General features: G+C 43.3%; 3 protein-coding genes across 5 annotated transcripts; 1 reads left to right on the forward strand and 2 right to left on the reverse strand.

Annotated features, from left to right (window-relative positions):
- Positions 1-1908: 1908 nt before the first annotated feature.
- LOC132538082 (extracellular tyrosine-protein kinase PKDCC-like) lies at positions 1909-2802 on the reverse strand. The gene is made up of 2 exons (XM_060189735.1): positions 2665-2802; positions 1909-2232 (listed from the first exon to the last, which is right to left on the reverse strand). The coding sequence occupies exons 1-2, from the start codon at positions 2800-2802 to the stop codon at positions 1909-1911; spliced, it is 462 nt and encodes a 153-aa protein (XP_060045718.1).
- CMTR1 (cap methyltransferase 1) lies at positions 2210-74652 on the forward strand. Of its 3 annotated transcripts, none has more exons than XM_016185882.2 (24): positions 2210-2363; positions 4519-4656; positions 26065-26216; positions 27709-27867; positions 32433-32525; positions 44222-44293; positions 46718-46812; positions 46926-46998; positions 52681-52879; positions 54446-54564; positions 56137-56233; positions 56529-56661; positions 57352-57531; positions 61900-61956; positions 63080-63137; positions 63590-63658; positions 64585-64716; positions 66459-66581; positions 67218-67309; positions 68474-68542; positions 70462-70509; positions 71333-71445; positions 71994-72102; positions 73197-74652. In XM_016185882.2, the coding sequence occupies exons 2-24, from the start codon at positions 4524-4526 to the stop codon at positions 73327-73329; spliced, it is 2508 nt and encodes an 835-aa protein (XP_016041368.1). In that variant the 5' UTR covers positions 2210-2363; positions 4519-4523; the 3' UTR covers positions 73330-74652. The 3 variants fall into 3 exon arrangements, with proteins under 3 accessions (XP_016041368.1, XP_060045705.1, XP_060045706.1); XM_060189722.1 differs by lacking the exon at positions 2210-2363 and adding an exon at positions 2862-3000; XM_060189723.1 differs by lacking the exons at positions 2210-2363; positions 44222-44293 and adding an exon at positions 2862-3000.
- Positions 74653-76163: 1511 nt separating this feature from the next.
- On the reverse strand, positions 76164-100586 carry CCDC167 (coiled-coil domain containing 167). The gene is made up of 4 exons (XM_007517811.3): positions 100483-100586; positions 77973-78067; positions 77734-77786; positions 76164-76493 (listed from the first exon to the last, which is right to left on the reverse strand). The coding sequence occupies exons 1-4, from the start codon at positions 100522-100524 to the stop codon at positions 76390-76392; spliced, it is 294 nt and encodes a 97-aa protein (XP_007517873.1). The 5' UTR covers positions 100525-100586; the 3' UTR covers positions 76164-76389.
- Positions 100587-143453: the final 42867 nt, after the last annotated feature.

Genomic DNA, 143453 nt, shown 5'->3' on the forward strand with positions numbered 1-143453 from the left:
AGGGAGGAGGGCCTGTACAGCACAGCACAGTACTTCTGCAGACTGGAGGGTGTTGTAGCCATTTTAAGAATATTAGTTTAAAAATAAAAGAATATCAGTTTTGTCCTAGACAAGTGGAGGTCATTGATGGGTTTTAATCATTGATAAATCAGACTTAGTTAAAAAAACAATAGCTTCAGTGCATAAAGTATATCTTAGTGGGCAGTGCATCAGACTTGCATGCCTAAGACCCCAGAGATTGAAGATTCATATGCTCTCTGCCTCACTTTTTCATGGAAATTAATATATGTAATTAATATATATAGTACAAAACTAAAAATAAATTGCAACAAAACCACCACTTTTTTGGTGTGTTTTTGGTTTTGAGGAGAATTCATTTGAAAGATCACACCTGGAAACAGGCATAGTGACTTGAAGGTTACTGGAGAAATTCTGGTAAGAGGGCAAGTGCGTGGGTAGGGATAGAGAAGAATGGATGACTGGAGGTGTAATTAAAAGATAAACTAGGGGTCGGGCGGTGGCGCAGTGGGTTAAGCGCATGTGGCGCAAAGCGCAGGGACCGGCGTAAGGATCCCGGTTCGAGCCCCCGGCTCCCCACCTGCAGGGGAGTCGCTTCACAGGCGGTGAAGCAGGTCTGCAGGTGTCTATCTTTCTCTCCCCTTCTCTGTCTTCCCCTCCTCTCTCCACTTCTCTCTGTCCTATCCAACAACGAATTACGTCAACAAGGGCAATAATAATAACCACAACGAAGCTACAACAAGGGCAACAAAAGGGGGGGAAAAAAAGGCCTCCAGGAGCGGTGGATTCATGGTGCAGGCACCGAGCCCAGCAATAACCCTGGAGGAGGAAAAGAAAAAAAAAAAAAAAAAAAAGATAAACTAAGTGTGCATGGGAGGCTTTGTGGAATGAGGGAGAAGCCTCTGATTTCTGCTTGGATCAACAGACTGAACGAACGATGGTGCCGTTTAGTGATGGAAAGAGGAATATGAGGGGAAAACATAAGGTCAGATTTCCATTTATGTTGGTGAGGTGATTGAGGATGTTTGGCAGACTTTTGGCCAGATTGGCCTGAATCTCAAGAGGGGTTTAGCGGGACCAGGTGGTGGCACACCTGGTTGTGCACACATGTTACAGTGCTCAAGGGCCCGGGTTCGAGCCCCCAGTCCCCACCTACAGAGGGAAAGCTTTGCAAGTGGTGAAGCAGTGCTTCAGGTGTCTCTCTCTCTCTCTCCCTATCTCCCCTACCCTCTCGATTTCTGGCTGTCTCTATCCAATAAAGATAATAAAAAACATTTTTTAAAAAAGAGGGGTTTAGCATGGGAAACCATCTGTATCCCTATGGTAGGCTGCCTTGGGGCATTCCTTCATCCCTCCCAGCATTCGCTCAGCATCTAGTGAGGATGGTACAATAGACTGAATGTTAAGACTAGAGCAGTGAACAAGGAGATTTGAGTTTCTGTACTCAACTTCTTGGCCATCTACTTACAAGCCTTTACTTGTCCTTAATCTGTAAAATGAAGACAATAATAATATGAAATGGGGGGCGGGCACTGGAGCACCTGGTTGAACGCACATGTTACAGTGTGCAATGAACTGGGTTCAAGCCCCCGTCCCTACCTGCAGGGGGAAAGCTTTGCACATGGTGAAGCAGGTCTGCAGGTGTTTCTCTGTCTCTCTCCCTTTCTATCATCCCCTTTCCTCTCAACTTCTGGCTGTCTCTATCCAATAAATACAGATAAGAAATAAAAATAAATAAAAATGATATTTAGTGAGGCTAGGTGATGGAACTGCTTCTATGTCTCTTAACTTTTTCAAAAAAGATTTTGTTTATTTATTAATGAGGAAGGAGGGGAGAGAGAACCAGCCATCACCCTGGTACATGTGCTACTGGGGCTTGAGTTCAGGACCTCATGCTGGAGAGTTCAGTGCTTTATCCACTGAGCCATCTCCTAGACCACTGTGTCTCTTCATTTTCATTCTGTTTCTGGTCCCGGGAGTCGGAAGAGATCCTCGGCTACTTTTGCTCTGTGGCCTTTCCGGGTGGGCTCTCCCGCGCAGGCGCCGTGCACCGCCCGGGGCGAGGTGGGCGGGGCGGGCGGGATCCGAGCGGGCTTCCCCGGGGCCGGGACCTGGCGCGGTGAAGGAAACAGGCTGCCTCGTGACGTCATCAAGCCGCGCGGCCCGCAGGGCTGGACCCGAGCGCGACAGCGCGGTTGGCGGACTTGGGCTGGCCTGTGGGGAAACGAAACTGAGGTAGCGGGCAGCGGCTCTGGCAGAGGCGGGGCTAGGCCCGGTGGAGGCGGCGACAGCGGCGGCCTGAATCCCCCTCTCTGCTCCCAGGCAGTTCGCCCAGTCCCCTCAGCGTGAGTGCCGACTTGTGGCCCCGGGTGGGGAGCGAGCGGGCGGGCGAGCGGGCTCAGCATCCTTCTCCCCTCCACCGCCGCCTCGGGCCCCCAGCCTCGGCCGTGACCCTCGCGGTCTCCTCGCCCCCGTCTCCCCCGTCTCCCGGTTCACCCTCCCCCGCACCCCTTCCCCCGGCCCCTGCAGCTCGCGGGAGCCCGGGCCGCCGCTGACAAATGTCTCTGCGCACACACTCACATTGCCTTCAAATGAAAGGGCTCTGCGAGGGGAGGGGAGGGGAGGGGAGGGAAGGGGAGGTCTCACCTCTTCCCTCTGAGCAGGGCTCGGGGAGAGAGATGATGGAGAGGGGGTTTGAACTGTTTGCCTGAGAGGCAGCAGGTAGAGCCAGGCCACTTGCCTTCTACTTGGAAGGTCTCTGCCAGAGCGGATTGTTCCGGCCATCGCTTGAGCTGTGTGGCCTTTTGCCTCCCAGGCCTCAGTCCTCGTCGTCGTCCCCCCAGTGGAAAGTGAGAGGGTTAGATTCGATTATTTGGAAGGCCTGAATTTCCAAGGTGATGAGGTTTGGGCAGGAACGATCCCCATCCTTTCACACAACTCTTCGCTTGCTTTTTATTGCATCCATCCCAGTACGGTTCACACGTGAGTTTTTCCCTCCCCCTCCCCCCGCCCCCACTCCACTCTCTAGAGTCACTAAGAATCTGCTTTTGCGAAGGGATTTTATTTTTTTAATTTGAATTTTTTTTTTAATGGAGGACAGGGTTTAAGACTGATTTAAAGTAAAATGTGGCTCAGACTGGTCTTGGTTTGTGTTTGTTCAGTGTCTCCCTGTTCTTCCTACTTGGGCAGACTATCTCCTGCCTGTGCCTAGTAAGCTGCCTTCTTAGGAAGGATAAGCATATACGTTCGGTTGACTGGCTCATCTTTGAACTGGAGAAAAAGGCAATGTTATTCACTATTTTGTGAGTTTGAGTGGATCAGTGCTGCCTTTGAATTTTCAGTGTTGCGACTGTGATTCATGCTATAAATGGCTCTGTACCCCCCGCCCCAACTTCTGCCCAGTTGGTGACCCACCTGTTTGCTCTTGTGTCTTGAGTCTCTTTTCCCCTCTGAGTTCACTTAAAACTTGTCAGTTGTGTGTAAACCACACTATTCACTATTTCTCTGGCCTTTTAACTTGATCATACCTGAAGATTTTGGGGTCTCATGGCACTTCATTCTAGTTCATTGCCCCTCCCACCCCCGACCCCCATATTCCTACACATGGGCATGGATGATGGTGACTTACTTTCTTCTATGGAGGCGGATACTTGTTCTTAAAGTTATGTTATATGGCTACTCTTGGTCCCAATAACTTCCCTATGCTTCTCTGAATGAAACACTTGCTTCCTTCTTCTTCTAGCGTTTGCCACTTGCTTCCTTATTCTGATTAAAAACTTCCCTAGTTCTTTCATGCTTTTGAATCCTGAAGTAAACCAAAAACAGTATTTGTATTATATCATGCAGTCTTATAGTTGTCCTGGTAAAATAGTAATGATGTTATTATTGTTCTGGGATGGTTTCTTTTATTATTATTATTTTTCCCTTTATTGGGGGATTATTTTTTTTTACATTTGACAGTGAATACAATAGTTCGTACATGTATAACATTTCCCAGTTTTCCATATAACAATACAACTAGGTCCTCTGTCATCCTTTTCCAGGACCTGTACTCTCCCCTCTAGCCACCCTGGGATGGTTTCTTCATGGAAATATTGGTTGATATTCATTTGGCTTCATAATTTCCGGTGTCCTTTGTTGAGTACATGACCAGTGTTTTTTCAAAAGCCAATCATAACACATAACAAAGGCCTTCTGTCCCTTGTACTTGTGGAGTTGATCCATGACTTTTTGGTATCTGATACCAATGATTCAGTAGCCATTGTGGGTACCCACCACATATCTGAGCACATTTCCCAGAAAAACTAATAGTTATTATTGAAAGCCAGAACTTGGCTAGTATCCTCCCTGGACCTCATTCTGAGGAATTCAACTGCTGGCACTGGAAACTCTTTGGTGTTGCCAAATTCCATCCCATTGATGATTTACAGTCTGGAACCCCCTGCATTGATCTCAGTGGCTCTGGCAATACTAGCTGATTGTCTGGATTTATGGTTGCAGTGACAATGAAGAGGAGAAATGATCCAGAATGTACTGCCCCTATCAAGAAACAGAAGAAAAGAGTTGCAGAGCTTGGTCTGAACCTCAGCTCTACATCAGATGATGAACCTCCTTCCTCTGTCAATCATGCAGTCAAAGGTATGCTTGCCAGTGTTATCTGAGGCTCCTGCTTTTGGTTATTTGAATCTCTAGTGCTGGAATTGGGCATGTTGGTTATAAACTCATCTCCTTTCTGTTGTTCTGCTAGCAGTGGGGAACTTGTTTTCAATTAAAAATGGGGAAATTTTACAGAAAAACCTTACTCTGCTTCTGATCTTTCAGTAGGTGGCACTCTTTTTCTGCCTAAAGTTAGTTGAAAATAGTGGTAAGCATTAAGTGCCCTCAGGGCTTAATATTTGTTAATGATTCTGAGGTTTCATAGGGGATGGACGTCTTGCTGCAGTGATCTGACCTAATTCCCTTTGGGTTTCTGCATTTCTGTTTTCTCACTTCCCTCAGCAGTTGTGTTTAGAAACACTGAAATGAATTGGAGTTTCCCTGTGTTGACTTTTTATGTGAAGTTGAAAGGATTTTACTCATCTGCTTGAAAATACACTTTGCCTAATTTTTAAATTTTTTTAAATTTATTTATGAGAAAGATAGGAGGAAGCACCAGACATCACTCTGGCACATGTGCCACCGGGGATCGAACTCAGGGGACCTCATGCTTGAAAGTCCAAAGCTTTATCACTGAACCACCTCCCGGACCACACTTTGCCTAATTTTTAAAGTTGTAGCCATTCTCATTTTCCACAATGCTTCTATAAGAAATTATAAGCTATCTTATTAATTGTAAGCAGCTTTATTTGTATTTAATTTACCTTGACTTGCCAGCTGTATCAGTTTTCTAGGGCTTCTGTAACAATTGACCACAAACTGAAAGGACAGAAGTTTACTGTGTCTCACTTTTGAAGACTTGAAGTCAGAAATCAGGTGTCAGCTGATTTCTTCCTCCTCAGGCTCTGGAGAAGAATTTTTTTCTTGCTTCTTCTAGCTTCTTACTGGTAGCCCTTGGTGCTCCTTAGTTTGTGACAGCATAGCTCCAGTCTCTTCCTTTACTGTCCCTGTGCATGCGTGTCTGTGTTCAAATTTTTCCTTACTTCTTTTACTGTCAGGGTTATCTCTGGGGTTCAGTGCTTACATAACTCCATTGCTTTGCAGAGGTAGTGAGTGGGAGTTTGGTGGAGTGGTGCTGGGCTCAAACCTGGGTTGCTTACATAGCAAAGCAGCACACTATCCAAGTAAGCAATTTCACTGGCCCTTTTATTCTTTTTCAGATAAGGTGAGAGACAGAGATAGATAAGGCGAGAGAGAGAGTAAGAAGGAGATACATTACAGGACTACTCTACTGCTTGTGAAACTTCCCCTCCTGCAGGTGTTTCCGTTTGATGATTCAAACCTTGATTCTGGGTCCTTGTGCATAGTAACATGCATGCTCTACTGGGTGAGACACGTGCTCATTCCCTAAATGTCTCCCTTATGATGACATCAGTCCTTGGATTAGGGCTTCCCTCATGACCTCACTTTATAATAATTTGATTGTATCGGCAAAGATCCTGTTTCTAACTGTTACATTCATAGGTGCTGGGTGAATATCACCTTTTGGGGATACTAGTCATTCCACTGTACGAACAACTTGCATTTTAGATCCTCTGCTGGATCTTTGGTGAATTCGGATCGAATTTGGTAACTGACTTGAGAAAGATGGTGTGAAGCGTCTTTCAAGGGTGGTAGAAAATACAGTATTACAAGTGGTGGGCCAGTTGACTGATAGTTACTCTACTGAGAGGGGAGAAGCTTGACAGGCAGTATAGCTAATGAAGTATTTGGTATAGCTCTGGTTCTGACTTTAACTCTTATAGTCTTTTTTAAATTTATTTTTGTTTGTTTATTTGTATTTATTTTCCCTTTTGTTGCCCCTGTTTTTCATTGTTGTTGTAGTTATTGATGTTGTCTTTGTAAGATAGGACAGAGAGAAATGGAGAGAGGAGGGGAAGACGGGGAGAGAAAGATAGACACCTGCAGACCTGCTTCACTGCTTGTGAAGTGGCTCCCCTGCAGGTGGGGAGCCAGGGGCTCGAAGGAGGATCCTTACGCTGGTCCTTGCGCTTTGTGCCATGTGCACTTAACCCGCTGTGCTACCGCCCGACTCCCAACTCTTATAGTCTTATCGTGCCTTTAAAATTATCATGGTGGAGGCCAGCAGGTGGCTTATCCAGGCCATCACCTGGGAGCACTTGCAAAAGAGAAACTTCATGAGAGGTGGAGTGTCGCTGCAGCGTCTTCTCTGTCTCTTCCTCTACCTAGAGGAAAAAATAAAGGGCTTGAGGAGTGGCAGAGTTGTCTAGGCACTGAGCCCCAACAATAACCCAGTGGAAAACAAAATTATATATATATATGAAGAATAGGAGGTCAGGCAGTGGCACACTTGGTAGAGCACACACATTTATAGCTATTTACAGTTGAGGTTTGTAGGTAGGTAGGAAGGCATAAACATATTAGGTGCATTTGTTCTAGGGACTGAGGGAAAAGGGTGTTTTGCTTTTGAACTGGAATTTGAGCAGCTTAATAAGGTAGAGAGTTTCCTTAGGGCTTGTGTATTGGGGAGAAGAGACCTATGGGGTAAAGGGGGAATTTGCCTGCAGAATAAATGATAATCAGATAGTAGTGGTATCTGATTTTAAGCAGATCTTTCGGAACATCTGTTCCTTCCCCCCTCTTTTTTTTTTTTTGCCAGCAGGGCTATTACTGGGTGTTGATGCCTGCATGATGACTCCATCATTCTTGGTGGCCTTTATTTGTTTACTTACTTATTTTCTTTCTTTTTTCTTATAGAGGCAGAGGGAGAGAGAAAGAGAGACACCTGTAGCACTGCTCCATCCCTTGTTAAGCTTTCCCCTGCAGGTGGGGATCAGGGATGTGAACCTTCGTCCTTGAACATGATAATGTGTGTGCTTTATCAGGTGTGCTACTGCCTGGCCCCTTGTTCTTCAGTTTTTCCTCTTTTTTTTTTTTGCCTCCAGGGTTATTGCTCAGTGCCTGCACCATGAATCCACTACTCCTGGAGGCCATCCCCCCCCCCTTTTGTTGCTCTTGTTGCTGTAGCCTTGTTGTGGTTATTATTGTCATTGTTGATGTTGTTCATTGTTGGTTAGGAGAGAAATAGAGAGAGGAGGGGAAGACGGGGAGAGAAAGATAGACACCTGCAGACCTGCTTCATCACCTGTGAAGCGACTCCCTTGCAGGTGGGGAGCTGGGGTTTCGAACCGGGATCCTTCCGCAGGTCCTTGCGCTTTGCGCCATGTGCGCGTAACCCATTGTGCTACCGCCCGACCCCCCAGTTTTTCCTCTTTTATGTTATTGCCACGGTGTCACTACTTGATGCCAGATTTTTTGTATAGAGACAGACAGAATGAAAAAAGGAAGATTGAGAGACACCACACCACTGAAGCTTTCACTCTGTGTGGTGGAGGCTAGGATCATTGGTTCTTAAGTAGAATGTTTTTGAAGTAAGGAGAGAATAGCTTTTAGGTAGAAGAAGCTAATTATATATGGTTACAGAATCTCCAGGGGAGCCAGTCTGACTTAAATTTCAATTAAAAAAAATGTGACTGGGGAGCCAGGCAGTGATGCAGTAGTGAAGCACCCACTTTACCATGCATAACGGTTTGAACCTCTTTCCATCTATGGGGGGATGCTTCACGAGTGGTGAGGGAGGTTTGCAGGTGTCTTGTTCTCTCCTTCTCTCTGTCTCCCTTCACTTCTCAGTTATTTCCCTCTGTCCTATTAAATAGGAAAAAAAAAAAAAAGTTGAGGAGGGAAAGGAAAAAATGGTCACCAGAAGTGGCGGTTTCATAGTGCTGGCACCAAGCCACAGTGGTAACGCTAGTGGCCAAAAAATAAAAAGACTGTGAATTGAGATTATCCACATTCACTTCACAAACTCCCTTTAATTGTACCAAATAGTTTTAACCTTTTCTGGAAGTGGCACTGTATGATGCCGTCAGAATTGACTATTGCTGTTGTGTGTACAAAATGGAAATGGAAATCTACAAGTGGCCAGTACTTTGTATGTGTCTGGCAATAGACCATTTGTTCCTTTTATTGGCAGAACAAAACTTGCTAAATCTCCCTAGGTCAACTTATTTTAAATAGGGGCAGAAAAGCTCTGAAGGGTAGAGTCTAGTGCCTTCATCAGCAAGATTGTGCTCTGTGGCCTTTGCACAGTAAATATTTACTTAATAGAATTGGTAGAAGGCACCAGTCTTATCTTTCTCAAGGAATAGAAGATGTTTTACTTCTTTCATCTTATCCCTCCTCCAGTCTCAGGAAAACCACTTCATTAGATACTGTCTTTTTTTCCCCCTCCATTCTTCTTTACTGCTTCCTTGCTTGATAGAGACAGAGAGAGAGAAAGTCAAAGAGACTACAGTACTGAATCTTCCTTCAGTGCAGTGGGGGCCAGACTTGAATCTGGGTCGTACTTTTGAGCTTAAATAACCTTTTGAAGTAAGGAGATGATGGAGGTAATTTTGTTCTTTTTGATTCTCATAGGGAAACTGACGTAACACCCCCCACCCCCCTACCTCACAATTTCCTTTTCTCCTCAGCTGTGTGCATTCCTGGTACTCCCAAAGCACTTTGCTTGGAAATTTCCAGACTTTTTCACTAGCACCATACTAAAAGTGCCTTCCCTCTACCAAGTCTAATTCTTCCCTAAATAGGCAATTTCTCCTGAAACACCATTGCTTTTCTGTCAGCCCAGATTCATGACCTTAATCAAAAACTTCCTTTATCGGTATCTGTTTAAATTGCTCTAACGAGTTGCCATTTGTCTGACATGAAGGAAAAATTGAGTCTTTAACCAGGAATGAGTGTATTCCACAGCAATTGTTAGGCAAGATGTGATGTTTATTAAAATCCATAATTTTTCTTTTATATGTGTGCTGCTCACCTTGATGATAGTGTGTAGAGCTGCCTCTCCTTGTGTGTTGTCATTGTCATTTTTTAATCTTGAGATATTTGCCCTACTATTCTACTGCACATAAGGAGAGGCAGCATTTTTTTTTCTATGTGAAAAAAAATGCCAAGAAACCTCTGATTCTTCCATAAAGTGAACTTCTTTAAAATGATTTAAGAGTAATGATTTCTACCAGGTAGAGAAGAAATCTTAAATGAAAACTCTAAATAATGTTTTGGGCTCTCTGGTCAGTTTTAGATGGGGAACTCCTGGGGAAGGTAAATGGGAATGCCATCCTGCTTTGGCAAGTTCTTAATGAAACTAATGGTTTTAATAGACTAACCTTATTACTCCTGTTAATTTATATCCCCACTACAAGATTGTCTGCTCAATGTTTGTTAAATTCTTTTCATCCTTTGGATGCTAAACCTCCTCTTTAGGTCCTGCTGCAGTCACAGCAGTTATCTTCTTTTCATTGGGGAAGGGAGGTGGGGAACAGCTGTAAAGGCCCAGAGGTTAGAGTAAGTAAGAGTTGAGGACTTGTGACTAGCTGTGGACACTAGGACTACTATAGGGAACTTTGTCTTAAATCATACCACATTAAGAAATGACTTCAAATGGCACATAATGTAAAAGAAAGAAATAAGGCTTCTTTCTTTTTTTTTTTTTTTTTTAGATTATTAAAAAAAAATTTATTTATAAAAAGGAAACACTGACAAAAACCATAGGATAAGAAGGGTACAATTCCCACCACCAGAACTCTGCTATCCCATCCCCTCCCCTGACAGCTTTCCTATTCTTTATCCTTCTGGGAGTATGGACCCAGGGTCATTATGGGGTGCAGAAGGTGTATTTCCTATTTCTATCTAGCACACTTCCTAATCTCACAGAGAAATGTCTATGGGATGATATAATATCAACCTCATCTGAAGAACCAGGACAGCACAGCTGTATACTAGGCAATAGGGCAAAGGAATAGAGTAGAAAGATCTTTGTGTGTGGTCTGGGAGGTGGTGCAGTGGATAAAGCATTAGACTCCCAAGCATGAGGCCCCTAGTTCAATATCCAGCAGCACATGTACCAGAGTGATAATTTGGTTACTCTCACTTTTCCTGTCTTTCTCATTAATAAGTAAATAAAATAATTAAAAAAAAAAAGAGGGGTAGGGGTAGATAGTATAATAGTTATGCAAAGAGACTCTTGTGCCTGAGGCTCCAGAGTCCCAGGTTCAATCCCCCACAGTGATCTGGTTAAAAAAAAAAAAAAAGATTTTTGTGCCAAACTTTTGCAGCAGAGTCACCAGTCACTTGCCTATTGAAGATTCCACACAAATTTGATTCTCCATGTCACTCTGGCTCAATATGATATGAAGACAAAGAAAACAAAACCCTCTGAAATCTGAGAGTGGCAAGAATCCTGTTGCTTAGAATTCCAGTACCCATTGATATATCCTCAAGCAAACCTAGCAGTTCTATAGAGCAGGTTGAAGACGTCGTCTCCAATAGAGCAGGTTGAAGACGTCGTCTCCTTTGAGAAGGTACAATGTTTTCCTAGTGTGCAACATTTTTTTGTTTTGTTATTGTCTTTACTTATTGGATAGAGACAGCCAGAAATTGAGAGGGAAGAGGATTGGTTATCAAGAGGGAGAGAGACAGAGAGACACCTGCAATACTGCTTCACCACTTGCAAAGCTTTCTCCCTGCAGCTGGGGATTGGGAGCTCAAACCCAAGTCCTTGAGTAATCTAACATATGCACTCAACCGGGTGTGCTATCGCCCAGCCCTGGTTTTCCTAATATTTTCATAGACAGAACTGTGAACCTTCCACATAACCTGTGAAGAAGTTAGGTCTCCATATCAAAATCCTGGTACTTACTCTTTTTCATACTGAGCAGTACAGGTTGTAGGCATGGTAGCAATTGAGATTAAAAAAGATCACTACTTTTGGATGCATATATATATATATTTGCAGATAGGCATAGTGTTACAGAGCACATTTCTCATCTTCACATGGGAGATAATAAATGAAAGGCTCAGATTTGTCTTAAGCCACTTAGGAAGCCTTTCTCAGATCTGCTGTTCTCTGAAGATTTCTCTGGAAAAGGAACCAAACTCTTCCCAAGGCCTGAGATGGTACTTTATTTCTGTATAGCTTTATTATATTTTCTTATCCTAATTTTCAAAGGGATATATTGTTTCTCACACAGAAGATATAGAAGAATACAAAGCAGAATAGATACCACCTCACCTCTCAGTTTCCATGGTTACTCATTATTAATGCTCTGGGTATTTCCATCTGAAAGATATTCTTTGGCACTTGAATGTTTGCTGCACTGGTCCCTATAAACAGGTTGTCTCCTTGTTAAGGGAATTGAATAACCACCTTAAGGGAAAAGGTCATATTTGATGCCTCTCTTACAGGAATATTCTCAACCAAAGTTCTCCCTTGCTGTTTAGGAACCAGATTTCTAATTTGGGGGCTGGGGAATAGTACAGTAGTTTATGCAACAGACTGTCATTCCTGAGGCAGTAGAGGACCCAGGTTCAATCCCTGCCACCTCATAAGGCAGAGTTGAACAGTGCTCTGGTGGGAAAAATAATAATAACAATAATAAAAATTAGTTTTGCATTTATTTTCTACTTGCTTTATCTTTTTTCATTTTATATTTTATATATTTTAAGCTGAGATTAGGATTGTTTTTGAATAGAATCCCATTGCATGTAGCATGAATCCTGTATAGAAAAGATACTGAACTAGTTATTGTTTGGCCTATTAAATACCTGTGGTTTGGAATCTAACAGATTTCAGTCTGCTTTAGGTAGAGGATGATAAGTAATAGTCTGGTGAGGATCCAATTCTATGTAGGATGAAGATATTTCATCCTAATACTTACATTTTTGTTATTTTATCTTCTAATTTTCTTCAAAAAAACTTAATTTTTTTCTAGAACAGTTTAAGAGGGAAGAAGAAAAGATCTCATATACATACCCTGCTTCCATACATTCATAGGTTCCTAATTGTCACTACCTCTCATTAGAGTGATATATTTATTTTACATTAAGCATTTTTAAATTTTTAAACTTAAAAAAATTGGGAGTCGGGCAGTGGCGCAGTGGGTTAAGTGCACGTGGCGCAAAGCGCAGGGACCGGCATAAGGATCCCGGTTCTAGCCCCCGGCTCCCCACCTGCAGGGGAGTCGCTTCACGGGCGGTGAAGCAGGTCTGCAGGTGTCTATCTTTCTCTCCCCTCTCTCTCTGTCTTCCCCTCCTCTCTCCATTTCTCTCTGTCCTATCCAACAACAAAGCAACGTCAACAATGGCAATAATGACCGCAACGAGGCTGCAACAACTAGGGCAACAAAAAGGGGAAAAAATGGCCTCCAGGAGCGGTGGATTCATGGTGCAGGCACCGAGCCCAGCAGTAACCCTGGAGGAAAAAAAAAAATTATTATTGGATAGAGATAGAAATTGAGAGGGAAGGAGGAGATGGGGGGAGAGAGAGAGAGGGAGAAAAGGAGAAAGAAAGAAAGAAAGAAAGAAAGAAAGAAAGAAAGAAAGAAAGAAAAAGAAAGAAAGGGAAAGACACCTGCAGCTCTGATTTACATAACTCAGAAAGCTTTCCCTCTATAGGTGGGGACCAGGGCCTTGAACCTGGGTCCTTGCACACTGTAATGTGTGCACTTAACCAGGTCCGCCACTTCCTGGCCCCACATTAAACATTTTTTATTGGATCAGGGAGCTAGAACAGTGACTTGTAGAATGAGTTTCATGCCTGAGGCTGAGAGGTTCCAAGTTCAGTGACCACCATAGAGGTTCCAAGTTCAGCCAGGGCACCACCATAGAACCAGCACTACTATTCACCTAGAGAGAGAATGAGAAGCACCACAGCATTGCTCTGTCATTTGTGAAACTTCCCCTTTGCATGTGTTCCTGTTTGGTGCCCAGGGCCTGAAACCTGGATCCTTGTGCATGGTAAAATGTCTACTCCATCAGGGTGAGCTATCTCCCGGTCCTAGAAGAGGAAGTAGCTTTTTAAGTATTTTGTCTGTTAACACAAGAGGGGAAAGGAAAAGCAGAGAAAGGAGAGAAACTCTGGCATATGGGATGCTGGGCATCAAACTCAGGACCTCATACACGAGGGTTCAGTCCACTATGCCACCTCTTGAGTCCAAGAGGAAATACCTTAAAGAACTCTATATTTAGTAGGTGCCTAGTAAAAATGACAATTGGCTAACAGTCCTGTACCTTTTCTGCAATGAGCATTTAATTAATTTCTGTTGACTGTGACGAAGTTCCTGATATTCAGGAGTCACCTCATCTAGTGAGGTGGTGTGTAACAATAAATTACTGTCAGGCAATGTTAAGAGTTGATGGTATGAATGCTGGTGCTTCTTATGTACACTGTACAGTGGAAGGATAAATCCATTAATTCTGGATGCTAAGGGAGGATTTAAAAAAAATTGATTTAATAATGATCGACAAGGATAAGAGAGGGGTACAACTCCACACAGTTCCCACCACCAGAGTTCTGTATCCCATCTCCTGCATTGGAAACTTTCCTATTCTTTATCCCTCTGAGAGTATGGACCCAGGATCATTATAGGGTGCAGAAAGTGGGAGGTCTGGCTTCTGTAATTGCTTCTCTGCTCGACATAGGCATTGGCAGGTCGATCCATACTCCCAGCCTGTTTCTGTCTTTCCCTAGTTGGATAGGACTCTGGGGAGGTGGGGTTCCAGGACACATTGGTGAAGTCGTCTGCGCAGGGAAGTCAGGTTGGTGTCATGGTAGCATCTGCATCTTAGTGGCTGAAAAGCATTAAGTTAAAGCAGAACAAATTGTATAATAACCTAAAGGAACCTTTAGGAACCTAAAGGTAAGAATATAGCAGATGAGATTTGGAGTCTCTATTTTGGAAAAAGCTAGGAAGTCTATTTTAGGTATATTCCAAGGTGCCCATGATTTTACTAATTTTTGCCCGAGCCTGACAGCTAACGTGCAGGTGGGCTAAAGGTATTGTCTGGGGAGTTGGTGTCAGAATTGGAAATAGGACTAAAAAGCTGGATCAGGGCAGAGAGTACCTCCCAAGTGGGAGAAGTATATAAATGCTGTTAACTGTAAACCCCATTGATCTGATCTGGGGCCTATATTCAGCACAGAAGCCTGTGTAACCTCTGCATCCTTGTCAGTCTGAGCTCGCATTTCATGGTCACAGCTAGTAATATTCTAGGCTGCACTCATTTCAGGACCAGTCTTCTTCAAGTGGCAGAGTATATTGACACACCCTCCCTTTGGAGAGTAGGACAGTCCCTACCATTGTTGTTCCACATTGAGGGCAAGGGCTCACAGGAGGGTCCACTATGCTGTTCCTGATGGAGATGACCACTGATGGTAGAGAAAGAGATCTGTGAGAGTTGTAGGCCTATCATGTCTATGTGGGATTCCCAGGATTCCCTGACTAGGGTCCCAGATGATGGGGTGGCTTGGTGGTGGACAAAAGAACCATCATTAAAGTATGAGGCTTTGTTTTTATTTATTTCCCAGAGCACTGCTCAGCTCTGGCTTATGATGATGCTGGGGAATTGAACCTTGGGTCTCAGCCTGAGTCTTTATGCATAATTATTATGCTATCTCCCCTGCCCAGTGTTGCTTTTCATGAGATTCAACTGCTTATATTCTTTTTTTTTAAATTTATTTTTTATTTAAGAAATGATAAGTTGGGAGTCGGGCTGTAGCGCAGCAGGTTAAGCGCAGGTGGCGCAAAGCACAAGGACCGGCATAAGGATCCCGGTTCGAACCCCGGCTCCCCACCTGCAGGGGAGTCGCTTCACAGGCGGTGAAGCAGGTCTGCAGGTGTCTGTCTTTCTCTCCTCCTCTCTGTCTTCCCCTCCTCTCTCCATTTCTCTCTGTCCTATCCAACAACGGCAACAACAATAATAACTACAACAATAAAACAACAAGGGCAACAAAGGGGAATAAATAAATAAAATAAATTTAAAAAAAATTAAAAAAAAAAAAAAAAAAAAAAAAAGAAATGATAAGTTAACAAAACCATAGGGTAGGAGGGGTACAACTCCACACAATTCCCACCACCCAATCTCCATATCCCATCCCCTCCCCTGATAGCTTTCCCATTCTCTATCCCTCTGGGAGCATGGACCCAGGGTCGTTGTGGGTTGCAGAAGGTGGAAGGTCTGGCTTCTGTAATTGCTTCCCCACTGAACATGGATGTTGACTGGTCAGTCCATACTCCCAGTCTGCCTCTCTCTTTCCCTAGTAGGGTGGGCCTCTGGGGAAGCGGAGCTCCAGGACACATTGGTGGGGTCTTTAGTCCAGGGAAGCCTGGCCGGCATCCTGATGGCATCTGGAACCTGGTGACTGAAAAGAGAGTTAACATACAAAGCCAAACAAATTGTTGAGCAATCATGGACCCAAAAGTTGCAATAGTGGTGAGGAAGTGTTGGGGGGGTACTCACTGCAATCTAGTATACTTCTGCTTTTAGGTATATATTTTGCACTAGTTGATGGATACGTGTGAACATATGCTCTCTCTCACAGAACCTGGTCTATATCTAGGTTTTGGGACTTTGTTAGAAAGGGAACCACCTGGGATGGAATTAGAGAATACTATGAAAGGAAAGGTCTCACCCGAGTAAAGAAGCTGAAGGGTTGTCATTCCACACGTGAAGTCTCTGGACACAGTCTGAGCTGAAGCATGTTGAGGTGGCAATCGTTGCGTTGATTAGGTTGCTATCAGCAGATGCAATATTATTTGATATGGATTGGGAGAGGCATGCGGGAAAGTGGGCCCTATCCTAAGGTTCCAGGACTGGGGGAAATATAGGCTCTGTAGTGGAGATGTGAAGTTCTTGCTGTCTTAGGGTCCAAAAAGACAATGGATAGTTATTGTTATCATCACATTATTTGGTAATTGGGTTAACTGAAAAGTCCTTTTGTTAGGGTTTGCTGTATAGTACCCAGTATCTTGTATATAGCTGTGCCATTGGTTGCTTCTGATCTACTTGGTCTAGGCTTTTGAGAGAGTCTGCATATCAAATACACAGCCTATATATTAAAAAGACTCAGTCTGTTTTAAAAACTTCGAGACATACAATTAATTTTCCCCCTCTCATATTAATTAACTAGTGATTTATATGACTACACTTTACTAGGAGTGTACATAAACACCATTCCCACCACCAAAAGACTGTGACCCATCCCACCCACCCACCCTCACCCCCCACCGGCCCAGGAAGCTTCATGTCTACCCCTCACCACAGGGTTTTTACTTTGGTGCCCTACTTTCAATTTAGTCGGATCCTGCTTTTAGTTTCCCTTTCAGATCTTCTTTCTCAACTTCTGTTTATGAGTGGGATCATCCCATACTCATCTTTATCTTTCTGACTTAGCTCACTTAACATAATTCCTTCTAGCTTTGTCCAAGATGGGTCAGAGAAGGTGGGTTCATTGTTCTTAATAGCTGTGTAGTATTCCATTGTGTATATATACCACAGCTTTCTCAGCCACTCATCTGTTGTTGGTCAACAGTTTATATTCTAAAGAGAAATGATGAATCAATACAGCTATAGAACTAGAATGTAATCTTTTAGAATTAGATAGAATTTTCAGGTTATAAATAAATACCTGAATAGTGACTATCTTGGTAATGTAAAAAAAAAATTAAAGTTTTGGTTTGGGAGTCGAGTGGTAGCACAGTGGGTTAAGTGCAGGTGGTGCAAAGCGCAAGGACCAGCGTAAAAATCCTGGTTTAAGCCCGTCTCCCCACCTGCAGGGGAGTTGCTTCGCAGGTGGTGAAGCAGGTCTGCAGGTGTCTATCTTTCTCTCCCTCTCTCTGTCTTCTCCTCCTCTTTCCATTTCTCTCTGTCGTATCTGGCAACGACGACATCAGTAATAACAGCAACAATAGCTACAACAACAATAAAAACAACAAGGGCAACAAAAGGGAAATAAATATATATAAAAAAGTTTTGGTTTATTAATGAGAAAGATAAAAGGAGAGAGAGAAAGAGAAGCAGAACATCACTCTGGTACGTGTGCTGCCAGGGCTCAAAGTTGGGACATTGTGCTTCAAGTCTAATGTGTTATCCATTGCACCATCTACCAGACCATAATGTAAACCTTGATTAACCTGTGTTCCCTCTTCTCAGTACCTCTTTCAAGCAGCCAAGCTTTGAGTTAACATGTCAGGGACTTCCTTGATAGAATAATGTAACATTGCAAAGTCAGTTATTTTTTTCATATTTGTTTTAATATGTAATAAATTCACATGACTGAGTAAATCAAGAAATGCTAAAAGATAACCATTATAAACTCTGGTAATGAGAAATGTAAATCACATGTTACTTCTCTCACTTTCATTTGTTCTAAGAAATCATTTGGTGTTCTGTCTCTTATCCTCAACCCCTCTATGTTTGATTAACTTTTTTCTTATTTCTTGTATGTCTTCCCTACATAAAGCTCTTTTTGACAATTATGAGAAATAAAAAATACATGTTCTAAGTCTTTTTTATGTTCCTAGTTTAAAAAAAAATTTTTTTCCCATAGCTGAGGCTCTACTACTCTAGAATGACTTTTTCCTCCAGGGTTATCCGCTGCCCCTGGAGGTTATTTTTTCCCTTTTTTGTTGCCCTTGTTTATCGTTGTTATTATTATTATTGTTACTGCTGTCGTTGTTGTTGGATAGGACAGAGAAAAATGGAGAGAGATGGGGAAGACAGAGGGGTAGAGAAAGATAGATACCTGCAGACCTGCCTCACCGCTCATCCTGCAGGTGGGGAGCCCGGGACTCTAACTCAGATCCTTGCGCCAGTCCTTGCGCTTCGTGCCATGTGCACTTAACCCGCTGTGCCACCGTCTGGCCCCCTTTAAAAAATTTAAAAAAAAAAAGAAATTTCTTAAAAAAATTTTTTTTTTGATATTTTTATTTATTTTTTATTTTTTTATTTATTTTTTAAAATTTTTTATTTAAGAAAGAATTAGTGAACAAAAGCATAAGGTAGGAGGGGTACAACTCCACACAATTCCCATCACCCGATCCCCTTAACCCACTTACCTCCCATGGTAGCTTTCCCATTCTCTATCCCTCTGGGAGCATGGACCCAGGGTCGTTGAGGGTTGCAGAAGGTAGAAGGTCTGGCTTCTGTAGTTGCTTCCCCGCTGAACATGGGCGTTGACTGGTCGGTCCATACCCCCAGTCTGCCTCTCTCTTTCCCTAGTAGGGTGTGTCTCTGGGGAAGCTGAGCTCCAGGACATATTGGTGGGGTCTTCAATCCAGGGAAGCCTAGCCAGCATCCTGGTGGCATCTGGAACCTGGTGATTGAAAAGAGAGTTAACAAATGAAGCCAAACAATTTGTTGAGCAATCATGGATCCCAAGCTTGGAATAGTGGAGAGGAAGTGTTAGCGAGGTACTCACTGCAAACTCTAGTGTAATCCTGCTTTCAGGTATATATTTTGCAGTAGTTTATGGATACGTGTGCACATAAGCTCTCTCTCACAGAAACTGGTGTATATCTAGGTTATGGGACTTTGTTAGAAAGTGAACTACCTGAGATGAACATTAAATAAAGCTAATAAACATTAGCTTTATTTTTATTTTATTGGATAGAGACATCCAGAAATTGAGAGGGGAGGGTAAGATAGAGAGGGAGAGAGACAGAGATACCTGCAGCCCTGCTTCACCACTCATGAAGCTTTCCCCCTGCAGGTGGGGACCAGGGGCTCGAACCTGGGTCCTTTTACACTGTAACATGTGCACTCAACCAGGTTCGCCACCACCTGGCTCCTAAAAAAAAAAAAAAACCATATATATATATATGTATATATATGTATATGTATATATATATATATATATATATATATATATATATATATATATATATATATAGTTTAAATGCTTATTAGGGGAGAGGGAAAGAGAGGGAGGGGGGAAAGAGGGAGAGAAAGGAGGAGAGGGAACCAAAACATTTTTCTGGCCCACTACTGATTCAGATTTAACTCATCTGTTATATATCTGGTAATATATCTTGGCATTGTAGCCATTTTATTTATTTATATAGTTTTAAATTTTTTAATTTTTCCCTTTTGTTGCCCTTGTAGTTTTTTTATTGTTGTTGTAGTTATTATTGTTGTTGTTATTGATGTTGTTGTTAGATAGGACAGAGAGAAATGGAGAAAGGAGGGGAAGACAGAGAGGGGGAGAGAAAGATAGATACCTGCAGACCTGATTTATCTCCTGTGAAATGACTCCCCTGCAGGTGGGGAACCAGGGGCTGGAACTGGTATCCTTATGTGGGTCCTTGCACTTTGCGCCACGTGCACTTAACCCGCTGCACTACTGCCCAACTCCCTGTAGCCATTTTAATATATAGAATAGAGGTTCTCAGTTTTTCTTTGTTCTAGAAACCTTAGCAGTATCCTGTTTATTTATTTTTTAAAAAAACATTTTATATTTATTTATTTATTCCCTTTTTTGTTGCCCTTGTTTTATTGTTGTAGTTATTGTTAATGTCATTTTTGTTGGATAGGACAGAGAGAAATGGAGAGAGGAGGGGGAGACAGAGAGGGAAGAGAAAGATAGACATCTGCAGACCTGCTTCGCCGCCTGTGAAGTGGCTCCCCTGCAGATGAGCCTGAGGCTTGAACTGGGATCCTTAGGCCGGTCCTTGTGCTTTGCACCACCTGTGCTTAACCTATTGCTCTACCGCCTTGCTCCCATTTTTTTTTTTTGTCTTTATTGGATGGATTGATTAATGATTTACAGTAAATAGTAAAATATAGTAGTTTATACATGTAAAACGTTTCTCAGTTCCATATAGTAATTCAACCCCCTCTAGGTCCTAACTTTTTCACCAAGCCAAAAGAAAAGAAATAACTAACAGTTTAGTTTAGTAAGTATTTAGGTCCAAGTAACCTATTCATATCCTAACAACTAGTAGATAGATATATGAAAGAATAGTAATATTAATTGAATTTTTTACCTAAATAAGCAGTTGAACATTATACAGTTTTCCATTTTGGGGGTCATATTGGATAACACTGTATCTGTTTTCTATTCTGCATTCCTCCCTGGCTTACAATCTATGCAATTTTTATTAGGAATATGCAGATTTTCTTTTTTTAAATTGCCACCAGGGTTATCACTGGAGTTGTTGCCTGCACAATGAACCCACCACTCTTGGTCCCCATCCTGCCCTACCCCCACCTTTTTTTCCCTTTATTTTTTTCCTTTTTTTTTTTTTAAATATTTATTCCCTTTTGTTGCCCTTGTTGTTTTATTGTTATAGTTATTATTGTTGTCATCATTGTTGGATAGGACAGAGAGAAATGGAAAGAGAAGGGGAAGACAGAGTGGGAGAGAAAGATAGACACCTGCAGACCTGCTTCACTGCCTGTGAAGCTACTCCCCTGCAGGTGGGGAGCCAGGGACTTGAACCAGAATTTTTATGCTGGTCCTTGCGCTTTGCGCCACCTGCGCTTAACCCACTGCGCTACCGCCCGACTCCCTTCCTTTTATTTTGTAGGGCAGAGAGAAGTTGAGAGGCGAGTGCGAGATGATAGAAGGGTGAGAGACGGACACCTGCAGTACTTGTTTCACCACTTGTGAAGCTTTCTCCTGCGGTTGGAGAACCTAGGCTCAAAACCAGGTCCTTGTACATGGGAACACGTGTGCTTAACTAGTGCCACTGCCTGGCCCCTTTGTACATTTTTCTTTTGTTGGTTGAAATTGAGGTGGAAGGGGACAGTAGAGAGAAAGGCAGCTGCAACACTGCTTCACTGCTTGTGACGCTTTGTAGATGGGAACTGGGGGCTTGAACCTGGGTCATTGTGTTTGGTAAATGTGTGTTCTACTAGGTGTGTCACTGGCTGGCCCTTAGAACAGAAATTATTACCCAAATTTTGAGATGCAGTCAATTTCTAGACTTGGAGGGTCCAAGGTGAAGGGAAAAGGTGATTTATGTATATATATCCTTCAGGTATCTACAGTAAGGAAGCACAACAGTATTTGAAGAATCACATATAATAACGGACTTCCTATAGCAAGAGACAGAAAAGTTAACATCCAAGTGGTTACGGGGCACAGGCAAAATTCTCTCTCCCAAAAATGAAAGCTCTGCTATTTGACAACAGACCACAAGCAGAAGAGATCTATGAGGTACAAGACTCTGCTGGTGGGAGGCAGGCTGTGCCAGAACCTCAACACCTTAGACCTATTCCCACAACTCTGCAGTAGCGCTAAGTGGAATTTAGGAGTAGTGGCCAAAGGGTGGGGGGAGTGGTAGTGGAAGTTCCTCCATGAAGTCTTCCTGGAGCTCTGGTGGTGGTTAACCTAACCATATTGGAATTCAGTCCTTGTAACAGATCCCAGGGAGCATTTGAGAGGAGGCCCTCTCTGACCTGATAACTGCTCCATAGATCTACAATCCTATAAAAATGCAAACAGGAAATTGGTGAAAGGAAAAGGGGCAATTGAAACTGAAGCTTTTTCAGAGCTTAGGGAGATGTTATACGTTCATACTAGAATTTGTTGTTTTTTTCTTTTCTTTTTAGAACAGAGAGGCAGAGAGAGTGAAAGAGCACAGCATTGAAGTTTCCTTCAGTCTAGTTGGGGCTGGGCTTAAACCTGGATTATGCTCATGGCCATGCAGCACACCATCTAGGTGAGCTATTTTGCTGGCCTTGGAATTCACTTTTTAAAATATTAGGGAAATTACGTTGAATTCACTTCTTTTAGTTACAGACTCTAGGGGTAGGGTAGATTAACGGGTTAGAACCTATAGATCCTGTTCTTTTTTTTTTTTTTTTTTTTTTTTGCCTCCAGGGTTATTGCTGGGGCTTAGTGCTTGCACTGCAAATCCATTGTTCCTGGAGGCCATTTTTCCCCTTTTGTTGCCCTTGTGGTTTATCATTATCATTATTGTTATTATTATTGTTATTGCTGTCGTTCTTGCTGGATAGGACAGAGAAATCAAGAGAGGAAGGGAAGACAGAAAAGGGGAGAGGAAGATAGATACCTGCAGACTTGCTTCACTGCTTGCAAAGTGACCCCCCTGCAGGTGGGGAACTGGGGTCCTTAAGCCACTTTGTGCCATGTGCACTTAACCCGCTCTATACCTCCCGGCCCCCAGATCCTATTCTTGACCACCCCCAAAGTGTGCTTAAAGTTGTCATTACTAGGGGCCGGGTGGTGGTGCACCTGGTTGAGCACACATGTTGCAATGTCCAAGGACCCAGGTTCGAGCCCCTGGTCCCTACCTGCAGGGGGAAAGCTTTGCGAGTAGTGAAGTGTCGTTTTGCTGGGCTGGCTTCGCGGGCGGGAGACAGAGACGACCAGAGACTCATGGCTGAGCTGAGAATGCAGTTCAATCTTTATTCATAAGCGGGGATGCGGTTCAACAATCTAATCTAATCTAATCTAATCTAATCTAATCTAATCTAATCTAATCACAACCCAGTTCCGTCCTGTATCTCTCTCCTCTGGCGGAAGAGTCAGGAACAAGGGAAATACCTAAGATAGGGGGCTAGGGGGCGGGGAGAAGGAAGAAGGGGAACCAGCAATGACTAAACCAAATGTCCCAGAGGTGGGGGTGGGGCGGGGGAGTCCAAACCAATATCCAGGAGGCAGGGGGGTGCCCAGCCAACAGTGGACATGCAAACAGAACACATAGCAAGCAACACAAGCGAACCCAATGTGATGATAAAAACAGAAGGCTTCACAAGCAGAATCCAGAAGCATACCAACAGTGAAGCAAGGTTGCAGGTGTCTTTCTGTCTCTTTCCCTCTCTCTTCCCCCTTCCTTTTGATTTCTGACTATCCAGTAAAGATAATAAAATTTTTTAAAAATTTTCTTATATATATAAAATGCTGTTACTACCTAGACCAGACCCTTGACCACAGCAGCCCACCGGCTTCTGAGTACTTGCAGCTTAGAGCTTCAGATGGCCACTCATGTTCAAACATAGATCCCCAGGCCTAGATCTTCACAGAGCATCAGCCATAATGAGATGATACACGCTTCTGGTTCAAGACAACATCTTGAAAACTACCAAATTCAATAGAGCTATAAAAATCTAAAGATGGGAGTCGGGCAGTAGTGCAGCAGGTTAGGTGCATGTGGCACAAAGCTCAAGGACTGGGGTAAGAATCCCCGTTCGAGCCTCTGGATTGCCACCTGCAGGGGAGTCTCTTCACAGGCAGTGAAGCAGGTCTGCAGGCATCTATCTTTCTCTCCTCCTGTCTTCCCCTCCTCTCTGCATTTCTCTCTGTTCTATCCAACTACAGCAACATCAATAACAACAATAATAACCAACAATAAAACAGCAAGGGCAACAAAAGGTAAAAATATAATTAAATATCAAAAAAATCTTTAAAAAAATGTGGAAAATTGGTCTGGGAGGTGGACTCTGAAGCATGAGGTCTTAAATTCAGTCCCCAGCATTAACAGCATAACGTGCAAAAGAGATACTCTGGTTCTCTTCTACATCTCCTCCACCTCCCCCTTTTCGATCCCATATATAAATACATCTTTTAGTTTTTTTTTTTAAAGGGACAGAATCTTTATTTGTAGAACTATTAACCAAGAATTTCCTCATAATGAAGAAGATACTCCCTCAAATCCAGGAAATTAGCAGCTTCAAGAAAAATCCAAACCTAAGCTTCCTGAGATATAGTAGAAATGACAGAGATCAAAGATAAAGAGAATACAGGTAGTCCTCATTCAGTGATTGGGTTCTATTTCTGAAACCTGGTTGATAAACAATTTTTCACTAGGTGAGGAACTGCCCCTTATTGGCATTTCATGCATAATGTGCTAAAAGCATCTAATGATAAACTAAGAATCCCCTGTAAGAGAATTCTCATGAGACCACCACTTTATTTATTGACTGAAACTCTAAAGGATAGTCAAAGTTTTGAGAGGAGATAATCATTCACCCAAGAATACCCTGTCTAGCTGGGTTATCAATTAGGTTTGATAGAGTGATGAGCTTTTCAGAAAAACAAAGAAAATTGTTAACACTAAATCAGCAAGAAATCTTAAAGAGACTTATATAGAGGGAAAATACTGAATGCTTTTATGTGGCCTAAATAAGAGGGAGAAAAGGGAACAAGCAAAATTAAATGAAGATTAAGTCTTTGGTCTCAGAATGTAGAACCAAGCTTATCATGGGGAATTGAGGGGTGGGGAGAAGGAAGCAGTGAATGGCAAGGGTGTAGGGGGTCCAGTGGACTTTGATGGGAGGATATTGGTACTTTGATGGGTGAAGTGTGGTAACACAGTATAAAGGGGTAAAAAAATGTGTATTTCTAAAAAAATTTATAGTCTTGTAAACCAAGGTTGCCTCAAAAACAAAATTATTAAAAAAAAATCCAGCTGTAGAGACAGCATAATGATTATGCAGAAGACTTTTATGCCTGAGGGTCCGAGGTCCCAGATTTAATTCCTAGTACCACCATAAGCCAAATATGAACAGTGTTCTGGTCTTTCTCTGTTTCATTAAGATAAAATAAATAAAATATTTTTTAAAATCTTGGGTAAGTTCCTGAGAAACTGAATAAAATTACTTTGGGTTGAAATACTTTTCCAGTTAAGGAGTTAATATAGCTATTAAAAAGAGGAAAAGAGGGAGTCGGGCTGTAGCGCAGCGGGTTAAGCGCAGGTGGCGCAAAGCACAAGGACCGGCATAAGGATCCCAGTTCGAACCCCGGCTCCCCACCTGCAGGGGAGTCGCTTCACAGGCGGTGAAGCAGGTCTGCAGGTGTCTATCTTTCTCTCCCCCTCTCTGTCTTCCCCTCCTCTCTCCGTTTCTCTCTGTCCTATCCAACAACGACGACAACAACAATAACTACAACAATAAAACAACAAGGGCAACAAAAGGGAATAAATAAATAAAATAAAATATTAAAAAAAAAAAAAGAGGAAAAGAACCAATCACAGTGAATATGTACACTGTTAATCATCCCACGTTTGATGAGGTGATGGGCACCGCACAACTCTGGCACCTGTTTAGGTGGGTCTATTCGAGTCCTTCGGCAATAAGATAGTGAAGATGAAGTTAATGGCCCTGACCAGCTCATTCCTGGAAATAGCCTTTCTACTCTTTGTTTCAGTTGATATTACAGCCTATACGTCACCCCTTTTCCTGATTCTTTATGTTATTCTTCCTCCTTTTCTTTCCTTCTTTTTCTTCCTTCCTCTCTTTCTTTCTTTCGTTTTTTTTTTTTTTTCCTTCCTCTCTCCCCTGATTTTCCACTACTTCTCTTCCTAAATCAGCTTTCCTGGTGTTATGCAGTAGATTCATCCTCTACTGGTAAGGTTTGAAGAACTGAAACATAATTATGAGATTAAATAACTAAAACTGTAAGATGATAGAATTGTTGAATGGAGCCAGGCATCAGTGTTAGGAAATTGATGTGCAAATAATAAAAATCAAGGGCAGAAATAATGATATTTTTAATAAACAATTTGGATTTCTAAAAGATACTTTGTGCCATAAACTGATCTAAACATTTTCTTTCCTCCCTTCTGCCAGTATCTACCACAAGCCTCAGTGGGTCTGACAGTGAAACTGAGGGGAAGCAACGCAGCTCTGACTCTTTTGATGATGCATTCAAAGCAGACTCCTTGGTGGAGGGAACTTCTTCTCGATATTCCATGTACAATAGTGTCTCTCAGAAGCTTATGGTATGTCACCATTTGGGTTGGATTTATAAAACTCTGCTAGTAGAGTTTGAAAGAAAGGAAATTGTCTTGTTATGAAAAGAATAAAAACCGCTGTGAATTTTTTTTTTTTTTCTGCTTTCCAGCTATTTCCAGTGATTTAATAGAGTGTGGTCTCTTTCCCAGCAGAAGTATTTATATGTTATTCATGGGAAGTGATTGCTCTCCTCTTGTCTTGTCCAAAGCTGGATCACCTTTTGTTCTCCTTAGTAATGAATTATTAGCATATACAAACATATTCCTCTACACATGGATTCAGATCAGTAAGGAGAGAGGCTTTATGCTCTGACTTTTATTCTGGTGAGTGACATCAAAAGAAACAACTAAATTTCTGTTCATCCTCAGGCACCTAAAAATAGATGAGAGCAGTATACCCTTCTCTACTCTTCCAAAAGAATAGCCAGTTTCTCCTTCCCAGCTTACACACAATATTGATATACCATGAGGAGGGAGGGGACTAGGAAGAGAGTTACTCATTTTTTTCATCAAGCTTATGTGCAAAAGTTAGGGAAAACCAAGTTTGCTTTCTGTCTAGTTTCAGAATTATAGTTGGCTTATCCATTTTCTGGTGGATTCATTTAAGAATGAGGGCTGTCACTTCTGAAATCATAGTCAGGATTCTAGTTTGGGGAGTCATACACTGTAGGGGAAGTGACAGATGAAGTTCATGACTCGCTTAGCTTCTTTGTCCTGGGGGAAGGATTTGTAGCTGCTTTAGGAATTCCATACAGCTTTTGCACTAGCACCTTTTCCAAAGGGAATATAATCTCTCCAGGGGGTTAGAGTTCTTTTATTAGACAGTGGTTTGGATTTTGATCTGTGATGTTTGGGGGTATACTGATGAACTCAATAACTCTACCCCTAGTGTGAGATTATAGTTAGTTGTATTATTTTAAAAAATGTTTCTGTCCAAAGTCTTATCTACCTATCACACCTCAGTTTTACATGAAGTGATTTTTCAGTTATCTCTTGCTTGAGTGGGCTCCTATAGTCCCTAATTGTCCTTGCCCAGTAAGACTGTTTAAGTGACTGAGGGTATGGTAGAAATTGCCATTTGAAGTGGCTCCATTTTAAATTATGATCTCTTTTATCAATTCTACGTTAGACCTACTTCTCACTTAATCAGACAAATTAGCTGGAAGGGTAGTTGTGCAAATGTCCAGTGAGATTCATTAAGTACTCTTGGTGCATTTAATTACAGCTCTGAGGTCCCTTCTTATTTATCCAACTTCTGTTTGCCCTAGACTTTCACCTCCAGACTAGACAGCCACTGGACCCACAGTTAAATTGCAGTGACTTATTTATGCTTCTTCATTAAGCTAGATAGATGACTTTATGCATTACTCATTTATATTTCTCAGCATTTAGCATGTCTGATACATGATAGGGGCTCAATAAATGCATATCTACTTATAGAAATGTTTTTTTTTTTTCTCCCTTTTTCAATCTTTTACAGGCCAAGATGGGCTTCAAGGAAGGTGAAGGATTGGGTAAATACAGTCAAGGACGGAAAGACATCGTTGAGGCCTCTAATCAGAAAGGTCGAAGAGGTTTGGGTTTGACATTGAAAGGTTTTGACCAAGAACTGAATGTGGATTGGCGAGATGAGCCTGAGGTAACTGGTGTGTGGAGGAGTAGACAGGAAAGCTACTTGTGTTTTTGAATACATGCTTTAAGTTGTCATTAGCAAACTTAAGTCTACATTGAAAGTAGGATCAGGAGAGAATGGAACTACATGGAACTTAATGGAAAACAGAAGACTGGAGGAGACATAATAGAATGTGGATTTGTTGTCTGATGCTTCATTATGAAACTAAGACTGATGGGTGGAAAATGCTAGAAAGTAGAGTTTGCTTTCAAAAGAGTTTTTTTTTTTTAATATTTATTCCTTTTTGTTGCCCTTGTTTTATTGTTGTAGTTATTATCATTGTTGATATTGATGTCGACGTTATTGGATAAGACAGAGAGAAATGGAGAGAGGAGGAGAAGACAGAGAAGGGGAGAGAAAGACTGCAGACCTGCTTCACTGCCTGTGAAGCGACTCCCCAGCAGGTGGGGAGCCAGGGCTCGAACCAGGATCCTTATGCCCGTCCTTGCACTTTGCGTCGTGTGCGCTTAACACGCTGCGTTACTGCCTGACTCCCTCAAAAAGACTTTTACTAGATGCAACTTTAAAAAGAATCTTCAAAGATCATTTTATTGGGGGGTGGTTAGTGATAAGGATTCAAGTAGATCAAGTAGACCCACTTTCTCATGGTGTGAGTGACTGAGGTATGTGCCTTCTAAGGTTTGAGCACCTTCACAGGTTTATAATCACCCTGGTTTTAAATAGGTGCATGTGCCAGATGCTTTTCTGTTGTCTGTTTAGTCTCATTTACTTGGATTCCAGTTCGATTTAACACTGAATATTAAAAAAGACTAATCACATTTTACAACAATGATAATGCTGAAATTTACTTTTTATATATTTATTTATATCTTACATTATTTCACAACAATTTGAAGTAGTTACAGTAAAAGCATCTAAAATAATGGTTTGGTGCTGGCAAATATCTCACTTGTTAGAGTGCATGTATTGCTGTGCGTGAGAAGTCCTGGGTTAGAGCTCTGATACTACATGAGGCCACTATAGATAGCATGATGGGGACTCTATGGGCAGTAGAATGGCATTGAGGTAGCTCTGTTTTTCTTCTCTCTCTTGAAAGTAAAGAATGAAAAATTGACTTAGGGATGCTGCTCAGTGTGGTGTCCTGCATGTGTGAGGCCCTGGGCTTATTAACTGGTGTGGAAAAGCAAACAAACAAAACCAAAAAAGTTAGAAGAACTGGGAAGGTAACTGAGCAGCTAAATCACTTGCTATATAAGGGATAATTTCTTTTCTTTTACTAAATTAAAACATTAAAAAAATTTTTTATATTTACTTATTTTTTCCCTTTTGCTGCCCTTTTTTTATTGTTGTTGTTGTAGTTATTGTTATTATTGATGTCATTAAGGAATAATTTCTTTTCCACACTTACTTGGGAGGCGATATGCAAAACTGCCATACTGGCTGGCTACCTGTTTAGATTTGATCCTTGTCCCTCTGACCCAGTGAGCTTAGCCCACACTGTGTGATGCCTTTTGTTAAATCCAAATAAAATAATTAGGTTGGTGCTCTGGCCCACCCCTGTCTTTTTCAGTAAGAGTATAAAATAACTTTTAATGGTGAAATGTTACAATCACAGAGATGAAGCTAGAGATAATAAAATATAAATGTCTAGCCTTCTATATAGTTGGTAGTAGCTGAGTTTCAGATATATCTCAACTCTAAAAATTTTATATTTTGTTTCCATGGTGCTCTAATTCCAGAAAGAATTTTGGTAAACTTATACATGATAAAAGTCTAGAAATAAGTCTTCAGAGTAAGATGCTAGCAAGTAAAAACTAATAGGTTTTAGAGATGGTCTTACTGAGTTGGCTTGTCACTGTGAGGAGATGAGAGCAGCAGAATAGCAGATTTGACAATGCAGAATAGGGTAAATACTTACTTGGATGGTAGATGTAGATTTTTACCAAGGAAATAAATAGTAGTCGCGCCTTCCACATCCAAATCTGTGAAAGCAAGAGTCCTACCTTATCCTATCTGAAGTAGGTATAGTAAAACACCTAAAAATAATGGTGGGACAGAATTAGAACTAACTTTGCTACACTTGAAGTCTGAAATTTGTTCACCAAAGCTCTGTTTTTAGTCAGTCAGGTTACTGGAATTCCTTTTGGCTCACTCCATAGATTGCATGCCTTACTATGCATGGGGACCTGGCTTCCATCCCAGTCACCATGGATGTTTCATTGGGAGAGCTTCATGGATGATGGAGTAGTGTTGTAATGTGTCTCCTCTTTCTCTTTCTCTTTCTCTTTCTCTTTCTCTTTCTCTTTCTCTTTCTCTTTCTCTTTCTCTTTCTCTTTCTCTTTCTCTTTCTCTTTCTGTTTATCCCTAACTTCCCCTCCACCCCCAAATATTGAAAAAAGTTGACCCAGGGAGGCTCCTTAACAGTAGTATTGCACATGCTTGAAGTCCTGGGCTCATTCTCCAGTGCAGCATTGAAACGGATTATTTTAGAGGATGAGGCTGTCCTAATTACCATATACAATGATTTTAATTTTTCTCTTATTAAAATAAAATACCATATTTTTGGGTTAAAAATTGGCTTAAATATTAATTGATGACCATTTCTGTAAGATAGATGAATGTGAGTAGCTTGAGTAGCTGTCCATGTTCTAGAGTAACTGTAGGTAAAATGCTCAGTGGCTAGTGTAGCTCAAGAATATCAAGTTTAAGGTTTGACTTTTGTGACATAGTCTATTTTGCATGTACCCTTAATGTCCAGACTTCCATGAGAAGGATGGATCTGCTTGTTCTCCTCATAGGATAGTCAAAAGTATATATTAGTTTGCCTCTCTCCCACACTCCTCCTCCTCCTCCTCTCTCTCTAATTTATATTTTACAGTGAGTTATGCTTAAAGGTGATGAATTTGACCATGGGGAGAAGCATGATTCTCTGCCAGATTTATTGATAAAAGACTTTTAATATTTTTCTATGTTGATGGTTGGCTTGCCCTTAAGACCTTGCATTTTGATACCATTTTATGCCTCTCAGAGCATGTAATACTACCTTTAATCACATTGCTTCAATTCACAATAGTGAAGCTCCTCTCCTCACTTATTTGGAAGGCAACGTGTAAAGCTGCCATGTAGGTTAGCCTCCTATTTAGATTTTATAGTCTGTATCTCTTTAATCAGTGAACTTAATTTAGGCTACACATGAAAATCACTGGGGGACATCTAGCATAATTATACCCATTCCAGCCCAACAGAATCATATTCTGAGGTTGGGGCCCAGATACCAATACTTACTTAATACTATAGGTGATCCTACTGAAAAATCAGGATGAAAACCATTGTTTTAGCTTAATATAAGAGAAAACATTAGACATACCAGTTTCTGTATCTGAAGAAGTAGTTCACAGTAAGTAGAGTGCAGGGCTTACATGAATGAGACCCTGATTTTGATCCCTGGCATCCCACATACTAGAGCAGTACTCTGCTCATCTCTGCCGCCATCCCCCCGCAACCCCCCCCCACCAATAAAATCTTAACAAGCTGTTTCTGCTCTGTCATGGAGCATGTGGGTGAGGAGCCCTGTTTATTTTGTGAATAATCCTTTGAAAAACATCATGAAGTGAGAATCATTGCTCTTCCTAATATAAACACTTTGTCAGGGCCAGGCAGTGGTGCACCTGGTTAAGCACACACATTATAGTGCACAAGGATACAGGTTCAAGCCCCCGGCCCCCACTTGTATGGGGAATGCTTCACAAGTGGTGAAGCAGGTCTGCAGGTCTCCTTCCCTCCCTCCCTCTATCTTTCTCTCTTTAAATATTTTGATTTATTATTGAATAATGACAGAGAGAAATTGAGAGAGGGAGGGGAGAGATAGTGAGGGAGAGAGACAGAAAGATATCTGAAGCACTACTTAATCACTTGTGAAGCTTTCCTCCTGCAGGTGGGGATTGGGATCTTAAACCCGAGTCCTTCAGCATTGTAACATGTGCGCTCAACCAGGTGCACCACCACCCACCCCTTCTCTCTCCCTGTCTCCCTCCGCTCTTCTCAATGTTTCTGTCTCTACCCAATAATAATAATAATCATTATCATAATTATAAAATTAAATACTTTGTCACAGGTTTATATGCTGTACATATTCTTTGTGTCCCCACTGTTCTGATTATAAACCCATGGGTCAAGGACTTTTTTTTTTTAACTTTACATTTTGAACATATAACCCATAGTAGGTATTCATCAAATAATAATGAGGAAAATAATGAAAGAAATCTTGACCACCTGGGAAGTTTCAAAGGATTCAAACCAGAATTGGAACTGAACTTTGAAGTTAGACTTTAGAATTTTGACTCTCAGTCCTCATTATCTGCAACTGCATTGACTTAAGTTTCCTGGATCCTTATTTAAATTGTGTATAGGGAATCTTTGGTGTTTAGGGTGATAATCCTCAGCTCTGGCTTATGGCAGTACCAGGGATTGAATCTGGACCACAGAGCCTCAGGTATGAAAGTCTTTTGTGCTATCCTTCTGGCACACTCCCTGACAGTGCCTTGCTGACTTTGCCTCTCATTTGTTTGTAGCCCAGTGCCTGTGAGCAGGTGTCATGGTTCCCAGAATGTACCACTGAAATTCCTGACACCCAGGAGATGAGCGATTGGATGGTTGTGGGAAAGGTAGGAATCCAGAAAAACATACTTTGAATTCTCTTAGCATTTATTTAAAAATTTTTTCTTTTTAGTCCAATCTATATTATGGATACTTTCAGATTAAGAAAAATGTGAATCGGGGGTCGGGCGGTGGTGCAGTGGGTTAAGCGCATGTGGCGCGAAGCGCATGTGGCACGAAGCGCACCGGCATAAGGACCCTGGTTCAAGCCCCCCGGCTCCCCACCTGCAGGGGAGTTGCTTCACAGGCGGTGAAGCAGGTCTGCAGGTGTCTATCTTTCTCTCCCCCTCTCTGTCTTCCCCTCCTCTCTCCATTTCTCTCTGTCCTATCCAACAACAAACAACATCAACAATGGCAATAATAATAGCCACAACGAGGCTACAACAACAGGGGCAACAAAAGGGGGAAAAATGGCCTCCAGGAGTGGTGGATTCATGGTGCAGGCACCGAGCCCAGCAATAACCCTGGAGGAAAAAAAAAGAAAAATGTGAATCTGGCCATTCTGGCAGAAATAGAGCTATACTAAAGACTTTACTTTAGAAGGTATAGCAGAAAGGTTTTTTTGTTTGTTTGTTTTTTATTTTCTTTTTCATCCTGGTCATTTAACTTGCAAGGCAGCACAAAATGCATAACTTCTGTCTTCTCATGAATGCTTTTATCTTCACATGGATGCTTTTTAGGGTTACTTACTAACAGTTGTATGCAGTCTCATCACTGTTTGGCACTGTTCCAAGTAGATGAAAAAACAGTGGTCCCTCTTCTCAGTAATGAGGGAGTTCTTACAGAAGGAAAATTAAGGTAGATATCTACCAAATCAGCATGGTCTGGAGAACACTTCTCAAAAGTAGCTGCCTTCGGATCTCTAAGATATTTTCAGAGAGTCTGTAAGGTTAAGGCTATTTTTTTTCTTTCTTTTTTTTTTAAAGTCTAATCTTTTTTTTTATTTAAAAAAATTTTTATTTATAAAAAGGCTATTTTTTTTTCTTTTTGCCTCCAGGGTTATTGCTGGGGCTCAGTGCCCGCACCATGAATCCACTGCTCCTGGAGACCATCCCCCCCCCTTTTGTTGCCCTTGTTGTTGTAGCCTTGTTGTGGTTATTATTGTTGTTCTTGATGTTGATGTCGTTTGTTGTTGAATAGGACAGAGAGAAATCGAGAGAGATGGGGAAGACAGAGAGGGGAGAGAAAGATAGACACCTTCAGACCTACTTCACCGCCTATGAAGCGACTCCCCTCCAGGTGGGGAGCCGGGGGCTTGAACTTGGATCCTTATGTGGTTCTTGGCTTTGCTCCATGTGCGCTTAACCCGCTGCACTACTGCCCGACCCCCAAAAAGGCTATTTTCTTAATGATACGGAAAATTTATCATTATTCTTACACAAGTGTCTAGTGGAGTTTACCAGAGGCTGTGGCTTAGGACAACATGACCAATTAAATACCACTGTAGAGAGCAGAATCTGTCTTCTGTTAAGCCAGTAGTTAAAAAAAAAAAAAAGAAAAAAGAAAAAAATAAGAAAACAGTGTTACTTTTTTTGGATATGGAGTTCTGGTGGTGGGGACTGTGTAGAATTGTAGTCCTCTTATCCTATGGTTTTGTTAGTGTTTCTTTTTTATAAATAAAAATTTAAAAAATTTTCGTGGTCCAGGGGGTGGCATAGTGGATAAAGCGCTTGACTCTCAAGCGTGAGGTCCTGAGTTCAAACCCTGGCAGCACATGTACCAGAGTGATGTCTGTTCTTTCTCTCCTCCTATCTTTCTCATCAATAAATAAATAAAATCTTTAAAAAAAAATTTAAAAAATTTTCATTCCTACAAGACTTCAAGTTTGAGAACCTGCAGCAACTAGAGCGTGAGAGAAACAAAGACACCTGTAGCCCTGCTTTACCACTCATGAAGATTTTCCCCTGCAGGTGGGGGCCAGGGACTTGGGGCTGGGGGGTTGAACACAGATCCTTGTGCATTGTAATATGTGCACTCAACCAGATGCACCACCAGCTGGCCCCTAAAAGCAAGAATTTTAAAAAGAATTATAAACAAGTACCATCTCTCTACCCTTTGGCAGAAGGGGGAAGTATAATTACTTGTCATAAAATATGTTATTTATGTTATAGCTTTTTTTTTTTTTTTTTTTTTTTAAATTACCAGAGCACTGCTTAACTATGGCTTATGGTGATGCAGGGGATTGAACCTGGGAATTTGGAGCCTCAGGCATGAGTCAGTTTGCATATCCATTATGTTATCTACACCTGCTCCTATGTTATAGCATTTAAAAAGTTTTTTTAATTTTATTTTTGAGAGAGATACAAAGAGAAACACCAGAGCACTGCTCATCTCTGGTTTATGGTGGTGCTGGGGATTGAACTGGGGACTTAAGAGCCTCAGGCATGAGAGTCTGTTTGTATAACCATTATGCTATCTTCCCCCTTAAAGCATTTTTTTTTTTTAAATTTCTTTATTGGGGGATTAATGCTTTACATTTGACAGTAAATACAATAGTTTGTACATGCATAACATTTATCAGTTTTCCACATAACAATACAACCTTCACTCGGTCCTCTGTCATCCTTTTTGGACCTGTACTCTTCCCCTTTCCCCCCAGAATCTTTTGCTTTGGTGTAATACACCAACTCCAGTTCAGGTTCTACTTGTATTTTCTCTTCTTTTCTGATCTTGTTTTTCAACTTCTGCCTGAGAGTGAGATCATCCCATATTTATCCTTCTGTTTTTGACTTAGGTCATTTACCATGATTTCTTCAAGCTCCATCCAAGATGAGCTGAAAACGGTGAAATCACTATTTTTAATAGCTGAGTAGTGTTCCTCTGTGTATACATACCACAACTTGCTCAGCCACTCATCTATTCTTGAACACCTGTTGCTTCCAGGTTTTGGCTATTACAAATTGTGCTGTTGGATGTGAGGGCGATCTGGCTGCGACATCTGTCACCCCATTGGTCGCCAGGGTTGATTCTGCTGATCTGGCTGGCTAGGCGGGTTTCCCCTTCCTCCCTCACCACTACATGTGTGTCCCTCCCGAAGTTGGGTGCTTGGTCGAGGGTATACGAGTAGCTGTGCTCCCCTGCTGGAACCTCCAAACAAGCTCACAAATTGTGCTGCTAAGAACACAGGTATACACAAATCTTTTTAGATGGGTGTGTTGGGTTCCTTAGGATATATCCCCAGGAGAGGAATTGCAGGATCATTGGGTAGGTTCATTTCTAGCCTTCTGAGAGTTCTCCAGACTGATCTCCACAGGGGTTGGACCAATTTACATTCCCACCAGCAGTGCAGGAGGGGTCCGTTGACTCCACAACCTCTCCAGCATTTGTTATGGCTACCTTTTCTGATGTATGACATTCTCACAAGTATCTTATTTTCTTTATTTGCATTTCTCTGACAATCAAAGACCTGGAACATTTTTTCATGTGTTTCTCGGCCTTTTGGATCTCTTCTGTGGTGAATATTCTGTCCAATTCCTCCCCCCATTTTTGGATGGGGTTATTTGTTTTCCTGTTGTTGAGTTTGGCAAGCTCTTTATATATGTTGGTTATTAGCATCTTGTCTGATGTATGGCATGTAAAGATCTTCTCCCATTCTGTGAGGGGTCTCTTGGTTTGGGTAGTGGTTTCTTTTGCTGTGCAGAAGCTTTTTAATTTGATGTAGTCCCATAGGTTTATACTTGCCTTAGTCTTCTTTGTAATTGGATTTGTTTCATTGAAGGTGTCTTTAAAATATATGCGGAAAAGAGTTCTGCCAATATTTTCCTCTAAGTATCTGATAGTTTCTGGTCCAAGTCCTTGATTCACTTGGAATTTACTTTTGTATTTGGTGAAATAGAGTGGTTCAGTTTCATTCTTCTGCATGTTTCAACCCATTGTTTCCAACACCGTTTGTTGAAGAGACTCTGCTTTCCCCATTGAATAGTCTGGGCCCCTTTGTCAAAGATTAGATATCCATAGGTATGAGGGCTTACTTCTGGGCTCTCAATTCTATTCCACTGGTCAGTGTGCCTATTCATGTTCCAGTAACAAGTAGTTTTGATGACAACAGCCCTGTAATACAATTTGAGATCTGGGGGTGTAATGCCTTCAGTTCTGTTCTTTTTCTCAAGATTGTTCTGGCAATTCTAGGTCTTTTCTGGTTCCAGATAAACATTTGTAGCATTTGTTCTATTCTCCTAAAAATGTGGTTGGGATCTTGATGGGGATAGCATTAAATTTGTATATGGCTCTGGGTAGTATATTCATTTTGATGATATTAATTCTTCCAACCCATGAACATGGACTATCTTTTCACTTCTTAGTGTCTTTTTCAATTTCCTTGAGTAGTGACTCATAATTTTCAGTATACAAGTCTTTCACTTCTTTGGTTAGGTTTATTCCTAGATGTTTTATTGTTTTTGTTGCTATAGTAAAAGGAATTGATTTCAGGATTTCAAATTCTTCTACCTTAGTGTTTGCATAGAGGAATGCCACTGACTTTTGAATGTTAATTTTGTAGCCTGACATCTTACTGTATTGCCTGATGATTTCCAAAAGCTTCTTGCTGGATTCTATGTATACTATCGTGTTATCTGCAAATAGGGAGAGTTTGACTTCTTCTTTTCCAATCTGTGTCCCTTTAACTCCTGATTGCTATGGAAAGAATTTCCAACACTATGTTGAATAGTAATGGTGATAGTGGGCAGCCCTGTCTAGTACCTGATCTGAGTGGAAATGCTTCCAGTTTTTCACCATTGAGTATGATGTTTGTTGGGTGTAAGTTCACTATAGATAGACTCCACTATCTTGAGGAATTTTCCATCTATTCCCATTTTTTGCAGTGTTTTGATCATAAAGGGATGTTGGATTTTGTCAAAGGCTTTCTCTGCATCTACTGATATGACTGTGAGGTTTTTGGTCTTGCTTTTATTGATGTGGTGGATCACGCTGATTGAATTACGTATATTAAACCAACCTTGCATGCCTGGGATAAACCCCACTTGGTCATGATGAATAATCTTTTTGATATACTGCTGTATCCGGTTGGCTAGAATTTTGTTCCTTATTTTAGCATCTATGTTCATCAGAGATATTGTTCTGTAGTTTTCTTTGTTGGTTGTGTCCCTGTCTGCTTTTGGTATCAGCTTTCATAGAAGCTGGCAGGGAGTATTCCAGTGTCTTCAATCTTCTGGAAGACTTTTAAAAGTAGAGGTATTAACTCTTCCTTGAAGGTTTTGTAGAATTTATTTGTTTATTAATTTTTTAATTTTTTATTTATAAAAAGGAAACATTGACAAAACCATAGGATAAGAGGGGTACAGCTTCGCACAATTCCCACCACCAGACCTCCATATACCATCTCCTCCCCCTGGTAACTTTCCTATTCTTTAACCCTCTGGGAGTATGGACCCAAGATCATTGTGGGATGCAGAAGGTTGAAGGTCTGGCTTCTGTAATAGCTTCCTTGCTGAACAAGGGCATTGACAGGTGGAAGAATTGTAGAATTTATTTATTTATTTATTTATTTATTTATTTATTTATTTATTTATTTATATTTTTTAACCAGAGCACTCTTCAGCTCTGGCTTATGGTGGTGCGGGGGATTGAACCTGGACTTTGAAGCCTCAGGCATGAGAGTTTGTTTACAAAACCCTTATGCTATCTACCCTCTGCCCTATGTAGAATTCATTTATAAAACCATCTGGTCCAGGACTTTTGTTCTTGGGGAGGTTTTTGATAACTGTTTTAATTTCATTAGCTGTGATGGGCCTGTTCATATTATCTAGTTCCTCTTTATTTAATTTTGGAAGTTCGTAAGTATTTAGGAGATAGTCCATTTCTTCCAGGTTCTCAAGCTTGGTGGCAGATTATTGTTCATAGAAGCCTCGCATGATATGTTGAATTTCTGTGGTGTCTGTTGTGATAATCTCCTCTTTCATTTATGATCTGATTTATCTGGGCCTTTTCCCTTTTTGTTTTGTGAGTCTGGTTAAAGGTTTTTTGATTTTGTTCACTCTTTCAAAGAACCAACATTTACTTTTGTTGGTCTTTTGTATGGTTTTCTTATTTTCAGTGGTATTTATTTCTGCCCTGACTTTAATTATTTCTGTCCTTCTGATTGTTTTAGGGTTCCTTTGTTGTTCTTCTTCTAGGTCTTTAAGATGTGCAATCAGGTTGTTTATTTGTGCTTCCTCTTGCTTCCTAATGTGTGCTTGTATGGCTATGAACTTCCCTCTCAGTACTGCCTTAGTTGTGTCCCAAGTATTTTGATAGCTTGTGTTTTCATTTTCATTGAACTCTTGAAACACTTTGATTTCTTTCTTTATTTCCTCTTTGATCCAGTAGTTGTTAAGTAGTTTACTGTTGAGCTTCCACATTTTGGGACTATTTCTAATCTTTGGTTGTTAAGTGTTAGTTTAATTCCACTGTGGTCTGAGAAGATGCTTGGGATGATTTCAATGCTCTTGAATTTGCTGATGCTATTTTTGTGGCCTAACATATGGTCTGTCCTTGAGAATGACCCATGTGGACTTGAGTAAAATGTGTATTCCAGTTTCTTGGGGTGAATGATTCTGAAAATGTCCAATAGTTCTGGTTTATCTATCTCCTCATTTAGCTTCCTCATTTATTTATTGATTTTCTGCCGGGATGATCTGTCAAGTTGAGAGATTGGGGTGTTGAAGTCCCCTACTATGACTGTGTTGCTGTTAATATATTGCTGTAGCTCTTTCAGTAGATGTTTGATGTATTTAGATGGCTTCTCACTTCACTGGGTGCATAGATGTTAATAATTATTAAGTCCTCTAGGTTGACTGATCTTCTGAGCATTAAGTAATGTCTATCCCTATCTTTTTAAATTTTATTATTTTAAAGTCTGTTGTGTGAGATATGAGAATAGCTGTTCCTGCCCTTTTTTGTGGGACATTGGTTTGTATGATAGTTTTCCATCCTTTCACTTCGAATCTGTGTTTGTCTTGTTGAGTTAGGTGGGCTTCCTGTAGACAGCATATTATATTGTTGGGTTGTGTTTTCTGATCCATCTTCCTACTTTGTGCCTTTTAATAGGTGAATTTAGGGGGTCGGGCGGTGGCGCAGTGGGTTAAGCGCATGTGGTGCAAAGCGCAGGGACCGGCGTAAGGATCCCGGTTCGAGCCCCTGGCTCCCCACCTGCAGGGGAGTCACTTCACAGGCGGTGAAGCAGGTCTGCAGGTGTCTATCTTTATCTCCCCTTCTCTGTCTTCCCCTCCTCTTTCCATTTCTCTCTGTCCTATCCAACAACGAATTGCGTCAACAAGGGCAATAATAATAATCACAACGAAGCTACAACAAGGGCAACAAAAGGGGGAAAGAAATGGCCTCTAGGAGCGGTGGATTCATGGTGCAGGCACTGAGCCCAGCAATAACCCTGGAGGAGGAAAAAAAAAAAAAAGAAAATACAGACAGAGTGGCAGCAAATTGCACATAAATAAATCTTTAAAAAAAAATAGGTGAATTTAGGCCACTGACATTTATTGATATCAAAGATCGAAGATGTTTTAACGCCATTCTTGTAGAGTTTTATGGCATATTTATGGTGGTCTGACTGTTTAGGAGAACTTTCAGAACTTCTTTCAGGGCAGGTTTGGGGATAGTTGATTCCTTTTTTTTTAAATATTTATTTATTCCCTTTTGTTGCCCTTGCTGTTTTTTTTTTTTTAAATGATTGTAGTTATTGTTGTTGTCATTGTTGTATAGGACAGAGAGAAACAGAGAGAGGAGGGGAACACAGAGAGTGGGAGAGAAAGGTAGACACCTGCAAACCTGCTTCACTTGTGAACCAACTTCCCTGCAGGTGGGGAGCTGGGAGCTCAAACCAGGATCCTTAAGCTTTGCACAACCTGTACTTAACCCTCTGTGCTACTGCCCAACTCCCGTGATAGCTGATTTTTTCAACTGTTGCTTGTCTTATTTTTTTTGGTAAATATTTATTTATTCCCTTTTGTTGCCCTTGTTTTATTGTTGTTATAATTGTTGTAGTTATTATTGTTGTTGTTATTGGCATCATTATTGTTGCATAGGACAGAGAAATGGAGAAATCAGGGAGAGACAGAGAAGGGGAGAGAAAGACAGACACCTGCTGACCTGCTTCACTGCCTGTGATGTAAACCCCCTGCAGATGGGGAGCCGGGGGCTCACAGCCGGGATCCTTATTCCAGTCCTTGTGCTTTGCGCCACCTGTGCTTAACCCGCTGCACTAATGCCCAACTCCCCGTCTGAGAAGGTCTTCTTCTTTTTTTTTTTTAATATTTATTTATTTTCCCTTTTTTATTGCCTTTGTTTTTCATCATTGTTGTAGTTATTATTGTTGTTGTTATTGATGTCGTCATTGTTGGATAGGACAGAGAGAAATGGAGAGAGATGGGGAAGACAGAGAGGGGGAGAGAAAGACAGACACCTGCAGACCTGCTTCACCGCCTGTGAAGCGACTCCCCTGCAGGTGGGGAGCCAGGGGCTCGAACTGGGATCCTTACGCCGGTCCTTGCGCTTTGCACCATGTGCGCTTAACCCACTGTGCTACCGTCTGACTCCCGTCTGAGAAGGTCTTTATGCCTCCATCTAGTCTGAATGACAGTCTAGCAGGATACAGTATTCTTGGTTAAAAGCCTTTCTCATTGAGCACTCGATATATATCTTGCCATTCTCTTCTGGCCTGTAGTGTTTGTGTGGAGAAGTCTTCTGCTAATCTTATGGATTTTCCTCTGTAGGTGACTCTGTTTTTCTCTTGCAGCTGTTAGGATCCCTTCTTTATCCTTATTCCTTTCCATTCTCAATATGATGTGTCTTGGTGTCTTTAAGTCTGGGTTAATTCTGTTTGGGACCCTGAGCTTTTTGAACCTTTATGTCTTTTATGTTGTCTAGACTAGAGAAGTCTTAGCTATTATGTCCTGAAGAATGCTCTCTTCCCCTCCCTCTCTTTCTTCCTCTGGTAAGCCAATAATGTGTATATTGTTTCTTTTGAAGTCATCCCATAGGTCTCTGTTGTTTTCAGTATCTCTTAATCTCTTCTTGAGATCTCTTTCTTCTTTTTTAGTTGTCTCTAATTCGTCCTCGATCTTGCTAATTCTGTCTTTAGCCTCATTGATTCTATTCTCTCTGCCCTCTACTATTTTCTGGAGTTCATCTGTTTTGTTACCCTGTTCTGATACTGTTTTAGCTTGTTCAGCTAGTTGTGTTCTTAGTTCAGCTATTTCAGCTTTTAGCTCTCTAATAACCTTGAGATAATTAGTGTTTTCTTCCAGAGTTTCATATGTTGTTTCTACATTTCTGATGACAATTCTTTCAAACTCTTTACTCACTTCTGTGACTATTTCCTTAACAAGTGTTTGTATGTTGACCTCACTATTTTGTGGTTCAACCTTTGGGGGGCTTTTAGCTGGACTTTTATCCTGGTCATTTCTCCAATATTTCTTCTTGTTGGCTTAACCAACAAGAAGAAATATTGTGTGTGTGCATATGTACACATATATATATATATATATATATATATATATATATATATCATATATAGTATGTTATGAGGTCCCTTTCCCTACCTGCAGGTGAGTTGCTTCACAGGTGGTAAAGCAGGTCTGCTGTTGTCTGTCTTTCTCTCCCCTCCTCTGTCTTCCCCTCCTCTCTACATTTCTCTCTGTCCTATCCAACAACGATGACAACAATAAAACAAGGGCTACAAAAGGGAATATAAATAAATATTTAAAAAAATTAAAAACCTCTTTTGTTCTTTTTCTTCCCTGTAGGCTGTGGGAGTCTGAGGGCTTTTAAACTATACATAGCCTTCTTAGTTTAATCACTCACTCCTAACCAAGAGATAAAGGAGGGTTGGGTTGAGATAGCACAGTGGTTATGCCAAGAGACTCTCTCACCCCAAGGATCCAAGGCTTCATGCTCAGTTCAGCTTCTCTGCCAAGCCAGGTAGCACTGCTGGGTCCTGTGAGTTTCTAAACAAGTCCCGTTTATAGACTGTAGGTTCTGAGGCTATTATTCACCATGTTTTCATCAGGAGAACAATGTGGAAAGGCTCTCACTATATAGCCCCACTGCTAGGCCACCGAGATATAGATCTCCTGAGTTTCCTGTTCAGTTCTCTCTTCCCAGATGTCAGCACAGGACCTTGCCCTACTGCTCCAGCCTCTGAGGGCAGTAGCAAAGGAGACTCATAGTTGCATTTGGTGAGTCTTAGGGGAGTCCTCTCCTTCCTTTAGCAGTCTTTTTGTTAGTAAAACAGACTGGAGGTGATGCCTCAACTGGTAAACTGCTGGACTGTTACCAGCCACTCAATCTCTCCCTAGGCTTCTCTCTGTTCATGAGTTACACATGTTTGCACTCACCAGTTGTTTCGTGGGTTCCTGAAGTCGTTCTAGTCCTGCCTTGTTGCAGTCCTAGATAATCTCCTTTCCTATTCCTAGTTGACCCGGACGAGGAGAGGAGAGAAACACAGCTGCTAGGGACTTAGGCGGTAGCACAGCAAGTTAAGCGCACATGGCGTAAAGCGCAAGGACCTGTGTAAGGATCCTGGTTCGAGCCCTTGGCTTCCCACCTGCAGGGGAGTTGCTTCACAAGCGGTGAAGCAGGTCTGCAGGTGTCTATTTTTCTCTCCCCCTCTGTCTTCCCCTTCTCTCTCCATTTCTCTCTCTGTCCTATCTAACAACATCAGTAACAACAACAATAATAACTACAACAATAAAGCAACAAGGGCAATGAAAGGGAATAAAAAAAAAGAGAAATACAGCTGCTGCTGCTCCATAGCCCTGCCTCTGGAAGTCTTCCTGTATAGTAAAACTGAAGCAGTATTTTGATTTTTCTGTTTTAATTCTTAATAGACATAGCACACAGACATATACAAAAACAACAACAACAACAAAAACATATACAAAAACTCTTGGGTCCTCAATGATTTTGAAGAGTGTAAAACCTGAGGACACCAGTTAGAGCATGGATAGTTTAGATACAAACTCATGACTCAGTCATTGGGTGGGCTTGATATTCCTGTTTTCTTTCTTTCTTTTTTCCTTTTTTGCCATCAGGCTTATTGCCTCCAGATTAATCCTCCACTGACAGCCATTTTCTTTCTTTTTTCTTCTATTTATTTTTGACAGAACGAGAGAAATTGAGATGGGTGGGGAGATAGAGAGGGGTAGAGAAAGATAGACATCTGCAGACCTGCTTCACCATGTATCCCACTGCAGATGGGGAGTAGGGGCTTGAATCTGGGTCTTTGCAATTAATGATATGCGCACTTACCGTGGACACCACCGTCCAGCCCCCAAACCCTTGTTTTCTATGACATTACAAGGACAGTTCCTGGTAATGTGCTTTTTTACTCATCACAGAGTAAGAGACTTTGTGGTTGAAGGCAGGCTACCACCATTTGGGGTAATCCTTATATTTTGGTTCATGTTTTAGGAGAAGAAAGCTTAAATGTCTCCTTCCTGTATGCTTTTCTCAGCCTTAGCATTTGTGAATCTTGTATCCATATGGTACACTAGTTAGAGCCCCCAAGGGACTGCTTCATTTCAGCCATCTGGAGTATAGCCAGAGGGATTAGGATTTTTTTCATGCCTATCCCTCAGGAATTGATGTTCCTTGGCAGGAACAAACCTCTTCTTAACTCTGTTGTCTTGGAATCATAGTTTTCCCATTCAGCCTCCCAATTTCATATATTTATTATCTTTTCTTCTCCTTTTAGAGGAAAATGATCATTGAAGATGAGACAGATTTTTGTGGGGAAGAGCTTCTTCATAGCATGTTGCAGTGTAAGGTAAGATTTATGATTAGAGCTGAAATTGAAAGCCTTGTAACTGTCTGGGACTTCTTCACTTTTTTTTTTAGTAATTATTTATTTATTTATATGGAGATTGGTTGTGTAGCTTGTTATATTTCTCTTTTTTAAAAATAATTTTTAAATTATTTTATTGGATAGAGACAGCCAGAAATTGAGAGGACAGGGGGAGATAGAGAGGGAGAGAGACAGAGAGACACCTGCAGCCTGCTTCACCACTCGAGAAGCTTTGCCCCTACAGGTGGGGGCTGGGAGCTCAAACCCGGGTCCTTGTGTATTGTAATATGTACACTCAACCAGGTATGCCACCACCCGGCCCTTTACATTTCTCTAATGTTTTCTTTTTCTTGGTAATGTTCTGCCCTAAAGTTTTGTGCTACCTTAGTGGTCAAAGCCAGAAGGAAGATTTGTTTAATCTCGGTTGTCAGGTTCACCATAATCCTGAAGAGGGCTGGCATAGTTATAAGCTTGGAATTCTTTAGCGTCCTAGCTTTGCAACTTTTCTTTTCCCTGTGTGACTTGCTCAAGTTGCTTTATCTTCTCTGAGTTGGAATTTCCTTGTTTATAAAATAGGGCTAAAATACTCACTTTCCTTAGACCTGAGAATTAAATAGTGGGTACCTAACTTACAATTAGATATTTGTCTCTCCTTGATATTTTTTGGCCCGATTTTGGGTAAGGAAGTATATTGCCTGGGATAGACAGCCAGGGAAAATCTGATGTAGAAATGGTTTCGGGAAGAAACAAAGCTTCAAGCCAGCTTCACAAAATTTATTTTGTGGTCTATAGAGGGTTGGGACTATACTAAAAGCTGGAACTCCGACAAAGTGAGGCTTTTTTTTTTTTTTTTAACATGTCAAAACTTTTATTAAATTTTTCTTGCATATAGTATGATAATATATATATATATATATAGTTTATATCTCAGTGATGTCTTTGTTTTATTGAATTTCTGTTTCTGTTGTTACTGGGGTTTAAAAAAATTTTTTTTATTTAAGAAAGGATTAATTAACAAAACCATAGGGTAGGAGGGGTACAACTTCCACCACAATTTCCACCACCCAATCTCCATATCCCACACCCTCCCCTGATAGCTATTCTCTATCCCTCTGGGAGCATGGACCCAGGGTCATTGAGGGTTGTAGAAGGTAGAAGGTCTGGCTTCTGTAATTGCTTCCCCGCTGAACATGGGCGTTGACTGGTCGGTCCATACTCCCAGTCTGCCAAAGTGAGGCTTTCTTTTCTTAGAGAGGAAACTGGAGAAGAGAGAGGGATAAGTGATCTTTGCTATGCCCTACTGTCTGTAGGTGCCATAAAAAACCCTGGTCTTGGTTTGTTTATCCTTTTTTTGATTGAGTCCTGAGGTGGTATGCCTTAATATCAGACCTCTGCTTCCTTGGAATGGTATTTCTGGTATGGAGTAAAGTAGTAGTTTTGCTGTGGGGATTCACAATGTCACAAGGTGATTCCATGTGAAACAACACATATGGGGGCTGGGCAGTGGTGTACCCAGCTGGCTCACCCAGTTAAGTGCACATGGTATTAAGAACCAAGGACCTGTGCAGAGATCCCAATTCAAGCCCCTACTCCCCACATGCAGGGGGTCTGCTTCTTGAGCATTGTAGCAGATTGGCAGATGTATATCTTTCGCTCTCCCTCCCTATCTCCCCCATCTCTCTGAATTTTTCTCTGTCCTATCCAACAAAATGAAAAAACTGGCCTCTAGGAGCAGTGGATTCATAATGCTGGTGCTGAGCCTCGGTGATAACCCTGGAGGAAAATGATAAATGAATAAATAAATAAATAAAACATACCATCTATTAACCACTTACCATGTGCCAGGAATATGCTTACATTTTATCTTCTACCCTTTTATAATTACTATAGTTTACGGTCAGGAAGGACTTATCTTTGAAGGACTTATCTAGGGTCCTTTGAAGGACTTATCTAGGGTCATATAAGTAAGTAGTCATTTCAGATTGAAGAGATATCTCTTCAGAGGACTGTGAATCAGACTCCATAAGCTTTTAAAATCCCTGTCTGGGATAGGGTTTATTGGGGCTACTCTGAGGACTCAGAAGCACTCTAGAACCCGATCTGAGATGCACCTGGTAGAGTGCAGACATTATTGTGTATGAGAACCTGGCCCTCACCTATAGGGAAGAGGAAGAAGCTTCATGATCAGTGAAGCAGTGCTGTGAGCATCTCTCTTTCTCTGTCTCTAAAAAAAAAAAAAAGAAAGCCACCAGGAACAGTGGATTTGTGCAAACACTGGTGCCCAGTAATAACCCTGGTAGCAAGAACAAACAAACAAGAAACCAAAACCAAATAACAAAATCCCAAAAAATTCTTGTCTATTTTGGAGAGGCTGGAGTGGTACTCACCTTGATTCTCTCTGGGCAGACTGTATTTGACGTTTTGGATGGGGAGGAGATGCGACGAGCTCGAACTCGGGCCAATCCCTACGAGACAATCCGGGGAGTCTTCTTCTTAAATAGGTTTGTTGACACCCTTCCCTAACCCCTGCTGCCCCATCACTGCTCCACCTTTTCGTTTGAACTTTAGCTTTCCTCACATCAGGTACTGAGTCATGCTTTTTTCTGTCTTGCAGGGCAGCAATGAAGATGGCTAACATGGATTTTGTGTTTGATCACATGTTTACAAATCCACGAGATTCTTATGGGGTGAGATTCTACTTCTGAATTCATAGTGCTAAATGTACTTATGCTTCAGTGACTTAGAAATTGTCATTTGTGCTGTGTTCAAAGAGTATTCCTGCTATGTGATAGAGATATATTTTTATTTTGAGCATCTCAGATTGGGTTTCAGAGTGCTTCTTGTGGTCCCAAGAGTACCCCAATACAGTTGTGTGTAGGGGTGGAGTCCCAGACTCCCAGTTCTATAGATCCTGTTGTTCACTCCCAAGTGGAGGTGGCTGAGATTTGCAGCTGTGCTAAAATGGCATTCTTGGGCAATGTAGGCTTAATAAGCAGTGAGGTGAGCCAATGAGTTAGAGCATGCATCTTCTTTCTGCATTTATCAAACATAAATTTATATAGCCTCTACTTTGTGCCAGGTACCAGGAATACAGTTTGAAATAAGATGTGATCTCTGTCCCCATAGTGCTTAGCTTCAGGACATTCTGGTGCACTTGAGAACAGACAAGGGTGCAGGATTGGAACATTTATAGTCATTTTGTGCTTTGTTGACAAATGAAGGACAGCTAATATTGGGGGGTGTAGGCCTGCTGCTTTCCTACCATGTGTGAGGTAGACTATGTAAGGATGATGCAGTGTTAACAGTCAGTTTTTTTAATTCAGTGCCAACAAATGAATCAAGGGCTTTGTATATGTGTAACACTGCTGAGCAGCCTCTTTGATTAAAAAAATTTTTTTTTTAAAATTCTATATCCTGAGTGAGAAGAGAGAGGGAGAGATAGAGGAAGGGTGACACACTAAAGCACCACTCTGTTACCCATGGAATTCCTTTGGTGTTGTCTGTGTTGTGCCTTTGCTGGGCCTAAAATTGAATCTAGAGCCTTGTGCATAGTAAGTCCTGCGCTCTACCCACTGCATTATTTCCCAGCCCATTGTTTTCTTTTCTTTTTTTTTTTCCAGCCCATTGTTTTCTAAATTTAAACTAGTGGCATCTTATTTGGCTGCTGTTTCTGGTATGAGAGATTGCTATGGGAATTGTGGTTTAATGTGGGCATGAATGAAATGTGGGCATCTGGGTGCTTTGGTCTTTTTGAAATCAGTATTGCATCTAAAAAATCTAGCCTGCTATTCTGTAGGTGTAAGAGTGAGTGACACATTTGATAGTGTCACTTAAGTACATGCTTTCATTGGGCCTAAACTGTATCATCTCTGATTTTAGCCCTACTAATCTGCCAGGGGGCAGGGGTAGGACCAAAAGACTCCTAAGATCTGCTCCATCTCTTAGGTCTGTGATTTCAGGTTTCAGATGATTTCCTTCTACCTCTCAGAACAATCATTCTTTGGCAGACTTTAGCCTATCTCAGGAAGTGGTAGAGAGAAATTATTTCTCATTGTGCTTTGTCTTATTTCTCTGACCACAGACCCTCCATAAAGATTGAGAAAAAAGAAATTTTGTTTTAGAATTCCCTTCAAAGCATTTATACCCAGTCCTAGGTAGTTTTCTTTGACAACAAAGTGGCTAAAACCCAGCTGTTTCCATACTTGTTTCTGCTTCACTCACCCTCCTTCCAGCAGGACCTCTGATTATCCACTCATTAAAGAAACTTACTTCCTAAGTTCTTTAATGTTTCTGGCCCATCTACCTGCTTCCTGTGTGCCTGCAAAACTGGCATATAAACCCTGCCAGTTAGTCATTTTTCTCTTCTAGGTCTCCTTCCTTATTTTCTAGCACCAGCAGGTAGCAAAAGGGACCCTTGGAATTAGCATATTAGGAAAATTAGATTGATATAATGTTGATTTAATTTTCTGAGCTCAAATGATTTCCTTTAAACCCCTGCCTGGCAGTGGAGCTCTGTCAAGCTGATGGGAAATCACAGTGTTATTTTGAATTTTTGAATGTTAACGCCTCCAGCAGCTGGTATCTGGTTATTGTCTTTCTCTGTCATGACAATGAAGTGGGCATTAAGGTTGTATCATTCAGATTGAGGGTGGGGGTGCTAGTTACATAAGAAATGGGAGCTGCATTTGTAATGCTTTGGGCAGCTTCTTGACCTGAATTGATTGTTAGTGGCCAAGAATTGCCCTTTCAGAGAAGTTTCTCTACACTCTACTATAAAAAGTGATTTCTCTCTAGCCCCTAGTGTTCTGTTCTCTCTTTTCATCTCTGTTTTCCCCTGAATACTGAAGTGACAGCCAAACCCAACAGGGTTAGTGTGGTTTTCAGATTAACAGAATTACTAGAGCAGATTTCAACAGAGCTGAGAGAGCACATCTAGGTTTGCTAATAAGCTCTTTGTCAGTAGCTTTTGGATCAGGTAGGTAAGAGTAAAATATGGAGGATTTGGAGCTTGGGGTGGGAAGTATGGAAAGTTTGGAAAGTGAATAGGAGGGACTTTGAGGGCTTTTTGTTGTTTTCACTGGGGCTTCACTGCTCTAGACCAATTTTTTCAGATAGAGGCAGTGGAGAGTAGGTTGGGGCCAGCTGGAACCTAGGTTGCACATGTGACAAAGCAGGGGTGTTATGTATGTGATCTACCTTGCTGGCCTTACCCTCAGGTTTTTTTGTTTTTTTTTTTCTCCTCCTCCAGGGTTATTGCTGGGCTCGGTGCCTGCACCATGAATCCACCGCTCCTGGAGGCCATTTTTTTCCCCCTTTTGTTGCCCTTGTTGTAGCTTCATTGTGGTTATTATTATTGCCCTTGTTGACGCAATTCGTTGTTGGATAGGACAGAGAGAAATGGAGAGAGGAGGGGAAGACAGAGAAGGGGAGAGAAAGATAGACACCTGCAGACCTGCTTCACCGCCTGTGAAGCGACTCCCCTGCAGGTGGGGAGCCGGGGGCTTGAACCGGGATCCTTACGCCGGTCCCTGCGCTTTGCGCCACATGCGCTTAACCCACTGCGCCACCGCCCGACCCCCTCAGGTTTTTTTTTTTTTTTTTTTTTTTAAATAAGTCTGATGCTGCAGGTTGTGGTAAAAGGAGTAAAGGAATTAGTAGGAAAATAAGACATAAATAAGAATGGGAAAATACAAAGGAAAATTTAGGTTTTGGAGGCATATGGAGGCATATGATAAACCATAATGTTACATGAGGGATTTGTGTGCCTGGGGATATTGTTGAGGCAAGAAAACTTTGTCATTTAAGACTGAACATAGGGGGTAGGGGAGACAGCATAATGGTTGTAAAAGGAGACTCTCATGCCTGAAGCTCTGAGGTCCCAGGTTCAGCCTCCCACACCACCATAAGCCAGGACTGAGCAGTGCTCTGGCTTTAAGCTGCATTTCTATTTTAGGGAAATTAGCCAGCACTTACAAAGTGCCTGGTGAGGGTAATGTACGGTTCTGGGCCTTGGAAATAGAAAAGAATAGAAAAGGATGATTTGACTTCAGGGAAGTTACAATAGTTGAATATAATATCTTACATTTGCTTGCTATTTTATAATTTACAAAGCAGTTTGACATACATTTGTACTTTATTTAGTCCTCTGGCATTCTTGAGACATAACCCATATTAGTCTGGTTTTGTGTGCCTGTCCTTGACTTCACAGTAGTAAGTGGCAGAGGTGAGAACTCCAGCTGTCCTGTCTATGAAAAGGCCTCCTGGCCATAGCTTGTAAAGGCCACAGGCCTTGAAATCACAGAATGAGATCATATTTATGCTCTCTTGTTTGAGGTGAGATACCTTCATTCTTTTTTTCCTTAGTCTTCCTTTGGACCAGTGATTCACCTTGAAAGGCTGGGACCTGGGGCTAGAGCATGGCCAGTAGTGAAGAACACTGTTTTTCCTTTTTGCAGTGTGTGTAGATCTTAAGCTTGTAATGCCTGCCTCATTACCACTGTCCTTGAAAAGTGCTGCATAATGTTCTGGGCTAATGCCATTAGGGATGTTCATGTATGTGTAAGTGAATATAATTTAAAAATATGAATAATTGATGGAGCATGAACAAAGAATGCTGGGGTGGAATGGTGGGAAAGGGAAGAAAGAATAATCTATCTCAGCATGCCTGGGTAGGTTTGTCAAGTAGGTTTATGAAGTTTATTTTCATCTAATATCACTTTCTTCAGAGACTTCATTCTTTTATTAAAGCTAGTTAGTTATCATAAGAGGAAACACCTTTGTCACCTAGAAAGTCACTAGATTGTGAACATTAATATTTCCTTTTTTTTCCCTTTTCTTATTCTTCTGTTATTTTGCTCTTTTTCTTGTAGTCCTAGCACTCTGATAAAGCATGTCAAACTTGAGGCACTAAAGCTTCTTCCTGCTGGGTGTTCATCAGGGTCCTCTGCAGTCACCTACTCTAGTGTTTAACTTCTAGTTGTCACCAGTGTGTATGGCACATCCTTTCTGTTGTGGTCGGTCAAGACTAGTAGACTATACAATATTGGACCTAGTTATATAAAAGAGAACTATAAACACACGGTACAGACAAGTGTTATGTTCAGCATAAATGTTAGATTAAGAATTAATTCTCTTTAAAAATATTTATTTTTAATATATTTTTATCTTAATGAGAGAGAGGGAGAGATGAGATGCAGATGCAGAGAGAAAGACACATAGAAAAAGACTGTTCAGTTCTGGTATATGGTAGTGCTAGGGATTGAACCTGGGACTGCAGAGCCTCAAGCATGAAAGGTTTTTGCAGAACCATTATACTGTTTCCCCAGCCAGAGTTAAATCTTCTTGAGTGGCCAAAATATATAATCAACAAAAATACAAATGAGTATTGCAATTTAGTTATTTGTGGAAGTGGTTGGGTAGCATCAGGGCTGCCTACAAATTTCCTACCAGTGTCTTGTTCTCTTTCTCCCTTGACAGTTCCCAACTGTGTATTGCCCCAGATTCTGGCTAGCATAGGGGCAGAGGCAGGGAAAGTTGGAAGGGAGTACCAATAAAGAAGGAGGCTAGATGCATTTTGAAGTGAAGTGGATCCTGGAACACAACAGGAACTCCAGTGAAATCAACTTGGAATTTAGTTAATTGCAGCATAACAATGTTGGATTCTTAGCTTCGAAAAATGCATTGTTGCAGTGTGCATTTGTCAGTTTTTGTAAGATGTTAACAGAACTCTAGAGACTGGGTAAAGATTGTGTGAGAACTCTGCAGTTTTTCTATACATGAATTTAAATTTTTAAAATTATTATGAACAAGTTAATTAGAAAACAGGAGAGCCAAGGAGGAAGAGGAAAAGGGAAACAGAGGTTGTGGTGTGGACAGGTAGGCCTTATGGTGGCAATAGATGGTATTAGAGACATCAGATTTTAGTTGGACAGAAAGAGTTGAGTCTTGCAATCAGCCTGACCGGATTCCAATATGGCTTTGTTGCAGACTGGCTGTGAACAGGTCACTGTGTGTCTTGGTGTATGCCTTTTTCCTTCTCTGTTCAGTGGGGCTCTTTTGTTAGGTAGGGTATGGTGAAGAAAAGACTGAGAAACAAAGAATACACACTTAGATGCCTATTATGATGTTTTTAGGAGGTAGACTTGGTGGTATGAAAGGCATCAGGAGTATTTTGAGGTGAATGATGGGCAATTCTAGAAGGAGTGTTCACAGAGGATACATTTTGTGGATATTTTGGCCTTGGGGTGTGTGTGGGAGGGCTCTACATTGTGCTTGCTAAAAGGTTTATTTTACTCTCCACGCTTCCTGCTTCCTGTTCCCCACTGAGCTACCTTTTCTCCCTTTCTCCCCTGTGCTCCTTGCCTTTGCAGAGACCATTGGTGAAGGACCGGGACGCTGAGCTTCTATACTTTGCAGATGTCTGTGCAGGCCCAGGTGGATTTTCAGAGTATGTACTTTGGAGGAAGAAGTGGCATGCCAAGGGATTTGGAATGACTCTGAAGGGCCCTAATGACTTCAAGCTAGAAGACTTCTACTCAGCCTCCAGTGAGCTCTTCGAGCCCTACTATGGTAGGGACAATAAAAAGATTGCTAGAAACTGTGAGGGACAGTCCTCTGTGGGACCTAGGTTGGAAGCAGTTTTCATCTAGTTTAATGTTTTCTTTCCTAGGTTTTTATTAGTCTGGGGTTTACAGTTCTTGTCATGAAGCTCCCTCTAGATTATCTTTTAGTAGACTTAGAGGATATAGGCTAAGCACTCTGCTAGGCAAACTCAAATGAAAGCCATATTAATTCTTCCTTTCTTCTCTTATGGTGACAGGAGATAATGAAACTGCCTGGTCTCTGACTGAGGAGTAGCAGGGCTATTAACAAATACCAAACCCACACCCATGTCCAGTCCTATTTGTCAGGTGTGAGATGCACTAGGTAACAGCTAAGTAACTGTAAAACAGTTCCTTCTTGTTCTGTCTTAACTGTAGTGATTTGGCAGCAAGTCCTACATTCTTGCTCTGCCGGGCTAGCGTGGGGGTGCTCTTCCTGGGCGCGTACTCTGGGTTGGAGAGAACTCAACCGGAGCCAGCCTGGGCTGCTACTCACTCAGTGACACGAAGGAGATGACTCATGAACCAAGCTCATGGCAACGAGGCAGTGCAATTCTTTATTGATCAGACAGCCAAGGCTTTTAAAGGGCAGATCCTGAAGTGGCAAGCTGGAAATGGAAATGGCTAGGAAAGGGGCAGAGAAAGGCAAAAAGGAAAGGTAGGAACTTCCTTAGCAACTGTTAGGAGGGTTTTAACTGATAGGATTAATAATACCCTGGAGACAGGGAGGGTCTTGAGGGAAGAAAGAAGACAGATCAAAGGAATGGAATGGTGGGGATCTTTTAGGCAAAACAATGATTATGTAGTTAGGCCATAGTATCAGGAATGCAGGGTGGAGCAGGGGGAGCTGGCTTAATGTTTTAAGGAATACCAGGCTCCTAGAGGCAGAAAAATGCAGGGTGCTTTGTGAGGCTCCTCACAATTTCATGACATCTCCCCCTTTTTTTTATCTAATGGCCATAGTATCAGGAATGTGGGGTGCTTTGTGAGGCAGGGAGTCTGATAAGATGGGGCACACCTTTGGGGTTACTCCTGTGTCTCCTTGCTCAGCCTCTCAGTAGAGAGAGAGACTGACAGGATAGATGTACTCCTCAGGTCAGGCCCTGCCAGGCTCTACCACATCCTCACAATTTCCCCACATTGTTCTTTGTGATGAGTGTGCTTAACCAGGTGAGCCACCTGGGCTGCTACAAGTCCTACATTCTTTAACAGTCCATTAAAATATTGATGTTGATTCCTAAGTATATGTGGTTCTAGCACAATGTCAGTTCTCAAGAGGAGGGACTTTTGTTCTAGTTGGTGATCAGCTCCTTCAGACTCTGGTTTACTGACTTGACATTTTTTGGCCTTTTGTTCTCACACTGTAAGATGACCATACAGGTTACCTGCTGTGAGTTGCTACTCTTCATAGGGACTCTTCTCTTGAGCTTCAAGGCCCATTTGGTACTTTTGTTCACTCTCCCAGAGAACTTATGTCCCAGGTCCTAGGATGTACTGGGCAGATGAGCTCACTGTGAATCTTGTGTCTTTCCAGGTGAGGGTGGGATTGATGGAGATGGAGATATCACCCGCCCGGAGAACATCACTGCTTTTCGGAACTTTGTCTTGGATAACACAGAGCGCAAGGGTGTCCACTTTCTAATGGCTGATGGGGTAGGTGGCCTGCTTGCCATAGGGTGCTGCTTTAGGTGTTTAATACGTTAGAAGCTTTGGAATTGCTTTTGTTTTGTTTTCTTTGGTTATTTCAGTACATCTACTATTTATATAGTAGAGTATATGTGTTTATTCTTTTTGTGCATAATAACTTTGCAAAGGTTGTGAGTGGGGCCAAGGAAATAGTTCAGCTGGTTAGAATACTGACTTATATGCCTGAGACCCCAGAGGTCCCAGATTTAATCTCCAGAACCACCTTAAGCCAAAATTGACCCTGCTGTAGTCCTCCCTCTTTTCCTTCCTTTCATATTCATTCTCTCTGTCTCTGTCTCTCTCCATCAGACTACCGCTCAGCTCTGGCTTTGATGGTGCTGGGGATAGAATTTGGGAACCTCAGGCATGAAGGTCTTTTTTTAGATGACTACTGTGCTATCTCCCCAGCCCCTCTGTTTCTTTCATAATAAGTAAATAAATATTAGGAATAAAGATTGTGATGTGGACAACTTTGCTAGGAGCAAGTGGACCTCCTTAACTCACATCTTAAAAGAACCTAGGCTAGCTGTAGACACATGATGGGAGGAACGTAACTAAAATGAAGTAGGCAAAACTAACAAGGAAAAACATTTCTATCAGGATGACAGAGGACCTAGTGGGGGTTGTATTGTTATATGGAAAACCGGGAAATGTTATGCATGTACAAACTATTGTATTTAATGTCGAATGTAAAACATTAATTCCCCAATAAATTAAAAAAAAACATTTCTATCATTTGTTCCTGGCACATGATTTTTTTTTTCTTCTAATTTTTTATTTATAAAAGCAAAACATTGACTAAACAATAGGATAAGAGGAGGTACAACTTCACACAATTCCCACCACCTCTGTATCCCATCCCTTCCCCTGATAGCTTTCCTGTTCTTTGACCCTCTGGGAGTATGGACCCAAGGTACTTGTGGGATGCAGAAGGTTGAAGGTCTGGCTTCTGTAATTGCTTCCCCGCTGAACATGGGTGTTGACAGGTCAATCCATACTCCCGGCACATGCTTTTTATATGTGACCACTTATAAGCCTCTGGGTAGAATGACAGATGATCACATAATCTGTCACAAAGGCAAGAGTTGTGCTGATTTTTTTCTTCTTACCAGACAAGACTTGTTCAATGGTTAGCACAGTGGCTGAGCCCATGTTAAGTATTCATGCCACACATTCTTCTAGGGTCTTGTTGGATTTACCAAGTTTTTCTGTTTCCTATCTTGTATTTGACCTGTGACTAGCCAATATTTTCAATTTTCTTCCTTTGAATTCTGACATGAGTTTTAAAACTTTTTGTACCATCTCCTTGGAGAATTATATTGGACTTTATCTCCCGTAAGTGGCAGAGCAACAAAACCAGCATATGTCTGCTAGGCCTGACTCCATGATAGCCCATGTGATCATGTCAAACCTATATTTATGAATCAGATAGCAGAGATGAATGAAAACAGCTTTAAAAAAAATCTCAGTGAAGATGAGGTATGGATACTCTTTAGTACTCATTTCTCTTTCCACCCAGTTCTTGTGTTCTTATTTCAGGGTTTCTCAGTAGAGGGGAAGGAGAACCTGCAAGAAATCCTCAGCAAGCAGCTGCTGCTCTGTCAGTTCCTCATGGCACTTTCTGTTGTCCGGACAGGTAACACTTCTTAGCTGTTTACTCACCCAGGATCCTACTAGAGATCCTATTGGACAAAAACATGTAGAGGAAAATTTTAAGATTAGGCTTAATTTTAAAATTTAAGTCGGTGGCTGTGTGAGGAATTTAGGAGAGAAGATGCTATAGAATTCTGAGTGTCCTCTAAAGCTAAGTCTCCCTCCCCAGTTTCCTCTGACATCATATGGGCTTTGTCACATTTAATTTCTGAGACTGTCATAACCATCCTTTGGAATAGAACCCATTGGTTGCTGTTGTTGTTTTCTTTCTAACTCAGGAGGCCACTTCCTTTGTAAAACCTTTGACCTGTTCACACCATTCAGTGTGGGGCTCGTCTACTTGCTGTACTGCTGCTTTGAACGAGTATGTCTCTTTAAGCCAATTACTAGTCGTCCAGCTAACTCAGAAAGGTGAGGCCTTTCTCTCTATTTTAAAATAATCATTCTAGGTGACTGAGTGTCAGAATAGGAAATCCCGGACAAGTTTCTGTTATCAGACTCAAAAGCTACATTAAAAAACTTGACATTACAGAGTGATTGGAACCCAAAGGAGTCTTTTTTGTGTGATGGAGCATTTCAGTCTGTCTCCTCCACAAACCTTATTCCCTATACCTATATGAGGAATCCTAGATTAGGCCCAGGAGGGAGAGGTGGACAATATAAGGGACTCCTGGATATGGACTGGGAAAGGGCAAGGGGGATGCCAACTAAAGTCACTTGGCATTCCAGGTAGGACAGTGTCCCTGTGTGATGTGTGAGAGAATGTAATCAATTAGAATTGTTAGGTAGTTTGTTAATAACACAGATTTCTGTGACCCATCCCTGGAGTGTCTAATTCATTATATCTATAATTTTATTGACTCCCCAGGCAATAGTGGTGCAGCCTGTCTGGCACCAAGTAGTTGGAAACAGTTGTTATAGAAAGAAAACATTAGAGCTAGATAAAAAGGAAGAATTTGAGGTGGACTTCTGTTGTAATCTGGTCTTTGTGAATAGACTTAAGACTGAATGTGTAAACTATTTGGCTTTGTGACTTAGCAAGGGGGGTTGGGTTCGGGAAGAAGCCCTTGCTCAGTGGAGTGACAGGGTGTGTTTTGCCAGGTATGTGGTATGCAAAGGCCTGAAAGTGGGCATAGATGATGTGCGGGAGTTCCTGTTCTCTGTGAATATTAAACTCAACCAGCTGCGAAACAGTGATTCTGATGTCAACCTTGTGGTCCCTTTAGCAGTGATAAAGGGAGACCATGAATTTACTGACTACATGATACGGTCCAACGAGAGGTAAGTAAACCAGATTTTTTTTTTTTTTTTTTTTTTGCTGGTGCTATGGGGACATTAAGGAAGACCAGTGGATGAAGGACTGAATGACTGGTTCTTGATATTACTTTGTCAGTCTTGAAGGTTGGCAGCTAGGATGGGTCTTTTGGTTCCAAGGCTCCCTGGGATGTGGGATATCTTCGGAACACTTGTCCACTGTCATGTTCTACCTCAAGGGTGCCAAGTGGGTGTCTTACTGGCATGGTCCTGTTTCCAGGAGCCTGAGATTGATCAGGAAACTATAAGAGCAGGGCCCATTCTGCATCTCTAGAGACAAGAGTAATTCTATCTTGCTGCCTTGTAAATTCCCCTGCTTGGAGAGAGGAGATTGCTAGAAAGCAAGTATACAACATGCTTTAGAAGTTTCTGATGTTAGAAATTTTACCAGTTTATTAGTATCCCAAATGGTTACCAGTTTATTAGTATCCCAAATGGGTAATTCAAATGCTATTTTTTAAAAAGCCTTCTTTACTTGTTTCCCCTTTATTTTCTATTTCTTTATCCTCCCCCCTTGGCCTAATTTTCTTTTTCTCTCTTGCTGCCAGGGTTTCCCTAGGACTTTGTACCTATGCCAAAGGCAGACTAGTTTGTTGGCTTTTAATTTTTATGTATTAATGAGAGAAGAAATAGAGCCTGCCTCTGTCACATGTGATGCTGGCTCTCAAATTCAGAGCCTTATGCTTGAGGATCTAACACTTTATCCACTGAGCCACCTCTGGGCTGCATCCGTTTTTTTTTTTTTTTTTTTTTTTTTTTTAACCAGAGCACTGTTCAGCTCTGGCTTATGGTGGTGCAGGGGATTGAACCTGGGGCTTTGGAGCCTCAGGCATGAGACTCTGTTTGCATAACCATTATGCTATCAGTTTGTTTCAGATAGTGGGTGAGAGGGAGGGAGAGAGACATAGAGGAAGAAAGACACAACATTGTACTGCTTGTGAAGCTTCACTTTTGTATTGTGGCCAATGGCTTGAACCCATGTCTTTATGCATGATAAAGTGTGTGCTTTACTGAGTGAACTATCTCCCAGCTTCCTAGGCTCTGTTTTCTAAATGGGCAAGTCTTAGAGAAGTTTTTTGAGGTAGGTTGGAGAGACCTCTCTTATGATAAAGTGTACACTCTGCTGGGTAAACTATCCCTCAGCCATTCACCTGTTTTTGCATTTAAGTTGTTGGATAAGACAGAGAAATCAAGAGGGAAGGGGGGGATAGGGAGAAAAAGCACTCTTTCACCACTCCTGAAGTTTTCTCCCTCAGGTGGGGCCTAGGAGCTTAAACCTAAGTCATTGTGAATTAGAACTAGTATGGTCTACCAGGTGTGCCACTTGTGTAGCTCTGATTTTTTTTTTTTATTTTTAATTTTTATTTTAGTGTTTATTACTGTGAGCTTCCCATACTAGAACTGCTTTCCTTGTATTCTATAAGTTTTGGAATGTTGTGTTTTCACTTTAATTTGTTACAAGAATCTTTAATTTCTTCTTTGATCCACTGTTTGTTCATTTGAGTGTGGTTTAATTTCCACATGTTCATAAAATTTCCAGTGATTCTCTTATTTCTAGCTTCATACCACTGTGAGAAGATATATCCTATGATTTTGTTACCAAATACTAAAGATCAGTGCTGGCCATGTGAAAAGCCGGTGAATTCAAGAGACAAGTGTTCATGTATGGAGAATGAGTTTATTTGGGTGGCCAGGCAGTGGCGCATATGGTTAAAGTGTTCACATCACATTCTGCAAGGACCCAGGTTCAAGGGACCCCTGGTCCCTTCAGGGGAAAGCTTCACAAGTTGTGAAGCAAGGCTGCAGGTGTCTCTGTTTCCCTATGTCTGCATCCCCTCTCAATTTCTCTCTGTCTCTGTTATATATATATATAAAGAAAGAAAGAAAGGAAGAAAGAGAGTTTCTTAGATGCTAGCAGCCTGAGGATATGGTAGACTCATATTTCTAAAAAGCATCTTACTTTCAGGCAAGGATCTGGATCTTATTAAGGGAGTGGGTCAGTGAGAAGAATAAAGGGGACCCAGTCACACAGCTGACTCTTTGGTTTCAGCAATCTGATAAATCATCAGAATACAATATAACCATAGTAGCATGTAACCAAGTCAGGGCAGTTATTCCCTGTGAGATTGTGAGAGGCATTGCTAAGCACCATCTGTGGGGCAGCTTATATAATATTTCCAGCAGGACTTGCTATTTCATTCTCATTTATTCCTCCCTATCTTTACCTAAATAACCCATAATATATGAGAACATGTTTTAATTATATTTTTACTATTATATTTTTCTTTACCATGAATGTTAAGGTAAGGACCAAAAAGGAGAATAAGAAATCATGGGAAGGGGCCAAGTAGTGAGTAGAGCACTTAGTTATGCTCACACATTATAGTACACAAGGACCCAGGTTCAAGCCCCTGGTCCCCATCTGCAGGGGGAAAGCTTCATGAGTGGTGAAGCAGGGCTGCAGGTGTCTCTCTGTCTTTTTCCCTCTTTATCTCCTCCTCCCCTCTCAATTTCTTTCTGTCCCTATCCAATAATAAATAAAATATTAAAAATGAAAAGATTAAAAAAATGAAATAATGGGAAAACAAGATGAAATTTCTAGTGCCTGCTCACTTATAGTTTGAATTTGCTATGACTAATTTTGTGGTCTGACCTAGAAAATATTTCATGTGTACTTGAGAAAAATGTGTATTCTGCTGGTGTATAGTTGTAATCTTTCAAAGATATTCTAAAGTATCTGAGGTTTGGGAGATAGCTCACCCAGAAGAGTATATACTTTATTATGTGCAAGGAGGACTTGGTTTTGATCCTCTGGCTACCACATAGGAGGACCATACAAAGGGGAAGCTTCATGAACAGTAGAATAGTGCTGTGGTATCTCTCTCCTGTCTCTCTTCCATGATACCCCCCCCCCCCCCCATAAAAAATCCTTTGGAAATAGTGGAATGGTACACATTCAAAGCCCTGGTGACATACATATATATATATATATATATATATATATATATATATATATATATATATATATATATCACCTTTTTATAAAAGGCCCTTGGTATTTACTCACTATCTGCTCTGTATTCCTTCCTGCAGAAACATATTCTGTTTGTAATCATTTTCCCTTCAGTCTAAAGAATTTCTTTTAGTCTCTTTTTATAGTACAAGTCTGCAGGATACCAAGTCCTTTAGTGTGTATCTATCTGAAATTGCATTTACTTTTCTTTCATATTTTGAAGAATATTTTCATTGGATATAAATTTAAGGTCAACAATGTTTTTCTTTTAGCATTCTAAAGATAGTGTTCCATTGTTCTCTGCTTCCCTTGTTTCTGATGTCATTTTATGCCGGGATATCCTGAAGGTGCTTCTTCCCGAGCTAGTGCTCTCTGGGTTGGAGAGAACTCAACTGGAGCCGATCTAGGCTGCTGTGTGGGAGAGGGATTAGGAACTCGTGCTGCACTAACTTCGCAGGAGATACACTCTGGAACTCTCGGAGCTGGAAAGCAATTTCCAAGTGTCTTTAATCAGAAGAGCAGCTGTTTTTATACTCTCCTCGTAGGGTGGAAACAGGATGTGACATAGAGAGGGTGGAGCAAAAAGTGACTGGTGGAAGATCAGGGTGTGACAAGGAGAGGATCAGGGTGTAACAAGGAGAGGGGGTGGAGCAGGTAAGAATTCTACCACTAAACCACCAATGTCCTGGAGGGAGTGTGGTGCTTTATGTAAATGTAAAAGTGATTTATGTAAATAGACCAAAGCTTTGAATGGGATCAAATCAATCCCTATATAGGCACATGGTTAAGCAGAAGCTGGGGGAGCTGGCATACTACCCAACATCTTTACTCATTACATTGTTTCCTTGAATATATATATTTTTTCTGGTTGTTTTTAAGATTTTTTTTCTTTTGTTTTCTTTGTTGACCATAATATATTGATAGATGATTTTTAAAAAATTAATTCTGCTTAGGGTTCTCTAAGCTTAGATCTGTGGGGTTTTTTTTTAATTATTTATTTTTAGATAGAGTCAGAGAGATGAAAAGAGTGAATGAAAGAGACTACAGGGCTGAAGCTTGCTTTAATGTGATGAGAACTAGGGTTGATCCTGGGTCATGTCCATGGCAAAGTAGCACACTTTTCTGGCTTGCACTTCTTAGCCTGTAGCAGGTAAGTAAAGTATATGTTGGGGCATTGTTGAAGGGGGTTCCCTCTGAAATCCAAGTGCTTCCCCCAAATAAACATGGCCTCTGGTATAACTAAATACCATTGTTCTGATATTTGACTTTCTTTTTTAGTAATCCTCAGAGATCAAATCTTTTTTTCCCCCCAATCCTTCTAGCCACTGTAGTCTTCAGATTAAAGCTCTGGCCAAAATCCATGCCTTTGTTCAAGACACGTGAGTATTGTTCACTTTCCAAAGTTCAACTATATCAAGGGAAAAATCTTTACTTTGCTCCTCTTCCTAAACTATTTCATGTCAGTAGACAGTTAAAAACACCTATTCTTTTTCTTTCTTCCCTCTTTTTTTCTTAAAAGATTCACTTAATTATTTTATAAAAAAGAGACAGGAGTATTGTTTGGGCCCTGGGTGGTGCTGAGGATCAAACCCAGGGCCCCACACATTGCAGGCATGTGCACTACCTACTGAGCCACCTTCCCAGCCCAGAAATACCTACTCTTACCTTTTACTCAGCTGTGGTCTGTGAAGCATGCCAGAGATGCATATGGCGTGAACCTTGCCCCAAAGACCTTATGTTGTCTTTGAGCAGATGAGAGTAAAGTTATTGCCATGGGGTAAAGAGGTAACAGTACAAGTAGGAGAAATAATAGGGGACACAGAGGGTGAAAAATGATTAAGAGATATGAACTAGAACAGGTCAAGAAAAATCTTTGACTGGAGGTGGCATAAGCAAACCAGCTTTCTGAGGCATAGTAACATCTGTAAGGATGGACTTAGTATGTGTTGGCAGAGGAGGAGCCAAAACATGCCAGTGGGTAATTAGAAGAAGGGCATGTGGGAAATCTTGACATCCAGGGTGGCCAGGAAGGGCAGCATCCAAACTTCCTATTGAGAAGGGATGGTGTGGTAATCCCATTTTTTGTACATCTGAATTCTCATCTTTCAAAAGGTAGAGAGCGCCCTGCAAGTGTTACAAGAACTCTGGACTAGTAATAGTATGGCATTTATGTGCATACACACATATTCCTTCAAATTTACTTTTTCTTTCTTTTTCCTTATTTGATCAGACAGAGAAATTGAGAGGGAAAGGGAGAAAGACACCTGCAGTAATTGCTTCACCACTTGTGAAGCTTCCCTCTGCAGGTGGGGAGTGGGGGCTTGAACCAGGTCCTTGTGCATGGTTGCTTGTGTACTTAATGAGGTGTACCCCCACTTTACTTCACATTCAGATTTACTGCCCCCCCCCAATTTACTTTCTATGTGCTTCTGAGAGGTACACAGAAAGCACACTCCTTGTATCTCTTGGAGTTTTAATCTCTTCATGGCTTTCTTTCCTCAGAACCCTAAGTGAGCCTCGGCAGGCAGAGATCCGGAAAGAGTGCCTCCGACTTTGGGGGGTGAGTATCATCTCAACCTGTGTTGCTGCAGGGAAGGGGAACTACAGAGGAGAATGGAATACACTCCCAACCCTATCACCACACCCCCCTCCATCCTCTATGGAAATTACCCGCTTGACTTTCATTAACACTTTGACCCTGTATTTGGGGTAGGAAGGACAGTTTGTGAACAGGTCTCACATCACTGTTGGTGGCCCTGTGTAGCAGTATTGGAGAAGGAGCCCCAGAGAAAAAGAAATAGCTTCTGGTATACTACTGGAGGACCTGAAAGGGGACAGTGACTACATTGCCGACCTTCACCCTCTTCTCTAAGCTTCCTTGCTGTGTGGCATTTCCTCTTCCCTGTTCTGTCCTCTCACCCTCATACTCACACAGAGCCTTAGTCAAAGGCCATTCTTTCTATCTGTATTCTTGGTTTGCATCTAGAAAAGTTCTTTGCTGTTTTGTTCCAGATCCCGGACCAGGCTCGAGTTGCCCCTTCTTCCTCAGACCCTAAATCTAAATTCTTTGAGCTAATCCAGGTAAGTTTGGTATCTGGTAAAAATAAAATGTTAGAGAGCTCTAACTCTGGATATAGAGAGTATCACTGAAGCTGCCAAAAGTGGGAACCTTTGGCATAGGGCATTGATTTCTCCGAGAGCCTGCGAGGTTGCCTGAAGATTTATGTCTTGAGATGTGTTATATTCAGCATTCTTTCTAAGCAAAAGGTGGTACAGGCTATCAAGCCCTGGTGAGGTTAGGGTTCTGAGAGATAGGAAGTGTGGAATGACCTTAGGCAGGGTAGCTAGACAGAGGGTGAGAATGGCTGCCAGGGGGGTTTCCTATCCTGGTTCTGGTGGGATGACTCTTGGATCTCTGTCCTGCTTTTTCTACTACCTGACTTCCAACTTTTCTAGAGATCTGTTAAAGTCTGGTCCATATCATAGTTTTGTGAGGTCAGGGACTGAAAAAAAAGCTCTAAGAAGAATAGTATGTAGGTTTTTTTTTTCCTGAAGGAGAGGACAATCACTTAATAGGTCTCAGACCATCTGATGGCGAGCTCATCCCCTCATTTTTACAAAAGGAGTGGCTTTTATATTCTGGTGACATTTCCTTATAGTTCTGGTAAACTGATAAGATACTTGAGATTTGGTGTTCTTTGCTTTCCAGGCCTCTCCTAGTAGGTCCTAAAGGAATACTCCCAGCAGATGGAAATAGATCCCTGGGAGTCGAGTGGTAGCACAGCGGGTTAAGCGCAGGTGGTGCAAAGCACAAGGACCGGCGTAAGGAAATAGATTCCATTTACTGTATGCTTAGGAGCAGGGGGCTTAGGGAAATACGTTTCAGAGAGCAAGTGTTTCCCTGTCCCTTGCCGCTCCTAGCTGCTCCCATCCCCATACAGGCACCCATACTGAGTGCCTGTCCCTTCCCCCAAACCAGCCGTGTTTTCTCTGACCCGGGGCTGCAGGGCACTGATATTGACATCTTCAGCTATAAGCCCACGCTACTTACCTCCAAAACTCTGGAGAAGATCCGCCCAGTGTTCGACTATCGTTGCATGGTGTCTGGCAGCGAGCAGAAATTTCTCATTGGCCTGGGGGTAAGTTTAAAGTTGGCTTCCTACTCACCTTGGGATGGTGGAACTTTTCCTTCTGTCTATGGGAATTTGGAGACACCTGCCACACTTGGTGTATGTCTTCTTGGCACCAGTGAACTGAGACTTTGACCTTGGGAAAGCATTTCATGAAATTTAATTTCTTCTGAGTTAGCCAAGTGTTATTATTTATTCTTTCATTTATTCATGTGTTTGCTAATTTATCTCTACATTGTTAAAAAGAAATATGGTCTCTTCTGGTGTGAAGATTTCTAGGTTAGTAGCATAGTCAGCAGGCTAGCCTGGCTTGAGCCCATTCAACCATTTCTTTGTACTTCACCTCAACCCCCTACCACCCATACAATCCCTTGTCTTGCAGGGACACCACCTGCCTTAGTCTGGCACCCTTAGAGTCAAGTAGTAGAAGTAAGGGGAAACCATGGTAGTTCTGTATCTTGGGAAATAGAGTAAAGTCATTGCCCCTTCTTCCCTCTCTCCTCCCTTTCTTCTTCCCCTACTTCTTTCCCTTCCTCCCTCCCTCCCTCCCTCCCTCCTGCCTGCCTGCCTGACTTCCTTTCTCTCATTCTTTGAACATTCCTGGGGCTGTAGTGCAGTGGGTTAAGCTTAGGTGGCGCAATGCACAAGGACTGGCGTAAGGATCGCGGTTGGAGCCCCCGACTCCCCACCTGCAGGGGAGTCCCTTCACAAGTGTTGAAGCAGGTCTGCAGGTGTCTGTTTTCTCTTCCCCTCTCTGTCTTCCCCTCCTCTCTCCATTTTTCTCTGTCCTATCCAACGACGACGACAACAATAATAACTTCAAAAAAAAAAAAATTCCTGAATCCCTTTATTTAAATTTTTTTTAAGACTTCATTATTATTTATTTCTTTATTGGATAGAGACAGAAATTTGGAGGGGAAGGGGAGACAGAGAGGGAGAGAGGCAGAGACACAATTGTACTACGACTTAACGACTCGTGAAACTTTCCCCCTGCAGGTGGGAACTGGGGACTTGAATCTAAGGTTTTGTGCATTATAGCATGTGTACTCAACCAGGTGCACCACCATCTGATTGCATTTCCTTTTTCTTTTTAATCTAACTTGTCTATATAGGTTTTAAAGTTTTTTTTTAATACTTATTTTCCCTCTTGTTGCCCTTGTTTTATTGTTGTAGATCTTATTGTTGGCATCATTGTTGGATAGGACAGAGAGAAATGGAGAGAGGATGGGAAGACAGGGATGGGGAGAGAAAGATAGACACCTGCAGACCTGCTTCACCGCCTGTGAAGGGACTCCCCTGCAGGTGGGGAGCCGGGGGCTCGAACTGGCATCCTTACTCTAGTCCTTGCGCTTTGTGCCACTGTGCACTTAACGTGCTGCGCTACAGCCCAACTCCTGTCTATATAGTTTTATCGCCTTCTCTGTGCCCTCCCACACTACCTTTTCTCTTATTGTACTTTCTTCTGTTCTATGAACCCTTCTCCAAACCTACCTCAAGCATACACCAAGCTGGATCTTTCTCGAGGGCTACTACTCATTCCATTTTACTGGTGCCATGGGCCTGTTCTGTATCAATAGAACTAAGCCAGATTTCCACTTCTTTGCTGAAGCAGTAGAGGGTGACATTATTACTAAAGTATATCTTTATTAGGCATTCTATTCTGACACTTGCAAGCCCCATCAGCTTGTAACTGGAAGCTAGAAGCCCAGTCTCCATGCCTACCTAACCTGGCTCTGTTTCTTTGCCCATAGAAGTCCCAGATCTACACGTGGGATGGCCGCCAGTCAGACCGCTGGGTCAAGCTGGATCTGAAGACAGAGCTACCCCGGGACACTCTGCTGTCTGTGGAGATTGTCCATGAGCTGAAAGGGGAGGTCAGAGGTTGTTCTGCTCACATGTTCTGGTCTTTCCAGCTAGAGGGCTGGGGTACTATTGAGCCTAGCCCTTTCCCCTAAATTCACTGGGTTACAATGTATCGGTGCTTGATATAACCAAGAGTCAGGGAAGATTTTATACTTATTCTTGCTCCTGAAGGAGTTTCTCTGTGTCATGTTTATTCATGTATAAAGGACCATAGTCAGCACCTATGTAAGAGGAAATCTTGATCATCTCTGCATTTAGGACTCTGGTCGCCTGACTTGGTACTTTTTGGTTTTTGAACAGGGATCACTTAGGAAGAAACAGTTTGTTATTTCCTATGATCTCTGGGTATGACAGCCATATGAGTGACATTTAAAATTATCAGTGGAAACTGTTGGAAAAGGGTGGAAAGCCAGACCCTGGTTGGAGCACCATGACAGCAGCTTGAGGTCTCTCTACCTGCTTAGAAGTCTGGGCCCAGTATGTCTGGTGCTGAGAATCAGCTGGGATGGGAGGGAAGCAGAGAAATGCCCTGTGTTTAGTGCCTTTTCCCTTCCCCTGGCTGTTAGAGTGGAGGCCAACATGCCACAGTGACAGAGTGGGCCTGAGGGAGATGGCTGGCAAGGTTAGCAGTGTACTTGTTCTTCTAGGGGAAGGCCCAGCGGAAGATCAGTGCGATCCATATCCTGGATGTCCTCGTGCTCAATGGCAACGATGTGCGGGAGCAGCACTTTAACCAACGGTCTGACCTGGGTCCTGGGGGTGGGGAAGGGGGCAGGGTAGCTCCATGGCACCAACTTTGGGGGTAGGGGTGGGGGGGGGTGGGGTCTTAGTTCCTTACTCAGGCTTTCTCTTATTGAGGATATATTTAGAGCATCCCTTTTACATCCACTGATGGGTTCAAGGGCAAGGTTAGAAATTGGTGTTGGAGTCGGGTGGTAGTGCAGTGGGTTAAGCGCATGTGGTGCAAAGCACAAGGACCAGTGTAAAGATCCCGGTTCGAGCTCCCAGCTCCCCACCTGTAGGGGAGTTGCTTCACAGGTGGTGAAGTAGGTCTGCAGGTGTCTATCTTTCTCTCCCCCTCTCTTGTCTTCCCCTCCTCTCTCCATTTCTCTCTGTCCTATCTAACAACGACGACATCAACAACAACAATAATAATTACAACAACAATGAAAACAAGGGCAACAAATAGGGAAAATAAATAAATATTTAAAAAAATTTTAAAAAGATAAAAAAAGAAATTGGTGTTGAAACTTGGTGGTTTGCTAGGGCTGGGCCTTTGTCATAGATACTGGCACACTTCATTTTGCCACAGCTGTTCAGATCAGGAGTAATGTTTATGTCGAGGTTGAGTAGGAGGGTGGCCTTGTGAAGAGAGGGAGGCTATTCTCTGAAGGACATGCTGTATGTATTCGTCATCCCATTTTCAGTCAATTCATTTGGTCTCTCAGCTTCCACAGAGGCACTTTTTTCCCTTTCTTTCCTTTTTTTTTTTTTCTTCTTTTTTTGGTGGATGGATAGGCTTACTCAGTTGTTAAAAAAAAAAAGGAAGGGAGGGGTAGGGATAGTGGTGGTGGGCCAAAAAGTCATGTTGGTGTGATGCTGACATCACTTAATCAGCTCATCTGAATGGATGTATCATAGTTATCTGTAGTTTTGGGTGATACTTGAACTTCTGATAGAGATGACTGAACACAGGAGAGGGTACACTGCAGGAAAACCAGTCAAGATACAGCAAAGTTAGAAGTCAGTCTCTAGAGGGAGAGGCATGCACAAAGACATCAGTTGAGAAGGGTGGGCTAGAGATTGAGGAGCCTTCTCCCATGTGTATTGTGGAAATGCCCTGGGTCCAGGAATGCTGGTGGAGTCCCTCTTGCTGACCTCTGAGAGACTCTCTGAATTGTAGGATTCAGCTTGCTGAGAAATTTGTGAAAGCTGTTTCCAAGCCGAGTCGGCCTGACATGAATCCAATCAGGTAAGCATATGGTCTCGTCCTTCCCAGTGCCCCATCTCCATTGCTTCTTTCTGAATCATGCCTGCTTCCCTGTCCTGTGAGGGCTGGGAGGACTCAGTGGAGGGGACCAACCAGATTGTTCTCCAGGAGTGATTTGTTTGGCAGTGCTAGCTAGGTAGATGTGTTCTTCGCCCCAGCATGTCTCCCCGTCCTGCCTGTCACAGTGGGTGAACCTTCATAGGAGGTGCATTTTCTAGGGGTTCAGGTGTCCTCATTTAAGGTGCACATGCTTCTGAGAGTGCTAACACACAGTGTGAGTCACACATTTACACTTGTGTGTCATTAGCACATCACCTGGCCTTTTCATTTTTTTTTTTTTTCCAGGCAAGTAAAGGGTACTGAGGGAAGGGGGGTTTTGAAGATGAAAGAGAATAATGGCTTGAGGGAATGGAACCCTTGTTGCTTGGGCAAAAAGCCAGGGTTTGTTTGTTGCCATATTAGGTAGTGTGGACATTCTGGGCCCTTGGGGGAAGAGAGGAAGATGAGAGCATGGTCAGGAAGCAGACAGGTGGAGAACAGACTTTCAGGCCGAAGTTAGTCTCTTTGGGGCTTCATATAACTAGAGGCTGAGGTGTGTGTTTATCCTTTATCAAATTAATTCTCTCTGTGTATGTGTGTGTGTATCTGGTGCCTTGTATATACATGATTTTGTGCTCCCCAGCTGACTTTTTTCATTCAGATAGAGTGACAGAGAGGGAGAGACACCACAGTACTAACAGTTTCTTGGGTGCTGTGGCACTCCCATAAGGAGTTGGGACTCAAACCTGGCTATATGCATAAACTATCTCTTGGACTTTTTTTTTTCTGTTTAATGTAAATTTAGTTACTTATACCCATTAATGAGATTGCATTCCATAAACACCTTGTGGAATTTTTTTTTAATTGTTGGGGCCTTGCACATGTATCATTCCACTGGTCTGAGCCAACTTTTTTCATTTAGATAGACAGGATAGAGAAAGGGAGAGAAACCACAACACCAGAGATTCCTCTGGGGCCATGACACTCCATGTGTACCAGGGACTGAATCTGGGCTAGACACACATAGCAAGGCAGATGTCCTACCTGGTAAGCTGTATTCCAACCCTGTGCCTTCCCCCTTCCTGAAAATGTAACAGCAGTTTCTTTCTGCATTAAAAAAAAATTGGGGGTGAGAGAGACACTTGCAACACTGCTTCACCATTAGTGAAGCTTATCCCCTTCTGGTGGGGGCCAGAGGCTTGAACTGAGGTCCTCGATCATTGTTAACATGTATGCTCAACCTAGAGTGACACTGCCTTTTAAAATGTTCAGCCTGAAAGGTCCTGAGAGGCAACGTCCAGGGACTCTGCCTCCATTGCTTGTGGTCAGGTTGTTGGGTCTCTAGGGCCCTTATCCAATAGCAGTTCCACTGGCATGTAGAAAGGCCTCCCGAGTGGCATCCTGGCAGAGGTTCCCTCACCGTATATGGAAATAGGCCCATCAAGGTTATTTGAAGGGAGTTTTGAAGTAACTCCTGATTGAAGTAATTCTGCTACAGGGAGACCTGAAATCCATGTAGATGGATCTTGATGAGAGCTTGGCTCTTGGTGTTCTGGCCTTTGGTGGTGATCACCCAGGTGGAGATGTGGACAGAGATGGTGCCTGCCATACTTTCCTTGTACCCTCCATAGTCACAGCTGTACTCCATCCACAGCTGCCCTGAAGCAGGACTAAGGGGGGAACGGCAGCTTTGAAACTCAGGAACTGTTTCTGTATCCAGCAATGTGACTGGCTATGGATCCTCACTCCTGGTGGGCTGGGTGACTCATGGGCTTAGGCAGAGCCTCTTGCTTATGAGCTGTTGCCTAAATAGGAATGTCCCCTCAGGAAACCCCTGTCCTCTCTATCCTGCTCCCCCACAGGGTAAAGGAAGTATACAGGTTGGAAGAGATGGAGAAGATCTTTGTCAGGTGAGTGAGCCAGGATAGTTTAGGATTTGGAAGTAGAGGTTGGGGGATACAGTGTCCAGGACTGTTCTCTAGTTTTCTGTAGAGATGGGTTGGAGGTGGGGTGGGAGTTGGCCTGGGGAAGCAGCTCCTGCCCTCCTTCCCTACCCGTCTCAGCATGGCTCTGCTGCAGCCAAGAGCCCCCTGGCTGAGAGCTGATTCAGCACCCTGTCAAGAGGGGAGCAGGGCAGGAGCCTGTCAGGCAGAAATACGGGCTCATTGATGCTGTAATAGCTACTATTGTCCCTGTGAGGGGCAGAGCAGCAAGCTGCTTGAAACACTATAAATTTCAGCTCCTGGTGCTGACAGAGAGAATGCGCCTGGAGGGGGAGAGGGGGCATAGTTGCTTCATCACCTCTTAGTGTGGGTACTCAGATCTGTGGGTTTCATTCTGGGTATGTACCCCCTGTGGCCATGGAGCTGGCCTGGGTCTCAGAGCTCTTGTTAACTCTTTAGTGGCCACAGGTGGTGGTGGACTGAAGACCTTGTGGCATCCTTTGGTCTAAAATGTTACCTTACCCTTACTGGTCCCTTCTCCTCCCCCTATCCCAAAACATACAAAACCAGCAACAGTATAGCAGGAGCATCTCGCACCTCGCTTCTGTTGCTTGGTTGGGAGTTCAGAGCTTAAGTTCTAGCCCAGCGCTGCACTAACTACAGTGTGGCCTGGAGCAAACTCACTCAAGATGCTGTGCTTGGTGTGATATTAGCCAGAGTAATGTTGGGGCTTTGTCTATCCTATGCACACCCTCATAATTCCTGTTTGTGCACCTACTCGGGGAATCAGGTTAGAAATGAAGATCATCAAGGGCTCCAGCGGGACACCGAGGCTGAGCTACACAGGGCGGGACGACCGGCACTTTGTGCCCACTGGCCTCTACATCGTCAGGACAGTGAATGGTGGGTAAAGGACTGATCCCTGTCTCCCCTCCCCCAGCCAAGGCTGTTGGCTCAGAACCAGAGCTAAGGGCTCCCTGTTAAAGTGGGAGTTGAGCTAGCAAGTTTTGGGGGATTGTGTCCCCTGAGCTTTATTCTTCACTGGGCCCTGGGGGTTGAGGAGATGGGAATTCAAGCTGTATGTACATGAATGGTGTCCTCATGGCAAGAGAAAGGGCCTTCTCAAAAAGGCCTCTTGCATTCTTTATAGAATCCCTTTCTCACTGCCTTCTGGCTAATAGTCCTGCACTCTGCCAGAATCCCAGAAATAGTGCTCTGACTGCAAGTTGGCAGGACTGGGAGGGAATGTTGAGAAGTAATGAGCTTAGTCATCCTCTCAGAGCCCCTTTGAGCTTGGAGGCCACATCCCATAGGCTATTTTCTGCCAGCTTTTTGGGAGAGGGGAGTAGAAGAATGGGAGTAGAGGAAGGCTCATCCTTGTGTTGCCCTGACCTATCACTCATGGATGTTTTGTGTTCTTTCTGGATGTTTTCTCCTCTTCCTCCTATCAGAGCCATGGACTATGGCATTCAGCAAAAGAGTGAAGAGGAAGTTCTTTTACAATAAGAAGACCAAGGCATCTACTTTTAACCTCCCTGCAGACTCCATCGCCCCATTTCAGTAAGTAGCCATCCTCCAGGCTGGCCTCTAGTCACTGTCCACACAGGCTCCCCTGGTTGTGGATTGGGCTCTATCCCTCTTCCCTCTTAGATGAAGATGGCAGCCCCCGCCATGTCCACTCCCCAGGTGTGGCTGAACCTGCATAGTAGCTGAGGAGAAGAGTGATGCCAGGACCCACTGTGATGGTTGGGAGTCCTGGGTACAAAGTGCATCCACAGGGCATCTGCTCAGGGAGCAGCCACTACTTGGATGATGCTCCAATACTGGCCTGGTGATGGGAACATGCTGAGCGCCCACAGTGCTTCCAGGAATCAGAGTCCTGGCTACCCCTCACCTGGACCCACTATCTATCGGTCAGATTGCTGGTCATAGGTTTTGACAGTAGCCCTCACATGCCTAATGCCCTAACAGTACTCTTTGATACCAGTTTCTGTCACCACATGGGTTCTATTAGAGCAGCTAAACCAGGAATCCAGTCAGATGTGATTTGTAGCAACAGCTGTTTGTTGAGAAAAACTTGTTCTGAAAGGCAGGGAGGAGGAGCTGGGGCCTACAAGGTCCCTTTCATTGTGAGGGTGAAGACCCTCAACTGGAATAGTTGCTAGACATGCTCTTCCCACCCTCCTCCATATAGTTTTAAGGACACACCCATCTCTAAGTCAGTATTGCCAGGACTGGGCTAGTGTCTTGGTATAGCCCTCTGACCTTTTCTTTTTCTTTCTTTTTTTTTTTTTAAAAAGGAACATCTCTTTATTGGGTATGATTTTTGTTTCTCAAGATTAACATTGTCTTTGTGGTTATCTTTATTTTTACTTTCTTTTTTTTTTTCTCTTTTTTTAATTTATTTAAGAAAGGATTAATTAACAAAACCATAGGGTAGGAGGGGTACAACTCCACACAATTCCCACCACCCAATCTCCATATCCCACCCCCTCCCCTGATAGCTTTCCCATTCTCTATCCCTCTGGGAGCATGGACCCAGGGTCATTGTGGGTTGCAGAAGGTAGAAGGTCTGGCTTCTGTAATTGCTTCCCTGCTGAACATGGGCGTTGACTGGAGCCCTCTGATCTTTTCTCCCTCTTTTTCTTTCCCAGCATCTGCTACTATGGTCGGCTCTTCTGGGAGTGGGGGGATGGCATTCGTGTGCACGACTCTCAGAAGCCCCAGAACCCAGACAAGTTGTCCAAGGAGGATGTCCTGTCCTTCATCCAGACGCACAGCGCCTGAAAGTGTGGGGATGCCACCCTGCTGAATGCCCCGTGGTTCCTAGTCAAGGTGTTCTGTCTGGGGCCCCCACCACTGGATCCTTCGCCTTCTTGGAAAGGGGCTGGGGAGTGTGGCCACCTGAGCTTACCCACTGGTCTTCTTTCCATATCGTCTGAAGAGCTCAGTCAGAGACAAATGTTCTTTCTGGGATGCCTTTGGACTTTTCCTCCCTGGAGAGCTGCTGGGAACTCTCTTCCTTGCCAGGACACAGGCTGGAGGACACTACTCCTGCAGCAAGTTTGAGGTCACAGTCCAGGGCACGTGGGGCCAGTAGAGGTGTCAGAGAGCAGCAGGACTTAGGGTTCTGTTGTTCTCTCCTGTATCCTGTAGACTCACTTTTCTGAGTTCCGTGCACTGCCCTGGGGGCGGCCATGCCTCTGCTTTGCCCATCTTTTTATTGGGCCAGTCCTGAGTGGGTGGAGGCCCACTGTCCTGAGCTAGCCAGGAGCAGCTGCTGTACAAATCAAGGTTTTGTTCCTTTGATCTTGCTCTGTTTTCATGCCAAGTTGGAGATCTTGTCTCCACCACTAACCCTGTCCTGATCCTCCCTGGAGTTCTTGCCAGCCCAGACCTCTGACAGTCCCGCAGGCCGGGAGGGGAGGTGTGTGGGCCTGACATCCCTGAAGCCACATCAGGGTGCAGTGGATGTGACTGCATCTTGGGATTTCAGAGCCTCCCATATTCTTTTGATCTGAACCTTGGAAAGCTCTAGAAGGGGGAGAAGCAGCCTTGAAAACCTGACTTTTTCTATGTCCTAGCAAAAGGAACCCCACTGGAACAGAGTACTTCTAGGCTCGTGTCATACTTGGCCTTGGGCAGTCGTGGCACCAGTTTGCCACAGCACCTCGCTACCCTTATCACCACCACCACCACCACCCTCCTTTGTTTTTTCTTTTCCAGTAGGAGTTAACAGTCATTTTTATTTGTCCTTTTGTGGTCACTCCATTTCCTCTTTGGCAGAGGGGGAGGAGGGTAAGCTGGGCAGTAGTTTTGGGTGGGGGAGGGTACCTGTGGTTGTTTTTAAATGGGAAATACTCTCAGATACTTACATGGACTCCCAAGGGCCCCATCCCAGTACCAGACTGGTTTCCATGGAGATAGGATGCCAAGGCTCTCAGTGATGTTGGAATTGCCGCCATTGCGGGGTCTCTAGACAGCATCAAGCCCTTCTCCCTCCACCTAGGTTTTCAGCAGCAGTGCTGAGATGCTGTGTTTCCACCCAATTCTGGGTATATCAGTGTGTCTTGCAGAATCTTGGATCATTAAAGAGAAACATATTTTTAATGCCTGTGTGGCTCTGTGCTGGAGCTACTGTTTGTCCTTGTGCTTTGTGGTCTGGGACTGACTTGGATGAAACAGCTTGGACTGGAGGTGAAGGGGAGGAAGCTCTATTCAAAGAATAGAGAAAAGAGTTTGTTTAGGCTGCAGTTTGCTGCTAGAAAGGGGACCCAAGGAAGAGCTAGGGAATGAGGTGTCTCTTGTTAGAGGCAGGGATTAGAGAATGAATGGACTTAACAGCCCAGCAGTGCAGGGAGGCACCTTCCCCTTACATAAATCACACAGCTCACTCTCAGGTGGCACTGTGACAATCCAGACTGCTGTGTATCTAAAATAACAGAGGCGTCAGACCAATTAGTGTCACTAGACTGGGGGAAGCGAGGGAGGGAGAGACAGTTTTGCTGACCCCTGGCCAGCCCCCACTTCTGTGCTTGCACTGGGGTGGGGGTGGTGTGCAAGTGCTGACTGCTTCCCTGTCTGGTCCAGGTCTGAGTTTCCAACCATTTCCATTACTGGCGTACATTTTCCTGAGAGCCTGCCTATGCTCTGGTTGGCTCCTTCACCCTGACCCTGTCTTTGCTCTAGTGCTTCATCAGCCCAGAGGACAACTCCTTTTTTTTTATTTTAAACTTATTTAGTTGGCATAAAATCAGTGCCCAGATCCCTTGATGTTTTGGTTGCCTTCCACTACCTGGCCATGTCCTCCCACTCCTGGTGGTGGGATGGAGCAGTAATGATGTCTATGTTTGCAGCTTCTGCCTCTTCCACCAGCCAGTCCCTTCCCATTGCTTCTCACTGCAAACCCCGCCTGATTTATTGGCCACTGTTATCATAAGTCTGTCTGGTCATTACCATGGCTCTTGCTGCCCATCCGATCTTTGAGTCTTGCTAGCCCTGACTGCTGCTTGAAGATGGATTAACTCCGTGCCCCTGGGGGACCTCCATATGGTCACTTCAAATCCCCGAGTTGTCCTTCATTGCATAGGCTGCATTTTCACTGCCATAATTACAGGCAGTGGCTCTGAATGGAAGCAAAGGTGTTTTGAGGATCAGGGCTGGTAGAGGACAGATGCTATAATGTCTGCCATTTGGACCTAGCACTGTCCAAGTCCTAGAGTGGATACCGGAATAGCCTTGGTTTAGAAAGTACCTCCCTAGGGACCAGGTGGTAGCTTACTCAGTTGAGTACACACCTTGCAGTGCACAAGGACCCAGATTCAAGCCCCCCTGGTCCCCACCCACAGGAGGTGAGCTTCATTGATAGCGAACAGTGCTGCAGGTATCTCTCCCTATCTTCCCCCTTCCCTCTTGATTTTTCTGTCTCTATCCAGTAAATAAAGTATTAAAAAAAAGAAAGAACCTCCTTCTGTCTCCTTCTTCTTCACTTAAGCTTGCGGCTCATCTCCCTTCCTGTTTGTGCCAAGCCAAGAGCTTTCTCTTGAACAGCTCTTCTTTGACTCCTGAGTGCCACCCCCAGTGCCCACCAGCTACAGTCAGACCATGACATTTACTCAGTGGACAGAGCAACCTGAACTTTATTACCTTTCCATTGGGCTAAGGGAGGAGCCAGCACAAGTGTGCTGGAGACAATGTCCCACAGCATGACAGGGAGGCAAGAGAGGCTAGGCCAATGGGGAGCTGTGGTTAGGGCATCTAGATGGGGAAGATGTGCCCCTGCACCTTGGTCCTCATGAGGCGTGATGGGCCTGCTTGGTCCTGACCAGGGAATGGCGGGATCTCAGCTCACACGACCCAGTAGGCATACATGAGGGTCAGGAGGATGAAGATGGCCACAGAGAGCAGCATGTTCTTCCGGTTCTCCCGCCGTAGCAGCTTTAGCTCCTTCTCTAGGATGAAACAGGGCAGTGGGGGTGGGCAGGTCATCTGTGTCCATCTGCTGTCACCTGCCTCTCAGAGATGGGCACCCACACTGTTGAGGGCAGTCCTTGCTCTGCTCAGAGTCCCACACAACCTTTGGGCTAGAGATCCCACCCAGTCTATAAAAACAGCCCAATGCCCAGTGCTATTCAACTCCAAATGTTCAACTTTAAATGTAGTTGGAGTTGAGAAGAATGAAGTTGTGCATATGAGGGGTGTGTAGAGGGAAAGGTGACAGGACTGCCATGATGCTTCATCTGATCAATTAGAAACTGGGCAGCAGGGCTCTTGGAGCAGACACTGGAGTAGGTATGAGGCGAGGCAACATCAGTGCTCCCTGTCCAGTCCTTAATACTGGGAGCTCAGCTCAATAAGCAGGAACTAGGGATGCTACAAAGAAACAGCTGGGAGTCGGGTGGTAGTGTGCAGTGGGTTAAGTGCATGTGGCGCGAAATGCAAGGACCAGCGTAAGGATCCTGGTTCGAGCCCCCGGCTCCCCACCTGCAGGGGAGTCACTTCACAGGCAGTGAAGTAGGTCTGCAGGTGTCTCTCCATTTCTCTCAATAAAAGGGAAAATTAAAAAGCTAGTTGAGAAATCAGTCCTGTACTCTCATGTAGCCTATGGGTGGTGGGTTCTGTGCTTTTTCTTACATGTTGATTCAAACTGGCATGTCTGGGAGACTTTCTAGCATCTGAACTGTTCTGGGCTGAATCCTGGCTGGGCTGGCCCCTCAGATAAGTCTGAGGGGCCTCTAAGATCTTTCTACCCAGGTTCTGCAGCTCCCTTTACTATGTGCCCTGCCTAGGAGCTGCCGGACTCTGCCCTTGACATCCAGAAGGTGGCAGCATTGCTCCACCTACAGTGGCCCTTCTCAGGCACAAGGGGATCCTCCCTCCACCCTGGCCCTCATGTCCCTCACTCCCATGGGGGTGAGGAGGATAAGGACAGACATTTCAAGTCTGGGTAATGTGAACATCTCTTCTAGGCCTGGCCACCCTTTAACACCACAGGAGACCCACAAGCCTCTTTCCCTCTCCCTCCCTCAGAACAAAGGAGCAAATCGGTCCTGTTGCTGCTTTCAGGTTGCTGGCCTCGGGGGAATGGCCCTTCTTTCTTCTGGTCACCTTGCTGGGTTCCCTGGGTTGTCTACATGCTCCTGACCCTGGGAACTGGAAGGGAGAGTTGCTTATAGAAGGAAACTTTCTTACCATAGTTGGAAGCTTTGCTCATCAGGCTGTTTTTCTCCCTTTCCAGAGACCTCCTGTGAGGGGGAGAGGGAGTTTTTGTGAAGGCTCAAGTACTTTTCCTTCCTCCCGCCGGAGGGGCAGCTGACACACCAGGGCAGGTTGGATAAGAGGAATAAAGGCAGAGGTGTGTGTATGGGGTGGGGACTGGAAGCTCAGGGTTATCCCTGTCTTGTTAGGGGTGAGGGGGGCAGGTGCATTACCTGGCCTCTGGGCTTAGCTCCTCCTCATAGAGTCTGAAGCTCACAACCTCCAGGTCTCTCCGACACTGTGACAGTTTCTTCTCCAGCCCATCGATCTGAAACATACAGTGCACCGTAAGACAGAAATGGTTGCAGACTTGAAGTTTTCAAACAGCTGAGATCAGGGGGATGGGGGCAGAAACCTCTAGTCTTTGGGGGCAGTTGCCTACCCTGGCACCTTTATTCTGCTGTCCTCTACGGGATACAGCCTGAGCCCCACTGGGAATGGCTATGGGTGTTGCTCAGGATCTCACAGCTGTCCTGAGCCCCTGGACAAGCATGAGTTGGGGCAGATAGGAGGCAGCTCCTCAGCTGTCTCCCCAGCACATGCCCCAGCTGGGCCCACAATGGGAGCAATCACATGAAGGGTGGACACAGTTGTTGTAAGTAGACACTTCCCCCCCCCCCCAAGAATGAAAAATTGCTAAATATGAAAAAGTTCAAAAGCACTTCTTTCTGACTTGGTTCTTGTGCATAAAAATAGTGCCCACCCCTAAGATAGCTGCACCTTGTGTGGTAAATACCTAAGTTCCTGAAAGGTTAGTTGTCAGAGGCATCAGTTTTCCCATTTGTTTTGATTATGGGAAAATCAAAGATTTGTTCTTATGGAAATAATTTAAGTTGAGGGAGAATGATTTGTCAAGTATTGGACTGGACATCTAGCCCTGGTGGGTTCTGGGATCATGCATTGACTTTGCAAGTTCATCTGTCTCTGTTATAGTCCCTGGGTGTCTAACTGGTCGCAGGCTTGTTCTTGCACTTCTGCCCTGCTAGTGGGAGCAGAGATTTTTAGCAGGTGGGAAAGAAGGTGCAGAGAGACTGTGCCCCTTGCAGACTGAACAGTGCCTTAGGTCTTTGTAATGCTAATTTGACCCCTGACTTCACATATTCTCACCATGTTATTGCGGGGGGGGGGGGGCACCCTCCGGGAATATAGCAAGTATGATCTCTAGTTCACAAGTGAGAGAACAGCCTCCTCCTTCAATGGAATGAGTTTCCTGGGGGTTGAGTGGAGTGTGTTTCCCATAAGGTCTCAGTTCTCTGCTCTGCTCGTCTGGAATGGCCCCTGTAGACATGGGCCAATGACTGGAAGTACAAATCCTGGAGTCCTAGGTTTTCAGGGACTGGTGTCAGGAGAGTTGCCTTCTACCTCTCCTCCACTCCAGCCACTTCTAGATCAAGTATCTCCCCTCACACCAAGGTCCAGTCCACCAAGTGCCCAACCTCTTTGTTGTAGTCTATCCTGTTGCCAACTCCAGTTTGAAGTAGGGCCCTGGGGGGATAGGAGGATCACCTGCAGAACTTGAGTTAACTGCCTGGCTAATTGTGTTACTGCTTGTGGGCACCAAAAAGAGGGCTGTTTTCAGGATACAGCTGAGAAACAGCCCCCCACCCCCAGGACACAGGCCTTGCCTGGGGTGTGGGGGCGGGCAACTCTATTGGTTCTCCTGGAACCCGCACTGTAGGGGAGAGAGTGCTGGGTAGCCTGGGTAGGCTCATTGAGTGTCAGTGTCCAGCAGCAGAGCTGGAACAACTGCTTCCAGCCAGTATGTGGTCAGTTCTGTACAGCATTCTCTCACACAGAGCCCAGCCGTCTGTCAAATTGCATCAGGGGCACCGGATCACACACTAGGGGCTCAGAGCTTAATTTTCATTCTCTGTTTTGCCAGGGCGTCACACAAGTGTGATTTCACCACTCTAGCCAACCTCCTCACTCAGAGACCAGCAGAGAAAGGGGGAGACATGCCATAGCACCAGAGCTTCACTTGGAGACTGTGCCATTCCTCAAACCAAGGCTTCTCACATGGCAAGGCAGGCACCTTATCTAGTGATCTACCACTTTGAGCCCTAAAGTTTATTAATTCTGGAGATGTCACTTCCTCTGCAAGGCTTTCTCTGCTGCACATTAACCAGTCCTCTTGTGAGGCTGAGCATACATACAGTCTTGCAGCTAGCTGTCTGCAGCCAAACTCTATCGTCCTAAACTCTGCGAGCCCTTAGGGTAGATGGTGCAACCTGCTGCCCAGTATGAAGTCCAGCGCACGATCTGCCCATTCCACTCATGTATGTGATGGCCTGGCACAGGCATCTCTGAGGGTGCCTCCTTTTTTTTTTTTAATCTTTATTGGGGAATTAATTACATTCAATAGTAAATACAATAGTTTGTACATGCACTACATTTCCCAGTTTTCCACATAACAATACAACTCCCACTAGGTCCTCTGTCATCCATTTTGGACTTGTATTCTCCTCACCCACCCACCCCAGAGTCTTTTACCAGTTGGGATTCTTCTTGTGTTTTCTCTTCAGATCTTGTTTTTCAACTTCTGCCTGAGAGTGAGATCATCTCATATTCATCTTTATGTTTCTGACTTATTTCACTTAACATGAATTTTTCAAGGTCCATCCAAGATCAGCTGAAAATGGTGAAGTCATCATTTTTTATAGCTGAGTAATATATATATATCACAACTTATATATATACCACAACTTGCTCAGCCACTCATCTGTTGTTGGACACCTGGGTTGCTTCCAGGTTTTGGCTATTACAAATTGTGCTGCCAAGAACATATGTGTACACAGATCTTTTTGGATGGGTGTGTTTGGTTCCTTAGGATATATCCCCAGGAGAGGAATTGCAGGATCATAGGGTAGATCCATTTCTAGCCTTCTGAGAGTTCTCCAGATTGTTCTCCACAGAGGCTGGATCAATTGACATTCCCATCAATAGTGCAGGAGGGTTCCTTTGTCCCCACAACCTCTCCAGCATTTGTTGCTGCTAACATTTCTGATGTATGACATTCTCACAGGAATGAAATGGTATCTCATTGTTGTCTTTATTTGCATTTTTCTGACAAAGACTTGGAGCATTTTTTTAAGCGTTTCTCGGCCTTTTGGATCTCTTCTGTGGTGAATATTCTGTCCATGTCCTCCTCCCATTTTTTGGATGGGGTTGTTTTCTTGTTGTTGAGTCTGGCAAGCTCTTTATATATTCTGGTTATTAGCTTCTTGTCTGATGTATGGCATGTAAAGATCTTCTCCCATTCTGTGAGGGGTCTCTTGGTTTGGGTAGTGGTTTCTTTTGCTGTGCAGAAGCTTTTTAATTTGATGTAGTCCCATAGGTTTATGCTTGCCTTAGTCTTCTTTGTAATTGGATTTGTTTCATTGAAGGTGTCTAAAATTTATGCGGAAAAGAGTTCTGCCAATATTTTCCTCTAAGTATCTGATAGTTTCTGGTCCAAGTCCTTGATCCACTTGGAATTTACTTTTGTATTTGGTGAAATAGAGTGGTTCAGTTTCATTCTTCTGCATGTTTCAACCCATTGTTTCCAACACCATTTGTTGAAGAGACTCTGCTTTCCCCATTTAATAGTCTGGCCACCTTTGTCAAAGATTAGATATCCATAGGTATGGGGGCTTACTTCTGGGCTCTCAATTCTATTCCACTGGTCAGTGTGTCTATTCATGTTCCAGTACCAAGCAGTTTTGATGACAATAGCCCTGTAATACAATTTGAGATCTGGGAGTGTGATGCCTCCAGTTCTGTTGTTTCTTCTCAAGATTGTTCTGGCAGTTCTAGGTCTTTTCTGGTTCCAGATAAACATTTGTAGCATTTGTTCTATTCTCCTAAAAATGTGGTTGGGATCTTGATGGGGATAGCATTAAATTTGTATATGGCTCTGGGTAGTATATTCATTTTGATGATATTAATTCTTCCAACCCATGAACATGGACTATCTTTTCACTTCTTAGTGTCTTTTTCAATTTCCTTGAGTAGTGACTCATAATTTTCAGTATACAAGTCTTTCACTTCTTTGGTTAGGTTTATTCCTAGATGTTTTATTGTTTTTGTTGCTATAGTAAAAGGAATTGATTTCAGGATTTCAAATTCTTCTACCTTAGTGTTTGCATAGAGGAATGCCACTGACTTTTGAATGTTAATTTTGTAGCCTGACACCTTACTGTATTGCCTGATGATTTCCAAAAGCTTCCTGCTGGATTCCTTAGGTTTTTCTATGTATACTATCATGTCATCTGCAAATAGGGAGTTTGACACCTTCTCTTCCAATCTGTATTCTTTTAATTTCTTGCTCTTGCCTGATTGTTATCACAAGAACTTCCACCACTATGTTGAATAGTAATGGTGATAGTGGGCAGCCCTGTCTGGTACCTGATCTGAGTGGAAATGCTTCCAGTTTTTCACCATTGAGTATGATGTTGGCTATAAGTTCGCTATAGGTAGACTCCACTATCTTGAGGAATTTTCCATCTATTCCCATTTTTTGTAGTGTTTTGATCATAAAGGGATGTTGGACTTTGTCAAAGGCTTTCTCTGCATCTATTGATATGACCATGTGGTTTTTTGTCTTGCTTTTATTGATGTGGTGGATCATGTTGATTGATTTACGTGTATTAAACTAACCTTGCATGCCTGGGATAAACCCCACTTGGTCATGATGAACAATCTTTTTAATATACTGCTGTATCTGGTTGGCTAGAATTTTGTTCCTTATTTTAGCATCTATGTTCATCAGAGATATTGTTCTGTAGTTTTCTTTGTTGGTTGTGTCCCTGTCTGCTTTTGGTATCAGAGTGATGTTGGCTTCATAGAAGCTGGAAGGGAGTATTCCAGTGTCTTCAATCTTCTGGAAGACTTTTAAGAGTAGAGGTATTAACTCTTCCTTGAAGGTGTTGTAGAATTCATTTGTAAAACCATCTGGTCCGGGACTTTTATTTTTGGGAAGGTTTTTGATAACTCTTTTAATTTCATTAGCTGTGATAGGCCTGTTCATGTTATCTAGTTCCTCTTTATTTAATTTTGGAAGTTCGTAGGTATCTAGGAAATTGTCCATTTCTTCCAAGTTCTCTAGCTTGATGGCATATAGTTGTTCATAAAAGCCTCGCATGATATGTTGAATTTTTGCAGTGTCTGTTGTGATATCTTTTCTTTCATTTATGATACAGTTTTTCTGGGTCTTCTCCCTGTGAGTCTGTTTTTGCCTTGAGTTAGGTGGGTTTCCTGTAAACAGCAGATTGTTGGGTTGTGTTTTCTGATCCATCTTCCTACTTTGTGCCTTTTAATAGGTGAATTCAGGCCACTGACATTAATTGATATCAAAGATTGAAGATGTTTTAACCCATTCTTGTATATTTTTAGAGTGTTCTAATATATGGCATATTTATGGTGGTCTGACTGTTTATAGGAGACCTTTCAGAACTTCTTTCAGGGCAGGCTTGGTGATAGTTGATTCTTTCAACTGTTTCTTGTCTGAGGTTTTTATGCCTCCATCTAGTCTGAATGACAGTCTAGCAGGATACAGTATTCTTGGTTGAAAGCCTTTCTCATTGAGCACTCAATAGATACCTTGCCATTCTCTTTTGGCCTGTAGTGTTTGTGTGGAGTAGTCTGATGCTAACCTTACATTTTTCCCTCTGTAGGTGACTGTTTTTTCTCTTGCAGCCTTCAGGATCCTTTCTTTATCTTTATTCCTTTCCATTTTAAATATGATATGTCTTGAAGTCTGGGTTAATTCCTTTTGGGACCCTGAGCTTCTTGAATCTTTATGTCTTTGATGTTATCTAGACTAGGGAAGTTTTCAGCTATTATGTCCTGAAGAATGCTCTCTTCCCCTCCCTCTCTTTCTTCCTCGGGTAAGCCAATAATGTGTATATTGTTTCTTTTGAAGTCATCCCATAGGTCTCTGTTGTTTTCAGTATCTCTTAATCTCTTTTTGAGATCTCTTTTTTTAGTTGTCTCTAATTCGTCCTCGATCTTGCTAATTCTGTCTTCAGCCTCACTGATTCTATTCTCTCTGCCCTCTACTGTTTTCTGGAGTTCATCTATTTTGTTACCCTGTTCTGATACTGTTTTAGTTTGTTCAGCTAGTTGTGTTCTTAGCTCAGCTATTTCAGCTTTCAGCTCTCTAATAACCTTGAGATAATTAGAGTTTTCTTCCAGAGTCTCACTGGTTGTTTCTGCATTTCTGATGACAATTCTTTCAAACTCTTTACTCACTCCTGTGACTATTTCCTTAACAAGTGTTTGGATGTTGACCTCATTATTTTGTGGTTCAACCTTTGGGGGGGCTTTTAGCTGGACTCTTGTCCTGGTTCATTTCTCCAATATTTCTTCTTGTTGGTTTAACCATTCTATATAGTATGTTATGAGGTTCCTCTCTCAGTACTTTTCAAATTACTGATCACTCCTGCCTGGATTGACAAGTAAGGTAAGTAGAGGGTTCACAGTTGTGGAAATTGACAGTTGTTTCAATATTATTTTAATCCCTTAGTTGGAGCACAGTGGCTTAAATCTTTTGTTCTTTTCTTCCCTGTAGGCTGTGGGAGCCTGAGGGCTTTTAAAGTGTAAGTAGGCTTCTTAGCTTAATTGCTGACTCCTGATCAAGAGATAAAGTAGGGTGGGGGCAGAGATAATACAGTGGTTATGCAAAGAGACTCTCACAGCCCCACTGCTAGGCCACTGAGGTATAGATCTTCTCCTGAGTTTTCTTGTTAGTTAGTTCTCTGTCCCCTGGTGTCAGCACAGGGCCTCCCCCCCAGCCCACCCCCACTGTTCTAGATTGTGAGGGCAGTAGCAATGGAGAATCACAGTTGCATTTGGTGAGTCTTAGGGGAGTCCTGGCAAACGCTAGAAGAAGAAGGGGAGTCCTCTCTTCCCTTCAGCCGTCTTTTTGTTGGTGAAACAGACTGGAGGTGGCGTCTCAACTGGTAAACTGCCAGACTGTTACCAGCCACTTAATCTCTCCCTAGGCTCCTCTCTGTTCACAAGCCACACGTGTTTGCACTCACTGGTAATTTGGTGGGTTCCTGAAGTCGTTCTAGTCCTGTCTTGTTGCAGTCCCAGATGATCTCTTTGGTATTCCTAGTTGATCCAGGAGAGGAGAGGAGAGGAGAGAAACACGGCTGCTGCTGCTTCATAGCCCCACCTCCCGACGATGCCTCCTTGTAGCTCTTGTCCTAGGAGGCATGGTGGCCATCTAGCTACTACAAAGCCTGGTCTCTGTAGCCTTCATATCTGTAGTCACACCCATGGGTAGAGTTGGGTGGGTGGGATGAAGCTGAGGAGCTGGGGACCACTTAGCCTCATAGCAATGAAATCTGACAACCTTTCCCTTGGACCCACAGAAGCTAGGGAAAGCTGCCGTTACTGCTACCATTACTGCCGCTGCCACCACCACTACGACCACACATATAAACTCACACATATAGCCCACATCATACAGGTTGGTCATGCATGTTATATATGCAAGTGTTTGGTCCTAGGTTATTTCTCCCTGCTGTGCTCTGAGCCGGGCTGTAGTTTGCATGCCATTTGTGGGAGCGAGCAAGTTGGGGATGTCCATCCCTAAACACTCCCTGGAAAGCTACCAGGATCCAGACAAATGGTAATTGGTCCAGAGCAAGGCCAGGAACTCATGCTAAGCAAAATCTTTAAATTGAAGTTGGCAGGGCTTGTGAAGCTGGCAGTGGGAGGCCTTTATCTGAACAAGCCCGATTTATCTGCAATTCCATTGAATATCCCCACTTTCATTTACCACTTTTTAATGAGGCTTAAATGGACCAACACAAATCAAGGTTTTAGGGACTTGAGTTCTAACCTCCCTCTATGAATATTTGCCATGCTGACAGCTCTTTCTGATTCTCTTCTAAATAGCAAGTTCCCATTCTTTATAACCAGCTGCTTGATGTGGGCTGAGGAGGCCAAGACTGTCAGGAGGCTCTTCGGTATCCAGGAGGTACCCGTAGAGACTGACTCTGCTGCCAGTTAACACCCCACAGCATTTCTGAGACAGAAGCCAGCTCTTGAGCACCTAGACCAATGGGTGCAGGCTCCAGGTAACAACCTGGATGCAGATAAGGTTGGAGGTGTGTGTGTGAAAATGCATCTTCTAGTTGTGAGTTGGTTCAGTAGTGGTAGCTATGGAGAAACTAGCCCAGTAAGATGTGCCCAGAAAAATTAAGAGGATCCAGAAAGTGGGCCTTAAAGGAAGTCATTATTTGGATTTTCAGTCAACGTTCAACTGTATACCCAAGGATTATGTGTTTTGCAGATCCCCAGTGCAAATCTTGTACTTTGGTCAACGTCCTCTCTACCACCAGCTGAAAGCAAAAGCAGCCTGGAACAAGGGAGAAGAAATGGACTGAATAAGGAAACCAGTATTAAGAAACCTAAGAGTCAGAACTGGGCTGGTAACCTGGTAAAAAAGGAAGAAAGAGAATATTCATCACAGAAGAGATCCAAAAGGCTGAGAAACACATGAAAAAATGCTCTAAGTCTTTGATTATCAGAGAAATGCAAATAAAGACAACAATGAGGGAGTCGAATGGTAGCGTGCAGGTTAAGAGCAGGTGGAACAAAGTGCAAGGACCAACTAAGGATCCCGGTTCGAGCACCCAGCTCCCCACCTGCAGGGGAGTCGCTTCACAGGCTGTGAAGCAGATCTGCAGGTGTCTATCTTTCTCTCGCCCTCTGTCTTCCCCTCCTCTCTCCATTTCTCTCTGTCGTATCCAATGACGACATCAACAACAACTACAATAATAAAACAACAAGGGCAACAAAAAGGAAAATAAATAAATATTAAAAAAAAAAGACAATAATGAGATACCACTTCACTACTGTGAGAATGTCATACATTAGAAAAGGTAGCAGCAACAAATGCTGGAGAGGTTATGGGGACAAAGGAACCCTTCTGCACTATTGGTGGGAATGTCAATTGGTCCAACCTCTGGAGAGCAGTCTAAAGAACTCTCAGAAGGCTAGAGATGGATCTACCCTATGATCCTGTAATTCTTCTCCTGGGGATATATCCTAAGGAACCAAACACACCCATCCAAAAATATTTGTGTATACTCATGTTCATAGCAGCACAATTTGTAATAGCCAAAACCTGGAAGCAACCCAGATGTCCAACAACAGATGAGTGGCTGAGCAAGTTGTGGTATATATACACAATGGAATACTACTCAGCTATAAAAAACGGTGATTTCACTGTTTTCAGCCCATCTTGGATGGAGCTTGAAGAAACCATGTTAAGTCAAATAAGATAGAAACAGAAGGATGAATTTGGGATGATCTCACTCTCAGGCAGAAATTGAAAAACAAGATCAGAAGAGAAAACACAAATAGAACCTGAACTGGAGTTGGTGTATTGCACCAAAGTAAAAGACTCTGGGGTGGGTGGGTGGGGGAGAATACAGGTCCAAAAAGGATGACAGAGGACCTAGTGGGTGTTGTATTGTTATGTGGAAAACTGAGAAATGTTATGCATGTACAAACTATTGTATTTACTGTCGAATGTAAAACATTAATCCTCCAATAAAGAAATAATTAAAAAAAAAATCAGAAGGATGAATACGGGATGATCTCAGTCTCAGGCAGAAGCTGAAAAACAAGATCAGAAGAGAAAACACAAGTAGAACCTGAACTGGAGTTGGTGTATTGCACCAAAGTAAAAGACTCTGGAGTGGGGAGGGGAAGAGTACAGGCCCTGGAAAAGGATGACAGAGGACCTAGTGGGGGTTGTATTGTTATGTGGAAAACTGAGAAATGGTATGCATGTACAAACTGTTGTATTTACTGTAGACTATAAAACATTAATCCCCCAATAAAGAAATTTAAGAGAGAGAAAGAGAGAAAAGGAAAGACATGGACAGGTAGTTGGGAGGCCAGATACTCAGAAGTCTGAAGTTGTGGTTCTTAAAAAGTATAGTATTTTTTTTAATTTTCTTATTTTTATTGGATAGAGACAAATTGAGAGGGAAGGGGGAGACAGAGAGGAAGAGAAACACCTACAGCCCCGCTTCACCACTCGAAAAGTTTTCCCTCTGCAAGTAGGGACCAGGGGCTTGAACCTGGGTCCTTATGCAATGTAAGATGTGTTCTCAACCAGGCATGTCACCACTTGGCCCCAAAAAGTATAGTATTAAGGAGTGTGGCTACACTGGGTGCCTGAGTTTGCTGTACTTGCTACATAATTGGGTGATTTCCTTTATTCTGTGCCTCAATGTATTCATGGGTACAGTAAAAATATTTCAAAGAGCTGTGGAGATAATGGGTAATGCATGTAAGGTGCTTAGACAGTGCCCAACACATGGCTAGAAAGTTTTATATCTAATGCATAATATCCCATGTTTACTATCATCATCAGAGAATGGATCTGAGTTCATTTGTGGAAAGTCAAAGGAGGGCTGCGCTGTAGTGCAAATGCAGTCGAATTAAACATACATAGTACCAAGTGCAAAGACCAGCGCAAGAATCCTGATTCACGCCCCCTGGCTCCTCACCTGTGGGGGGGAGGGTCACTTCACAAGTAGGTGAAGCAGGTCTGCAGGTGTCTATCCTCTCAATTTTTCTCAGTCCTATCCTATAAAATGGAAAAAAAATGGCCTCCAGGAGTAGTGGACTTGTAGTGCTGGCACTGAGCCCCAGTGATACCCCAGAGGTGAAAAGAAAAAAAAAATTAGTCGAAGAAGAAGAAAGAACTGAGGCTGTCAAAGAGATGGGAGATAGCTCACTAGTAGGCTGGCTATTTCATCATGAGCGAGGCTTACACTGGGTGTAAGCCTCAGTGCCAGGTGGGAGCACCAAGTACAGCATGGGGGTGGTGGGGCTTCACGAATGGTGAACTGTGCTAAAATCTCTCTCCCTCCTTAAAATAAGGGATGAAAAGGTAGACCCAGAAGTGGTGCCATATCATACCAGTTGAAAAAAGAAAAGAAAAAAGAACTGGGGGTATGGAAGACAAAGGAATCTCCATTGGTCAGACTGGAAGCAGTGGGGAGCAGTGCCCTTCAGACATAGACACGGCCATCCTGAATCAACGGAAGGGGTCAGCAGTGGGGGGCCTGCCATGCACACCACCAGAACAGCGATCCTATACGGTCTGGCCTGTCCACCTGCTTCAGGACACAACATGGCAGAAACTTCATGAGCTTGCCCTGGCAATGAAGCTGGGGTAGGCTCTGGAGCCAGAGTGTCCTGAGGAGATCTGGAACAGCACGTGGGTCTCAGCAGCCTGAGCCAGTGGCTGTGAGGGGCCTAGCATCCAGCCAAGTTGAGAGTAAGTACAAAACCCCAGGACTAAGGCAGAAAAAGCCCCAGCAAGAGACTGAGCCAGCTCGGTGGGAGAAGGTTAGAATCAAGGTCATGAAGACTCCCAGGACTCTTAGCAACAGGCTGGATACTAAGTCAATTGGCAGTGAAAGCATGGCTTGGCAGATCCTAGTTCAGGTGCTGGGGCTTTTCCTGGAGCTGTGCGGGGCCACACTATTGGCTGTGGCTGTCAAAGACAAGGCAGAGACAGCTGAGGTACAGACTGGGACTAGGCAGCCATTCAGGCAGTTTGACCAGAGTGAATGTCTCTGATGAACAATAATATTAAGACATGTGTTCCAGCAGCCTCAGAGGTGGTATAGTGGGAGAACTTTGGACTCTTAAGCATGAGGTCCCAAGTTTAATCCCTGGCACTGTGTGTACCAGAGTGCTGCTCTGGCCTCTCTATCTTATGAAATACAGTAAGTCAAAAAAAGGATATGTGTTACATTTATCTTCAAAAGACCAAGTGGAAGAAAAGCAGTGTGTCTGAGCCACTGAGGGTGACAGTCAGCAGGGGAAGCACTGCTATAAGGGGACCCCAAGAAGAAAGGCTATGGTGTGAGCACCCTACATGTTGGCAAACTGTGCCTTCTGACACCTCATGCAGAGCTGAGGACCTGGGAGTGTGCAGACCTGTGAGAACAGTTCAGAGGACTGAGAAGTAGGTGGTGAATACACAGGGAGGCCTGGTGGGAAAGTCTGTTCCTGACCTCGAGCCAAGCAATGGCTTAAACCTGCTCAGAGAGCTATCCCAGTCCTGTGAGTCCAAGCAGGGAAGCCACATGGGAGCATGAGAGGGAGAAGGGAGAGGGATGGGTGGGAAGCAAAGGTGTAAGAGGCATGGATTGGGGAGGAGCACCCCTTCAACAGGAGGCAGAGGGCCCCAGGAGGCCTGCCAGGGGTGGGGGTGAAGGTGTAGGACTACTTGAACAGCAGACCTATGAATGACTCTTCCAAGCCACCAGGGGCAGGGACTCTCCCACAGGCCTTCACTAAGGACCCCTCCCTCAGATGTAGCGCTCACTGTTTAGTGGCACTGTGCCGGCAGCTCCTGGAAGCTCAGGAGCTCCGAGCAGGTGAGGCGAAATCGCAGCACCTGATTGAGGGAATGACATCTTACTCCTGCCGCTTTAGGGAAGCCTCCCTGGGGCCCTATATTCCATAAAGCCACTGTGTTAAGAGAAACTGTAAAATTCGACTGAAATCCCCAGGAGGCATCTTTGCAGGAGTGGGAGCCTCCCTAATCAAATCCCCAGGTGAAGCCTCTTTGGGGGCAAGGAAGTTGTGTGTCAGTCCCCACAGGGCTAACTGGCCAGCACACCAGTCAGGCCGGGCCCCATGGGAAGGCCAGCTCCAGGTCTGGCTCTGCTGGGGGCTCATAAAAGCACAGCCACAAACTGTGTCCTCCTGAGTGCAGCTGAATGTGGCTCCCCACCCACTCTCTCAGGAGTCACTTTCAGCCCAGGTTTTCATCTGAGGAAGAGAAGAAAGAACACTCAGAGCTTGGCTCTGCTTTCTGGTTTAGGAAAGTGGTTTCTAGTCTTGCTGGCCTACCTTCCAGGAGCTGGTGGCTGGCAAGTGGCAGAGTGACTGAGTGCAGGTAAGCCTCAGGAGTCAGGCATCGGTCATGGGGCCAATCCAAGAGCTCCGTGTCAGTAGCTGAGCCCAACTCAAATTAGGAAGTTTCACCGGCCTGAGTGGCAGCACAGCATGAGGTAGAGCAGCCTCCAGAAGCCCAAAGTCCATGCAAAACTAAGCCACAACAGTATCAGTAGTAGCCAAACACTCCCTGCTGTGCACACCAGCCAGGCACTGTTCCCAAGTGCTTCACAGATTTTCACTCACTGAATTCTTCTAACAGCCTGTGAAATGTATTAGGAGGACCCACAGTTTGTAGATGAGCAAGGTTTGGAGATGTACATGGAAATCAGTGGCTGCTGTTAGCCCATAGCCCAAGCAAAGAACCACTATTCTTGGGCCAGCAAAATAGCTCACTTAGATAGTGCGCTGCTTTGCCATCACACATTCCCCAAGTCAACTGCCAAAGCACAACTCCAACACACACACACACACACACACACACACACACACACACACACACACACACACACACACAGACCCTGTTTCAAGAAGGAAAAAATGTGCTATTTGGGTTTGATAAGCAAAGCCTACACCCTCATGGGTATCAAAGTCACTCTGATTCACAGCCCAAGAAGCGGTGTCAGCTGCTAAACCTCCAGCCCCAGTAGCCTGGGTTTCTGGAAATCCACTCATTTTCATATGTCAGGAAGGCCCCAGGACAATTGTCATAATGAGCAAAGAAGGCAGAACTCTCTTGTCCAGATGGTCTCTGGCAAGAGTGCTGGGGTGTTCCATCTGGGGCCTCTAAGACACAAAGCCAAGTCACAAGGGGTTCATGGGCCTCAATTTTCCAGGTGACCAGTCTCAACCCCTGCAGAGCTTAATTACCCTGATACCACTTAAGGGATGTTTTTCTTTCTTTTAAAAGGAAGATTTATGTACTTTTATTAGAGAAAGAAAGAGATTAGGGCACTGCTTACAACTAGCTTGTGGTGGTTGGGGGGGGGGGCGGGGGTTAAACCTGGGACCTCCAGAGTCTCAAACGTGCACACCCTGTGCACTACCACAGTGAGCTGTCTGTTGTCTGGTCCAGGGTATATTTCTGTGGAGGAATCTCAGAGAAAAAATGAACCTCTAGAGCTAAAAAAAAGCAGGTCACTTGGATAGTGTGCTGATTGCCATGTGCATGAACCAGGTTCGAGCCTGGCCCCCATTGCACTGAAGGAAGCTTCGGTACTATGGTCTCTTTTTCTCTCTCTCTTTGCCCATATCAGGGAGGGAGGGAGAGAGAGAAGAAAGGAAGGAAGGAAATCTCCATTTGTGGTTCCCCAGATCAGGAGATCCTGTACAAAGTTTCTTTCTTAGGAGGACCAGCAGATACATGAGGAACCCTGTTGGAGTTCACACAAGCTCTAGAACCTTTGGAGACACCCTGAAGCCTCCAACTGTGCTAAGATGGAGGCTGAGCTGCTCTGCAAGTAGTCCCACATCAGGCCTTGCCTGGAACCTTCAGTTGTCCCTGGGCTAGGATGTTATTTAGGGATGCTTTTCTCTTTTTCTGCTCAATACACACACACACACACACACACACACACACACACACACACACACACACACGTGTGTGTGTGTGTATATATATATATATATTTTTTTTTTTTTGATAAATTAGCAAAAGCTTCCTCATCACTGAAAGGCTCAAAGCACTTTTCAGGAACTGGCATCTACCCGGCGCCTTATGAATTCATTAATTAAGATGCTGGCAAACAGCCACTCCACACATGCTGACATCCAGCCGCGTTAGGTAATGAGGTTTTAGTCTCCTGACCCCCGTCAAGTGGAGCAGAGCCAGATGCAGGCTGCAGAAAGAAATCACCTGCCCAGTGGCGACCTGTCGCTTATGCCTGGCAGCAGGTGAGGCTCATTTAATGGTCAGCAGCCCTTGCATAGTCTCTGTGTGCTGTAAGCCTTCCCCCCAGCCCCTGACCAGGAGCTTCCCAGCAAGACAGCATCCCACTGCCCGCTCCACCACAGTCTCCCAACCTCTACCCAGCAAACACTCAACTGGACCCAGATGTCAGGGGTGAGCGTTCAAGAAACTCCTTCAGCCATTCTAACCAATTCAGTCTTTATTTATTCATGCTCTACTTAGCTGCTTCTAACCCTGGCTTTGGGAAATTGATGGGTGCCCCTCAGCCTTGTGCATGGCCTGTTCCAGACCTGAAACTGTTTTTTAAAATATATATATATATATATATATATATATATATATATTTATTTGTTCCCTTTTGTTGCCCTTGTTTTATTGTTGTAGTCATTACTGTTGTTATTGATGTCGTCATTGTTGGATAGGACAGAGAGAAATGGAGAGAGGAGGGGGAGACAAAGAAGGGGAGAGAAAGATAAGACACCTGCAGACCTGCTTCACTGCCTGTGAAGCGACTCCCCTGCAGGTGGGGAGCCGGGGGCTCCAACCGGATCCTTATGCTGGTCCTTGAGCTTTGCGCCGCCACATGCACTTAACCCACTGTGCTACCGCCCGACTCCCCTGAAACTGTTTTTATCCACCCCTGGTATCTCTGTCCTTCTCTGCCCTTATGGTTTTACAGCTGTTGCTGAAATTAAATAAATGATTACAGTGTTCCCTGCAGCCTCCCACCTCCCCTTAATTTTCATTGGTCTTGAACTTTTTATGTTTGTTTTTTGCTAAGGGTTCCAATTTTTAATCCCAAGTTTTAAATGACTCCCCAATTTATTCCCTAAAGTAGATGCTGTTGGTTGGTCAATGCAACACTGATGTCCAGCTCTTCCTCCTCTGCCTGTGTCCAATGCAAAAGATAGTAAAGCTCAATGTGGCCTGAGAGGTGACACAGTGTATAAAGCCTTGGACTCTCAAGCATGAGGTCCTGAACTTGATCCCAAGCAACACATGTGCCAGAGTGATGCTCTGGTTCTCTCTCTCTTGCTCTTCCTCATTAGTATGTTATTATATTACTAATATGATAATCTTGTTCTCTTTCATCTGGAGAACTCTTAAGACCTACTCTATGACCTGGCAATTCCTCTCCTGGGATATATCCTAAGGAATCAAACACACCTATCCAAAGACATCTGTGTACACCTATGTTCATAGTAGCACAACTTGTAATATCCTTAACTTGGGAGAAGCCTTGGTGTCCAAAAACAGATGAATGGCTAAGAAAGTTGTTATATATACACAACAGAATATACGCAGCTATTAAAAAAACATGAAGTTACTTTCTTCACCTCATCTTGGATGGAGCTTGAAGGAACCATGTTGTGAGATAAACTAGAAAGAGGAGGCTGAATATGGGACAATCTCACGTGTGGACAGAAAGCTGAGAAATAAGAACAAAAAGGGAAAATACAAAGTAGAAATAGGGCTGGGTTTGGTGTAGTTCACCAAAGCAAAGGACTCTGGGGAAGGTGGGGGTTTTCAAGTCCTGGTTCAAGTCCTAAGCTGGGGCTAAGAGTGTTCTGCAGACAACTGAGAAATTTTACACATGTATCAACAACTATATTACTATAAACCATTAACCCCTCCAATAAAATATTTTATATGGGCGAGGCTCACTTTCCCTGCATGCTTCTCCCAATTCATACCAACTGATACTGCATCTGCTGACCCTAACCCAATTAATGCAACCAGTACGACCTTGGCATGTTTCACTTTGTCTGTGTCCAGAGATGTCAGGCATAGAATGTTAACCCACCAGCTTCATTACTCTGTCACCAGGTTCCAGATGCTACCATGATGCCAACTGGACTTCCCTGGGCAGACATACCCATCAATGCGTCCTGGAGCCACGCTTCCCTAGAGTTCTGCCCCACTAGAGAAAGAGAGACAGGCTGAGAGTATGGATTGACCTATCAAAGCCCATGTTCAGTGGGGAAGCAATTACAGAAGCCAGACCTTCCACATTTTTCATCCTATAATGACCCTGGGTCCATACTCCCAGAGGGTTAAAGAATAGGAAAGCTATCAGGGGAGGGGATGGGATATGGAGTTCTGGAGGTGGGAATTGTGTGGAGTTGTACCCCTCTTATCCTATGGTCTTGTCAGTGTTTCCATCTTATAAATAAAAATTTAAAAAGAGAGAGAAAATATTTTATATATGCCACCAAAAAAACCCCTTGCTTTCTCTCAGTAATAATCTCATAATCGTCATCATTATTGTTGTTGTTGTTATTTTGCCATCAGGGATACTGTTGGGGCTCTGTGCAGGCACTACAAATTCACTGCTCCCAGCAGCCATTTTTTCTATTTTATTTGACAGGACAGAGAGAAATTGAGAGAGGAGGGAGAGATAGAGAGGGAGAGAGAAAGATAGACCCCTGCAGACCTCCTTCATTGCTCATGAAGTGTCCCCTCTATAGGAGGGTAGTGGGGGCTTAAACCCAGGTCCTTGCATATGATGTACATGTGCGCTTAACCAGGTGCACCACCACCAATTTCCCTCATTAATAAAATAAAATTTGGGGCTGGGTGCACTTGGTTTAACACACATGTTACAGTGTGCAAGGACCTGTGTTTGAGCCCCCGGTCCCCACCTGCAAAGGGAAAGCTTAATGGGTGGTGAAGCAGGGCTGTACGTATCTCTCTGTCTCTTTCCCTCTCTAACACTCCCTTCCCTCTTGATTTCTGGCTGTCTCCATCCAACAAGTAAATAAAAGATAATTAAAAAATTAAATTAAATTAAAAAAGCTCAACAACTGCTTTCTCAACTTCAGTGATAATATGGGTGGTTAGTTCTGGCCAATGGGATGTGTTAGCTAGGAAACTCCTAGTAGATTTTATGGTTTACTGACAGAAGGACAAAGAGTTTTGTAGTTCCTTTTTCCTTTCCTTAAAGCTGGATATGATGAATGGAACGGTGGCAGTTATCTTGTGTCTAAGAGGAAGCAAAGAGAATGCAGAGATGCTAGCCCTATTATATCTGGGCCTTAGAACCAATGTCAATAATCAACAACCTCCAAATTTCTTATAATGGGGAAAAATGACATCCTCCTATTTACTTAGGTCACTGAGATCAAGTTTTCTGGAACATGTACCCAAAAGATTTCCAAACTGATAAGGAGTTTTGAACCAGCAACCAGATATAACCAAACTATCCTTTTAAAAAAAATATTTATTTATTCCCTTTTGTTGCCCTTGTTTTATTGTAGTTATTGTTGTTGTTAATGATGTCACTGTTGGATAGGACAGAGAGAAATGGAGAGAGGAGGGGAAGACAGAGAGGGGGAGAGAAAGAGAGACACCTGCAGACCTGTTTCACCACCTGTGAAGGGACTCCCCTGGAGGTGGGGAGTCGGGGGCTTGAATTGGGATCCTTACATAGGTCCTTGTGCTTTGTACCACCTGCGCTTAACCCAATGCGCTACTACCCAACTCCCCAGGCTATTCTTTTTAAGATGTCAGCTAAAACTCAAAAGTCTATAAACAGATATACTTGTAATAACCAACTGATTATTGGAACATCTAATAACATCAAGGTGAATAGCCCCAGTTGCAAAAGAGAAACACAGTGAGCAAGTAATAGCTCATTATTATCTGGGATTAACCAATGTAAACAGGCTTTATGTCAACTAAAATCCCAACAGCTTAGAGCCCGGGAGACAGTTCACTGTGTAGAGCAGAGCATATGCCTTAACATGTGTGGGACCATGGCCCAGTCCCAGCACCACAAAGGAGCATCATGGACAGTGCCAGGAGAGCTCTGTGGATGGTGGACCAGTGTTGAAGTGTCTCTCCTCTCTGCCTCACCTCCTTTCACTAAAAACAAAACAAAAACTCCTAAAACAGTTTAGACTTCAGTGCAACCTTTCCTTCACTCTAAATGTTTTTTTTTTAATTTGTTATTGGATAGAGACAGAGAAATTGAGAGAGAAGGGGGAGATAGAGAGGAAGAGAGAGAGACACCTACAGACCTGCTTCACCACCTGTGAAGCGACTCCCCTGCAGGTGGGGAGCCGGGGGCTTGAACTGGGATCCTAACCAGTCCTTGCAGCTTTGCCTTGCGTTTAACCCGCTGTGCGGTTTTAACCTGACTCCCCACTCTAAATGTTTTTATCAGTTGAGTTGAAATACACTTTTTCCTCCTCCCACCAAACTTCATATCAGTACTAGAGCTGGTGGCTTCTCATTTAAATTATAATTCTTTCATTATTCATAATTAACTCTAAGAAACCAAAAATTAGTTTTCTTTTCTTTTTTCCCAACTTGAAAGTCTCACAAGGTGGCAAAGGAGTTGAAGATGATCTCAAGAGGAATCACGAGTGGGAGAGGCTAGGAAGTGCCTTGGTTGTCCTGGGAGGTGACTGCCCACTGTAGCTGGCCTGAGCCCACCCTCGAGGTGAGCCCTGCTTGCTCCGTAATTGCTTCATTACAAGTGGAGACTGTTGGCAGGTGCTGAGATCACTCACTTGTGGGGGTTTTATTGCACTCGTCATATTAACAAACATTTTTGATTAAATCACCACTTCACTGGCTTGGAGCACACGACTTTTAATAAGAGGACAATATCTACTGCTAGCGAGCATCAGTGAACATTCAATGCTCAGATCCGCTGGGGGCAATGCAGGAAGTGGGGGGACAGCCAGATGCCAAGCTTTTTCCAAGGCACAGTTACAGATCTCAACTCTTAGGACAGCCAAGTAAAAGTAACTATGGGGACCAAGACAACAAATATGCATTTCTGTATTGCTATCAATCGGGTAAGAAAAATTAGATGAATGTGACTAGCATAAAGCACTAGGAAAGGATATATCCAATCAGGCTCAAAAACAGTTAAAAGATGACTCAGTCAAACAGAAGCCATCAAAGGCCTGTGGAGCACCCCTAATGAAGTCCTAGTCCTTCAGGTTACGCCAGGAAAGTGAAGTTCAAACAAAGTGGGCACAAAAGAACTACCTAGGCTACTAATATGAAAGAGCACCATTTGTTGACTACCTGAGTGAGGTACACATGTCCTCTCATTTTGTCCTCAAAACCACAGTGCGGTGGCCAGGGAGGTGGCTCAGGGAGTGCAGGACCTTAGCTCTTGTCAATGGAAAGTGAGCATTTTGAGTCCAGGACCCTTAACAATGTGGATGTGTTTCCTCCACTTGCTACCTCTTCCTACCAGTGGGCACGTCAGTGGGATAAACCTGCTTCCATTTATGAGGTGATAAGGTCCTGAGGAATGTCAGATCCACAAGATGGAAGGAATATGACACAATCACTGTTTCCTGTATCCTAGAACAAGGCTTGGCAAATATGGCTGACCACCTGATTTTGTAAATAAAGTTTTATTGAACACAGCTGCCTCTGTAAAATTTCTGTACTATCTGGGAGTCAGGTGGTAGCACAGCAGGCTAAACGCACGTGGCTTAAAGCGCAAGGACTGGCATAGGATCCTGTGAAAGGATCCCAGTTCGAGCCCCCAGCTTCCCACCTGCTGGGGACTTGCTTCACAGGTGGTGAAGCAGGTCTGCAGGTGTCTATCTTTTTCTCCCCCTCTCTCTCCATTTCTCTCTGTCCTATCCAACGATGACATCAATAACAACAACAATAATAACTACAACAACAGAACAACAAGGGCAACAAAAGGGAAGCAATATATTTTTAAAAATTATATACTATCTGTGGCTGCTTTTATGCTAAGACAAGCCTATCTGAGTACAGCAGTTGCTCTTATGGTACTTATGATCTGTAAAATCACTGCCAGCAATGAATTAGTGAACACTGAACCAGGTTAGGTTCCTGAGAGTCTCTTGTCCACATTTTCATCAACTGATCAATACAAACCCTTTTATGTCTCTGTGTGTTTCTGTTTAAAGAGACCTTATTTAATATATATTGTTGCATCATTAATACTAAGCTCAAGGCAAACAGCACTATAACTCATGCCTGAACGAAGCTTTATTGAACACATATTTTCTCTGGAAGGCATACAGTCTTTTTACATTTAAGAATAGTAGGCAGCTCCTCAGCGCTACACTTGAGGGTCATTTTAAACAGCACAATCACTAGCAAAAAAAGGCACCAAATAGTAAAGAACATGGCACTGAATAAGCCACACACAAAAAGGACATTTATTTACAGTGTAAGAGCTGAAACAAAGCTCACTCCACCTCAGCTAGATATGTGGGCCTCAGGTGACTCACATTTTGTATTTGTTCTTGGTTACAAAAGCACAGTGAGTAATGATCTACAGGTTACAACTGTATTTTAGCAAGTAGGCAAATTAATAAATGCAGACTGTGAATAATGAGGATCACCTAGAGTTCCAACAGATCATATGGCCCATAAAGCCTAAAATATTTACTATCTGATGCGTTACAAACAACGCATATAGGTCCTTCCTCTAGCCTGACAGGAAAAAAGAATTCTTTCTAGTTTTTGAAGTCACTCAATTTTGCAGTCTGTTACAGCAACTTACCAAGTCCTAAGAAAGGCTATAAAGTCTATTCTCTTCCCACTACATGATGCCATCTCATTTTACCATCTGTGAATTATTCTCTTAGGGGATTCACATTTCCAACAAACTTTTTTCCCCCACCCCAAGTAGGGCCATAGTTTTTAAGGTGTCCTAAGAAAATCTTTCATGGGGCGTGGGGAGAAGGGATAGAAAAATGGTTATGAAAAAATGAGACTCATGCCTGAGGCTCCAAGGTCCCAGGTTCAATCCCCAGCACCACCATAAACCAGAGATGATCAGTGCTCTGGAAACAAACAAAAACTTTCATGTTTCAGCACTGGTGTATGTAGCTTGACTTCAATGTACAGTCAATTCCCACTGAACTACTGGGGGTGTGGGGGGAGTTCACCTCTCCGTTTTTTTGGAGGGAAAAAACCCCCAAACTTTACAAATGACTCACAATGCATTCTTTTTCTTGTTTATTTGCGGCTAGGGTTTTCACTGGGGCTCTGCACCTGCAGGACTCCAATGCATTTTTTTTTTTCATAAATGTTTGATGCTCCTATATGCCTGGAGCTGGAACCTGGGCTTTCAGGCATGGTAAAGTGTGCACTCTGGTTTGCTATCTGCCCCCCGCCCCCAGTGCATTTTTAAGTTTGTGAACCAATGAATTAGGTAGTACGTTTCAAAAAATACTACAACAGTCTTGCAGTTTCCCCTAGGAAAAGAAGATGATGCACTAGAAGGAAAATCGCGTGTGCTTGGATTCTCAGTTCCAGAGACCTAGTTCCTCAGCGGGAAATCTCAGGGGCTTGTCTTGAGGGCTGAGAAAACAGGTAAGGTAGCATGTATGCGGATACGCATCACTTTTCTTCCCCTTCCACACGCAGTAGGTTATTTCTAAAACCTTGGGAACATCCTCATTCCAGAATTCCCTTTACAAAGTCCCAAGGGTTCTCAAAGTAATTTTCAAGCTACAAGCTCTTTCTATCCCCTCAGAAGATCTTCCACCCAAGGAATAATGAAGCCACGCACAGCATGAGCTCCTTCACCTACCCCAATTTTAGGGAATTCTCCATTTATTTACAATCTCCTCTCAGGGCCTCCTTATTTCCTGCCCCCTCTCTTCTGTGGCCCACGCTCCTTGGGGTTCCCCTTCTAGTGCAGGCTTCTCCCCTTCTGGGGACCCCCAACCCCGCCCTCATCTCCCGGTCCCAGGCGGGTCCTCTCATCTCTCCCCACACGCGACCTCCCCATGGCCACTCCCCCAAGCTGCGACAAGACCGGCTCACTACCCCGCCGCCCGGGACAGGCAGCTACCGCCGTGGCTGTGGCCCACCCCCGCCCCTTCTCCCCTCACCTCCAGAGCGACGCCCCGATTCTCCCGCTTCTTTTTAGTCATGTTACTTGTTGGGATCGCCCGTCATGGGACACGCCCACTAGTTGGCACTACGCACGCGCCAACTCTCGTGCCTCTCCATCATTGGTGGGAGGCAACGGGAGGTGGGGCTACAGGCAGTCGCCATCTTGTTAAGGGGCGTGGCTAGCCTGGCGTGGCCATGAATCTGGCATTGGGCAGAGGGTTATGAGGTCGGCCCGGCCAGGGTTGGAGGGGCCTTTCTTCTTCCTTTTCCCCCCCCTCTCTTTTTTTTTTAAAGTTATTTATTTGTGAGAAATATAGGAGGAGAGAGAGAAAGAATCAGACATCATTCTGGTACATGTAGAGCTGGGGACTGAACTCAGGCCTCATGCTGGAGAGTCCAATGCTTTATCCACTGCGCCACCTGCCGAATCACTCTCTCTTTTTAAATTATTATTTATTTATTCCCTTTTGTTGCCCTTGTTGTTGTTATTGTTGTTATTGTTGTGATCGTTGTTGGATAGGACAGAGAGAAATGGAGAGAGGAGGGGAAGACAGAGAGGGGGAGACTCCGAAAGATAGACACCTGCAGACCTGCTCACCGCTTGTGAAGTGACTGCCCTGTTGGTGGGGAGCCGGGGTCTCCAACGGGGATCCTTTCGCGGCCGGTCCTTGCATTTCGTGCTGCTGTGCGCAACCACCCGACTCCCCTCTTTTTTTTTTTTTTTTTAAAGACTTGATTTATTTATTCATGACGAAGATAGGAGGAAAGAGAGAGAGAAGGAACCAGACATCACTCTGGTACATGTGCTCCTGGGAATTGAAATCAGGACCTCGTGCTTGAGAGTCCAATGCTTTATTCATTGCATCACCTCTGGCCGGAGGGGCAATTTTTCTACCTAGTTCAGAATCACATCACTGAGAGTCTTCCCCCGCCTTATCTTTCGTTTTTTCAGTGTTCCCCCCACCCCCGCTGAGTTTTAGGCCATCATCCTCACCATTCCCCTTTCAAATTATCTGCAGCCTTCCAGGTCCGTCCTCCCCGTTCTGATCCTCCAGGAAGTCTTAGTCCTTTCGCATCTGACCATGACCTGGTACCTCTCCTTTTTTGCTTGGTGTTTTTGCTCATTTTTATTATTTTATTATTGCAAGAACAGCCTACAAGTATCACAGAAAATGCATCTTTTCTCCCACCCCTCTTAACAGTTCCTATTTTTGGTCCCATATATTATTTTCCAAACTTGGTTTCAGATACAGTATTGTGCTGGTGTATTATAAAGACCCTGCCCTTCTAAATATTTTTACAGTGATAAAAAAATAATGTTTTATATCATGGCTCAGGAAACCAGTTTCCTGATAAATACATTTACTATCTGTGATGCACTCTGATCTTTAATTTAAAAAAAGATTTATTAATAAGAGAGAGAATCAGAGCATTATTCTGACATATCTTTCAGGGTTCAAATTCTGGACCTCTGGACCCTGCAAGTCGAGTACTCTGTAACTGTTATCACCTCCCCAGCTGCAACTCTCTAATGTTTTCTATTCTATTTCATTACATTGGGAGGGGGGAAGACAGCTGGTGGCAGGAGATCTGTAAGGTTGATTTCATGACCCACAAATGGTTATTGAATTGCAATTAAAAAATCACAGATATTTCCCTGTGTCTTTGAAATTATCATTTGTAGTGGCTGATGTGTCACCAAGTGACTATAACCCATTCTTGTAATGGACATCACTCCATTGGACATTATCTACAAATAACACTAAAGCAAACATCTTTGTACACATAGCTCTGTTCTGAACTTTTCTTTAAGATAAATTCACAGTAGGATTACTGGGTCAAAGAGTATAGACCAGAATTGAAGCTCCTTATTTTCTGATCAGTTATCTCTCTGTTGGAGCCTGTGTTTCTCTGTGAATAATAACCCCTGTTCTATGTTATACGGAAAAAAGTGTTTTCAGATCTATGTTTTCTTTGTGATAGAGTCATTGAATGATGGAGCTAGAGGGGATTTTAGATATCATCTCTCCCAGCTGCCTGACTGAAGCCCACAGAGGAAAAGTGTAGTAAATTCTTTCTGAACAGGAAGCAGACTGTTGAGCAGCTGTTTAGTGCAGTTCTCAGCTTAACACCAAGCACAGGAAAACCTTACTCAAGAACATTGTCCATCAGCTGTCAATCAGCAGTATTTATTGTCTGAACACTCTTCAGAGTATTGGTTTCAGTCCCAGAAACACCAGACTCTGCACTTCCCAATTATCATAGGCATGGGCCCAGGGGAGGTGAGAATAAGAGGAAAAACACTGTTCTTTTAGAAGTGGCTCCTTCTGTGTTTATTTGGCACCAAGAAAAAAAAAAAAAGGAGATCTGAGTGTGCCTCATGCTGGTTCCTTGTCTCTCTCCCCTATTCCCTCATGAAATGATGGGTAAGCTTTTGTCTTTCCCTCTAAAGATTTTCAGATTTTCCAAACCAAATCTTGTCCTGTCACTCTAATAGGGGACAGATACTTGAAATGGGGCTGGTATGGGGGCCTCTGTGGATTGCAGTGAATGAACCTTTTAGAATGAGACCAATCTGCATTCCAATTCCAGCCCTGCCATTTGAGGTGGGATTTGAGTCAAAAAATGAACTTCACAGATCAGACTTGTAGGGTCCTTGTAAGAATTACTAATGGGTGGCCCAGGAGGCGGCATAGTGGCTAGAGTCTTCTTAAAAGCATGAAGTCAAGGGAAGACATTCGGCTTCCCGGGGCGGTGGTGGGGGTGTGTGTAGGGGGTGGGATGGGACACTGTCTTTTGGTGGTGGGATTGGTGTTTATGTACACTCCTATTAATTTGTAGTCATATAAATCACTATTTAATATGAGAGGGGAAAATTGATTGTATGTCTCAAACTTTTTAAAGCACAGACTGAATCTTTTTAATACATAGGCTGAGTCTTCTTCTTCTAGCGTTTGCCCTTCTTCCGTAGCCAGTCAACAGCATCAGGTTGAGCCTGATGTAAAGTTTCGAGACCTCCTTTGAATCTGGATTGTTGACTCTCTCAAAAGCCTAGACCAGGGAGAACAGAAGCAACCGGTGGCACAGCTATATACAAGATGTTGGGTATTACACAGCAAATCCTAACAAAGGGACTTTTCAAAGTTAACCCAATTACCAAATAATGTGATGATAACAAACTATCCATTGTCTTCTTGAACCCTAAGACAGCAGAAACTTCACATTTCCCCTATAGAGCCTATATTTCCCCCAGTCCTGGAATCTTAGGGTGGGACGCACTTTCCTGCATGCTTCTCTCAATTCATATAAAATAATATTGCATCGGCCGATCACAATCTAATCAACACAACGAGTGCCACCTCAGCATGCTTCACTTCAGACTGTGTCCAGAGACTTCAGGTGTGCAATGACAACCCTTCAGCTTCATTACTCGGGTGAGACCTTTCCTTTCATAGTATTCTCTAATTCCATTCCAGGTGGTTCACTTCCTAACAAAGTCCCAAAACCTAGATATAGACCAGGTTCCCTGAGTTAGAGCATACGTTCACACGTATCCATAAACTAGGGCAAAATATATACCTGAAAGCAAATGTACACAATAGTCTGCAGTGAGTACCCCCCAACACGTCGTCTGCACTATTCCAGCCTTTAGGTCCGTAAATGTTCAACAATTTATTTGACTTTATATGTTAACTCTCTTTTCAGCCACCAGGTTCCAGGTGCCAGCAGGATGCCGACCAGACTTCCTTGGACAGATGACCCCACCAATGTGTCCTGGAGCTCCGCTTCCCCAGAGACCCACCCTACTAGGGAAAGAGAGAGGCAGACTGGCAGTATGGATCGACTAGTCAATGCCCATGTTCAGCAGGGAAGCAATTACAGAAGCCAGACCTTCTACCTTCTGCAACCCACAATGACCTTGGGTCCATACTACCAGAGGGATAAAGAATGGGAAAGCTGTCAGGGGAGGGGATGGGATATAGAGACCTGGTGGTGGGAATTGTGTGGAGTTGTTCCCCTCCTATCCTATGGTTTTTGTTAATGTCTCCCTTTTTAAATAAATAAATAAATAATTTAAAAAAGAGAGAAAAAAAAAGCATGAGGTCAGGTGCATCTGGTAAAATGTCCATGTTACAATGCTGAAGGATCCAGGTTCAAGCCCCTGATCCCTACCTACAGGGGAAAAACTTTATGAACAGCAAAACAGTGCTGCAAGTATCTCCCCTTCTCTCTCTCTCCCCCCCATTCCCCTCTCAATTTCTTTCCATTTCTATCCAATAAATAAATAAAATATTAATAAAATAAATAAAACCATGAGGTCCCTGGCATTGCATGTGTTAGAGTGATACTCTGGTTCTCTCTGCTTCTTTTTATTCATGTTATTATTTATTATTATTACTATTATTATTCCTCCAGGGTCATCACTGGAACTCAGTGCCTGTACTACGAATTCACTGCTCCTGGAGGCTGTTTTTTTCCCTTTTGTTGCCTTTGCTGTTTATTGTTGTTGTCATTATTATTGTTGCTATTGCTGTCATTGTTATTAGATAGGACAGAGAGAAATGGAGAGAGGAGGGGAAGACAGAGGGAGAGAGAAAGATAGATACCTGCAGACCTGCTTCACCACTTGTGAATCGACTCCCCTGCAGGTGTGGAGCCAGGGGTGGGGGTAGAACTGGGATCCTTGGGCTTCGTGCCACGTGCACTTAACCTGTTGCACTACCATCCAGCCACCTATTAATATATATATCTATATTTTAACAGAATACTGCTCAGCTCTGGCTTATGGTGGTGCAGGGGATTGAATCTGATACTTTGGAACCTCAGACATGTGAGTCTCTTTGCATAACCATTATGCTATCTACCCCCACTTTTTTTCATGTTGACAAATAAAAGTAACTCTATTAAAAGTAGAATTACTAATGGTGGATACAGTGGCTCCTATGTGTCCAGGAGAGACTCAGCAGGACTGATGTGCCTTCTGATAGCTTACTTAGCAATTGTTGCCATTTGTTTTGTTATGTTATTGCTTCGATTCTGGTTTTTATAAGCTTTGATATTGTTGTAAAATATCTGTTGTTAAGGGTTTGGGGGCAAATAACTTGGGTTGTTTTCTATTCTTTTAAATTATTTATTTATTTATTTTCCCTTTTGTTGCCCTTGTTTTTTTAGTGTTGTTGTAGTTATTATTCTTGTTGTTACTGATGTCATCATTGTTAGATAGGACAGAGAGAAATGGAGAGAGGAGGGGAAGACAGAGAGGGGCAGAGAAAGATAGACACCTGCAGACCTGCTTCGCCGCCTGTGAAGCGACTCCCCTGTAGGTGGGGAGCCTGTGGCTACAACTGGATCCTTCAGCCAGTCCTTACACTTTGCAATACATGCGTGCGCTTAACCCACTGCGCTACTGTCCCACTCCCTGTTTCCTATTCTTAAGGGTGCACAGCATAGTCTGGGAGGTTGCACAGTGGAAGAAGCATTGGACTCTGTTGGGAACATGTGTAAGCCTGATATAGCTTAGGGAGAACCACCCCCATCTTTGGATGGAGGTCTGAGAAGATAACCTCTTGGTAAGTCTCTCTCAACCAAGGTGAGTATAAGGGGGAAACTCAGACTTGGTTCTTTCCTTCTTGACTCTCAGGCCCACAGAAACCCCAATACTTCCCTCCATTAACCACAGGCCACATGGCCACAGATTCACTTATTCAAAGTCACCTTCTGATCGCAGAAGAACACACCTTATCACACACTTCATCACACACCTCAGACCCCAGACAAGAGAAATTCCAAACTATATGGCCTTTTGATATGCATCTTCTCTGTCTCACCCTACGGGTTCAACCCTTATGCTTCTCTCAAATACCTTTGGATAATTAAGTTGTTTGTGTCATGGAGAATAACTGTCTTGTATCTCATCAATTCCTGTCATACCAGCCCCCTACCTTAGGGGCATGCTGACTGTTAAGAAACCTGTAATTTCTGACATATTTCAACAATAATTACCTCCATTGCTTTTCTATTTAACTCATGTACATTTTGCTAATAAACGGACTCTAGGATTCTGGGATTCTAGGACTCAGATTCTAGGCACGCTAAGAGTCCCCTGGTGTCTTTTACTTCGTGTCACCCCTGTTGTGAGCGAGAAAGAACCAGCCCGTTACCTTTCCTCTGGAGACCACCCCACCGGAGAGGGAGAGAGATACCCCGAAAGGACTCTCAAGCATGAGGTTCTGAGTTCAATCCCTGGCAGCATATGTACCAGTGTGATGTCTGGTTCTTTATCTCTCTCCTCCTATCTTTCTCATAAACAAACAAACAAACAAACAAACAAAATCTTTTTTTAAAGTGCATAACTCAGGGCAAAAGGTATTCCCCAAAGTACATAAATATTTCTCCAATTACCTGTTCCTTCAGCTAAAACTGTCCATCTTGGGATTCATATACTGTGACTTTACAGGCAGTGGTGAACCTTGTGGTTCTGGGGGAACTGAAACTGAAAATCCTAAGTAACCTACTGAGGCCCTTGCACGTCCCTACTTTCCTCCTATACAGATTCTGGCTTTGAATCTCAGGGGCTGTTTGCAAAGCTCAGTGCAGCTTGATTTGGCTTTGTGCTGGAAATTCTGCCCACACACAGATGGATTATTGTGGACCAGCTGTCCGTCTGTCTTTGTTCTCCAATGTATGTCTATTTAGCAATTTTAGAACTCAGTGTATAAAGGAAATAGAGCATTGCATGGGGAGACAGAAAAACTAAATTCAATGCTGGCGAGGCCAGTTCTTACAACTGCCCTTGGGTTGGTCCAGCTCCTCGTTGGCTTTCCCTTTCCTCGCCTGTGAAATGGGCACAGTGGGAGAACCAGACAGCTTCCATACCCTAGGATCCTGTGCTTAAAGACCTTGTTTCTCAAGTGCCTTTATATAAGGTACTCTTATTGGCTATAAAGTGGACATATAAAAGAAGAATGAAGCGTTCCTCTCAAGCTATCTTCCATTTAATTAGCAAGAGAAATCAACAACATAAAGCTGCGATGTCTACACTTAAATGGCAGATATCTGGTACTTATGGTGTATGCATTAGGAGCTCAGAAGAGAAGGGATATTGTGGGTGGGTTCTGGAAGATTGGGTTTATGAAGATGGGGAAGAAGGCGCCTCAGGTGGGGACACAAGAAACTGCTTAAACTTAGAGGGGGTGCCTTTTTTAACTTTGCACAAGCACACTCTATAAGCTAACCATGGCCTTTGTTTATTTGTTGTAGACATTCCTGAGTCCAGACTTCTATCTTCTACTCCATCTTGGGCTTTCCTGACCTGTGGGGTCCGCACCTGGATCCCCTCTACTGCTCTGAGGGTGCCTTCTCAGAGCATTGAGTCTGGAAGGGTGGAATCCTTCACTGTCAGAAGCATTTTAGGCAAGAAAAAGACTTACTTAGGTGGTTTAAAATACAGTGGGAGCTGATTTATGTTTGAATTTTGTTCCAGGGCAACAGATTATAGCCCAAGTTGTGAGACAAAGGCAGCAGTGACTCTATGGCCTGCTCGGATCATGTCTTTATATCTTTGTGGTTTTTAGATGTTTCAGCTAAGCCAAGATGCTCCAACACTTTTTGTCTCATAGTTACCTCATGTATAACTCCTTGCACCCCACCTCATTTTACCATAAGAAGAAAATAGATAAAGGGATGTTTTTTCGCCTGTTGTTTAATTGGTATCCAGTAGTTTTAGCTAAATCAAACCAAGATATAGTTATATAATTTAATGAAATCCCGAAGTAGAGACTCACTGTGAAAATAAAAGGTCATGATCTAAATGTTGTTGAATATAAAGATCACTCACTCTGTGCCATATCTTCATTATGTAATTTTAATTTTTATGTATTACTTTTTCCAGAGCACTGCTCAACTCTGGCTTATAAAAATGCTGGAGTGGGGAGTCAGGTGGTAGCACAGCAGGTTAAGCACACGTGGCGCAAAGCGCAAGGACTGGCTCAAGGATCCTGGTTTGAGCCCCCAGCTTCCAGGGGAGTCGCTTCACAGGCGATGAAGCAGGTCTGCAGGTGTCTATCCTCTCCCCCTCTCTGTCTTCCCCTCCTCTCTCCATTTCTCTCTGTCCTGTCCAACAACGACGACATCAGTAACAACCACAATAATAACTACATTAATAAAACAACAAGGGCAACAAGAAGGGATAAATAAATTTTAATAATTTTTTTTTAAATGCTGGAGTGACCCAGTGGTAATTCAATGAGTAAAATGTTTGATTCTCAAACATGAGGTACTGAGTTCAATCCCTGACATCTCATGTCCCAGAGTGGTGCTCTTATTCTTTATCTGCTCCTCCATTAATAAATAAAAAAGTATTTTTAAAAACTTTTAAATGTATTTAAAAAATTTTTAATTAGAGAGACACACAGAGAGAGCACTGTTCAGCTCTGGTTTATAAGCAGTGGTGATGGTGGTGGGGAATTAAACCTGAGATTTTGGAGCCTCAGTCATGAAAATATTTTTGCATAACCATTATGCTATCTCTTTCCCTACCCATCCGCCCCAATAAACAAATCTTAAAAAAAAAATCTGTCCCCAGGGTTATTGCTGCTGCTCTGTGTCTGCACTTTGAATCCATCACTTCTGTTGACCATCTTTTCTTTTCTTTCTATTTCTATTGGATAGAACAGATAGAAATTGAGAGGGGAGAGGGAGATAGAGAAGGCAAGACAGAGACACCTACAGACCTTCTTAGCTTCCTATAGTGTGCTCTCTGTCGGTAGATCAGGTTCACATGGTAATGTGTGTATTTAACCTCGTGTGCCATCATTCGATTCCAATAACTTTTCTTTTTCAAGTTTTAGGAATTGAGTCAGGACATTGGAGCCTCAGGCATGAAGGCCTTTTGCATGACCACCATGCCTTCTCCCCAATGCTTGTCCAATATCTTTTTGCTGAGAATAAATGTCTATCAGATGTTAGTGCTGAGATAAGTTATGTGACCTTTTCTGGTGTACTGGTGTGTTTTTTTTTATTGTTATTTATTTATTCCCTTTTGTTGCCCTTATTGTTTTATTGTTGTAGTTATTATTGTTGTCGTTGTTGTTGGATAGGACAGAGAGAAATGGAGACAGGAGGGGAAGACAGAAAGAGGGAGAGAAAGATAGACACCTGCAGACCTGCTTCACCGCTTGTGAAGCGACTCCCCTGCAGGTAGGGAGCCGGGGCTCAAAGCGGGATCCTTAGGCCGGTCCTTGTGCTTTGTGCTACTGGTGTGTTTTTATCTTATGACTATTGTACCTTTTCTAACTGATCATGCTTCACATTCTTTTGTTTATGTACTAATGTTTTTATGCCTTTATTTTATTTTTTTCTACCCTTGTTTTCCCTTTGCTCTTTCACTTTATCTATTTTTTCCCACTGTATTGTGCTCATTTTGGTAAAATACCTCAAATCCTTTCTTAGAACACAAAGGAGCATAAATAAATCAATAATACATCCTGAGTTTGTAAATATAGCACTTTGTTCTAGCTAAAGCGATTTTTACCTCCATTAGCTCTGTGGGTCTTTGCACAGGATTGTAAGGAACTCTAGATAGGCACAGCCACCCTCATTTCAAAGACAAGGAAGCTGAAGTTACCTCTTTGTGTAAAATGACTTTGCAGAAGCAGACAAACCCAGCCCTCCATCTATGTATATGACCATTTGAACCCTACTGCAGAAGACAGGCCTGTAAAGCTAACAACCCAGTAGGCATCTTAGTAGATGCACATTGAAGGAGGATGATTACAAGGGTGAGGTCACCAATTGGAGAAGGCAAAAACCTGAGTGACCACTGGCTTCGGAGCATCCTCCAAAGCCCTATCTGAAGCAAACTTTGTGGCCCTCCCCCACCCCCATCCTTTCGTAAAAGGTGGCGTGTGACTCATGCTGGACAGCCAATCTGTAACTGCATACTTCTGTCTTGTTGGTTGGCTCACATGACCTAAGCTGGACCAAAAGAGCGCTTTACTGGGACTTTCCTCTCTACCTGGGAAGTGAAATCCCTTCATGGTTCTGCAAACAGTCATTGGGGTCCTGGACCTGCTGGTAGTTGTGCTGCCTTGTGTAGAGCATGTGGGAAGGCAGGCAGCATGGAGAGGGCAGCAGCTATGGGTGACGGGCGAGAGCATTCTGTGGATGCTTGGGACTCAGACCCAGGTGCCTCACCTCTTTCCATTTGTGAATAATAGTGGGTTATAAGGCTGTTCCATACCACACTCACCACCAAAGTTCTAAATCCCTACCCTCCTACCTCCAAAAGATAACCACTATAGTTCTCACAAGTCTTAGAAATAGTTTGCTTGATTCTGTTTTTTTTTTTTCAAGTTCATGTGAATCAGATCTCTAGAGTCCACATATAAATGAAATCATCCAGTAGTTTCCTTTCACCTCTTCACTGATTTCACTAAGCATAATTATCTCCAGTTCCATTCATTTTGTCCTAAGGGACATAATATCATATTTCTTGATTGCAGAGTAATAGTCCATGGCATATATAATAAGTATATATGCCATAACATTTGTTTTATCTCCAGGGTTATCACTGGGGCTCAGTGCCTGCACTATGAACCACTGCTCCTGGTGGCCATTTTTTCCATTTTATTGAGTAGGATGGAGAGAAATTGAAAGAGGAGGGGTAGATGGAAAGGGAGAGAGAAAGATACCTGTAGACCTGCTTCACTATTTGTGAAGCGTCTCCCCTGCTGGTGGGGAGCGGGGCTCAAATTCGGTTTTTCTCTCAGGTCCTTGCCCTTGTACTATGTGCCATAACTTCTTTAGCCATTTATCTGTTATGGGCATTTAGGCTGTTTCCACTCTTTGCTTATTGTGAGTAATGCAGTTATGAATGTAGGGGTGCATACGGCCCTTCAAATTAGTGTTTGTGTGTCCTTTGAATAAATACCTAAGAGTGGTCTAACTGGATCATAACATTCTAGTTTTGTTTGTTAAAGAACTTTTCATACAGTTTTCCAAAGGGGCTGCACCAGTTTGCATTCCCACCAGCACTGTAGCCCGGCCCCCCAACCTCCCCAACACCTGCCATTTCCTGTTTTGTTGATGGAAGCCATTCTCACAGGTGTGAGGTGGAATCTCATTGTAGTTTTAACTTGCATCTCTCTTCTAATGATAAATGAAGTGGAATATTTCTTCATATGTCTGTGGGCCATGTATATCTCTTCTTTAGAAAACTGTTTAGTTCTTTGGTCTTCCTCCTCTTTTTTTTTTTTTTTAAGATTTATTTATCTATGCAAAAAAAGAAGAGAGAGAATCAGCCTATCACTTTGGCACATGTGATGCTGGAGAATGAAATTAGAATCTCATGTTTGAGGATACACTTCTCTTGTCCACTGTGTCACTTTCTAGGCCACTAAAAATAAAGGTTTACAGTATCTTAAAGCATTTTGACAGCAGTCTCTTGGAAAATGCAAAAATCATTTGACCGGGAGTCGGGCTGTAGCGCAGCGGGTTAAGTGCAGATGGCGCAAAGCACAAGGACCGGCATAAGGATCCCGGTTCGAACCCCGGCTCCCCACCTGCAGGGGAGTCGCTTCACAGGCGGTGAAGCAGGTCTGCAGGTGTCTATCTTTCTCTCCTCCTCTCTGTCTTCCCCTCCTCTCTCCATTTCTCTCTGTCCTATCCAACAACGACAACAACAATAACAACTACAACAATAAAACACCAAGGGCAACAAAAGAGAATAAATAAATAAAATTAAAAAAAAAATCATTTGACCATATCCTCAAACATTATTATTCTGATCTCTAGGATAGAAAAGGGGTTCACAGTGACTATGGAACATATCTTTGCACTGCTATCTCTAGTTACCCAAACTTAGAATTCAGGAACCATTAGCATGATTTTTAAAAGATAATATTCAATATTCTGTGTATATTACTTAAATGCATACAAATGCTCTGTAAGGTAAGTACTATTTGGTCGTCAGAAAAGTCATGATGCATTTTTTTTATGGAGAAACATGTCATGAATTTTCTGACAACCCAGTACATTTGTCTCCTCTAGACACTTAGAAGTTTAGAGATTAATATATCAAAGGTTGTTAACATTTTTTTTTTTTTTGCCTCCAGGTTTATCACTGGGACTTGGTGCCTGCATCATGAATCCACTGCTCCTGGAGGTGCTCCTTTTTGTTGCCCTTGTTTTTTATTGTTGCTGTAGTTATTGTTGTTGTTATTGATGCTGTCATTGTTAAATAGGACAGAGAGAAATGGAGAGAGGAGGGGAAGACAGAGAGGGGGAGAGAAGGATAGACACCTGCAGACCTGCTTCACCACATGTGAAGTGACTCCCCTGCAGGTGGGGAGCCAGGGGCTCGAACCGGGATCCTTGAGCTGCCCCTTGTTCTTTGCGCTATGTGTGCTTAACCTGCTACGCTACCACCCAGCTCCCGGGTTTTTTTTTTTTTTTCTCCTTCCCCACAGCACTGCTCAGCTCTGGCTTATGGTGGCACAGAGGACCGAACCTGGATGGCCCATTTAAAAATAAATTATTATATTTATTTATTTATTGTATAGAGATAGTCAGAAATCAAGAGGAAGGAGGAGACAGAAAGGAAAGAGACAGAAAGACACTTGCAACCCTGCTTCTCCACTCGCAAAGCTTTCAAACCCTGCGGTGGGGACTGGGGACTTGAACCTGGGTCCTTAGGCACTGTAACGTGGGCGCTCAACCAGGTGCATCACCACCACCCATCCCTGCTGGCCCATTTTTTATTGGGTTATTTTTACTTCTTCTGTAGATATGTACCACTTCTTTATAGTCAAAAACATCCTCTTTTTGACCAGGCTAGTTTGAGTTAGGTTTCTTTCACTAGTATACCATATTCCCCCCCCCCCCATTCACTTAGTTTTTAGACTGGGCTCCCTTCTAACCCCCACCTAAATATTAAACCCAGAGGTTCTGCTTTGATGGAATCTAAGTGTTGATCTCTTGGGTACTTTTTTTTTTTTTGCATATACACAGAACCTCAGTATATAGCTTATCCAAAGAGGAATAGATCCTGGACAATAATAATAATGATGATTATTACATTATCACATGTGTATCTATAGTTGGGCCATAAACAGAAGCAGTAGAACTTAGTGGTTTAGAGTGTGGCACCACCTGACTCTATCGCTCATCAAGGACTAGTGTAAATTCAGGCAAGTTACTTGATCTCAGATACTCAGTTTCCTCATCTGTAAAATGTTGAGAGAGATCGTAACTATATTATAAGATTTTTGTAAAGATTTTATAAAATAATCTATTTTCAGTACATAATGTATCTAAAACCTACCTTGCACAAATGTGATTCAATGATGGTGTATGCTTTTGCTGCACTATTCCTCAGACACTCCTATAAACGAGGCATAACGAGTATTCTCTCAAGTGCTTGGCTGATGAAGACTCTGATGTTCAAGGGACTTAAGTGACTCACCCAGGTCACCTAATGAAATGGAAGAGTTTCTGTTCTGGACATGGTAGTAAAATCCAAATTTCTCTCTTTTGGACTATGTCTCCCAAGTGGCACTATGCTAGCTGTTGTCAGGAGGCAAATTTAACAACTTATAAAGGGTACAATCCTTCTGGCAATGGAATACAAATTCTATCCAGAGGCTGTTTGGCTAGGACAGGATATAGGCACTAGAAATACACCTAGAGACAATATTACTTAAATTGGTTTCCCAGTACACCTCTAACCAGTTTCTGTCTACCCTTATCTCCTTCTTCCTTACTGCCATCTCCTAGTTACCACACAGTCAACATATCAGAATACCGGAGACAATAAGAAGGTAATATAGAGATTGCTTGAGTCCATCCACTCAAGCATACAACTAACGAATATTTGTTAGATATCTACCATGTGACAGGCATTGAGTAGAAATGATGATGAACCAGACAGCTTGCATCTCTCATCTGACAAATATGAAAAGTGAGCTCTAAAAAAGAAATGGCTTCCTGAAGGTTTGCAAGAACTTCGTTAAACCCCTTGGAAAAAAAAAACAAAAAACTTTGCAGAGTCATCTTTGACTTTGTTAAACCCCTTGCAGAGTCATCTTCCTGACTCCCACAACCTCTTCTGAGGTTTATGTCGCTTCATTTTCCTTGTTACAACTGATCAGATGGAGGAAAGCACCCTTCATCTCCCAGGAGTCTGATCGTGGAGTGAAGCACAGGTCTTAGCCCAGAGAGGAAGAAACAGAATGACTACAGGTTCAGTTCTTGGTTCTGTCCTTGAGCATCCCACCAGGACCACCCAGCCCTTATAACCCACTTCTCCTATTGGTTGTGAGAATATTGATATTATTAATGATTTTTCTTCCTTTGTAAGGAAAATAGGCTAAGACTATGACTCAGCTTGGTTTATAAGCCAAGTCTCCCGGATCACCAAGCTGTGCTCTTGATATCATGCTGATGGGTAGCACACATGCCCTGCCCAAGCAGCTTTCAGAACTTTGATCTACTGTATGAGCTTGGAAATAGCAAACAGTGACATCCAAAGGGGTTCTCAGTTCTTCATGGAAAGGAGTCTTGGGGAGATGCCAGGTTCCTTGATCTCTAAAGCAGTTGCTTTGGGGCACCTGTGACAGTTTCCAGAACAGTTATGGGAGGTGGCCATGACAAGTCCAGGCCCCGAAGCCAGGTCATTTGAGTTCAAATCAATCCAGGTTCTCCGTGCCCCACCTGTGCATCTGAGCTAGGTTGCTTTGCTCACTGTCTTCCTTTGATAATTGCCCCCAGAGGGTCATTGTAAGGTTCCACAAATGTTCAAAGTGTTCACGTCAGTGCAACAAATGGGGGTTATTTACTATGCAAGTAACCTGGTTCTGACTTAGATTGCATTTGCCCATAAAAACATTTCCACACCATGCGGGTTTAGCTTTCTCTCACTTCTGTAGTTGCTGTGGGTCCCCTGAGACCCACTTTAGTCTGATCACATTTTTAGCATAAAAATGAGCAGCAATTCAAAGCTCAAGCCTGATACTCACAAGAAAAGCAATCAGTTGCTGACTTTTTATACACCTCAATGTGTGTGTTGTACCTGTGATGATCTAGTTGTTTCAGCTTCTACATTTCCCTCGGGTAGGAGCTGATGAGTTTGGTAAAAATTTCTCATCAAACCTCCATTCAGTGATTACTTACTAACTGCCTACTATGTGCTGAGCTCCACACTAGGGCTGGGGTAAGGGCTCAAACCAAAAGATAATCCAGTGCCATGCTACTACACAGTGAGAGGCAAGCATAAGAAGCTGTTGATGTGTTGAGAATGTGGATCTAATTCAGAATGGGGAGTTAGGGAAGAAAGCTCAGAGAAAGGGAGACACCAGAAGAGTTAAGACAGGCAATGCAATTTCACACCCATCAGATCAGCAGACATCTGACTAAACCTAGTGTTGACAAAGATATAAAACCATGGAGACTCTGATAAAGGCTGGTAGAGTGTAAATTGGTACAAAACTTTGGAAAACAAGTCAGTACTAACTAGGATGCCCTGGAACATCAGTTGACATATAGAAGCATGTACTCTGTTGCAACAGCAAAGAATCAGAAACAATTTTAATGCGCCTTGTATTAATTAGTCAGCTACTACTACAATCTTCTTCTTCTAGCGTTTGCCCTTCTTCCGTAGCCAGTCAACAGCATCAGGAGCTGCTTGTTGCTGGCTTTGAAAGTGACTGGGATCCATGTGGATTCAGTCGGCTAGGAAGGATCGTCAGTTTCCCCAATGAATGGGTACTCACGGGATGCACCACGGGAAGGTCGATCCAATGCATCCCACTACTACAATAATGCTGTGTAACAAACAACCTTCTTAAAATCTCAGTGACTTACCACAGTGAATATTCACTTCTTGCTCACCAGGATTTCAGGCTTACTAGGATGATTCTTCCTAAATTCACATCTGTTTCAATTATTTCTTTTAAAAAATGTTTTATTTATATATTAATGAGAAACATAGCAGGAGAGTGAGAAAGAACCAGATATCACTCTGGTACATATGCTGCCAGGGATTGAACTTGGGACCTCCTGCTTGAGAGTCCAATGCTTTATCCACTGTGCCACCTCCTAGACCACTCAATTATTTCTTACTTAGGACTGAGGCTGAAGAGGCAGCAGTTTGCTAGGAGTATGGTCTTTTTTATGACTAATGATAGAACAACTAGAGGTCAAGCTAAACCCAGTTTTGGTCTGAGGAAATAGATCAGCTAATAAAGCATAGGGCTTGCATGTTGGAGATTCTTACTTTAATCTCCAGTGCTACATATGCCAGAATAGTGCTCTGGCCTCAATGTCTCTCTTTCATGTGAAACTATCTCATATGAAATAGATACATCTAAAACAAAACAAAATAAAACAAAACAAAGGATTTTGTTTCACTCTCTAGCATTCTGCTGGTTAAATTCTCTAAGGCCTACTTTGAGGAAGTCATGCTCTTTTGAGGCCTTCATTCTCCTAGATATAAAAGGAAAGCTTTTTAAATTAATCTTTAAATTTCAATAGTCTATAGATATAGGAAAAAATTAATTAGATCAAACCTAAAGTTGACAGGATGGAGACATATCCTCCATCTCTCTACACAGCAAATAATATGGGTATATAGTCCCACATAGTAATAGAATAAAGGATAGAAAACAAAATACCAGGGAGTCGGGCGGTAGAGCAGCTGGTTAAGTGAAAGTGGTGCAAAGCGCAAGGACTGGCTTAAGAATTCCTGTTTGAGCCCTGGCTCCCCACCTGTAGGGGAGTCGCTTCACAGGTGGTGAAGCAGGTCTGCAGGTATCTGTCATTCTTCCCCCCTCTTTGTCTTCCCCTCCTCTCTCCATTTCTCTCTGTCTTATCTAACAACGACAACAACAACAACAGTAACTACAACAACAATGAAAAACAAGGGCAACAAAAGGGAAAATAAATATTAAAAATAAAATTTTAAAAATTAAAAAAGGAAACAAAATACCAATCAACTGTTCTCATCAATAAGAGAATGGATTATGAAATACTGTGCAGCTGAAAATATCAAACTATGACCCATGAGTTAAATCTAGCTTGCTGCCTATCTTGGGACATGGTTGCACTCCTTATTTAAATGATGTCTGTGGCTATTTTCACTTGATAATGACAGAATTGAGTAGTGGCAACAGATTGTTGGGCCCACAAAGTTTAAAATGTTTTCTCTCTGTCCCCTGCAGAAAACCTTGCTGACCTCTGAGCTACACACTCCAGCGTGGATAGATTTCACAAGCATCATGTTGTGTGAAAAAAGCAAGTTGCAGAGGAATGCAAACCATATGATGCCATTTCATTAAAGTTTCAAAACATTCAGAATTATGTTCTCTGTTGCTTAAGTCTTCAAGCATATGCTGAGTGAATGGAGGACACCAAGGTTGTGGGAGGTATTAGCCCACTAACTGGGGAAGTGGGTGTGACTGGAACAGGTGCCCTGAGGATATCTAGTTTATTGGCAATGCTCTCTCTTAGGCTGGGTGGTGATAAAGCAAGGATATTGATCTTCTTGTTATTTGTACTTTTATGTAGGTCCAAAGGCTTTCAGTGGCTTCTAAGAGTCTGCAGATAAATTCTCTCCACAGTCCCTCTGTCACTTCTTATTATTTTTAAATATTTAATATTAATTAATTTATTTATTGGATAGAGATAGAAAGAAATTGAAAGGGAAGGGGGAGGTAGAGAGGAAGAGAGAAAAAAAGACCTTCAGCACTGAAGCTTTTCCCCGGTAGGTAGGTCCTGGAGGCTTGAACCCAGGTCCTTGTGCATGGTAGCATGTGTGCTCAGCTGGGTGCACCACCACCTGGCCCCATTACCTCTTTTACTCTTAATTGTTCATTCTATCCCGCCCCCAACTTTCCTAGCCTTTTGCTGTTACTCAGATATGCCAGGCACATTCTCACTCAGGAGCTTTGTAGCTCTTATTCCCACTGCTTGGAACACTCTCCCTCCAGATGCCTGCACAGCTCCCACTTTCACACCCTTCAGGTGTTTATGCAGAAGTCACCATCTTGACGAGACTTTCTCTGGCTGGCCTCTTTAAATTGATCCACCTTCCAAGTTTCCTCATTTACCTACCTTTCCCTCCATTGCCCTTGTTGTATATTTTGCTTCTTGACTCTCAACATTATAATAGAACTACAGATCAACCATTGTATATATCTTCTGGGGCTGAGAATAGTAGATATGAATAGTAGATGTTCAGTAAATATTTGTGGAATGAATGAATTTACTTGCAGGGACAATGGAACTGACAGGGAAGTATCATTTTTCTCTTGCTGATCTCAGCAGTCTCAAGGTAGAAAGCAGAAGGCTGGATGGACTGAGGGATGGGCACAGGCAAGGAGGGGGATTCTGGGATAGGGTATCCCTCTGCACTTGTTTGCAAGACAAATGGTTTATTGATTGAGAAACAGACTTCAGGATCTGCACCAAGTGCTTTATGCCAGATGACTCCTTTCCCTTCCTATCTTCCTCCTGGGGAATGTTCCTCTCTCTGGTTCCAGTTCTTACCTGGAAGACTCTTTTAATTAATTAATCAATTATTAATATTTTATTTTAAAAATAATCTATTTTAATGAGAGATACAGAAAGAAAGAACCAGAGAACTGCTCAGTTTTAACTTAAAGTGGTACTGGTGATTGAACCTGGGGTCTAGGGACCTTAGGTATGAATGCTTTTTGCTTAACCATTATGCTGTCTCCCTTGGCTAACTCTTTTTAAAAAATATTTATTTATTTATTTATTGGATTGACAGAAATTGAGGGTTGGGGAAACAGCATAATGGTTGTGCAAAAATACTTTCATTTCTGAGGCTCCAAGCTCCCAGGTTCAGTCCTTAGCACTGAGCAAGAGATGTGTTTCTCTCCTCTCCTCTCCCGGATCAACTAGGAATGCCAAAGGAGACCACTTGGGACTGAAACAAGACAGGAATAGAATGACTTCTGGAACCCACCAAATCACTGGTGAGTGCAAACACGTGTGGCTGGTGGACAGAGAGGAGCCTAGGGAGAGATTAAGTGGCTGGTAACAGTCCAGCAGTTTACCAGTTGAGACACTACCTCCAGTCTGTTTCACCAATAAGGGGACAGCTGAAGGGAGGAGAGGACTCCCCTGAGACTCACCAAGTGCAACTCTGAGTCTCCATTGCTACTGCCCTCAGAATCTGGAGCAGTGGCAGGGAGGCCCTGTGCTGACACCAGGGGACAGAGAACTAACCAGGAAACTCAGGAGAAGACCTATACTTTGGTGGCATAGCAGTGGGGCTGTGAGAGTTTCTTTGCATAACCACTGGATTATCTCTGCCCACCACGCTTTATCTCTTGGTCAGGAGTCAGTGATCAAGCTAAGAAGCCTACTTATAGTCTAAAAGCCCTCAGGCTCCCATAGCCTACAGGGAAGAAAAAGAACAAAAGAGGCTTTAAAGCCACTGAGCTCCAAATAAGGGATTAAAATACTATTGAAACAACTGTTAACTTCCACAATTGTGAACCCTTTAATTACCTTACCTGGATTGACACAAGTCAATCCAGGCAATAGAGATCAGTAATTTGAAAAGTACTGAGAGAGGGACCTCATAACATAATATATAAAATGGTTAAACCAACAAGAAGAAATACTGAAGAAATGAAATAGGACAAGAATCCAGCTAAAAGCCCCCCAAAGGGTGAAGCACAAAATAGTGAGGTCAACATCCAAACACTAGTTAAGGAAATAATAACAGGAGTGAGTAAGAGTTTGAAAGAATTGTCATCATAAATACAGAAACAACAAATGAGACTCTGGAAGAAAACACTAATTATCTCAAGGTTATTAGAAAACTGAAAGCTGAAATAGCTGAGCTAAGAACACAGCTAGCTGAACAAGCTAAAACAGTATCAGAACAGGGCAACAAAATAGATGAACTCCAGAAAACAGTAGAGGGGAGAGAGAATAGAATAAATGAGGTTGAAGACAGAATTAGCAAGATTGAGGATGAATTAGAGACAACTGAGAAAGAAGTAAGAACTTCACAGGCAGTGAAGCAGGTCTGCAGGTGTCTATCTTTCTCTCCCCCTCTATGTCTTCCCCTCATCTCTCCATTTCTCTCTGTCATATCTAACACTGACGACATCAACAACAACAATAACTACAACAACAATGAAAAACAATAAGTGCAACAAAATGGAAAATAAATAAATATTAAAAAAATTAAAATTTAAATTTAAAAAGTAAGAGATCTCAAAAAGAGATTAAGAGGTACTGAAAACAACAACAGAGACCTATGAGATGACTTCAAAAGAAAAAATATACGCATTATTGGTTTACCAGAGGGAGAAAGAGAGGGAGAGGAAGAAAGCAATCTTCAGGACATAATAGCTGAGAACTTCTCTAGTCTAGACAACATCAAAGACATAAAGGTTCAAGAAGCCCAAAGGGTCCCAAACAGAATTAACCCAGACTTAAAGACACCAAGACATATCATATTGAGAATGGAAAGGAATAAGGATAAAGAAAGGATCCTGAAGGCTGCAAGAGAAAAACAAAGAGTTACCTACAGAGGAAAACCCATAAGATTAGCAGCAGACTTCTCCACACAAACACTACAGGCCAGAAGAGAATGGCAAGATATCTATCAAGTACTCAATGAGAAAGGCTTTCAACCAAGACTACTGTATCCTGCTAGACTGTCATTCAGACTAGATGGAGGCATAAAAACCTTCTTGGCACTGAGCAAGCCAATGCTGAGCAGTGCTCTAATGTTTCTCTCTTTCTCTTTGTATCTCTCTCATTAAAACAATATAGAGAGATAGAGAGAGTGAGAAGCAGAGATAGAGAGAGAGGGAGAGAGAGAGAGGTGAGAGAGTGCTTTACAAGCACTACTTATGAAGCTTTCACCCTACAGGTGGGGAATGGGGACTTGAACCCAGTTCCTTGTGCATTTTAACATGTCTGCTCTACCAAGTGTGCCACTGCTGAGCTCCCTGGATAATTCTTATTTGGAGCTCTGATCTCCCTGATATCATTCAGCCATGCTTACTGGAAGCCTTCCCTGGGGAATTGGCCCCCTTTCAGAATTCCTATGCACTAAAACCTGTCCAGTTTCCCTGTAAGAGTTCTTGGGGAGTGGGGGTATCATTTCTTCCACCGGTGGCCTCCTTCCCCTCCTGGCAGTGAATCCTGTAGGACAGAGTGTCTTGAAGACATCATATAAACAAGGAAGGAAAAGGCCTGTGACTTCAAAGAGCTGCATCTAGAGACTAGTATTCTTTCTGGGCATTCATAAGATGGCACTTGCCTACCATCCTCCGTTTTTCTGGAGAAGAGCATATGCTTTCATACACAGTGCCACATTTACTTCTCCAAGAACCCCAGCAAGTGTGTGCTGTGATTGGCGCTTTCCAGCTGAGGATGCTGCAGCCCAAAGGAACACAGGAACTGCCTAGAATGACTGTCAGCAGAGGCACAGTGGGATCTCAGCCTCTGTGGGATGAGGCAGAAGGGGATCCCTTCCTCTTCCTGTGCTGGCTGCCTCTTCTTGTCCTCCAGAGGGACAGCCAGAACCTAAGGGGTGTCATTCATCCTGCAGGGAGATTTTCCTTTCCTCCAGCTCCCCTTGCCTCCTCTCTTTGAGGTTGGGAAGGTATCAGGTAGACTCTTCCCTGCTAGTCCTGCCTGCAGTCTACTCCATCTGGGCATTAGCTGGGCCACTGCTTAGCTGCCTGCACTGCTGGGCCTTGGGAGTGAGCTCAGGCTTCCTCTGACATTCCTGGCTCTGGTTTCCCTCTGCTTTCTCCTCCAGGCTCTGCAGTGCTCATACTTCTCTCCTTGGCACAGCACTCTGTTGTCTCATCCCTGAGTGAGGATTGAATGGAACTGGGCTTTGGTTATTTGGGGGTAGGGTGGGGAACAGCCAAGGAGGTCAATTCCAGTGTGTATTCAGGAAAGCTCCCCTGGGTCTTGGCAGACCTGTACCCCACCTCAAACACTCATGCTCCCAGCAATGTGATGTCTCAGCACCCTGTTCCCTGGCCTGGAAAGTTGACAGGTCTAGGTGTGCCCCAGGACTGTGCCTTCCTTCTGGGTCTGGAGAGAGCGAGTTTATTACCCTGCTTCCCTTCCTGCCAGGTTACTGATGGTTGAAATATGTCCCTCTCCTCCTGGTTCCCACTGTCAGACAATGCTTTCCACTCAGTTGTTCTCCTTGGAGTCACTCCATGTCCACTGGACGGCACTGCTACAGCATCCTTTGGCAATTTCCCTAAACCCAGTCTACACCATTTTGTATGGTTACTTTTTTGACACCGAGGCTTTGGGGCCTCATACATGCCCAATTCCACTGTTCCTGGTAGACACCCCCCAAGTCCTTTAAAACTGTTTAGATATAGATGGGGGGGCAGGTGGTGGCACAATGGGTTAAGCACACACAGTACTAAGCATAAGGACATGAACAAGGATCCCAGTTTGAGGACCCTGGCTCCCCACCTGCAGGGGGGTCTCTTGACAAGCAACAACGCAGGTCTGCAGGTGTCTACCTTTCTCTCTCCCTATCTCCCCACATCTCAAGTTCTATTAAAAAAAATGAAAAAATGGCCACAGAAGCAGTGCCCTGTGAGCACCCAGTGATAACCCAGGAGGCAAAAAACCAAAAGAATACAGAGAGAGAGAGAGAGAGAAAACAAACAACAGAGTGCAAGGGAGAGATACCACAGCACCACACCACCTTTCATGAAGCTTCTCCCTTACATGGTGTCCCCATGTAATACCAGGGACTTGAACCCAGGTCCTTGTGCATAAGAAAGTGTGCACCCTACAGGATGAGCCATCTCCTGATGTTTGCTGCCAGTTCTGTAAACAGACACTTTATTCTGTTTTCCTTATGTTGTCCAGGCTGCCCTTCCCTGTCTCAGGAACCTGAACAAATGGACAAAGAGCTGATCCCTGAGAGGAGGTCTGACAGAGTTTGTGGACACTGCTCCAGGGACTTGGCTTCTGGACTGGGATCCTTGATGAACTGTGATTGGGGTTTCAGTCAGCTCCCACCTTAAGGCAGCCTCAAAGTTTGGAGGGGGGAGTCAGCAGTGCTGTGCCCTCCTGTCTCCCTCCACACACCCTGAAGAGGAGTGCTGCCCAGACAGGATCAACTGTTTTGATCACATACCCATGAGGGTAAAACATTTTGGAGGATATCAATCAGGATCCCAGCAGGAAACAGATCCCACGTTTAAACTAGGTCAATGGAGGCGGTTTATGGGCAAGGGCCATATATAGCGGGGGTGTTTGGGAGTGCCACCAGCAGAGCCATGGCTATCTTTTACCCACAGGGAGGACTGGGAGTGGATGCCAAAAGCCAAAAGGAAAAAGTCAAAGTGTGAGCAGCTTCCCGGTAAAAGTGACACAGCTGGGGGGTGGGGGTGACTCAGCAGGGAGGGAGTCAGAGGAACTCTCTCCCTGGTTGCATTTCCCTCCTCCTTTCCTGTTAGCCAGATCCTCCCTAAAACACTCCTTCCCCCTAACACCCCACCCTGTAGGTCAAAGTCCCAGAACAATGGAAGATATTCAGTTTGTATCCCCAACAACTGTATGCTTATTTATTAAGAAATTCTAAACATACACAGCTGTGTTAACATATTATGTACATTATAAAGTATAGTTTCCTGGAAAGATAGCTCACTGGGTAGGGAGCATGTCTTACCCAGGTTTGGGCCCCGGCACCATGCAGAAGGTCCTATGGCACTGGGGGAAGAGCTGATGCAGTGGTGCCTCACACTCTCTCTGTCAGATTATCTGAATGAAAAAGCAGGGTCAGGGGGCCGGGTGGTGGCACACTCAGTTAAGCGCATGTATCATCAAGGACAAGGACCTGGGTTCAAGTCCCTGCTCCCCACATGCAGGGAAGACGCTACCTGAGCAGTGAAACAAGTCCACAGGTATGTCTATCTTTCTCTCCCTCTCTTTAGCTCCCCATCCTTTCTCAATTTCTCTGTCCTGTCACATAAAAACAATAAAGAAAAACAAAACAACAAAATGGATAAATGGCTACGGGAAGCAGTGGATTCATAGTGCTGGCACTGAATCCCAGGCATTTACCTCAGTGGCAAAAAAAAAAATTTATTTTTCATTCTAGTACCTCCCTTCACCCAATCATTTCGTGTTTGTTGGAGTGTATACTTTGATGAAGACCATGTTAAAGGCCCATGTCCCTTAAGGAACATTTTGGGGGTGATGGAAATGTTTATCTATTTATTTACTTCTTTTTACCTGTGTGATGATTATGAGTGTGCACGTTACAATGACCAACATGTACACTTAAGATTAGTGCACTGACTGTACTGAATGCAACACACACACACACACACACACACACACACACACACACACGTCTATATTTAGTAGGTTCTCTTGTTCCAAGGCTACCTCTCTCCCTCCTCCAGACCACACAGTGCTGACGCAAACTCACACCTCCTGTGCTCTCAGAATCATCAGGCGTCACACTTCACCACGCCATTGATCACGCGCTGGGAGCTGTGCTAAGCACATAATGTGCATCAACTCACTTACTCTTCACAACACCCTATCGCTATTTGTATTTTACAAATAAGGAAATTAAGGCACAGAAGGGGGAGTAATTCATTCTGTGCCACACAGTAAGAAATGGGGTAGGACTGGGATTTGAGCCCCAGTGCTCTGGCCTCACAGTTTTTCTTGTTTGTTATTGTTAGTGCTATTGCTGGGGCTGTGTTGGCACAATCCCACCACTCCCAGCAAGCTTCTTATTTATTTGTTTGTTTGTTTGTTTGTTAGAGGATGATGGAGAGAGAGATAGGGAGAGAGGGGAAAGATATCACTGCTAGTGAAGTTTCCCCTGAGAAGTTGTTCCCACGTTGTGACTGGGAGCTCAGCCCCAGGCCCTCACATATGGTACATGAGCTCTCTCAGATGCGCTATCTCTCGGCCCCCTAGCTTACAGTTTTGCAGGTTCTCTTGGTTTCCCTGGGCCCAGGAAGGAAATAGACTTAGCTCTGCCCCCTTGGCCAGCCCCCTCCCACCTTCACAGTTTATATCCCTCACGCTCCCTGGCATTCTAGGTCCTGTGGCACTCCCGTTGCCCCACAGAGTGTTTTGATCACCCAGCTCCTAACTCTAAGAGTCAGGCTCCTCCAAACTTACTGTAAGCTTACTGTAAGGGTAGGAATCATATCTATCCTGTTCTATGTCACCACCTGACACCTTCCTTGAAGATGCTTGGGACAAGAAGGCAGGCACTCAATGGCTTTTTTTTTTTTCCAAGTAGGGTTATTGTTGGAGCTCAGTGCCTGCACAACTCTACCACTCCTGGTGGACTCTTTTTTGTCTTTAAGATAGAGGGTGAGAGACATGAGGTGCATTTGTATATGGCCAGTTTTGAGGGTCTGTGAAAAAATTCACAGCAGGTAAAATACAGAAGGAGATAAAGGGTTTATTATTATTATTAGAAAAATTTTCACCAAATAGAGAGTAGTGGAGGCAGAGAGAAGCTAGGGACAAATGCATTTACCCTGAGTCGGGCGGTAGAGCAGGGGGTTAAGTGCAGGTGGCGCAAAGGACTGGCAGAAGGATCCCATTTTGAGCCCCCGGCTCCTCACCTGCAGGGGAGTTGCTTCACAGGTGGTGAAGCAGGTCTGCAGGTGTCTATCTTTCTCTCCCCCTCTCTGTCTTCCCCTCCTTTCTCCATTTCTCTCTATCCTATCTAACAACGACGACATCAATAACAACAATAGTAACTACAACATCAATGAAAAACAACAAGGGAAACAAAAGGGGGAAAAAAAAGTACTTACCAGAGAGATAGATATAGGGGACAGAATGGAGAGAATAGCCAAATATAAATACTCTGACCAGAGGGGTATAGTGGACACAAGGCAAAGAGCAGCCAACTGTTAGGAAGCAGACAATTCTGTTTACACAGGAAATCTTCTGACTGTGACATTTTTCATGTCCTTTCCTCAAGTTTGTTTGCTTTTTTTTTTTTTTTTTTTGTAGGTTACTTGTCTCATGATCAAGAGTCCACTCCTTTGGAGATGATGACACTTGTCCTTGCGCTTCTGTTTGGTTAGATAGACTTTGTAAAAATAGCACATAAGCATGAGAGACATATACAGTGGAAACAGGATAGAAAAACAGTGTCGGGGGCCAGGCAGTGGCGCACCTGGTTGAGCGCACGTATTACAGTGCGCAAAGACCTGGGTTCAAGCCCCTGGTCCTCACCTGCAGGGGGAAAGCTTTACAAGTGGTGAAGCAGGGCTGCAGGTGTCTCTTCCCCCCCCCTCTGTCTCCCCTTTCTCGATTTCTGACTGTCTCTATCCAATAAATAAATAAAGATAATTAAAAAAGAGTTTAAAAAAGAAAAGAAAAACAGTGTCAGGCAGGGGTAGATAGCATAATGGTTATGCAAAGAGATTCTCATTGCCTGAGGCTCTGAAATCCCAGATTCAATCCTCCCACACCACAATAAGCCAGAGCTGTGCAGTGCTCTGGTGTTCTCTCTGTGTCTTTCTCTCACTACATCTCTCTCAAAAATAAAATAGTTTTTAAAAAATTAAAAAAAAAAAGAGTGTTCTGGAAAATGCACAGTACCATGAAAAGAGAGGAACAGAACATGCTGGGGTGTGTGTGGTCAGCCTTCATATGTTATGTTAGAGTGTCTTCTTTGAAATGATTAATTAGAGTTAACCCTCAACAAAACAGGGGGGTGAGAGATAGAGAGGCGGAGGAAAAGGGAGAGTGAGGAGAGATGCCACAGCTTTGCTCCACTGCTTGTGAAATGTCCCCATGCTGGACTCAAACCCTAGGTCCTCAGTCATGATTAAAGGTGCACTCTCAAAGGTGAAGGTGAGTTGTCACCCAGTCTCCCCTCTCCCTTCGACTCTATGACTGTTTGAATCAGCAAAGATATGTTGGGAGGTTCATAGGAGTCTGGACTTTATTCTGTGGGCCAGCAGGGGCCATCAGAGCTTTCTTAGCACAGGCCATTGGGACTGACATCCTCCCTCTTTTCTGAAGTGTGTACTGAGAGCAGAAGTGACTTAACAAGACCCCTCTCCATGGCTCTGGTCATTAGCAACAGCACAAGGAGCTGAGGAATCCTAGAGCTTGTGGCCAGCATGGCACCAACGCAGCCTCCTGGCAGGCGGGGAGAACCCTCATAACAGAAGTCCCCCACTGACTGAACTCTGTTGCCTCACAAGACAGGTCATTTCCCTCCTCTGCCTTGTGGAGCTGTTTCCTTGTCCCTGAACTCTGTTGGGATTGAAGTCTGAGAAGTCTGACAGCCCTGGCAGAAAGCCCAGAGGCCAGCACCCCAGGCAGACACTCTCCCCGCTTTATTATTCAGCTTCAGCTCCTCGCCACCATTGGGTGGCATTTGTGAGCACAAAAGAGAAGGCAGTCGGCTTTCAGGAAGCCCTTTCAGCAAAGGGCGCTGCTGGCCTCCCAGCTGGAGTGTCTCCTGAGGTCTGGTTGAGTCTATTTTCAACCACCCAGGCAGTTCTGTTTGCATCCTGCCCTGGCTCCCTGCACCCTGCAGGGGGTAGGCCTCTGCCTGCCTGACTGGAAGGCTAGTCCAGAAACTTCTGCCAGGGTCTCCTTGCTGGAGGACTCACTGCTGGCTGTCTAGAGCTGGAGTGACTGTCTTCCCCAGGCCCTGCTGTCCTATTTGCCTGCTCTCTCACATAGTGGGGGGTGGGGTGGGGTCACCATTGCCACCCAGGTACTTGCACCCACCTAGCCTCCTTCTACCTGCCTGGTCCTCCTCTCCCCTTTGCAACGCACACACACACACACACACACACACACACACACACACACACACACACACACACACACACACTGAGAAGTGAACAGAAGCCACAATGCTGCCACCATAATGCTGCCACAGCTCCCGTAACTTGTGCCTCTCTCCTGGATTTGGGCTTTTCTGTTACCACACCATTACCAGGTACCAGACAGACTATGACCCACATAGTCAACAACTGCCACCTCTCCAGATTCAATTGGAGGTCTCGAAACTTTACATCAGGCTCAACCTGACGCTGTTGACTGGCTACGGAAGAAGGGCAAACACTAGAAGAAGAAGAATCAGGTACCTAGATCAAAGCTCCTGCTGAAAACAGCAGACTGGAGCGAGTGAGGATGAAGGATGAAGGACAGATATTTAACTTGACAATGGCCTCTCTCCCCCAGCCACTGCCTGTCAGCTCCTACTCCTTCCCTACCTATCCTATCCTACAGCCTCAGTTCTAGTCCTGGAAGCAAGGGGAGCAAGGGGTCTCTGAAAATCCCACCTAGAAACAGGGCTCTGGTTCCCAGCATGCCCTGCAGCTGTCTGTTGTTGATTTTAGATCTGTTCGCCCGGGAGTCCCAGTTCAGCTCAGCAGACAGCAGTATTTGCTTATTAATTTGTTTATTGATTTATGGGGCTGTACTTGGGGCTTCTCCCGGGAAGAATTCCAGACATGTGGGCAGTCCAGCATCCAGCCATCCATCAGACTCAAGTTGGGATTTAAGAAGCCATAGGGCCTGAAGCTAGCAGGCCCAGCAGCATTGGTGCAGAGCCCCACCACTGGAGGCCAGAGAGCAGCTCCGCACATAGAGGCATGCTGTGCTCTGCAGGAATGTCCCCTCTGGAGTTGAGCAAGGGTGCAGCTCTGCTTTGAACCTCTTTCTATGGAGAGGTTGTTACAGACCAGGCGACCAGCATGAGGGAAGATCTCATAGTGCCTCCAGAGAAGCCTTTTCTCAGGCTCAGTTTGTGTCAGAAAGCCGTCTTCCCAGGTCAGCGTGTAGAACAGACCCAGAGCAAGGTCTGTGGTGCTCAGAGGTGGTCAGATGCAGGTCTTAGAACAAATTTTTCATGCCAAGACTGAGTAAGGCAAAGGATGTTTCCAGCAACAATTCTCTCCGCTCTTGCATAATGATACTACATTTTTAAAAACCTCTGAGGACAATCTGTGGATTTGTCGCCTTTTTGAGGCATATGTGGACTACAGATTGTGGTAGCGGGATGGGAGGGGGGAGAGAGGGAGCTGGGGGAGGAGGCAGTAGTTCAGCAGATTACTGCCACAGATGTTAAGATCCCTGGCAGAGAACTGTGAGTGTATGCTTGGGGCTCACACAGACCTGAGGCAATTCCTGCTCCAGCATTTAGGAGCCCAGGAATCTCAGGCAAGTTACTTCCCATCTCAATATCTCATCTGTAAAACAAGAGTGAGATTGTCAACCTCACAGACTTACTGTGAAAATTATAAATGAGATCATGTAAGAAATTTACTGCTATATAGTTGGCTGTTTTCTCTTGATCATATTTACAGAGTTGGAGATGTTCTCTGATGGAAATTTTGCTCTTAGAAAATAAAGGTGTGTGTGTGGGGGGGAGACAGCATAATGGTTATGCAAAGAGACTCTCATACCTGAGGCTCCAAAGTCCCAGGTTCAATCCACCATAAACCAGATATGAGCAGTGCTCTGGTAAGGTCCCCATAGGACCTTGCCCCCCATGTGGATCTACCACAGTAGAGAATGTTCCATCCTCCAAAGGGAGGCTGGACAACATACTTTATGTCCCACCTGAGGAAGATGGGTCCTGAAATTGGGGCAGCTTGGAACGTTCCTACTCATGACCACAGAATGTGAGCTCAGATCTATAGGGATGCAGAGGTCACATAGGCTCCTCAGCTGAATATGGGCCCCAGATAAGATCAAATTGACGGGTTTACAGTCAACAATATTTATATGCCTTTCCTATATTTGGGAGCTACTCTTTTCCCTGATCCAGCTTTCTGGTCCTTTTTCCAGCCATGACATAATCTCCCCAGACAATAATTTGGATCCACCTGCATATCAGATGTCGGGCTCAGGAAAAAAGAAAGAAAGAAAGAAAGAAAGAAAGAAAGGGAGGAAGGAAGAGAGAAAGAAAGAAAGAGAAAAAAAAAACTAGTATAGTTATGGGCTCTTGGGAATATAACTAAAATAGGACTACTAACTATCTACAAAATGGAGACTCCCCCAACTCTTCATCTGAACTGTTCCAGTCTTTAGGTTCCTAATTAGTCAGCATTTTTTGGCTCTATATGTTAACTCTTTTTTCAGCCAACAGGTTCCAGATGCTAACATGACGCCAACCAGACTTCCCTGGGCAGACATCCCCACCAATGTGTCCTGGAGCCCTGCTTCTCCAGAGCCCCACTCCACTAGGAGAAGAGAGAGACAGGCTGGGTGTATGGATTGCCCTGTCAACACTCATGTTCAGAGAGGAAGCAATTACATAAGCCAGACCTTCCACCTTCTACACCCTATAATGACCCTGGGTCCATACTCCCAAGGGGTTAAAGGATAGGAAAGCTATCAGGGGATGGGATGGGATATGGAGTTCTGGTGGTAGGAATTATGTGTAGTTGTACCCCTCTTACCCTATGGTTTTGTCAGTGTTTCCTTTTTATAAATAAAAATTAAAAAAACAATTAAAAAATTTAAAGAGACGCTCTTATTACCCCCACGTAAATAAAAATGAAAAAATAATAAATAAATGGAAGGAGAACTGAGTGATTTACCTGGCAGAATGCATGCATTAGCATACACAAAGGCTTGGGTTCAAGCTCCCAGTCCCAACCTGTTGGGAGAAAGTTTCATAAGTAGTAGGGCAGTGCTACACTTATCTCTAATTCTGTTTCTTTCTTCCCCCCTCTCCCTATCTCTGTTTCTCACCAGTGTCAAAGAAAAGAGAAGAATGGCAGGGTAGATACAATAATTTATTCAAAGATACAGTCATGCCTGAGGCTCCTGTCTTGTGTTCAGTCCCCCACACCACCATAAACCAGAACTGGTAAAAACAAAACAAAAAAAACAAAAACACCAGGAGTGGTGGAGTCATTATGTAAGACACCGAACCCCATCAATGAGTACGGGCAAAATGAAATAAAGTAAAGTAAAATTTAATAAACATGAGAGACGGCAACCTGGGAGGTGATGCAGTAGATAAGTAAATTACAGCCAGCTGCCTTTGGGACTCTAGGCTGTTCCCCGCCCCCATACATTTAAATGCCCGTCGAGGCAAGTACGCTCCCCAGAGGCAAGAAAGTACGTCCCCCAGAGGCAAGAAAGTACGCCCCCCAGAGACAAAAAATGTTTTTTTAAACTGATAGTTTTGCCCACAGAGGCAAGAAATGGCCCCCTCAGGCCTTCCCTTGGCAGCTCACTGGTTCTTGATACTTGCTTACATGTTTCTCCATGTTTGTGCCAGTTTCTTTTTTAAAAAATGCCTGTATGATATTGGTTTCTGTTCACCCCACACCCTTGATACTGTAGTCATTTAGTTAAAAAGAAAAGGGGGAATTGTTGTATGCTTTACATTGGGTTCTAGTTCTCCCCTGCCAAGAGAATTGGATCAGTCCTGTTAGTTTCGTGGGCCTGCTTGGCCCTGCCCCTAGGAACCCCGCCAGAGTTCCAGGGTTCTTGAGTTGGAGAGTTGCAGAGTTTGAGAGTGCTTGCGCCGCCGCAAAGAGACAGCAGAGTTCTGTTTGGTGATTAGTTTGTCTTAGTTTATGAATCGTTGTTCCTGAATAAAGAAATACAGCTTCCCTGCCCAACCGTTGTCTCCGCGTCTCTGTTACCCGCCCGTGAAGCTAGCCCAGCCGGCAGGAGCCTACAAATTTTTTTTTTCATAATTTATTTCTTTATTGGGGAATTAATGCTTTACATTCAACAGTAAATACAATAGTTTGAACATGCATAACATTCCCCAGATTCCCATTTAACAATACAACCCCCACTATTTCATTCATCATTTTTCATGGACCTGTATTCTCCCCACCCACCCACCCACCCCAGAGTCTTTTACTTTGGTGTAATACTCCAATTCCATTTCAGGTTCGACTTGTGTTTTCTTTTCTGGTCTTGTTTTTCAACTTCGGCCTGAGAGTGAGATCATCCCACATTCATCCTTCTGTTTCTGACTTATTTCACTCAACATGATTTTTTCAAGGTCCATCCAAGATCGGCTGAAAACAGTGAAGTCATCATTTTTTACAGCTGAGTAGTATTCCATTGTATATATATACCACTACTTGCTCAACCACTCATCTGTTGTTGGACACCTGGGTTGCTTCCAGGTTTTGGCTATTACAAATTGTGCCGCCAAGAACATATGTGTACACAGATCTTTTTGGATGGATGTGTTGGGTTCCTTAGGATATATCCCCAGGAGGGGAATTGCAGGATCATAGGGTAGGTCCATTTCTAGCCTTCTGAGAGTTCTCCAGACTGTTCTCCACAGAGGTTGGACCAATTGACATTCCCACCAGCAGTGCAGGAGGGTTCCTTTGACCCCACACCCTCTCCAGCATTTGCTGCTGTTACCTTTTCTGATGTATGACATTCTCACAGGAGTGAAGTGATATCTCATTGTTGTCTTGATTTACATTTCTCTGACAATCAGAGACTTGGAGCATTTTTTCATGTGTTTCTCGGCCTTTTGGATCTCTTCTGTGGTGAATATTCTGTCCATGTCCTCCCCCCATTTTTGTATGGGGTTATTTGTTGTCTTGTTGTTGAGTCTGGCAAGCTCTTTATATATATTGGTTATTAAACTCTTATCTGATGTATGGCATGTAAAGATCTTCTCCCATTCTGTGAGGGGTCTCTTGGTTTGGGTAGTGGTTTCTTTTGCTGTGAAGAAGCTTTTTAATTTGATGTAGTCCCATAGGTTTATACTTGCCTTAGTCTTCCTTGTAATTGGATTCGTTTCATTGAAAATGTCTTTAAAATTTATGCAGAAAAAATTTCTGCCAATATTTTCCTCTAAGTATCTGATAGTTTCTGGTCTAACATCCAAGTCCTTGATCCACTTGGAATTTACTTTTGTATTTGGTGAAATACAGTGATTCAGTTTCATTCTTCTGCATGTTTCAACCCATTGTTTCCAACACCGTTTGTTGAAGAGACTCTGCTTTCCCCATGTAATAGTCTGGGCCCCTTTGTCAAAGATTAGATGTCCATAGGTGTGGGGCCTCATTTCTGGGCTCTCAATTCTATTCCACTGGTCAGTGTGTCTGTTCATGTTCCAGTACCAAGCAGTTTTGATGACAATGGCCCTATAATACAGTTTGAGATCTGGGAGTGTGATGCCTCCGGTTCTGTACTTTTTTCTCAAGATTGTTTAGGCAATTCTAGGTCTTTTCTGGTTCCAGATAAACATTTGTAGCATTTGTTCTATTCTCCTAAAAAATGTGCTTGGGATCTTGATGGGGATAGCATTAAATTTGTAGATGGCTCTGGGTAATATATTCATTTTGATGATGTTAATTCTTCCAACCCATGAACATGGAATATCTTTCCACTTCTTTGTGTCTTTTTCAATTTCTTTGAGTAGTGACTCATAATTTTCAGTATACAAGTCTTTCACTTCTTTGGTTAGGTTTACTCCTAGATATTTTATTGTTTTTGTTGCTATAGAAAAAGGAACTGATTTCTGGATTTCAATTTCTTCTAACTTAGTGTTTGCATAGAGGAATGCCACTGACTTTTGAATGTTAATTTTATAGCCTGACACCTTACTGTATTGCCTGATGATTTCCAAAAGCTTCTTGCTGGATTCCTTAGGTTTTTCCATGTATACTATCATGTCATCTGCAAATAAGGAGAGTTTGACTTCTTCTCTTCCAATCTGTATGCCTTTAATTCCTTGCTCCTGCCTGATTGCTATGGCAAGAACTTCCAACACTATGTTGAATAGTAATGATGATAGTGGGCAGCCCTGTCTAGTACCTGATCTGAGGGGAAATGCTTCCAGTTTTTCACCATTGAGTATGATGTTGGCTGTAGGTTTGCTATATATAGACTCCACTATCTTCAGGAATTTTCCATCTATTCCCATTTTTTGTAGTGTTTTGATCACAAAGGGATGTTGTATTTTGTCAAAGGCTTTCTCTGCATCTATTGATATGACCATGTGGTTTTTGGTCTTGCTTTTGCTGATGTGGTGGATCACATCGATTGATTTACGTATATTAAACCAACCTTGCATGCCTGGGATAAACCCCACTTGGTCATGATGAACAATCTTTTTGATATACTGCTGTATCTGGTTGGCTAGAATTTTGTTCAATATTTTCGCATCTATGTTCATCAGAGATATTGGTCTGTAGTTTTCTTTTTTGGTTGTGTCCCTGTCTGCTTTTGGTATCAGGGTGATGTTGGCTTCATAGAAGCTGGCAGGGAGTATTCCAGTGTCTTCAATCTTCTGGAAGACTTTTAAAAGTAGAGGTATTAGTTCTTCTTTGAAAGTTTTGTAGAATTCATTTGTAAAACCATCTGGTCCAGGACTTTTATTTTTGGGAAGATTTTTGATAACTGTTTCAATTTCATTAGCTGTGATGGGCCTGTTTATGTTATCCACTTCCTCTTGACTTAGTTTTGGAAGTTGGTAGGTATCTAGGAAATCATTCATTTCTTCCAGGTTCTCTAGCTTGGTGGTATATAGTTGTTCATAGAAGCCTCGCATGATATGTTGAATTTCTGCAGTGTCTGTTGTGATATCTCCTCTTTCATTTACTATCCGATTTATTTGGGTCTTCTCCCTTTTTTGTTTTGTGAGTCTGGCTAAAGGTTTGTCTATTTTGTTTACTCTTTCGAAGAACCAACATTTACTTTCATTGATCTTTTGTATGGTTTTCCTATTCTCAATGTTATTTATTTCTGCCCTAACTTTAGTGATTTCTGTCCTTCTGGTTGCTTTAGGATTCCTTTGTTGTTCTTCTTCTAGGTCTTTAAGATGTGCAATCAGGCTGTTTATTTGTGCCTTTTCTTGTTTCCTAATGTGTGCTTGTATAGCTATGAACTTCCCTCTTAGGACTGCTTTAGCTGTGTCCCAAATATTTTGATAGCTTGTGTCTTCATTTTCATTGAACTCTCGAAACATTTTGATTTCTTCCTTGATTTCCTCTTTGACCCAGAAGTTGTTAAGAAGTGTACTGTTGAGCTTCCACATTTTGGGACTGTTACTAATCTTTTGTTGATTGTTAAGTGTTAGTTTAATTCCACTGTGGTCTGAGAAGATGCTTGGGATGATTTCAGTGCTCTTGAATTGGCTGATGCTGTCTTTGTGGCCTAACATATGGTCTGTCCTTGAGAATGATCCATGTGGATTTGAGTAAAATGTGTATTCCAGTTTCTTGGGATGAATGACTCTGAAAATGTCCAATAGTTCTAGTTTATCTATCTCTTCATTTAGCTCCCTTATGTCTTTACTGATTTTCTTCCTGGATGATCTGTCAAGTTGAGAGAGTGGGGTGTTGAAGTCCCCTACTATGATTGTGTTACTGTTAATATATTGCTGTAGCTCTTTCAGTAGAAGTTGGATGTATTTAGATGGCTTCTCATTGGGTGCATAGATATTAATAATTGTTAAGTCCTCTTGATTGACTGATCCTCTAAGCATTAAGTAGTGTCCATTCCTATCTTTTTTAATCTTATCTATTTTAAAGTCTATCATGTCAGATATGAGAATAGCTGTTCCTGCCCTTTTTTGTCGGCCATTTGCTTGTATGATAGTTTTCCATCCTTTCACTTTAAGTCTGTGTTTGTCTTGTTGAGTTAGGTGAGTTTCCTGTAGACAACATATTGTTGGGTTGTGTTTTCTGATCCATCTTCCTACTCTGTGTCTTTTAATAGGTGAATTCCGGCCATTGACATTTATTGATATCAAAGATTGAAGATATTTTAACGCCATTCTTGTAGAGTTTTAGAGTGTTTTGATATATGTCCTATTTGTGGTGGTCTGGTTGTTTATAGGAGACCTTTCAGAACTTCTTTCAGGGCAGGCTTGGTGATGGTTGCTTCCTTCAACTGTTGCTTGTCTGAGAAGGTTTTGATGCTTCCATCTAGTCTGAATGACAATCTAGCAGGATATAGTATTCTTGGCTGAAAGCCTTTCTCATTGAGCATTCGATAGATATCTTGCCATTCTCTTCTGGCCTGTAGTGTTTGTATGGAGAAGTCTGCTGCTAATCTTATGGGTTTTCCTTTGTAGGTGACTCTTTGTTTTTCTCTTGCAGCCTTGAGGATCCTTTCTTTATCCTTATTCCTTTCCATTCTAAGTATGACATGTCTTGGTGTCTTTAGGTCTGGGTTAATTCTGTTTGGGACCCTCTGGGCTTCTTGAATCTTTATGTCTTGGGTGTTGTCTAGACTAGAGAAATTTTCAGCTATTATGGCCTGGAGAATGCTTTCTTCCTCCCCTTCTCTTTCTTCCTCTGGTAAGCCAATAATGCGTATATTGTTTCTTTTGAAGTCATCCCATAGGACTCTGTTGTTGTTTTCAGCATCTCTTAATCTCTTTTTGAGATCTCTTACTTCTTTTTTAGTTGTCTCTAATTCATCCTCAATCTTGCTAATTCTGTTTTCAGCCTCATAGATTCTATTCTCTCTGCCCTCTACTGCTTTCTGGAGTTCATCTATTTTGTTGCCCTGCTCTGATACTGTTTTAGCTTGTTCAGCTAGTTGCCTTCTTAGCTCAGCGATTTCAGCTTTCAGCTCTCTAATAACCATGAGATAATTAGAATTTTCTTCCATTTTCTCATTTGTTGTTCCTGCATTTCTGATTACAATTTTTTCAAATTCTTTACTCACTCCTATTATTATTTCCTTAGCTAATGTTTGGATGTTGAACTCGTTGTTTTGTGCTTCACCCTCTGGAGGACTTTTAGCTGGACTCTTGTCTTGGTTCGAGTCTCCAATATTTTTCCTTGTTGTTTTAACCATTTTATATATGTTAACAGTTTTTTCAATCCCTGAGTTGGAGCTCAGTGGTGTAAAAGCCTCTTTTTTTTTTCTTCCCTGTAGGCTATGGGAGCCTGAGGGCTTTTAAACTATCAATAGGCTTCTTAGCTTAATCACTGACTCCTGACCAAGAGATAAAGCAGGGTGTGGCAGAGATAATCTAGTGGTTATGCAAAGAGACTTTCACAGCCCCTCAGCTATGCCACCGAGGTATAGGTCTTCTCCTGAGTTTCCCGGTTAGATCTCTGTCCCCTGGTGTCCCTCCCTGTTGCTGCTCCAGATTCTGAGGGTAGTAGCAATGGAGACTCAGAGTTGCACTTGGTGAATCTCTGGGGAGTCCTCTCCTCCCTTCAGTTGTCCCCTTGTTGTGGAGCAGACTGGAGGTGGTATCTCCACTGATAAACTGTTGAACTGTTAGCAGCCACTTAATCTCTCCTTAGGCCCCTCTCTCCTCTCTGTCACCAGCCACGTGTGTTTGTACTCACGGGTGATTTACTGGGTTCCTGTGGTCATTCTAGTCCTGTCTTGTTTCGGTCCGGGTGGTCTCCTTTGGTATTCCTAGTTGATCCGGGAGAGGCGCCTACAAATTTTTAACAACAATTGGGTTCACAACTATGAGACCCTGGGTTTGATCCCTGGTATTGTATGTGCCCAGAGTGATGTTCTGGTTCTCTTTCTCTCTAACTGATGAATACTCCCCCCTTCCCCCAGCACTGCTCAACTCTGGCTTATGCTGGTGCTGTGAATTGAACTGGGATGCCTCAGGAAATAAATTTTTTTTTTTTTTGCCTCCAGGGCTATCACTGGTACTTGGTACCTGCACTACAAATCCACTACTCCTGGAGACCATTTCCCCCCTTTTGTTGTTCTTGCTGTTTATTGTTGTTGTTATTGCTGTCATTGTTGTTGGATAGGACAGAGAAATCAAGAGAGAAGGGGAAGACAGAGAAGGGGAGAGAAAGATAGACACATGCTTCATTGCCTGTGAAGCAACCCCCCTGAAGGTTGCTATGCTGTTCCTTGCACTTTGCACCATGTGCGATTAACCTGCTACACCACCGCCCAGCCCCTAAATGAAAGTCTTTTTTGCACAGCCATTATACTACCTCCCTAGTCCAAATAAACCTTTTTTAAAAATGAAAGAAAGATCTCATCTGAACAGATCCTGGGGGCCCTTTCAAATATGCTGTTATATCTGACTGCTCTGGATCTCTCTGGACTTCCCTGGGGGCACTTTGTCTCTCTTTCCCTTCCAGACCAAGATCAAAATCTTCCAGTGTTGCTATAACGTGGCTAGGCATTAATATATACCTACAGAGAGTGATTGCCAGGTATGGACTATGAGTGTGGAGTGGCTAGGACCAGTAGAGGAGAAAGACTGAGAGGGCCCTCCCTCCAGGCAGCCATGGCTCTGTGAGAAGGCAGAGGCCCCGGGAAAGAGGCAGGACCCACTGCCACATTCCAGTCCTAGCCTTGCCATTCTCTGCATGCAGCCCAGAGCAAGGGGTTTAATCTCCTTTTCCTTGGTTTTTGCATCTGCAAAAGGAGGTTATAAAAGTATTTATCTTGTAGGATGCTTGTGAGGTTAAGCAAATTTTCACATGTACCACAGCTAAAACACTGGGCACCTAGCATATGGCTTCCAAGTCTTACTTCACACAGGGTTTAAAACAAAGATTAGAGATGTGATGTCTCTTGTGTGTTCCCAGAGCTAGTGCAGTGCATAAAACACTGGACTCATAAACATGAGGACCTGAGTTGTATCCCTGGCATTGCATATGCTACAGCAATGCTCTGGTTTTCTTTCTCCCTCTCTCCCTAAATAAATGAATAAACTTTTAAAAAAAAATTTAGAGTACACTGAGTAAAGTACACATTTTACCAGCTGTGAGGTCCTAGGTTTGAACTCTTGTCCTACATGGAAATATCATGGATAGCAACAGGGTGGGGACTCCACATATGGCAGAATGGTACTGCATTCCTCTGTCTCTCCTGGTCTCTCTTGCTGTCTTCCCCTGCAAAAAAAAAAGTTGGTTGGAAGACCACTTAACAGTATCAGGAATGTGTGAGTTCCTAAGGTGACTTTTTGCTCCATATTAAACAAGCAAGTGAACAAATAAACAAACATCACTTACAGCTCTTCTTCCATTATAACTACTCATCCCTATGCACCTGAAACCCCTGTGCTCAACCACACCAGACTACACATACTGTTCAGCCATGGCTGCTTAGCCTTTGTCCTTGCTCTTCTTTAGCTTGGAATTCTCTTCTTCCCAGTCTTGGAATGTCAAAGATTTATCATCAGAGATGAGAGCTGATGATTTCTTCTCATCAGAGTCTGTCTCTCCCTCCTTCTTGAAGACCTTTCATGAGAACTTTTCAAAATATTAGCATATGTGTCAGTTGTAGCATATCTGCTACCCCACCTACTATCATCTTGAAATCTCTCGGCTCTTTGGAACTCCATGTAGGTGTCATTCCCTCTAGGAGGCCTTCTCAGATTCCTTTGCCCATTTCCTGGCTGGGCTATGGTCTCCCCTTCTTGTTCCTCCTTCTACAACATCTATCACCATCTATCAACATCTTTCCACCACAGCTCATAGCCTCCATGTAGAATTTTCACAAATAAATAACAGCCTGAAGACTCAAGTCTGGAACTTTGGGGGACTCCATGTGGCATACATCTCTTACTATCCTTTAGGAAGATAGCAAATAGCAAAGCAGTGACCACTGGGATCCCCTGCTCTTTATTAGTTAGTTACAGGATACATCTAAGCAATTCCAAAACAGCTTACATCAGAAAAGACATAATAGTTCATTAATAAGGAGAACAAAAATGGAGGAGGGTCACCTGCAGAAGGGCTGAACCAGAGATTACAAATATCAAGACCATCAAATCTCTTCTCTTTCTCTCTTTCTCTCTTTCTCTCTTTCTCTCTTTCTCTCTTTCTCTCTTTCTTTCTTTCTTTCTTTCTTTCTTTTTTATTAGTGATTTCATAATGATCAACAAAATTTTGGGATAAAAAGGGTACAATTCCATACAATTCCCACCACCAGAGTTCCATATCCCAGCCCCTCCATTCTTCTGCATGTTTCAACCCATTTTTTTCCAACACCATTTGTTGAAGAGACTCTGCTTTCTCCATTTAAAAGTCTGGGCACCTTTGTCAAAGATTAGCTGTCCATAGGTGTGGGGCCTCATTTCTGGGCTCTCAGTTCTATTCCACGGGTCAGTGTGTCTATTTATGTTCCAGAACCAAGCAGTTTTGATGACAATGGCCCTATAATACAATTTGAGATCTCTGAGTGTGATGCCTCCAGTTCTGTTCTTTCTTCTCAAGATTGTTTTGGCAATTGTAGGTCTTTTCTGGTTCCAGATAAACATTTGTAGCATTTGTTCTATTCTCCTAAAAAATGTGCTTGGGATCTTGATGGGGATAGCATTAAATTTGTAGATGGCTCTGGGTAGTATATTCATTTTGATGATGTTAATTCTTCAAATCTCTTCTTTTTTATTATATTTATTTATTTATTTATTGGATAGAGACAGACAGAAATCGAGAGGAAAAGGGGTGGTAGAGAAGGGAGAGAGACAGAGAGACCCCTGCAGCTCTGCTTCACCACTTGCAAAGCAAGTACAGGTGGGGACTGGGGGCTCAAACCAGGTCCTTGAGCATTGTAACATGTGTGCTCAACCAGGTGCACCACCACCCAGCCCCAAGATAGACACCTGCAGATCTGTTTCACCACTTGTGAAGCGACCCCTCACCCTCCACAGATGGGGAGCCAGGGACTTGAACCGGGACCTTTAGGCCTGTCCTTGCGCTTTGTGCCATGTGCGCTTAACCCTCTGCACCACTGCCTGACCCCCCATCAAATCTCTTCTAACAAACATGCAACATATAGAGGTTTCTTCTAACTAGTACCCCTAGTGAGGTTTAGCAGATATAAGATTGCAAGGGCTAACCAGTCATGTGTCTCCTCATTCTTCTCAGGTGCCTGTCATGCTGTGTGGGTGCTCTGGCAAAGGACCCACTTCCTGCTTCCACTCACAACTTTCAGATGTGTTTATAATTTATAATGTATTTATATTTATAAACATTAAATATAAATTGATTGCCTGGCAATGCCTTACCTGAAAGAGGATCTGTGTTTGAGCCTCAGCATCACATAAGATAGATGTGGGGAAGATCTACAGATGGTGAACCTTGCTGTGATGTCTCCCCTCTCTCTTTATCTCTCTCTCTTTTCCATCTCTGTCTCTTGACTTCTATATCAGAAATTTAAAAATAAAGATAAAAAAGCTGTGGAATCAAACATCTACAGAGCCTCAGTGCCACACAAAATTGTCAATTATTGATTGTGTTCAGAAAAATTATCAGTATTTTTAATATTACTCCTTCTACTTTTCCTCTCTTCTATCAACTACACACATGCATCAGCTACACATCTATCAACTTACACACATCTCTGAAGCCTAGAAAGCCTGAGATGTGGGTGCCTGCCTGACTGGGTTCTGGTGAGACTTTTCTTTGCTTATAGAGGTCACCTTCCTAGCATCCCTAATTAAAAAGCAAAAATAGCAAAAGCATTAATAAGAAAAAAGAGGAGAAATGATGGGGTATGTAGGGTTTGAAAAAGTGGAGTACATAGGGATGGTTTGGTCTTTGTGGAGATATGGCCTGGAAAGGGAAGAAAGAGGGCCAGAGTGAGATGGAGAATGGAAAACATCTGAAAGGTGTGATTGGAAGCAGGAAGTGGGTGCTTGCAGGTTTTCATGATTATGGATAGAAGCTAAGATTACTAGAAACCTTACCCTGGCGGGAGTCGGGCTGTAGCGCAGCGGGTTAAGCGCAGTTGGCGCAAAGCACAAGGACCGGCATAAGGATCCCGGTTCGAACCCCGGCTCCCCACCTGCAGGGGAGTCGCTTCACAGGTGGTGAAGCAGGTCTGCAGGTGTCTATCTTTCTCTCCTCCTCTCTGTCTTCCCCTCCTCTCTCCATTTCTCTCTGTCCTATCCAACAACGACAACGACAATAACTACAACAATAAAACAACAAGGGCAACAAAAGGGAATAAATAAATAAAATAAATATTAAAAAAAAAAAAAAAGAAAAAAGAAACCTTACCCTGGCATGGCTGATGGCTGATGGCTGATGGCTGATGGCTGATGGCTGATGGCTGATGGCTGAGGTCGAGGGGGGAGAGGGGGGAGAGGGGGGAGAGGGGGGAGAGGGGGGAGAGGGGGGAGAGGGGGGAGAGGGGGGAGAGGGGGGAGAGGGGGGAGAGGGGGGAGAGGGGGGAGAGGGGGGAGAGGGGGGAGAGGGGGGAGAGGGGGGAGAGGGGGGAGAGGGGGGAGAGGGGGGAGAGGGGGGAGAGGGGGGAGAGGGGGGAGAGGGGGGAGAGGGGGGAGAGGGGGAAGACTTTTCAGTTACAGAAGTGTTCAGCCCTATGGAGTAATTAGGCCATGGGTTGCAAACCTGAGACAGGCACAAGCCTAGTATTAAAAAAATTTATTTATAAAATGGAAATATTAATAAGACTATGTGATAAGAGGGGCATAATTCCACATGATTCCCACCACCAGTACTCTGTATCCAACCCCCCCCACACACACACACACACAGACCTTGATAGCTTTCCTGTTCTTTATCCCTCTGGGAGCCTAGCATTCTAAGATATGTTTTGCTGGGCATGCCTCAACATTTCTTTTTATGGGGCCTTGGAGATAGCATAGTGGCTATGCAAAAGATTTTCTTCTTTTTTTGCCTCCAGGGCTACTACTGCTGGTGCTCAGTGCCTGCACTATGAATCCACCACTCCTGTGGCCATTTTTTTCCTTTTTTTTTGGATAGGACAGAAAGAATTTGGGAGAGGAGGAGATAAAGAGGGAGAGAGAAAGATAGACACTTGCAGACCTGCTTCATTGCTTGTGAAGTGACCCTCCTTCTGGTGGGGCTCGAACAGAGATCCTTGTGCTTTATACCATGTGCATTTAACCCGGTGCATCACTGCCTGGCCCCCAAGACTTTCATCATCATCATCATCATCATCATCATCATCATCTCCTTCTTCTTCTTCCTCCTTCTTCTTCCTCCTTCTCCTCCTCCTCCTTCTTTTTTCTTCTTCTGCTTTTGCTTCTTTTTACTAG

The sequence above is a fragment of the Erinaceus europaeus genome, chromosome 4, assembly GCF_950295315.1.
Source record: "Erinaceus europaeus chromosome 4, mEriEur2.1, whole genome shotgun sequence".
Classification (NCBI taxonomy): Eukaryota; Metazoa; Chordata; class Mammalia; order Eulipotyphla; family Erinaceidae; genus Erinaceus; species Erinaceus europaeus.

What these genes read in the sequence shown, in the direction of transcription:
- CMTR1 (XM_060189722.1), top strand. Translation starts at nt 2,916, where the DNA reads ATGAGGTTTGGGCAGGAACGATCCCCATCCTTTCACACAACTCTTCGC. An exon ending in GCTCTTCGAGCCCTACTATG is followed by an intron (nt 52,880 to 54,445) that starts GTAGGGACAATA and finishes GTGTCTTTCCAG; the next exon opens with GTGAGGGTGGGATTGATGGA. An exon ending in CGTCCAGCTAACTCAGAAAG is followed by an intron (nt 56,662 to 57,351) that starts GTGAGGCCTTTC and finishes GTGTTTTGCCAG; the next exon opens with GTATGTGGTATGCAAAGGCC.
- CCDC167 (XM_007517811.3), bottom strand. Translation starts at nt 100,524, where the DNA reads ATGACTAAAAAGAAGCGGGAGAATCGGGGCGTCGCTCTGGAG. An exon ending in ATCGGGGCGTCGCTCTGGAG is followed by an intron (nt 78,068 to 100,482) that starts GTGAGGGGAGAA and finishes TGTATGTTTCAG; the next exon opens with ATCGATGGGCTGGAGAAGAA. An exon ending in GAGCTAAGCCCAGAGGCCAG is followed by an intron (nt 77,787 to 77,972) that starts GTAATGCACCTG and finishes TCCCCCTCACAG; the next exon opens with GAGGTCTCTGGAAAGGGAGA.
- LOC132538082 (XM_060189735.1), bottom strand. Translation starts at nt 2,802, where the DNA reads ATGGCCGGAACAATCCGCTCTGGCAGAGACCTTCCAAGTAGAAGGCAA. An exon ending in GCCCTGCTCAGAGGGAAGAG is followed by an intron (nt 2,233 to 2,664) that starts GTGAGACCTCCC and finishes GTTTCCCCACAG; the next exon opens with GCCAGCCCAAGTCCGCCAAC.